This window comes from Myripristis murdjan, chromosome 20 (genome assembly GCF_902150065.1).
Source record: "Myripristis murdjan chromosome 20, fMyrMur1.1, whole genome shotgun sequence".
Lineage (NCBI taxonomy): Eukaryota > Metazoa > Chordata > Actinopteri > Holocentriformes > Holocentridae > Myripristis > Myripristis murdjan.
The window spans coordinates 2933883-3076127 of NC_043999.1; the positions used below are offsets into that span (position 1 = coordinate 2933883).

Consider the following 142245-nt stretch of genomic DNA (forward strand, 5'->3'; position numbering starts at 1 on the left):
ACAGGAGGAGATTTAGCAGAATGGAGTTTGGCACCTGTTGCATCTGAGGGGAAAAAAAAGAAAGACAGAAAGAAAGAAAGCTGCTCCAGCCGGATGCTCTCACTGTCATCCCGAAGGAATTCCCTCCGATTTCCATTTTCTAAGAAGGTAAGAAGAGTCAAAGTCTGGACGTTTTCTTGGAGATTTGCTCCTTTCTTGCGCCGCTGAAAACTGGAGGACAGACTTTCTTTGGATGAATCTTTCTAAAAGAGTCGAATTGTTAACTGATTTTCAGCGTTACCTCATTCATTTTATTTATTCATTATCTGACGCTTTGACTGAAAAAGGCGCATCACCAGAGAGACCGCAGCCGCTTGTTGCCATGCGCCTCAGCAGGATGCACGGCTACTGATGGAGACTTTTTTTCTTTTCGCTGATAAAAGCCATGAAATTGCCTGTGGATACTCGGTAATACCCGGTTATTTTCTCGTTGGACGGCGTTCACGGGCAGCTGCAGCAGCTGTGGCCGCTCGGCCGCCCACGACCCCGTCCACACGCAGAGCTCCAGACGCTCGTGCTTTTAAAAACCAGGTGCTGACAAACTTTCCTCTGATTTAGAGCATTTCTTCTCCCCCCCCCCCTTCTCTCTCTTTTAAGGATCGGCAGAGTTATATTTCATCGTTTGGATCCCCTTCGCGGCGCAGAGACCCCGGGCGTCTGCAGCACACAATACCGCTCTGTGATCCAGAGCCGCGATAAGGAGCAAATAAGTGGACTCTAAGCTCTTCTTGTTTGCGCTTTGGCAAGGATTTGAGGGTTTTGAATGTGATCGTTAAGGGTTTTTTTTTTCCTCCCCCCTCCTTGCTTCTTGCTTCTTGGTTTGGATGCTTCAGCTGAGAGGCCCCACGACCACAGGAGGGAAGTGTAATGAGGACGGAATAAGTGGGAAAGAGAGTTTGGATCGGACAGACGAGACGACGGCTCCAGGAAAAACAAAATGTGGACTGAATGAACACCAGCAGCTCTCTCTCTCTCTACTGTCTTGGCAGGGACCGGTTCCACTTCACAGTTTGGACGCTTCAACGTAATTAAAACCGAGTCCAGAGAACACCCGACAAGTGACTGACAAGCTTTTTTTTTTCTCTCTCAAACTGAAAAGGTGTAAATCCACGTTTCACAGCCCCTCGACTGACTGAGCCGGACGTCTCTGGGTGATTATCTTCTCCGACGAGGACGTCAGAAGGAGAAATCAGAGCGCGTTTAGCCGAGCGATCCTGCCCTGAACCCTCGGTGAACCCCGAGCGGGACTTCAGAAGGGAAGGATATATCAGCGCGGTTATCTCAAAGCGCAGCCTCGTAAAGCGCCAGCGAGGACGAGAGCTCGGGGGCCGGAAACCTCGTCCTTTTTTCTGTGGCTGAAGAAAAAAATAAAAACAAAACCAAACAAACACAAAACAAAACAGGGAAATCCAGCGAGATTTTAAAGTTTGGACGAGGGAATTTTCAGGTGCTGCCCGGGCCAAATTTAAGTTTTATTTCGATGTCAAAAATTTAGATTTGAAAGAAAATTTTGCAGCTGGAAAAAATCCATTTGATGGTGAAATTTTGCAGTCGACTGGGGTTTGGATAATTAATCTTATTTTGAAAGAGCAGCATATTAAATAGGGGACGATCTTGCGGACGTGCCGCTCGGTCGGGTGATAAAAAAACAGTTTTGAGACGTGCAGATAATCTGATCACTCGTTTCAGATTGAGCGTTTACTTGGAGTGATAAGATGCGTTTGATCGGGCGTTTTGAATAGAAACAACTAAAAAAAAAAATGACGTTTCAAACTCACTCTTTATCTGATGTGTCACATCTCTTTGCCAGACTTCAACATTTTCTTTTCCCACTGTTCAAGACTTCCTTTTCAGATATCAAAGCCGAATTTCTCTGATATTCAAAACTCCTCTGTCGCCCCCCGAGGAGCCGTTTCTCTTTGACGGCACTTTTTTTTTTTTTTTTTTCTGACATTAATGAACCTTTTCTTCCACTATTTTTCCTCTTAAGGAAGAGCAAAAATATCTTTTTTCCAGATATCAAAAACATTTTCCGCCACCGCCGATCTCTTTTCCTCACTCTGCAGCCTCTAAATCACCACAGATTGCTCCGGATCTTTTTCCGACACCACATTTCTCCTCTCTTGTGTGTTTTTTTTTTTTTTTTTTTTTTTTGGGAGTTCATCTGGGTTCGAGCGCGAGCGCGGCCAGACGCTACGAGATACAAGAGACGCCGCACGGAGTTGACACAAGGACAACACACACACTCACAGCTGAGCTCCAAGGAGAAGCAGAGGTCCTGCTGGGAGTGTGTGTGTGTGTGTGTGTGTGTGTGTGTGTGTGTGAACGAGCCAGAAAGTGTGTGTTTGAGTGCGCGAGAAAAAGCATGTTTTGTGCAGAAGAGTGTGTTTCTGTGCGTGTGTGAGGGCTTGAAGATGTGTTTGCATGTCAGAGAGTGAGTGTGAGTGTGCGAGAGATTGAGTGTGTGTGTGTGTGTGTGTGTGTGTGTGTGTGTGTGTGTGTGGACACACAGGGCCAAGACACCCACATCACGCTGTCTGACCCGATTTCCAGTTTTCCTGACGTGCCGTGGAAACCAAAAACATAAAAGCGCCGCAGGATCTGAGCGTGGCGGGGACGGATTCCCAACATGGAAGCTTCAGGAAAACAACTTTTCCAAATCTTTTTTTTTTTCAGGAATGCCGCACATGGAGGCGGGCGGCCGGACCACCACACTTGTAAAGTCTGGAATGTGTTGGTCTAGTTTCATGTTTATGGATTACACTCTTCCTCTGTTGTTTTTGTTTTTCTAAGAAACTCCCGAACGGCTCCTCTTCTGTTTTCGCTTAAAGGAGAGAGCGCTCACTCTGCGGCCTGAACGGTGCCTTTTTTCTTTAATCGACACACGGGACGTTGACATTAGAGACTCGGCGACAAACAAAGGGAAGGAAGTATCATCGTTAAAAATTACGCAAGAAAAAAATCATGCAAAATGGGTTTCCTCCACACGTGAGGCCCCGTGAGCGTTTCGATCTGAGCGTCACGGATCCCGGCGGCGTTTCCTCGCCGTGACCTTGACCGACTGAGGAGCATCATGGGAAGGGTCACTGCACTCCAGGAAGCAGCTGTTTCCCCCCCTGATTCATTCATGGAGCACACACTCCATTACACTTGCTCCACACTGTGAAACACGTCTATTGTAGCTGCTAAATCGAGCAAATACAGTAAATTGACTCCAATAGATTTAGCACATGAATGTTGTGCCAGGTTTCATTTCAAACCACATGAGGTCATCATTTTCCCCTCTCCGTCGATGAAAGTGGAGCCAGTTTCAGTGGTTTATTGTGTTTTCTGGCTTCTTTTGCAATATTTCATAAGGGATAATTTCACCCTGTCAACTTGCAATCGGCTGATTCGGCGTTAAATGTTCTCATTTTGCCGAAGCTGCACCCGATGCTTCCTGGACTGCTGAATTTGCAAATCATAAACTCAATTATTTGATTTCACGGGAGCATGAGCACCAAGTAGCACAACTTTTTTTTGGAAAAACCGCCGCCACTTTTTGGCAAACGGACGCAACCTTTTGGAGGAGCGCTTCCCCTTCCTGTCCGGCTGCCCTCGCTTGTTTGACAGACTGCCGGCTCCGCCATGCTGCCTGGAGGGCTGGGCGCCGCGGGAGCGGGTCGTGGCGGTGGCGGCGGCGGCCTGTGCCTGCTGCGGTGGCTGGGCCTCAGGCTGTGGTCGCGGCGGGGCACCCTGGTCTTCGCCCTGCTCTGGTTCGGCTCCTGGCTCTTCCTCAACGGCCTGGTGTTCGTGCACAGGACCATCCTGTCCGACTACTGCACCGACGACAAGAGCAAGAGGATCCTGCAGCGACTGGTGAGTCAGCCCGTTTCTCATTTCACCTGTTAAACCCATCTCATCGGTTAAGCGGAGACGCAGATGAAGCGGAGGAGACGGGAAAGTGAAGGCTTGAGATTACAGAGACACAGATTATGCAACAGGAAATGACACAGGAGGATAATAGCGGAAGGGAAAACACTTAAATCCAGTTGAGTCTCTGTTTTATCGGCAGAAACAGAGTGAACTCACCTTTGTGTGGCTGCATAAATCTTAAAGGCCGACACTTTTTTAGCAGATAACATCAGATTGATTAGAATTACAAGAGGACAGGCTCTTTTAGGGGAAATTTTAATCATAAAAAAGCTCTGAGAGTGTAATTTACTTTTTTAATTAGTGGCTTTGATGTCGTATAGTGATCAACTGAAGGTCATCACTTTGCATGTGTGCAGTGTGTGTGTGTGTGTGTGTGTTGTGAGTGGCTTTTGAGTGCTACAAACCCATGCACATGACAGATAGCTGGTGAATATTTGTTACTGATCACTTCCTTTGTCAATTTCGTGCAAAAACGTGGCTGCTTCCTCCTCTGAGTGTGACTCTAATGGCATTTGATATTACCTTTATACCTTTATTACTTTTCTTATTGCCTCATGTGCAACTGCAGATCATGATTATTTGCATTGTTGATTGATAAGATTTTTTAAAAACTGTTAAAATGTGGGCTTGTGGGTCTGACGAGGCATCACATCAGTCGACCGTTGGCAATTTTGCGTCGTGCACCTTTAATCGTTTAGTGTGAAAAATGAAGACAAATTGACGTCATCTTCCTCAGTCCGACCAGCGACCAAAAAAAAAAAAAAAAAAAAAAAACCCCAAAAAACAGAGTATTTATTTTATAAAGACATGAATGGAGAAAAGCATGTGGAATCATACAGTGTTTTGTGTTTTTACTGGATAAATGAGTTAAAATCGGTTAATTATTGAAATCATAATCACTTGATTGTCTGTTGATCTGTTAATCGACACGTCGTCATGTGTAGCAGGTGGATGAATAATGTCGTTCTCTCTCGGCTCCAAACAACATCTGCATTCAGACAAGGTACAAAAATTCCAGTGTGATGAGGCTGTTGGTTCAGTTCCTTCCTGGAACGATAACAACACGTTCAGATATCTGGAGGTGAAGCTGCAGCAGGCGCCTCCTCCTCAATATCAACAAGTCCGTCTCATGTTGAGTCTTCAAATCTCAATTTTCTTCAAACAAAGTAGAAAAAAATCACTTCTTTCAGGAATTTTCTCTGGGAAAAAGCATTAATCTATTGAGACAGATCAGAAAAACACTGGTTCTTAAAGGGTTCTCCAAAACGCTCTGTGGTTCCACAGAGAACCATGAGCAGCTGAAGAACCTCTTTATTTAGGGGCTGGTTCCTCACACACTCTCTGTGGTTCTTTAAAGTGCTCTCTTAATTTGATTTTAAACACTCAAAGAACGATGCGGTTCTTTCCTGAACCAGTTGGATCGACAAAGAACTTTTTTTTAAAAAATGGTTCTTTGAAGGACCTATTTTTTTTTTTCTTCAAAGGAACCATTCATGTTTCCTAAAGGAACCATTTTTTTGATGGTCCTTTGAGGCACCTTTAGGGGTTCTTTAAAGAGCCATCTACAGAAATGGTTCTTTAAAGAATCTCTTGATAAAAGGTTCTTTTTGCAACCGAGGGTGGTTCCTCTATGGCATCACTCTGAAGAGCCATTTTTGGTTCCAGTTAGCACCTTTATTTGTCTGTGTGTGGGATCAAGAAAATGACACTTGATGCCAGAAAATTCAAGGACCTGGCAGATTATCTCATCCCGCTGGCAGATTTTTATTTTTATTTTCTTTAAAGGTTTGAAGACTCAGAGCTGAATGACTGACTTGCTGTCGTGGATGTTTCTGCAGCGTATAAACAGATTATCAGAGGAAAAGTCAGTAAACACATCTTAATTGCAGTGTTTTGTCGGGGCTGCGGGATCCGGTCGCATTATTCTGAGCGTGTAAACACAGCTGCTGCCTGTTTCTGAGCGACCTGCCCGTCCTGCAGCATCTTCACCAGCCAAAACAACACTAATGAATTCCTCTCCGGTGTGTTTTGGTGATACCTGCCCTGCGGCATCAGCGGCGTTACTGACAGCCGCCACCACACGCCGCCTCCTCCTCCTCCTCCTCCTCCGGCTTAATTACTGCCTCTCATTGTCTGTGTGTGTGTGATCGGCCCTGACTTCCAGCCCCACTGACAGTTTTAAAGCACTTCCCTCGGCCTATTTATTCTCCCCGGGACAAATGGAGTGTCTCGGCGCTGCATCGTGGTTGTGCACTCAGACAGTTACAGTAAATAGGCTGCTTGTTAGGCAGGCAGGCTGAGATAAAGTGCCAGAGGTCAATAGCTCTTAATGGCCTGCCGCCTTATCCACTCCAGTGTACTGATGTACTGACGATAACCACTGATAGCAGGCCTCTCTCTCTCTCTCTCTCTCTGTGTCCTTTTTTCCTGGCCTCTCCTCTCTTGTTCTCCGTTGTCTTCCTCTCTTTTTTAATTGCTTCATCCCTCTCTCTCTCTCCTCTTCCTGCTCTTTGTCCTTCACTTTGTCCTTCACTCCTGGCACAGCATTCTTCTTCTTTTTTTTGTTTCTCCTCGTCTTCTCTTTCTTCTTTCTTCTTCTTTCACTCCCTTGCTTTCCATCTTTCTTTCTCTAGGTTTACCCCTCGTTCTCCTCCTCTGTCTCTTTCTTAAGCCCTGTTCAGACTTTTTTCAGGAGAATATCTGTGAAGTATAAATTATCATAGAACCTCAGTATTGAATTTGGATGCGATAAAACATCATTGTCACGCTAAAAAATACTCAAAAATATGCATCTTATTCAGTTTCTGTTTGCTTTTGAACGCCTTGTGATGGCCTTGACTTCCTGTCCTCTGCCTACAGTCGGATAGCAAATGTGCCCGTGAACTGAAAGGAACTTGCACGAGTGTGTCATCTGTCATCCAAAGATCCCCAAACTGGGAAAAGTTATTTCCGACAGGAAGTGGCACAGCATTTTATGAGGATTTCAACTGGAAAAGGTTTAGCATGACCTGGGGTTATTTTTACAGAGCACTTCACATTAAGTAAGAGATGCTGAAATTTTTACCGACACGGGAGCACACAGGCTGTAGAAGTTAGTGAGATGCGGAATTCAGATGGAATTAAAATTGTGGTAATTATTCCATCCACCCCACCCTGTCCTTAAAACTAAACCTGTCCCATTAGGGCTTTAGTTTCTCCTCCCATCATGTCCTGTCTGTTCCCTGTTTCCCCTTTTCTCTGTCATTCTCCTTGTCCCTTGTTTTTTTTTTTTTTTTGGTCTTCTCTCTCCTCTGCCCTTTGCCTACTGTTTTTTTTTTTACTGCATTCATCCCATCTCTCCGTCCTTCCCTCCTTATCTTTCTATCACTTCCTGTCTGTTAGTTTAACTCTCATCAGTAAACTTGCAGCAGGCAGTGACTTTACGATCATCAAACCATCTGAACTTATTCGGTTCAGCGGTCTCCAAAACTTTACGTTTTAAGAGTTGCAGTCCTGTTTATACTCCCTTTTTGCAAAATGCATTTCCCTTTGTGCACAGCGAGGGTCGCTCGGGCCAATCAGACAGCGTGTTGCTCTCTGATTGGTCCGAACAAGAGGGTTGCCACGGTTACAAGGTGAGTTAGCAAACAGTTCAGTTCCTGTAGCGGAGTAGGAGGCCGGGAGTCTGGAATGCCGTTGGTGGTGTGTGGATTGTGCAAGCATAGCCGTGGAAGAATGACAACATTTATTGTGAGGTTGCATTAAAATACATAATCCAGGAGCCTTTTCCATGCAAATCATCAAAATCTCTACATGAAATGGCGATATGGCTGTGGACGTTCTCTCCTGAAACCTGTGTGACGTGCGCAACTTCCTGCTTTCTGGCTACCTAACATCTTGGACGTCGGCATCATGAGTGACTGAAATAAAAATCACTGTCATGTATATTGTTATTTATAGGCAGACCGGAGTTCCTTTGTTGCCATCCAACTTTGGCAGTCTTCCTAACTCGCGCCCTCAGCCAAAAGCACTTATGGTTCTTTGGCTCCGCCTATTAAAGATTAACACCGATGAGATTACAGCTGCCAGCAGAGCAGTTCTGCCCTGGAGAAATGTTTGTACAACTAAAGCCCAAATCTTTGTTTCTGGCTTACTTCCTTATTAAATGGGTTACTGTGGCATGGAGGCACTTAATGCCTTTCACTTTTGTTTTTCACCGTCTGAACAAACTCAGACTTGCACAGGATTATCGGTACATTCTGATGTCAACAAGAAACACAGCAGCAAGCAATTACTATCACCTGTCGGGATCATCATTTGGTTCTCTTGAATTAGAAACTAAAGCCCAGCCACCCAGGGAGGCAGCAGCCCCCTCAGAAATAATCACACAGCGTTTATGAAACTGGAGAAATCCATTTTCCAGTACACATGATCCCATGTAGCAATCCCTTATGCCTTTAAACCTTTTAATGAGACCCGGAGATTTTACAGGTGAAGTCCCACCTAAAGACAGAGATTCAAAGGGAGTCAGTCTCAGGTTCCCACGCAAATATGTTCCCCAGATTTATACGGCACACAGTGGGAACATGACAAAGAGTCCTTTGTTCCCAGGATCCAGCGTTCCTCAGTTCTACATATGTGATCTCCCAGGGTCATATGTTCCCAAGGTCCTGTGTTCCCAGGATCCAGTGTTCCCAGGATCCTGTGTTCCCAGGGTCCTACATTCCCAAAGTCCTATATTCCTCAGATTTATATGGCACATAATGGGGGCAGGACAAAAGGTCTTATGTTCCCAGGGTCCAGTATTCCTCAGATCTACATATATACTTTCACAGGATCCTATGTTCCCAGGGTTCTATGTTCCCAGGGTCCTGTGTTCCAAAGGTCCTGTGCTCCCATAGACGTATGTTCCTTAGATCTATATATGTGCTTTCCAAGGTGCTATGTTGCCAGGGTTGTATGTTCCCCAGTTGTACATATGTGCTCACCTGCTGTCCTGTATTCCCAGGGCGCCATGTTCCTCCAACTTATATGGCACATAGTGGGAACATGACAAAGGGTCCTATGTTCCAGGGTCCTGTGTTCCCCAGTTGTACATATGTGATCTCCAAAGGTCCTATGTTCTCAAGGTCTTATGTTCTCAGGCTCTGTATTAGCACACAATGGGAACCTGAAAAGCATGTTCCCTAGCTCTGTATTCAGGGGTCTGGGAACATAGAACCCTGGGAACCAGCGTACACCCTCAAGTAAATAAATAGAGCATGCTTGCTGAACTAATGCTGCACGTTTGCTTCATCCAACACCTTGTTTTGGAATTAAACATCTATTTCAGCAGCAGGATGAACATAGCAGTAATGGGGTATTTAAGAGCCACTGCAGTTTTGTTTTACAATACCACAAATTTGGTCCTACTGAGTAAAATTCAAAACCATTTCCTGCAGCAGAAATGTGAGACGGATGCAGCAGGATAAAGGCACGAGGCACTTCTGATAGCTGCAGTGACTGGTTACTCTGCAGAAGGTTTTCCATGCAAAACATCAGATGTGCTGCATTAGCCAACAGGATATGGAGCAGTTAGTGCTACACCATTAAAATATCTCTGATTATTTCTGATGAGTTTTTTCCTCCCATTCTGTTAGTAAATTTTGCTTAAATAATAGATTTGGCCACTTGTACAAAAAACAGTTGCACATTTGCATATATATATATTTTAAAGATCTCCATCGTTTCTCCTTTGTTAAATGCCATGATTTTGCCATTAAATGTGCTTTTGGGTTCACTGACAGGTAATCCTGGTGTCAGCGCTGGAAGTCACAGGATTACTGTGTAGGGTTTGTTGTCTGAATGACGGCGGGCAGCTGTGGTTCAGACTTGTCTTAACTGCTTCAGGTGTTGTGGTAACCTGAACTAAAGTCTGTCAACCCCCCACTTCTCTTCCTCCTTCCTGCGGGCTCATCCCTCCTGTCTCACATATATAAATCTGCCTTTGAAGCAGCGGATTACACGGCGTTTACCGAGATTGTGTTGAAACGCCGTTTCAGCTGGGTGCTTGTGACTGTGAGCTGCATAAATGCTGATGGGCTGACTTAAAGGTTTAGTTTTGTGAGTAATTTATTTGGATACATGTGCCAACAATTCAACAATTTGAAAGGGAGATGAAGAGGAAAATATATTCTGAAGTGAACCAAAGACATGATTATTACAATATTTCATCTTTAAAGGAAAACTACAATAAAAGCATAACAAGTAACTTTTATAAGGAATCAAGTGGATTTATGAAATTATACAAAGGAGAGTTTAACAGATTTAAAGAGCATAAATGCATATAAGCCCATGTTAATTTTCAAGTCAAAATCAAAAGTGTCTTTTTACTTTGCTTTTGTGATGGCAGTGATATGGCTGTTTTTTCTACACCCCTTTGACTCTAGTCGAACTTTCCCTCTTAAAGGATCAGACCAGTGATTTTGGATGCTGAGCGCAATATCTAGAAAATGTGTAAACTTCATGTTCCTGCTGATCTCCTCCCAAAGCGAGCAGTGGGGTTTCAGAGCTGCCACATCACTCCTCCTCCCTTTCCTCCAGCCGCTGGTTTCCATTCATTCCACTACGATATGAACAGGAACTTTCAGAGCCTTCACACTTTCTTCACTCCAGTTTTCCATCAGTGGAATAAAGTCCTCCACATGAGTTTTCCTAAAAGCAGCAGCACTGTTAGTGTTTTCAGGACTTTTTCACACTGAAACGCTCCCTCCTCCTCCTCCTCCTCCTCCTCCTCCTCTGCCAGGGAAAATAGTCCCCGGGCAAATGTTTTGCTTTCCACAGCCAATTATCAGCTGTGTGGTTTCTGAATGTTGAGGACTTTGTTCTCCGCAGAAGCAGAACATTATGAGGCGGCTGCTTCAACCACAAACTCACATTTTGACTCTGTGTGGTGAAATCTGTAGCTCTGTGAGTTGCAAAATAGTTTGCTAATGTAGGGAAATTGTAGTAAATGGACCAAATATTCAAAATCACTGGTGTGCTCATTTAAAACGCTCAGACTAATCCCTTGTAGATGAAAGTGCATCCGGTAACCAGACAACGCTCATACTCAGATATCAAATTTATATGTTATTCCAACGCCGGACATTTTTGGCATCACTAGAAATTCCCATTACACTCAGTACAGTCAGGTAAGGTTGGTGTACAAGCAGCAACAGCTCCGTTTCGGTTGCTGCACATGAAAGATTCAGCTCAGTGTCAACATGCATTAGATACAGTTTACCACGGTGCCGTGAGATATGGATATTAACAAAATGCAAAGCTTTTACGCATCATTGCATTGATTTGTTGGGGTTGGCTGGCCTGCCCTGACTGAGTCACTGGTCGTCTTTCATCTGTAGTGAAGTCTTTGGACTGTTGCCATCAAACCTTTGTGCTTTTATTTGAAAAAAAAAAAAAAAAAAAAGCCATGTCAGTTTACAGTTTGTGCTTGCTTTCGGCTGCTTGTGTTCGTGCAGAACTTTGGAAAAAGGCTTTAAAATCTGCTGCTCCCGAAGGCTTGTAATAAAACACCAGAGGTTTTTTAAGGTTGATGAATTGATTCCTCACTGTTGAAGGACTTTGAGAGCAATTATTTGGCTGCCTGTACTTCGGTTAGTGAAATGTTATGTATTGAGAACCGTGTCATTTGCATGTTTTCTCGTGACTCATTTGTAATCTGAAACTTCGTGTGCCGCTGCTCCTCTTGGCCTCGACTCCTTTGAAAAAGACATAATTAATCTCAACGAGACTATTTAAAGGGTAAACAAATGATTAAAAATTGAGCGAGATCTTTAGTGAACAGAAATACTCTAGATATGGTAGTTTATATGAAAACTATGTATAGCATCACGCTGTCATGGGACACAGACAAAAATACACTCTTGGGAAACTTTGGATGGTGGTCATTAGTCTTTGGTGAACACATTAACCCTTTGAGCTCTGAACGTTGAGCAGGACTAGATTTTTCTGTCAAACTCCAGCTGTCTTATCAGCTTAAATCACAACACTTGGTGTAGAAGCTCAAATTTTTCTAACAGTTCCCCCTCGCTGCCTTTTAGAGGCTTCAAGGTGCTTTAATTATGTTTAGGTTTTCTGATAAAGGTCTGAAAGCCAAAACATCCTTTTTTATTAGTTCATAAAATGCTTTAACTGCAGGTGAAAATCTTCACTCCCTGCTCCACAGATCTCTTTCCTCTCTAAGGCCCCTATAAAACTGGAGCAACCAGCTTCAAAGACGCAGCTGATGATTCACTTCCATCAGATTGGATTTAACATGCACACTATTTGGACAAAAGTATTGGGTCACACCTCTTAATCAGTGACTTCAGGTGTTTCCTTCAGTCCCGTCCCCACAGGTGTGTAACCTCCAGCAGCAGCCATGCAGTCTGCCTTCACCAACATCAGTGACAGAGCGTCTGGTTCTAAAGAGCTCACTGAGTTCCAGGTGCTGCTGGAATAGTGATGGAACAGGAAGCCACTGCTGCAACAAGTCAGCTGCTCAAGCTTCTTCCCTCCTAGATATTCCACCATCAGCTGGAAGTGGGATTATTGCAAAGTGGAAGCGTTTAGGAGCCACGGCGACTCGGCCACCAGGGGGCGGCACCACGTAAAGTGACAGAGCGGGGTCGCCGAGCACCGAGGCTCATAGTGCGTAAAAGAGTCCGACGCTCTGCCGCCTCAGTACCTGCAGAGCTCCAAACCTCCTCTGGCATCAACATCAGCACAGAAACTGAGCCGGGAGCTTCATGGCCGAGCGGCCGCACGCCAGCCTCACTTTACATCCTTACAGCTCTCTGCTTCCAGCTCTGTGGGACCAGTTTGGGGAAGGAAGGCCCTTTCCTGTCCCAGCATGACTGAGCCCCAGTGCACAGAGCAGCTCCATAAAGGCGTGGCCGGCTGAGTTTGGTGTGGAAGAAGTTGAGCGGCCCGCACAGAGCCCCGACCTCAACCCCATCCAACACCTTTGGATCAACTAGAACGCAGACTGGGAGCCGGGCCCTCTGGTCCAACATCAGAGTCTGAGCTCACAAAGGCTCAAAACTCCCACAGACACTCCAACATCTGGCAGAAACTCCCACAGACACTCCAACATCTGGCAGAAACTCCCACAGACACTCCAACATCTGGCAGAAAGCCTCCCAGAAGAGTGGAAGCTGTTCTGCTGCAAAGGACCAAGTCCATATTGACGCCTCTGGATTTAGGATGGAGCTCAGAGAAGCTCCTGCAGGTGGAGCAGGACGTTTGTCCATGCTGTGGTCGTGTTGTTTCATTTGTCTGGCTGAATCCCAGAATTGTTTGAATCAGTTTTAATGAGCTCTAGATGTTGCTCTGCCCTCGCCTTTGTTCCTTTAATCACACGGCACTTTGTCGAAATGAATAAGACAGTTCATTTGAACTGCAGCACGCTCTGTTTAGTCAAGTATTCAAACCTGGGATGCTGTTTATTTCATGTTTTATAGGGTTTTTTTTATATGTATTTCCCATTAATTGCTGCTGCAATTTCGCAGTTACCCCTCAAGGATCAGAATCAGAGTCAGAAATACTTTCTTGATCTTCAAGGGTAAATTGGGTGATCAATAGTTCATCGTTTATTCTCATAGTTGATTTCCTTTGATCTGACACCTTTCTGTCTGTCTGGAGGGCCTGTGGCACCTCAGTAAATCTGCCACAGACTGATTTACTGCTCTGTTGATGTGACGTTTCACTTTTTTAATTCTCTATCCATGTTTTTTTTTTTTTTTTTAGTTCTCTACCAAAACTGCGGCGGGATCAACAATTAAAGGCATTTTCTTTTTTTTGAGAGAACAGACATCAAAGAAAACCCATATTCCCTGCACTATTCCCATCAAAAGAACCTACTGCAGCCCCAGCTATCAATATTATAATATCAAGGTTATAATGTAAAATTCCATGGCAAGTCTATCTGAATCTCATATTTATAGGCTATGTGTAATCCATGGCAGTTTTTTGAGATTAAATAAAATCTTGACAGTGAGACCAAAGTGGGTTTGCTACCAGATAAGGGACCAGAGCCGGCGTGCGACAGCGGGGTGGGTTTAATGTTGTGAGAATATATAGTGTGTAGTCATATTCTAACTTAACTGGAAAGAGAAAAAAGTGTGCATATTCCATTTTTAAGCGTATGTGAAAAAACCATGAAATAAATGAGCAAAGAAATCACAGTTTGGACCTTTACAGAAAAAAAAAAAAAAAAAAACATTTCAAGTGCAAGAGAGGAAAGAGCGGCATGACTCACCAAGTCTGCTTTGTCCAAGTTTTTTTTTTTTTTTTCTTCTTGACTGATCCAGACACTCCTGCAGAGACAAATCACAGTTCAGATATTTGAAGTCCATTTTTGATCAGCTGTGTGCTGCCTCTGAGAGAAAATCCTCTCCACACACTCGGTCCTGTCGGCTTTCTCTCTCTCGCTGGTGCATTTTGTGGCTTCCTGTCCGGCTTTTGTAATTTCCTCTTGGCTGGAACAAAACTCTGCTGGTCCACGCCGCCCGTCTCTGTCATGTTGCAGGCAGCCGCCACCTGGGCCGCATGGTCTTCAGTTTCATGACATTTCTCTGGTGAGAAATCAAACCACTTGTCAATGTGAGCACCGGCAGAGTCAAACACCTTCACCAAGTCCTGTTTCACTGCAAAACGATGATATGCACTAATTGGAATAAATGGAATTGGAATAATTCCACTCCATTCCTTGTGCTAATTGGAATAAATAGTTATTAAATTAATTAAAAGGTTACTATATATATATATATATATATATATATAGTAACCTTTTAATTCACTGTTTAAATATCTGTTCTGGCATTTATTCCTTATATTCCTTATTAGCGCATATCAAATCAGATAATGTGTGATATGCATGTGTAAACAGAATAATTCAAAGAACTTGTAATAGACTTTTTTTCTTGTCTTTGTGTGTGTAATCAACTTGTGAATTTTTATAGTGATATCTGAAAGTCAAATGTTGAACCCCTTTCCCCTGTGTGTTAAAAACAGTGTTTTTTGGTAATATGTGGTCATAAATAGGTGATTTTCAAAACTTTCCACCAATGGGATTTCCTGGGACTTTTTCCCCCTCACTCAGGACAAACTGAGGATACAAAACCAGTTGAGTTTGCTTCTCTTGCAGTTTGTCCTAGGTCGACCCCAATTTTGGCCTAAAATTACTGGACTGTCAATAAACCGTGTGCCACCTAGTGCCACGGAGGAATATTACATCTCATTGCAAATCAAATAAAACTCTTCCTGTTGTAATATTTTGTTAAATGAACAGATGAATGCTGCTGCTCGATGATACAGACTTTAAAAATTGTAATCTTAGCTAGATCCCCACACAGTTTTTCTTTCCAGTTTCTTCTGGTGGACGTTAGTTTTTGGCTCCACCCACTGAGGTTTAAATCAACCAATCAGGCAGGGCTGGGCAAGGCAGAGGATATGATTTTGCTGGCGAGTTTTCATCATTATTATTATTTTTTATTTTTTTTTATTTTTTTTTAGGCTGACATGTACATGAAAAAAAATATTCATTTTCATCAAGCAACCAATCAGCTACAGCCCCTGGCCTCACGCTGTCTGTTGCCGGGTAACTTTGTGTGCGTGGTTTGTGTCGCAGCAGAGCCTTCAGCTGCAGGTTTCTGGCGATGCTCTGTGTATTTATACTCTTTCCTTTTTTTTTTTTTTTTTGTTACGGCCGATCTGTCTATGTATGGCCTAACCCTGCCGCTGCACGTCTCTGGGATTCCTCTGACTATTTATGGCCTGACTCTTTCTTTTTATGACCTATCGCTTTCTTTTTATGTAGTCTGCTTCTTCCTTCCCACGAACATGAAGGCAGAGCAGAAAAGTCTTTCCACAGCCCGACGCACTCTAACGTCAGTTTTTGCATTTTAGTGCTGCAGCTAATTAGTATTTTCATTTTCATTCAACACATCACAATTATTTTTGCCAGTTAATCAATTCATTTAGCGTATAAAGTGTCAAAAAACAAGTGCTTTTCTTAGGGTTTCAGCTAATAACCATTTTCTTTGTTTGATTAACTGATTAATCGTTTCATGCATCAAAAATAAAGTCAGAGTCTCATGGGAAATCTGCCATCCTCCTTCTAATGAGGCACAAACACCTTGAAAAGCTTCAAAACAGTTTAGAGGCCAGTGTTTTTTTGTTGTTTTTTCTTTTTAGTCCCTTGTATAAACTGGAATAATAATGTTTTGTCAGTAGTTTTACCAGTTTGAGGGATTTTTTTTAAGTATAAATATGTTGAAAAAAGACACATCAGCCCAGATTTTTCACCTCGTTTGAGGAACATGAAGTCCTGAGTGAAGTGAGCTGCTGTTAGCGAGCAGGCTGCCTGACCTGCACACAGGCACGCTGGTAGTTGCTCATAATGGGGGGCAGGAGGTTTCCAGAGGTCCTGACACTCAAAACAAACACACCCGCATTTTTGCCGTGGCAGCAGGATGAGCCGTCAGGCCTGTCGCCTCTGGCACGGAGACGTCACTCCTGTCTCAGCGGAAGGACACAAACCCTGGAGGTTACGAGGCGTGATGCGGCCTCCTGACGGCTCCTCCTTCCTCTGACTTGATTTGAAAGTTGTTAGTGACGATCATGAGCTTCACAGAAAACATGCATTTAACTCTTTTTTGCAAGAAACGACTATTTTGTAGATTTACGATTTTGACCAAATGACATTTTTAACCCGACCAGAACAGTAAATAGAGCCGATGTGCAGATTTACAGCATGAAGACGACAGCAGGGAACGGGCTAAACACAGCTTTGACAGTGTCAGATATATGGCATCAAGGAGGAAACCAAACTCAGACTGGGAAAATACTTATTTCTCTCTCTCTAAAAAAAAAAAAAAAAAAAAAAAAACAGTTTTAACCTCACAAAGAACAGCTACACATCCAGGTGTGTTACCGTGTCATGGAGCCAGAATCAGTGGAGGTGCTAAAGGTCAGAGGGCCTCATGCTGGTTTCTGTCGGCCTCCACCCGGAGCTCGTCTCGCAGACGGAGCAGATGTGCAGCAGATAAAAAAAAAAAAACCTTCAGCTTTGAAAGTGGCAGACATACAGCGGCCACGAGGAAAAACGATGCTGCGTCCGTCCCCTCTGGCAGAAAGACTGAGTTCCTGTCTCAGAGGAATGATAATAGCACAGAGTTTGGATGTGAAAGGTCAGAGGTCAGGGGCGTCGCTGGGCTCTGCAGACATCACAGCTGGAGCATCAGCCTCTCCTGCAGCACAGTGTGTATTAAACCGACATTGCAGACATTACGGTGTATATTACCTGACTGCACGGACAAAACTTTCAACACACAGTTTGTTTTAAAGACGTTTGGACTAAAAAAAAAAAAAAACTAGAGTGCAGATCAAGACGCATGTTTTTGTCCGAACCCGACCCGAGCCCCAGATTTTACTCGTCCTCCGTGACCTGGTTGCATTTACCGCCTGAAATAACCTGCGTGTTGCCTTCAGGGTCGTCACGTAAACTCCAGCACTTTGGGTCCATGGTCATTTTTATTTATTTAACACCAGAGTTCCACTAAAATAATGCCGACGTGACCGAACCTGAACGTAATTTCTAAAGTTTTATTCCCCATACACTCTGCTAGACATCTTTATTATGTTTATGAAAAACAGAATGTTAGTAAAACACGTAGGGATCATTTATTAGGCTTATATAGAAAATAAGGTATATGGGTTTCCTTTTTTTTTTTTTAATTAAATCATTATATTTCATAGAGCGTTTAAAGCATATTTCGTGTTTTTTTTTTTTTTTAGGTGTGTTGTAGAGAGTCTACAGGCTCTAAAAAATGTAATTTATGCGAAACAGACAGACATTTTAATCCAAAATGCAGTGGAGCAAACCTTTTTTTGGCCACAGGTCAGAACAACTCCAACCAGGAGCTGAAGTGTAAATAAATTGTGAATAAAAGTGGTCCAGGTGAGCCGGAGTCCTGTGGATGTAGATCAGCGATCCGGAGAGAAAAATGTCCCGTGTCTGCGCGCGGCCTCGGGGGAAAGACGTGGCTCCTCCTGGAACGATGAACACGCTCTCAGATATGTGGAGGTGAAGCTGCAGCTGCACACGGACAGAGGAGGTCAGAGATCATTTAGTCTCACGTGGAGTCTTCAAATCTTGTGTGGGATTATCTCATCCCACGGGCAGATTGTTGTGACCTTGTTTGATTTGAACAGCGAGCGTCTCTGCAGAGCATCTCAATCAGGGGAAATGAGCTGTTGTCTCTGTGGCCGTGTTTTAATTTTAAAAGATGAGTGGATTTTTTTTTTTTTAAATGAAAATCTTGTCTGCTTTAGTTTTAGTTGCTCATTCAAAGCGTTATGCGGGGTGACAGGCAGTTGAGTGCAGAGAAATGGGTGCCTTTGTCTTGGCTGAGCTCTAAAAACACACATTCAGACTTGGGAGAGAGAAGAAGTTACGGTCGATAATTGGAGTATAAATGTGTGGCTGCCTGCAGGAAACAGACGTTTTTTTTGTTTTTTTTTTTCAGCTCAGCCTTGTTGAACACTGCAGATATTCAGCGTCGGAGCAGAAATGATTCAAACGCATCGAGACACTGAGACATTTAACGTGGTTTGGGATGATGGATGGAGTGATGGACGGAAAAGGCCAGCGGCTTCTCAAACGAGGCTTTGTGAAGCGAGCGGGTGGCCGGGTGGCCGGGTGGCCGCTCGTCTGCGCTTCTCATTTCGAAATCGGCAGCGCTTGTGGTTTAGGCCGAGCGAGAGCAGGAGTGAGGCCCGGGTCTGGCAGGAGCCTCTCTGGATGTCATTTACAGACTCGGACGCAGCTCATTTGCGGCGCAGGACTCGTGATTTTACCCAGCGAGCGTCTCACAGATGGCCATGTGCAGAAAGTCCAGTTCCACATCAGCCCACACAGGCAGAGCAGTTTTACAGTCTGAGATCCCTGCCTGGGAATAATTCACTCACGGTAAATCAGCTCTGGAATCTGGTTTAAGCTGATGTCAGAAAATCCCAGGTTCATAAAGCGACACCGACGTCATCTTAACCTCAACTTTTATTCTGTCACTATCTGCTTGAATCAGCCCAGTCCTGGTGCTGGACTCGCTCGGGTCCGGTCATTTTTGCAGGCGGACACCCAAACCCGCGTTGTACACTTTCAGTATTTTCAGTATTCAAGCCTAAAAACTGTTACATAATTTGGAAATGTGTATTCATGTTCCCTCAATGTCATTTTTACATTATTCCCAAACAACATTTAAAATGTGATTTATCAGACATGTCATATTAGATTATGAATTTATACTGGACATGAACATTATTATTCTTTTTTTATTTTTGGGGAAAAGAAACCACTTACTAACTCATGGCGGACCCCCCCCAGTTTCACTCTTTTCCAATGCAGCGGCTCCTCTCTGAGGGGTTTTCATTGGATGAGATGATTTTGTAGTGACTCCACTTGTTTCAAGATCTTGAACCAAATCGAGTTGCATCTGAGATTATTTTTGACTTTTTCTGTTGGTCTAACACCGACCGAGTCGCCAGAATCAGAATCAGAATCTTTATTGTCATTATACCAACGAAATTAAAAGCTTAGCCTTAAAGTGCAGACCACATAAAACATTAAAATATGAATTAAATGTTGATCCAGAGGAATATCCCCTCTCTGAAGCCGTCATCAGGCCGCTCGGCGTTTCTCTCGCCCGCGAGCAAACATGATCCAACTCCCGTCATGGTTAAGGTGAGGAAAACGTTCGTTGTCATGGTTACGGTCAGAAGAAGGTCAAGGTACAAACTTCACAGTCATGTGACATGGGCGTGGCCTCCACCATATCGGCTATAAGTTGAAATGTTCATATGAAACGTGTTTTTTGTTCTGAAACATAAAACAGAAACGTCAAATCTTAACTTTATTTCCTGGCCAAAAGTTTAATAGCAGATTATTTGGAAAGTCCACAGTTAGAAATTCAGCTTTGCATCATTTCGGGTCAGGGATGGGTGGATTTTAAGTCGTTTTAAAGTTGATAACAAGTTGAAACAAAGTTCATGCTAAGATGAATATAAACATTTGGCCATCCAAATGAAATGATACCCATTTATTTTTGAATTCAAGAGTCGGTGAGTATTATTTCGCCGTGAGTTCAGCCAGAGGTTCTCCACTTGAGCGCTGTGGATCTTCATTTATCATCGCTCTCTGTTGCCTTTGGGAAGCGTCGGCTCTCCGTGCAGCGATAAACACACACACTTGCAGACATTTGGCATCAGAAGCTGATAAGCGGAGAATTCAGTTTCAGGGCGGGAGGCGGACTTGGTTCCCCTTTGGACGCACAGCGGCCATTTCCACCGCTTTCCCATGAAAATATAAGAACGATTAGTTACCTGAAAAGTGTTTGGACAAGGACAAAATCTTGGCAGCGAGAGCCTTTTTATCAGTATTTGTCTGGTATTTCGTCAGTTCCCCCGCTCTGATTCCACGCACGATTACTAAAAACAGCCTGTAATTGTTATTTCAGCCTTAGTTTAGTCAGCTCAGAGGAATGAACATGCAGCATGCGAGCCGGGGAGATGATTTAGCGCGGGAGAGGCTTCACCCTCTGCAAAACGATTAAAACATTCAGACGCTGCTGATGGATGGAGCGGCCGTACGGGCAGCGGCTTCACTACTGACAGATTTCGGAAAATTTTTTTTTTTTTTTCCTTCCCCTCTGGCTAAATACTTGTGTCTCTGCGGCTTCAGAGGTTTGAAAGACAGCAGTGAGCGATAAATCAACCAAGACGCCGGATAAACACATGAACCTTAAAGGAGGGTGAATCCCATGTCAGTCCTTTGGGCTGCAGGCCTGATCGCTGCTGGAGCTGCTCTTTGTAAAGTGGAATGAGTGAGAGGAGAGCCGATCAGGGAAAAGGTTTGTGTCAGTGTCGCTGAAGGCTCCCGTCCCGCCACAGCATGAGGAATGAAACCTCATATGAGTCGGGGCAGCGGGACGAATTTATAACTCGATATAAACGAGGAAAGGATGGAAAAACAAAATGTATATATGGATCTTCCACGCTTGAGAGAACACATGGACGGTTTGATGCCGTAAAGAAAAGATCCTCAGCGTTTAAACTCTGACTGCTGATGAGCGCGACATTAAAATGCGATTTACCTCCCAGATCATCAACACCACAAGGAAACGCTGGGCGGGAGGTCAGAGGTCACAGTGACTGTTGCAAAAACGATATGAATTTTAATCTGAGACTCGCAGCGAAAGGAGAGAAGGTGCAGGGGAAGGTGAAGCGGCTGAAACAAAGTATTTAAAGGCAGAATGAGGAGGATTTTCCTCCAAAACAAAAACTAACCCTCTCCATCATGACCGTGAGCCACTAGCAGTGTGTGTTGGTGTGTGTGTGTGTGTGTGTGTGTGTGTGTGTGCGCAGTGTCCCTGCCCTCTGCCTGGGTTTTCTTGTTTTGCTGAGCTCGGGACTCTCCTGGGCGTCGGCCTTTGGGCAGCGGGTGTGTCGCTCCCAGCCAATCACAGCGCAGCATCATGGCACGTTTTCTGTTGGAGAACTAGTTTTTTTTTTTTTTTCAAGGATGGTGATGTTACATTTTGGGCAGGTATTGGATGCCATCACCATCCTAGGAAATGAAAACTGGCTGTTGGCGGTGAGCTTAGCCAGGGAGGAGCGGCCCTCCTCACTGCAAAAACTCAAAATCTTACCAAGATTATTTGTCTTATTTCAAGTCAAAAATGTCTTATTTCTAATCAAAATATCTCATTACACTTAAAATAAGACATGATCACCTCAGAAGTACATTGTTTTTAGACAATTTCCACTTGTTTCAAGTGAAAATTTGCTTGTTTCATTGGCAAAATTTGCCAGTGGAAAAAGTGAAAATTCACTTGAAACAAGTGAAAATTAGCTAGAAACAAGAAACAAATTTTGCCAATGAAACAAGCAAATTTTCACTTGAAACAAGAGACAATTGTCTAAAAACAAGTTACTTCTGAGGTGATCATGTCTTATTTTAAGTGTAATAAGACATTTTTACTTGAAATAAGACAAATAATCTTGGTAAGATTTTGAGTTTTTGCAGTGCAGCGAGTGCCTCCCCTGAAGACTTTTCTTATTTCAGTGTTTTGGAGAGGAACTGTTCTGGTGCAGCTCTTGCTCTTGCAAAAGGAGAGTGGACTAGTCTGCTGCCTTCATAAATGTTTCAGTTAGACGAGTACTAACTAACAAGCCACCAGTCTGCACCAGACGAGACGAGCTCTGTGTCGTTTGTTCATGCAGCTGATTTACAGTCCAGCTCCAAGTGAAGCTGGACGGGAAAACATGAGGTTGGTTTCGCAGACAGAGTCTGGAGCTGAGTCAACGCAGAGGCAACGAGCAGGTCAGCCTCCAGGCCCCGCGAGCGGCAGCAGTTTGCTGCAGCCATTTAAACAACATCATCATTATCACACTCATAAAAAATCAACATTATACTCAGTTTAGACTGAAGCCGTCTGCCAGCCCGGCTCCAACAGCAAGAACGCCTCGACAAACAAACACAAATCATGAAGCCACAACAGACGAGGCATGTCTGCTGGAGCCGCTGGAGACGAACCGAGATCCAGCTCCGTCAGCAGAACAGAACAGAACCAAGCAGAACAGAGCAGAACAGAACAGAACAGAGCAGAACAGAGCAGAACAGAACAGAACAGAACAGAACAGAACAGAGCAGAACAGAACAGAACAGAACAGAACAGAACAGAACAGAACAGAACAGAATTAATGGATCAATCATCTTAAAAAAATAATTCTGATGGCAACGTGACCAAGTGTTGTCAAATGTCTCTCTCTCTCTCTCTCTCTCTTTCTCTCTCTCTGTCTCTCTCTCTCTCTCTCTCTCTCTCTCTCCCTCTCTCTCTCTCTCTCTCTCTCTCTCTCTCTCTCTCTCTCTCTCTCTCCCTCTCTCTCTCTCTCTCTCTCTCCTGCTGCCAAATTCTTAAACGTTTCTCCTCATAAATCATTTTAAACTTTCTCTGAATTTGATTTGTTATTCGGAAAATAACTGATCGTCATTCTGCTCACACACACCGCCCGAGCAAATCCATTATTCATAATGACCAAAATGGTTTTTAGAAATTAATGGCTGGTGTACCCACAACAGTGCACACACACACACACACACACACACACACAGATCGTCTGGCAAACAAAATGATTTGAGGTTTTGAAACTTTTGCAGAGTCGCTCCGGGCAACTGGCTGACAGAGAGACAGTCATGGGGGTTTCTTTACCCACAATGCTCTCTGGTTAGGCTTCAGAAGAGAAGCTCCTGCAATGACAGCCAACACTGAGGGCACACACACACACACACACACAGAAAACACTGCGAAACCCAGGCACCAGGTGGACTGTGACTAATGATTTTACTATTGATTAGCCAAATCAATCTCAACTGCTAATTTGCAAAAAAAAAAAAAAAAAAAAAAAACAGCGAGTTGCAGCTGAAAATGCAGAGCTAATGGAGCTCTGGTGTTTGAATTCAGTGTATTCTGGGTTGTGCTGAGTGCGTTCGTGTTGCCGTGCTCGCTCCGTCGCGGCCGGGCCGACCTCAAATCTCAAATAAACTCCTGCAACGAATACGAAAAGAAAGCCAGCAGAGGCAGGGAGTCATGTGTGACCTTTCCTCACCCCTGCAGGCCTCCAGCAGGGAGCACAACAACACCGAGGCTGAACTCCCCGCGACCTGCCGCCGCCTCACAGCGACACCACAAAGCCCCAGTGTCACGTAGGGGAGCGAGAACGTTAATACGAGCAGGTTCAGTGAACACATAAAACATCATCATGCTGGATGCTGGAGTAAAACCTGAAAGAGTTCATACGCTGTGGATTGTTCCCCGTGCTTTGAGTTAAAACACACACGCTGTAACAAAAAAACTCCATCTTTACACGTCATTTAGCTTTACATACGATCCTGTTTATCTCCAGACAAGGTGCAAAGTCTGCCAGCAGGATGCAGCCAACATCTGCACCATGGTAATTATGTCATATTCAATATAAAATCAGAGTTATATAATGCAATATAATCAGTATATAATCAGGGTCGCTGTTGTGAGGAGTTCTGGTTCCCAGGGCGTCAGGTAGCGCAGCTCGGTCACGACATGTTCACTTCATATCCCGACGCCAAAGGCAGTAGATTTCTCATCAGGCCTGAAAATTAAGACCCGACCTGAACCGGGCCCGACTGGGCCAGCCCGAGGCCCTACCCCGACCCGACTAACTAGCCGAACTTTAGGCCCGACAGCCCGATAAAGCCCGGGAAAAAAAATCGCCAAATTTGCCATTATTTAGCAGCGCCGGTGGCTCAGGTTCTAGCAGCAGTGAGAGAACGGACATAGGCCTAATAGTTGGTGAAAGGCAGCTTCAAATGTTCAGTTGTTCATAAAACATAAAAGTAGGCTATTAATTTCTCCGTTCTTAACTTCTCTGTTGTAAAGTGTCCTTGGGTACTCAGAAAAGCGCTGTATAAATCAGAGATTTTAACCCCTGAGCCTACATAACATCATTCTGAGTTTCCGACTCACCTCTTGTCCTCCAGGGCAGCGGGACTCTGCACGTCTTCAGTCGGACAGTATTGGGAATAAATAAATACTATAAAGGCTTTGTTTGAATCTTTGTTCTTCCTAAGTCATTATTATTGATTGAATATTAAGCAATGTATCAGATATCACACAGCAAACGATACTTTAACTCCATAATAATCCAACACTTTATTAAAAATATATAGGCCAGCAGCAGAGCAGTCTTGTAAACAAAATAAATACTGGCAAACTACAAGCTAAATATCACTCTGGGAAACACACACACACACACACATAAAATGAAACGTCATAATCAATAACACAACAAATAATTCTATTTTTTTATTTAAAAAAAAATCCCCCACAGAACCCGAAGCCCGACCCGACCCGCCCAATTCACGTAAATTTTAGGCCCGAACCCGACCTGAAAATGACGGGTCGGGTCGGGTCGGGTTCGGGCAGAATATGAGAACTCTAAAAGACAGCTGTCAGCATCAGGATGAGAAGCTTCAGGCTTTCTGGCTTTTATCGTGTCAGTGTCACATGGTTAGGGTTAGACAACAAAACCAAAAGCACTTGGTTCAGGTTAGGAAACGATTAAGGCAGCAAAATAACCCTAACCCTAACCTTAACCCTTGGTTCAGGTTAAGAAAAGGTTAGGTTTCCACAATCCCCATTTATTGTCTATGTAGGCGGCTTTGCAATGCATTCTGTGAGCGAGGCGTTGCATTTCAAGAGATGGGGCCTCGCCTCGGTGTCTTATTTGCGGAAACTCCTGAGAGGCTTTTAAACGAACCGCCGTCGATCTGAAACGGCGACAGATTCAGCAGCTGCAGGGTTTATTTCTGCCTCCGATGTTTTCAGAGACGCATTTCGCTGAACCGTTTTCGTAAAATATCACAGAAACTATTGAAAAGAGCCTCCATGTTGGTCTGGTGTGAGGACAGCCCCGCTAGTAAAGCGTTTGTCCAATCATCATAGGGAGCGGTTACGCAGTTTGATGCAGAAGCCCATGACCAAAGCGTCGGTGTTTGACGTCCTGGGGGTGAAAACAGTTCGGGAGGTGGGTTTTAGCCCGATCGCCCAGTAACTCCCCCCCCTCCACCGTCTTAGCGGCATTTAAACTTAGCTGTGCCTCTACTACAGTAATTACGGTAGACTACAGTATCAGCGTGGAGCCAGAATGAAACTTGCCGTCTGTCTTTATACTCTCACATTCAACTGATATTTGCTGCCTCATAAAAACATGAACCTCATAGGTGATCATGCAATTCAGTAGATTTTTTTGTTGGATGTCTCTCTGTATTGTCACCGTTTTTTTTTTTTGTTTTTTTTTTTTTCCAGATATTGTTAAATTCACCTCCAGCTTTCACAAAACAGTCTCGCTGATGCAGCTTTTCGGCACGTTTAACATAAATCATTGCAAAATTTTTTTTCCTTCCTCTTAGATTTGCTCGTACTTCCAGTGGACTGCTCTTCTTACTGTCTGCTCGCTTCATTTTCTGATTTGGCTTTAATTCAAGGGTCACATGCGTCTCTGTGAGATGAGCGATGTCTGTGTCTGTGAAACTGTTTCCGCCCGATGATGTCAGAGACGCACGCCGGCCAGGCGGAAAATGACAGATGCAAGTTTTCTCCTGTTTGGACGCTCCGTACTGAGGGTTTTTTTGTTGTTGTTTTTTGGGTTTTTTTTCGACATGGAAAGCTGTCAGGGTTTCCAAACTAATCAGCATGTTGATCAGGGATATGCAAATTAGTGTAGGACGCACACACACACACACACACACACAAACATGCAAATCCCTACGCTTGAGTACAGCGGCGGTGAGCTTTCCATCACTGTAACAACTGCTGATTTATGACCCGTGGAGGCCGAGCGAGCACAATGAAATCTCTCTCTCTCTCTCTCTCTCTCTCACACGCACACACACACTCACACACTGCGTCCAGACCCATTCATCACAGCTATACTTTATATATTTAATTACAGCGGCATAGATCACTGTCCCCTTGTGTAATATTCACAGGTCAATCTGTGTTTCTGAGGCTCCATCAGTCTCAGGCGACATGTGCTAATTAAAGTGCGTCTGCTCTCCGAGTCCGGATTCAGAACCAAACCACCGCCTTTAACCTTTCCTCTGAAGACGCTGAGGCGCTTAGACCCCGACCGAGACCGGCTAATTAGACTTAGTCCAGCTGGGAGGTTTGTTCTCAGATGGCTCCTGACGGGTCGGCATTGGAGTTAAAAAAAAAAAAAAAAAAAATCTCACAGGACATAATCTGGTCGTTGAGTTAAAGGGACGGCTGTGGATTTTCATACTGAGATGTTCTCCTGTAGCTAACGACATGTCACCTTTGACTCTAACATGCATTTCTTATCTAATTTATAGCAGGAATGAGTGTTAAAAGCATTTTGATTTATAAGCAGAGCAGGAAATCAGTGTCTTACTCTGAGCACAAATGCATGGATTTATCATGTGGTTCTGATTATATTCACGAGGCACCGCCCTCCCCCAACATGAAGGGTTCCTCAGCAGAACCTGATGTGAACGTAGATCCTTTAAAATAGTCAAAGATACTTCAGGTGTGTAGCTGCTATACTTTTGCACCAAACATACAGTGTTTTTTTCACATTTTATTTAGTTTAATTTTTTTATAATATTTCTGAAGAATACAGGTGTCTATTTGTGTTGAAATGTGAAAAAATAATATGATAAAAAAAAATAATTATGCTTTTCTGAAAATATTATTTATTTTTTTAATACAGTTTTTACTATTTATTAATTACTATTTTTGTGCTGTTTTTTTACTTTTTATTTGTTTTTGCTTTTTATTTTTATCTGATTTTATTCAAATAAAATAATAATTACATTTTTTTTGCAATTTTTTACTATTTATTTATATTTGTTTATTTTATTTTATTTAAATAAAATAATTTTGTAAATTTTGCTATTTATTTATTTATAACCTTTTTTTTTTTTTGCTATCTTTTATTATTATTATTATTATTATTATTATTATTATTATTATTTATTTTCATTTTTTATCTATACATTTATTTTGTACTAGTTTTATTTAGTTTTTGTCCCCCTGAGGTCACAGATTGTCCCTGTCGTGGACACACGGTCGTGTTAAACCCTTTGAGGTGCATCCAGGTGGTTTCTCTGCAGTCTGACTCTGAAAGTCGTGATGCACCTCAAACCTCTCCATCCTGCCGAGGCAAAACCATTATCGAGCACACATCGCTCAAATACCGTCATGCTGTCTTGATCTGCATTCATGCATGTCTGCTGAGAGAGAGAGAGAGGGGGAGAGAGAGAGAGAGAGAGAGAGAGAGAGAGAGAGCAGCACAGCCTCTCCTCCTGTCTGTGGTGTTTTGGATGAGCGCTGCATGCCGATGTGAACGCCTGCAGGCTCATAACAAAACCAACCATCTGCATTCTGTCTGCAGGAGTGTGTGTGTGTGTGTGTGTGTGTGTGTGTGTGTTTCTGCTCGCTCTGTAGCTACAAAACAACAGTCTGTACAGTTTATAACTTTATGTTGCGTTTAGATTTTTACTGCAAAAGATTTATTCAACACGAACGAGTCATTTAACGCCTCATTCATCATTAAAGCCGCACTAAAGCGAGATGTGTCTTTGTGACTGTGTGTGTGTGTGTGTGTGTGTGTCTTAAAGCGAAGGACACACTAAAACAGCTTTTTCTCTGATTCACTCGCATTAGAAAAAAAAAACCCACAGGGAAAGATAAAATATATCGAAAAGCATTTATCTCTGAAATGTCATTTTTTCAGAAACGAAGACAAACGGCGGCCTGGCTTTCAGCTGACAGGTCCGTTTATTTGAGTCATCGTGAAAAACCGTGATAAGCTCAGAGGTCGCAGAGCTTTCTGAGCCCGTGGAGCAGAGGCTACAGTCTCAGATTAAATTAAGTAAAAACGTTAAAATCACCAAAATTGGAGATGAGTGGTTGACAGAAGGACAGAGACGATAAACTCACATCTGGACTTTTTTTTTTTTTTTTTTTCTTCAGGAACAATTTTTTAAATCTAAAACAAAGTGTTGCAGTGCTGCCTGGAACTTAGGACTTTGTTGCTGAGATGGTGCTCTTTGGTTTAGGGCCAGATCAAACTCAAAACCTTAGTAGATACCAGGGCACTCATCTTATAGAAAAGTTAAAATGCCTTTATTTTATGGGCAGATCGTGATTAAAACAAGCACGTCGACGTGTTTCGGCTAGAAGCCTTCATCAGGACGTGAACAAATCATGATCTGCCCGTAAAATAAAGGCATTTTAACTTTTCTAGAAGATGAGTGTCCTGGTATCTACTAAGTTTTTGAGTTTGATCTGAGTTTTTTAATCTGTTGAAACAAGACAGATAAAACACATCAGCTCACTGTGATCAAGAAAATGATGCTTGATTCAGGAAAATTATGGAAACAAGTGGAAGCAGGTGGGATTATCTCATCCCACTGGCAGATCTTTTGAGGAAAACCAAGACTTTAACGCTGAAGATGAGACTAAATGAAGGCAAAAATGAACCGCCGCACCTGAAAAGACTTCAGTGTAACTTTACTGGGAGAGAACATCACGTCTGGCCCGTCGCTTCTTCAGGTTCGCTCAACAAAGTGAAGCCGCCACAGGGCTGATGAGTACATATCGATTATCAGCCATCACGCTTTTCAGTTTTTGAAAATTGTTCAGCATTTTTATAGGAACGGTGAATCATGTGATAAAAACGAATGACGTAGTTCCACAAATTAACATAAAAAAAAAAAAACATGATTAATATGATGATTGTGATGCTTTCCCATGATGCAGGCTTGACTAGGGTTGGGACCCGTTTGGATTTTAGCGATTCTGTTTCCTAAACAATTCCCTCTTAACGGTTCCGGTTCCTACCGGTTCCGATAACGGTTCCAAATATATACATTTTTGTATTTTTTTTTATGACACCATTATACTTAAAATAATCAAGTAATAAGTAGTGTTAGTGTAATGTAGTGTTAGTGTATGTTTATGAGTTGTAGAACATAATAAATTACCTTGAAGGAGTAGATCTTTACCAGTCAGCTTGACTCCAATAATTTAAAAATATGTTAAATTATAATTTGTTTTAAAAATGTAAATTACTTATCAAACAGACCTAACAATTCAACTCCCAATGAATGAGCAGGAGTATGCATGTGATAACACAGATAGGTAAAAAAAAAATAAGCCAAAGTGATACCTCTTCTCTGAATAGACAAGCTAAGCCAGTGTGCTGCTGTTAGTCAGTGAAAATAGAGCGGAGTGGCAACTCTTCACTTTGTTAGACAATCTATGTCAGTGCGCCGCTGTAGCTGGAGAGTTTCTCTGCCTTTTGGACTCGTACGGTGCCGGTGCAGTTGTTTTTCTAATTCTGCAATTCCATCCGCGATTCTGTTTTTGCAGATATTATAGGGCCCTAGTTAAGTTAAGTTGTGTTTTTCTGGCTCGGACGTTGTTTGGTTTCGCTGCGGGGGCTGCACTCCTCCTCCTGCCTCACTTGATAATGACGGTCCCACATTCTTCACAGCAGTGTGGGGGGGGCGTGTCCACCCCGAGCCGCTCAGTCTTGTAGGAGACGTGACGTCACCTCAGTCGCTTCAATGCCACAACGGAGCAAAATGAATGCAGATGAGAAATTCCAGGAATCGTTATGGGAACCGGTTTTGCGAAAATGATGGATGCGGCTCCATTTCTTCAATTTCGGAACCGGTTCTTTTTCGGAACCAGTTCCGGTTCCCAACCCTAGGCTTGACGAGAACACGGACTGACCGTCTACATTTAGAGCAGAGTGTGGAGACCCGACGGGTTCAGGCTATGCTCGGGTTCGGGCCGGGTTCAGGTTTGGGTCAGCTTCGGTCAGGTCGGTGTTATTTTAGTGAAAAACGACGGAGCTGCTGTCTGTTCTGAGCAACTTCCTGTGCAGTGCTGGAGTTTACGTAACGACCCTGAAGGCAACATGTAGGCTGTTTCAGGCAGTAAATGTAACCGAGTGATGGAGGACGAGTGAAATCTGGGGGTCAGGTTGGGTTCGGACCCCCTCCCCCTCACACACAGACACACACACACACACAGACACACACAGGTGTCAGGCGTCAGGTCGTCGAGGGCGATGATCTTATCTCGGTGATGCGGCTCCTCATCAGAGCGCCGCGTCCCCGAGTGTGTTTGCATCAAAATCACCTCGGGGTGTGTGACATCTGTCAGCGGCACACGACACCGACGGCTCTGTCAGGCACTTCAAAGAAAACAAGCTTTTGTTCTGTGTGTGTGTGTGTGTGTGTGTGTGTGTGTGTGTGTGTGTGTTTGCACATCAGTTTCACTGGAAGTCGGTTGGCGTGACTGTTCACCACATGTCAACCTGATATCTCTGGCAGGCTCTTTTCAAAATAAAATAAATAAATTAGATAAGATAAACCATTTGCTTTGCAGGGAGGGTGATACTGCAAGTGTGTGTGAGAGTGTGTGTGAGAGTGTGTGTGTGTGTGTGTGTGTGTGTGTGTGTGTGTGTATTTGCATCTGTATTTGCATGCCACCAAGGAGGCCCGTCTTTACCAACCGCCTCTTTTGCACGAAGACAGAACAGAGAGAAACGGCGTCTTTGTTTGGGGCTCAGATGAGCGCCTCCTGCCTGTAGCGACGGCTTTCAAAGCCCCTCGCCCGCGGCTCAGCGCCTCCCTGTGTGTGTGTGTGTGTGTGTGTGTGTGTGTGAGGCAGGGCCTTGTTGCATCACCATGACAGGAGATTAAAACAGCTTATGAAATGTTGGCCCTCGCCGAGACGCTGAAACAACAAACTGTGTGAACAAAGCCAGCGAACACACACACACACACACACACACACACACATGCTTAAGGCAGTAGGTTATACGGTGTGTGTGTGTGTGTGTGTGACTGTCATGCACACTGTCATGTGGAGAAGCGTCTCTTCCTCCCTGGAGTTATCGGCTCTTGGAAACACACACAAGGGAAAAGGTGACAAATAAAAACATAAAGCTGTATGTATATTTACTATACTACAAATTTCAAGACTAATTACCTCATAAAATTATAATAATATTAAAATAATAAAAAAAAGAACCAAACTGAATTTTGCTCAGACAGTGAAATAAAATCTTGTGGAGCTGCATTAATAATAAGGGTACCCAAATTATAATAATAATAATAATTATTATTATTATTATTATTACTTTTGTTATTGTTGTTTTTATGTTTTGCCTCAGGCTCCTCTCTGTTTCTCTCTCACTTTTTATTGACTCTCGATTGAAGGAGCAGCACAAACAGTGAGCTCTCAGTCTGCCAAAAAAAAAAAAAAAAAAAAAAAAAAAAAAGATGATAATCAGAATAAAATATTCAACATAATAATCATGTGCTGCTCCTGCTGGTCTGAGGTGACGGGCTTCCTGCAGCAGCAGACGTCCTGGTAAACACACAGAAACTGAAACCAGCAATTAAAGAGAAAAACATGATAATGACAGTCTGTGGCTGTGGGATCTGCTGAGTCAGCAGGTTAACTCTCCACACGTTTGTTTGTTCTGTTTGACCTGCAGAACCAACTGGAGAACCACAGAGCTTAAAGGGTTCTTCAAAACACTCTGTGGTTCCACAAAGAACCATCAGCAGCTGGAGAACCTCTTTATTTAGGGGCTGGTTCTCCACACACTCTCTGTGGTTCTTTAAAGTGCTAAAGGTTCTTCATGTTTATTGTTATTAGTTATTAATTGTTGTTAGTTATTCGGTGGCGGCAGCAGCTAACAGTTCTTTTCCTTGTGGATTAATGTGCAGATTATTTCCTCAGTGAATGGATTAATGTCTCGCTCTATAAACCATCAGAAAACATTTTTAATAGCTCGTCTGGAACCCAGTGAAGGAACGAGGAACGTGGAGAACCGACCAACAACATGTTCATGTTGGTTTTCAACCGGCACACAGTCATCTGATTTAAAACACTCAGAGAGGCTTTTATTATTATTATTTTATTAAAATTACCAAAGGACCATTTAAAGAAGACCAGTTGGGTCTTAAAGAACCTGCTCCTAAAAGGTTCTTTGGGGAATTGTAGAACCATTTTTGGTTCCAGTTAGTACCTTTATGTGTCTGTGTGTGCTCACCTGCTGGCTCCAGAGGCTGAGTGCTGGAGGTCAAGTTTTAAATGTTTTTTTAAAAAAAGACCTGAAATCTGTTAATTAAGGAACAGCAGTAACGACATAATGGAAAACACATCCTCCGTTAGAAATGTGTAGAGGAATTTATCAGAAGAATGCGAACGTTTTCAGTAAACAACAACAACAATAATAATAACATAATAATAATAACAGTGCTAAATAATACACTTTATTTATGTAGCACTTTTCAAAACATATAATAGTCACAAAGAGCTTTACATGACAAGATAGAGATGAGAGACAAACTAAAGAGAAGAGCATAAAAAGAGATAAAACATGGAACACAGAACCTGATGAACAAAGCAAACAGCACAAATATGATCTGTAAAGATGTTCTGCAAGGAGAACATGATGTTCTGCAGGGAGAGGATGATGTTCTGCAGGGGGAAGATGATGATGTTCTGCAGGGAGAAGATGATGTTCTGCAGGGAGAAGATGATGATGTTCTGCAGGGAGAAGATGATGTTCTGCAGGGAGAAGATGATGTTCTGCAGGTAGAAGATGATGTTCTGCAGGGAGAAGATGATGATGTTCTGCAGGGAGAAGATGATGATGTTCTGCAGGGAGAAGATGATGTTCTGCAGGGAGAAGATGATGATGTTCTGCAGGGAGAAGATGATGTTCTGCAGGGAGAAGATGATGTTCTGCAGGGAGAAGATGATGATGTTGTGCAAGGAGAAGATGATGTTCTGCAGGGAAATGATGATGTTCTGCAGGAAGATGATGTTCTGAGGGGAGAAGATGATGTTCTGCAGGGAGATGATGATGTTCTGCAAGGAGAAGATGATGTTCTGCAAGGAGAAGATGATGTTCTGCAAGGAGAAGATGATGTTCTGCATGGAGAAGATGGTGTTCTGCAAAGAGAAGATGATGTTCTGTAGGAGGAAGATGATGTTCTGCAGGGAGAAGATGATGATGTTCTGCAGGAAGATGATGTTCTGCAGGGAGAAGATGATGTTCTGCAGGGAGAAGATGATGTTCTGCAGGGAGAAGATGATGATGTTCTGCAGGAAGATGATGTTCTGCAGGGAGAAGATGATGTTCTGCAGGGAGAAGATGATGATGTTCTGCAGGGAGAAGATGATGTTCTGCAGGGAGAAGATGATGTTCTGCAGGGAGAAGATGATGATGTTCTGCAGGGGGAAGAGGATGTTCTGCAGGGAGAAGATGATGTTCTGCATGGAGAGGATGATGTTCTGAAGGGAGAAGATGGGGAGAAGATGATATTCTGCAGGGAGAAGATGATGTTCTGCAAGGAGAAGATGATGTTCTGCAGGAAGATGATGTTCTGAGGGGAGAAGATGATGCTCTGCATGGAGAAGATGATGTTCTGCAGGAAGAAGATGTTCTGCAAGGAGAAGATGATGTTCTGCAAGGAGAAGATGATGTTCTGCATGGAGAAGATGATGTTCTGCAGGAAGAAGATGTTCTGCAAGGAGAAGATGATGTTCTGCAAGGAGAAGATGATGTTCTGCAAGGAGAAGATGATGTTCTGCAGGGAGAAGATGATGTTCTGCATGGAGATGATGTTCTACAGGGAGAAGATGATGTTCTGCATGGAGATGATGTTCTGCAGGGAGAAGATGATGATGTTCTGCAGGGGGAAGAGGATGTTCTGCAGGGAGAAGATGATGTTCTGCAGGGAGAAGATGATGTTCTGCATGGAGATGATGATGTAATGCATGGAGAAGATGATGTTCTGCAGGGAGAAGATGATGTTCTGCACGGAGAGGATGATGTTCTGAGGGGAGAAGATGATGTTCTGCAGGGAGAAGATGATGTTCTGCACGGAGAGGATGATGTTCTGCAGGGAGAAGATGATGTTCTGCAGGGAGAAGATGATGTTCTGCAGGGAGAAGATGATGTTCTGCAGGGAGAACGTTCTCCTGCTGAGGAGCTGCAGCTGTCACATGAATGCAGAGCAGGAGGAGCAGAAAGTCACCGAACAGAAATTCAAATGCAGCGCTTGATTTTATTTAGATAGTTGCTTCCCATCTCTTCCACATTTATGTGTGTGTGTGTGTGTGTGTGTGTGTGTGTGTGCCAGCCTGTTTTCTGGCCTGCGGCTGTAGACTCACCAGCTGTGCGATCAGCCCACACTTCCAGTGAACTGACCCTCCAGTCAAGCAGGCCGCCCACGCTCTGCCAGCTCCGTGTGTGTGTGTGTGTGTGTGTGTGTGTGTGTGTATGCATGGTCAACCTTCCCACCCATTGTCTCGTAAAACTTTGAACACTGCAAAAAAAAAAAAAAAAAAAAACTTTACAACTCATTTAGTCTCAGACTCAATCTTGTTTTTCTGCAAAGAGCGATGAGATAATCCACTTTCGCTCTGACGCAGCTTCACTTGTTTCAGGAGGTTTTTTTTTTTTCTGAGAACGAGTAGAAATGTGTTGAAAAGCGGCAGAATGAGGCAGATCAGCCACCAGGACAAAGAAAATGACACTTTATTCTGCTTTATTAGCGTTGGACACATCAGCAAGGGCAGATTTTTTTACCTTATTTTAAAAAAAAAAACAAGATTTCAGCCCCGACTACGAAACTAGAGATGACCTGTGAAGATGGAGGTTTTTTTTTTTTTTTTACAGTGAATGATCCTCCCATGCAAGCTCCTACATTTGCATCACGTGTGTGTGTTTGCGTGCACGTACAAAAACCTCGCCGGTCCTCCCAGTCATTCCCCAGCGCTCCGAGCTTCCCACGGCCCGTAAAAATCAGATCTTTGTTCTTCGGGCCTCGGGACGAGTCGGCGCTCGGCACAATGAGAGCAGTTATGAAGTGCTGAGTCGCTCCGCGGGCCGACCGGAGCCCCCCGCGCTTCTGACCTCATGTCACGACTCATGAATCACGCTTTGTCGGCCCGGTCGGGTCCCGGGCCGGCAGCTGGGCTCCGACACTCGGGAGAGTCATCTTTTCTCCCGCCCGCCGCCCACCTACGTCCTCCACGGCCGGGTCAGAGGTCAGAGGTCGGAGGTCGGAGGTCGGATACAGTGCCGCGGCCTCATACGACAGTTCCTCAACCGTTCTTTGCATTTCCGCTAAATCCAGATCGGGTTCCCAAATGGAAAAAGCCGCTTCTCAGCTGGAACCAGAACATAATCGTTCTCATGTACAAACCGAGTGTGTGTGTGTGTGTGTGTGTGTGTGTTATTATTCTACAAGGAAAGATGGAGACTTTGTGGTCTGGTTCAAAATGTTTGTCTTGAGAGCTCGGAGCTTGCGGGGGGTGTGTGTGTGTGTGTGTGTGTGTGTGTGTGTGTGTGTGTGTGTGTGTGTGTGTGTGTGCAGGACATAAAGACAGCAAGGCTTTGTTTTCCAGCTTAAAGTCAGTATACACACACACACACACACACTTCTCAACTTAACTCCTGCAGAGAGGAAATATAAACTCCACAGGCATTTAAATCAAACCTTGACATCTCTGCCCTGTGTTCCAAATCTCATACTTCTTCTTTTAACTTTAAGTATGTACTGCAGCTGCCCTTACAAAGTATGCAGTGTAGTATGCAGTATGCATGCGTGTGCATACTATTGGGACACACTACATACATCATCCCTGAAGTCCGTAGCTCCACATTTGAATGTTGTTGTCAAAATGGCGGTGCTGTTTCATACTGCGCTGTCCTCTGTCAGATTTCTGATCTTCTGTCTTCCTGTCTCTGCTGCTGTACCTGAGCGAGTTTTGTGCTTTATGTGTGTGTGTGTGTTGTCGTCCGTATGTGGGCGTGGCCTGTACACGCAACTCAGTCAGTGCCACGTAACGTCCGCTGTGCAAAGGATTGTGGGTCAGAATGGCCAGAGCAGCATGCTGACATGCAGACTGTGAAATCTGACCGGATGTAGTAGAACATCCTGGTACTCTTGGCATACTGCATCTGACATACTATGTATTGGGACATACTCATTCTTTTTCTTGCATACTAAGTAGTATGGTAGTATGGGTAGTGGAACGCAGGGCCTGTTTCTCATGGCATCACAACACGTAACATAAAAAAAAAAACATAAAAACAAAACAAAAAAATCATTTAGAGTTTATAGCAGAACGGCAGCTGATTCCAGACACTGCATCCAATCCTGGCTGGTCAGCCATGCAGCTCTTGGCCATTTTTGTCATGCTCACTTCCACCTGTTGGGGAACATAAACACAAAGTTTTATTAAGATATATCGATATCTGGGCACATAAATCATTACTTTGTCACCTCAGCTGCCAGACTGTGTGTGTGTGTGTGTGTGTGTGTGTGTGTGTGTGTGTGTGTGTGTGTGTGTGAGAGAACTGGATCCAGCGTTTGGATGTGGGAAGTGACAGTTTGAGATTCTTAGTTTGTTAAAGTAAGAGATTATCTGAAGATCATCAGTTGGCAAAACCTGTTTGTTTGAAATTCTCAGCGTATAAAACACAGACTTTCAAGTTTCATGCACAGCAAAGATTAATTATCTGAACCAAAGATGATGAGTTGGCTCAACTGTAGGTGATTTTCTTTCAATGATGCAACGGTGATAATTCTCATTCTCATGGGTTAATTATTGCGGCAGGTTACCATGACAACAGAGGGTTTACTTCTGACGCAGCGGTTCCTCCACAAAGCGGTGGAAATGCAGGCGGGCTCCTGAGTTTGCACCTTGGTTCTGAGAATCGTAAAAGTTTTTCGGTGGAGAAGGCAGACGTAAAAAAAAATGTATAAAAATGTGTAACGCTACAGACGGCAGCTCCACAGGGCATGAGACCTGACGTCAGCTGACCTAAAAAAAAAAGCCACAAGGCCCTTACTGTAGTCGCTGTACCTGACATTTTTCTTTTTTTTTAATTTCTTTTTTGTTTCTGGGACCTGAAGCCTTTTAGTCGCAGGAACAGAGGCTCGTTGTCTGAGCTCTGCTCGGCGTGTCTCGGCTCTTTGGCGTGAAACCGGCCCAGAGCGGGTTTATTTTTATCTTAGCCTACCTGGTGACCTCGTTAGGAATCCCGGCAGAGTTCTGGGCAAAATCCACCCTCATGGTTAACTCCAGGCTTCTGGCTGTTTGAGGGAGCTTGTGCTGTTTCTCAGAAAATAGAGAATTGCACCTTTAGCGGTTCAGCGGCTCGTCACTGGCGCCTCCAAGGTGCGGCTTTTGGAGCCGTCACATTGGAAACTTAATTACCCCCTTGTGGTTTGTACCTTATAGAGAGCAGTCTCCTGTATTATAACTTCAATACTGACTATTACCTGTTTTTCATATCTGCAAATCTACAAAAAAAAAAGGGTGTGTGTGGCCCAGTACCGGGAGACCCCCCTGGGATGAGGAAAACTACCTCCTATTGTGAAATACTCTCCACCCTGCTGCTATGACGTTTCTGTTGTTTACACTGTTTATTCTAGTTTATCTATTTATTCTTTCTTGCACTCGTTATTATTTAGCTCTTGTTTTTTATGCACTAGATTATATTTTAATTATTTAAACTGCCCCACAATTCCATCTCTGTTGTAATCCAGAATCCAAGCAATGACATTTCAGTGCAAAAAACTCACTGCTGTTCTTTTTTTTTTTTTGTGTGTGTGTGCAATGACGTAAGTAAACGTATTTCAAGGCTACTGAACCATGGCCTACAAATTAAAACATACCTTAAATTGATATTTTACCTAATTTATTAATTCATAAAGGTATTATAAAGGTTTAATTAATTTATTTATTCACTGTGTTTGGCCTAACAGATGCTGTCTCTTGATATTGTACCTTAACACTGAGAGGAACCTGTGCATGTATGTACTGTTTGCTGCTTGGGAGCATATAAAGGCCTTTTTGCCTCTGAAGGTGTTTACACATCATCGCCTTTGGGTCCAATAATTATAGAATTAGATCGTCAGTGCATCCTCAGCAGCAGCAGTGCGTCCTCCATGCGTCCTGAGATCTGATCTCTCACGATGCATTCAGAGGCCTGGGACGCTTTTGTCCACATCGCATCAGAGGTGTAAACAGACACGTGACCCAGGACGCACTGAAGGACCGCCCACTCAGCTGGCGTCCTCTGTCTTATCCAGCCCAACACCCTGACACCCCGACACCCTGACACCTCGACACCCCGACACCTCGACACCCCGACACCTCGACACCCCGACACCCTGACACCCCGACACCCCGACACCCTGACACCCCGACACCCCGACACCCTGACACCTCGACACCCCGACACCTCGACACCCCGACACCTCGACACCCTGACACCCCGACACCCTGACACCGGCCAATATAAAAAAAGTGCAGGTCGGCTATAAAGCAGCTGGTTAATGAATAAAAACACAAACTGGCCACCTGCAGGGGGCGCTACAGGGAGGCAGGAGGAGCTCAGCTGCCCTGAAGCAAGACATTTTCTTCCATATAAAATTTGGAGGTGACCAACTTTCTTAAATTTCGTGCCCTGGCAGATTAAAGACATTCTCTCCAAACCCAGACACAACAGAGTTACTACAGGAATATTACAGGCGGCAGTGAGAATGTGTGCGTTGCAGTTATTACAGAAACATTACAGAAATATTACAGAAATATTACAGGCAGCAGTGTGAATGTGCACTTGTTTCACCATCCTCTGGGTTTAGTTTTTTTTTTCTTTTTAAACCTCGTCTGTCATTTCAGAGCCATGACGGCGCGTGAGGCCCCGCCCACCTGCACATTCACAGGTGCAGCCTGTAATAACTAACAGGTGTGAAATACGTCTTCAGTGACTGACAGCGTGTCAAAAGTGAGCAGGAGCATCTCCTTTTCTATTAAATGCCACTCTATTTTTACTTGATTTATTTAGTATTTTATTTACTTATGTTGTGTGGAAAGAGGACTAGTAAGTACTAAAAACACATCCTGCAAATGGAAATGAGATGTGTTTATCTGCATGGGGGAAAGTGAGATCAGTGTTCCTGTAGAGTTAAACAGACCTGAGCAGGTTCTCCTCATGTACTCCCGGTGTTCCTGAAGGGAGAGGCAGAGCAGCCAGAAGCTCTTTGCTGCAGGAGTTTGTCGAACAGGCAGACGGGCTCTGCTGGAAGGAGAATCTGCTGAGGCGGCACATCCCGACATTCCCAGCGGTGAAGACGTCTGAGGACATGAGAGTCTGAGAGTCTGAGAGTGTGTTCAGATAAAACGAGGCACGGGACGACCTCGGCCAAAATAATCACAGTTCACAATATCAACTTGATAAGTGTCAAAAAAAATGTTTAGAAACTCACATTGTCTTCAGTGAAAACACATTGAGACAACAGCTCTGTGCACGTTACACAGCTTCAGTGCTACAACATGATTATACATCTGCTCTATATGTACATATCCCACTCTATAGAAGGATATAGATATTTTACAGATATATTCCATCATGCTTATAGTCTCTGCAAAGGTTTAAAGGTGAGAGGGCTGTAGATATTCTGTAGTTATATTTTAGTATATTTTAATTTTATTACTCTTATAAGTATACAAAGGTTTTTTTTTTTATTTTTAGTCATTTTCTTTATATAGAGCTACTTTATGTATTTTACTTGCTATTTTATTTTTCTAAAGATATGTATTTCTTCTAGTGTTGATATTCTGTTTCTCTCTCTTTCTCTCCTGTTGATGGAAATTCACCATCATCCCCTTTTCCTGATTGATTGATTGATTGTGTTTTTTTGTGATCGATGATAAAGTCCCACATCGTGCCCCGCCCCCCTCCAAGCAAAGTAAACACAGCATCAGTTTATTGACTTCACCCAAAGGACTTGTGGGTAATAAAGCCCATCAGACTTTATTGTCTCTCATGCAGCTTTGGGTTTATTTCCTCCGCAGTGACGAAACGCACAAGTTAAACAGAAACACACGTTAATGAGGCACGCAGAGGAACAAACAGCAGCCACACGCACACACACACACACACACACACACACACACACTGTGAGTCCCAGCCGAACCCGAGCAGCTGACGGGCCGCGAGCGAGCCTCCAGAAACACTCGTCTGTTTTCTGGCCTGTTGCATGTGTTCCATTTAAACATGCGTGTTCAGCGGCTTTTCTCATGTGTGTGTGTGTGTGTGTGTGTGTGTGTGTGTGTGTGTGTGTGTGTGTGCTGCTGTCACTCGCGGCGACAGAACCTCCCGAGCCGAGGCTGAAGGTTTGTGCTGACAAGAAGCTCCAGGCTGGACGAACAATAAAGCCTTTAAGTTTAGGGCCGCCTGGGGAGCGGGGGAGGGGGTGGGGGGGGCAAAAGGTTTTTCTTGATGGTATTCCAACAATGCCAAGGCTCATTTTCCATTACTGTGTGTGTGTGTGTGTGTGTGTGTGCGCGCTTGTACTTTTATCCTTGTGAGTTTTAGCTCCTGGGAGAGACGCTGCTTCTGCAAAGTAACGTCACTTTGGTCAGACGTCTTTTCCAGTTTAACATCAGGAACAGACAGTTTAGGTTTAAGATTAACAAGTACAGTGAAACGTGTGTGTGTGTGTGTGTGTGTGTGTGTGTGTGTGCCTGTTCTTGTAATTTTATCCTTGTGAGAACTAGTGTGTGAATTTCAAACCTTTGGAGAGAGGATGTTGTTGTGAAGTCGGTGGGTTTATTTGTTCTATTTTAGGATAAAGACCTCCACACACAGAACCATGAAGGTGCTAAAGGGAACCAAAATTGGTTCTCCGGAGTGATGCCATAGAAGAACCATATTTGGTTCCACAAAGAACCTTTTTTAAGGAACCATTTGTGTAGAAGGTTCTTGAAAGAACCCCCACAGGTGCCTCAAAGAACCATCAAAAAATGGTTCCTATAGGAACTCTAAATGGTTCTTTAAAGAACTCTTTGTGGAGCCAACTGGTTCAGTAAAGAGTTCTTTTGTAGTTTTTCAGAATAAAAGCCTCTCTGGGAGTTTTAAATCAGCTGACTGTGTGCAGGTTGAAAACCAACATGAACATGTTGTTGTCCGGTTCTCCACGTTCCTTGTTCCTTCACTGGGTTCCTGACAAGCTATTAAAAATGTTTTCTGATGGTTTATAGAGCGAGACATTAATCCATTCACTGAGGAAATAATCTGCACATTAATCCACAACGAAAAGAATTGTTAGCTGCTGCTGCCACCAAATAACTCCAATAAACATGAAGAACCTTTAGCACTTTAAAGAACCACAGAAAGTGTGTGGAGAACCAGCCCCTGAATAAAGAGGTTCTTCAGCTGCTGATGGTTCTGTGGAACCACAGAGCGTTTTGAAGAACCCTTTAAGAACCAGTGTTTCTCTGAGAGCAGGAAGGGAACAACACAGTTTCTACAGTCATGAAAATCACAGAAAAGTGAAGGAGGTTTGGGGAAGTTTGGGGAAGTTTTGGAAAAGTCATGGAAATGTTTGTGATGATCTTATTCTTGACAAGTGGAGCTCGAACGAGGGAGGCGAGAACAAATTAAGATTTTTAATTCCTCGAAATCAGCTCTCGATTCATTCCAGGAAACCAGCCAATCATAGGCAGTTGCTATGAGACGCTCTTTTTGTGTGTGTGTGTGTGTGTGTGTGTGTGTGTCTTGCGATTCCACCCCCGCTTCACTCATTACAGCGCACACACACACACACACACACACACACACACACACACAGGAAGTTGGAGTGTTTCTGTGGAAATACACCAGGAAAGTTTTTCAGATTTAATTGGCAATTAAGTGTAAAAACGCTGCATACAAGTGTGTGTGTGTGTGTGTGTGTGTGTGTGTGTGTGTGTGTGTGTGTGTGTGTGTGTGTGTGCACTGCAAGTCTGGGCTGTGTGTGTACTAAAAAATGACAATACAAATCTACAGCCAAAGAGAACAACAGTGTGTGTGTGTGTGTGTATCATGAAAGTGTGTATCTTAGCACACGCAGTCATATAAAACGAGTGTTTCTAGATGCTTATGTGTGTGTATGCATATGTTTGATTAAAGTGTGTGTGTGTGTGTGTGCAGCACATTCCTGGCGTGCCGGCTCCGGAGTGTTTCCACTCCAGCGCCCGCAGACAGGACCGTCCCGCTTCACCCTCAGGAATAAAACACGGGACGACAAATTGGCCTCGGCGTCGTGTGTGGCCGAGCTCCGGCCTCAAAGAACAAAACCAAACACATTTCTTGTTCTCATTTCGCTCGTCCGGCTCCCATTATGGTTTTTATGTTTCCCACATCGATTTCCTCCCCGCTGGCGGCTCTCGGCGCTGCTGATCGAGAGCGCCGACCCCCAGCTGCCCCTTCTCCTCCTGCAGCTGATCTTCATCCTGTCCCGTTAAATTCATCTGGTTACACTGCAGAAAATAAATCCCCATCAAGTCATTCAGGTATTTAATTGATATTTTCCGATGACCTTAGATTTCTTGATCCCAGTGGCTGATCTGCTTTATTCTTATGCTACAAATTTTCTACTTGTTCCCAGGAAAAACATGCAGAAACACGTGAAGCTGCAGCTGCTTATACGATCCAGAAATCCTGAAAATGCGAACAAATCAGAGACAAATGACAACATGATTTCTGCCTGTGCCTCATAATTTGCTATCCACTTTGCTGCTATAATGCGTGAAATTTCCCCACTGTGGGACTAATAAAGGAATATCTTATCTTATCTTATCTTATCTCATCTTATAACTCTGCCTCTCTAAAGTCAGCAGCTAAGACTGAAAAAGCTTCCTCTATGAGGCGGCTGACAGAGATTCACGTCTCCTTAAAAAACAAAAATGTTTGTCTTCATGCCGGTTCACTCTTTGAAACCTGGGAGCTTCTGGACAGGCTTTTATTTTGAAAGTCCACTTACTAAGAAAATCCTGGAAGTCTTGCTTGATATGAATCTTTAGGTGATGCAGACAAACATGAAAAAAAAAAACGGAGGCACTTCGTCTTTGAATGAAGTAAAATAATTATCTGTTCCATGTGCAAGGCGACTAATTAGGCTTCTTCAGACTTCTTCATGGTCTTTTATTCTGAAAAAAAAAAAAAAATCCCCCTCTAAGTTTTTCATTTTTCAAGTTTTTCAAGTTTTCATTTTCATTTGTCAGTTTTTCCAGTGTCATCTCCTCGCTCCCAGTGGCTGATCGGCCTCATTCTGATTGTTTCATCACATTTCTACTTTTTCCCTGAGAGAAAAACTCCTGAAACAAGTGAAGCTGCAGTGGAAACCAGCTGGATTCTCTCATCCCACTGGTGGATTCTGCACCTTTTTATGGAAGAAAAACAAGATCTGAACACTGAAAATAAGACCAGATAACCTCCTGCCATTTGGTGCATTTCAGAGTTCTTGAAAGGTCACTTAAAAGCTCCTGCTCAGTCCTGCTGGGTCCTTCAGGTTCTTCTGCATTCTGCAGGGTTCTGCTGGATTCTTCAGGTCCTGCTGGGTTCTGCAGGTCATTCAGGTCATGCTGGGTTCTTCCAGGTTCTTCAGGTCATGCTGGGTTCTTCCAGGTTCTTCAGGTCCTTCAGGTCCTGCTGGGTTCTTCCAGGTCCTTCAGGTCCTGCTGGGTTCTTCCAGGTTCTTCAGGTCCTTCAGGTCCTGCTGGGTTCTTCCAGGTCCTTCAGGTCCTGCTGGGTTCTTTAGGTCCTTCAGGTCATGCTGGGTTTTTCCAGGTCCTTCAGGTCCTGCTGGGTTCTTTAGGTCCTTCAGGTCATGCTGGGTTCTTCCAGGTTCTTCAGGTCCTTCAGGTCCTGCTGGGTTCTTCCAGGTCCTTCAGGTCCTGCTGGGTTCTTCCAGGTTCTTCAGGTCCTGCTGTGTCCTGCTGGGTTCTTCCAGGTCCTGCTGGATTCTTCCAGGTCCTGCTGGGTTCTGCAGGTTCTTCAGGTCCTTCCAGTGAACATAAATGTGATGTTCCTCATTCACTAATATCCCTGTTCTTAAAAAGGCAGACTACTGCATCTCAGTTTGGTGATGTGAAGGTGTCTGGTAACCGCGTGACTTTGTGACCTCGCAGCACATTTCATTTTCAAGACTTTATAATAAAACTATAAAAATGAAATAACAGCTGTTACTGGTTTGTGAGATTCTGGTTGTACCTCCAGGTTTTAGGTCACAGAATCGTAAACACTCAACTAACCATACCAACTAACCACCTGCAGGCCATCCAGTAAATGACCCCCAAAAAAAACGCCCAACACCACTTCCTGGAATTGACCTTTACAGCGCTGAATGCTGCCGTAAATGCCAAAAATCCCGACTCCAAACTCTGCATGACCTGCATTTTAGGGTCAAGATGTTTTTGGGTCAAGGTGGTTTTGGGTGAACTGTCACTTTAAGGCCTTAAGGTTCTCATTCTGTAAGAAGCACTGTGGGAAATGGTTTCAATTTTCTCAATCAGTCTGTTTTGTTTGGTTTTTGTTTGTTTTTATTTCGGAAAAAATCCCTCAACTACAATAAAAAGCTTCACTCACACAACTCCAGGCGAATAAATCTCTTATTTTTTATTTGCTCCAATCATTTCCAGTTAAATGCCTCAAGCAACTAATTCTTGAAAAAAAAAAAAAAAAAAAAAAACTTTTACAACCTCAGCAAGTCCGGACAAAAGTTCTCAGTACCTGAAGAGAAACCGTTTGACCTTAAATTCAACCTGCGCCTCCTGTGTGTGCGGTTCGCTCGGCTGGCCCGGGCCTTCTGGCCTGAATACACACAGGAATGTCATTGGGCTTTTTAATGTGCCTTTTAAGGCTCGTGTGTGTTCGGGCTTTATGCTTATGGAATGTCAGGGTTACAGTCCGGCTTCGCCACGGACAACAAAGAGCGTCTTTGACGGAGAATAATGCCCCGCGAGAGGCCTGCTCCTTCCTGACTTTTGTAGTCTTTCCCATGCATGAAATGCGACCGGGCGTAATCGCAAAACCTAATCAAAATAATCAGCTGATATTCAGAGAAATGCTACGCTGATTAAATGCCATGTTTGTTCCCCCTCTGCGGTCACGTTGCCGCTTTGGCCGACGGATCCAAACTTCATTAGCGGATCTTAATGCTCCGCAGCCGAATCGCCTCCAAAATCCATTTGTTTCCGTTGTTAGCTCGGGGGGTGGGGGGTGGGGTTGGGGGGTCGGGCAAATAAATAAAACGGCAGCTCTGGCCCGCACCGCCGCTGGGGCCGGGGGGGTGGGGGGGTGGGGGGTGCAGCTCGCTGGCATTTCTCAGTAGCGCTGAAATCTGGCGTCGGGCTCCACGGCGCACAGAGGCAAGAGGACAACAGCCAGCAGGCTCTAATTGAATCCATGTTGTTCATTTGGACTCTGCTGTTCACACACACACACACACACACACACACACACACACACACACACACACACACACACACAGAGCCTTCTAAACACTGTGCATCTGTATAACACACACACCTGCATACATACACTTTGCACATGCTGTCAACGCTAACACAAACACACACACCTAAACACAGATACACACATTCACATGCATGCACATACATGCCCTGGAACATAAACACACACACACACACACACACACATCCTGCAGCTACCTAAACATCAGTGCAGTGAGTATGTAAATGTTGACAGTGTGGTTAAACCCTGTGTGTGTGTGTGTGTGTGTGTGTGTGTGTGTGTGTGTGCGTGTGTGTGTGTGTGTGTGTGTGTGTGTGTTTTGCTGTACATTAGATATTTGGGATGTTCTCAGGACGCCCATCAGCTGATGCAGCAGCACTTTATTTTCCCGAGGCGACAGAAAAACAAGACATTATTATGAAAAATAGACCTGACACACAACAACAAGTCATACAGTGAGAGTCCAGCTGGCAGGGCTGTGTGTGTGTGTGTGTGTGTGTGTGTGTGTGTGTGTGTGTGTGTGTGTGTGTGTGTTTCCACGAGGAGTAATCTAGAACACCGTGACGTTTTCGGGGCTCAAGCCTGTAGGGCTGAAAGAAGGGCACAAGTGGCCTGATGGGGGCGCTATAATTAAAGGTGAAAATGTTTAAACTTTAAAAATTCATTACTCTTACGTCATAACTCTGATTACACAGAACTTGGTGCAGACGTCCATGAATCTTCACTCTACAGATTCACCTGTGAACCCTTAAGGTCTGCCATATTGGATTTTCTGTGATTTTGAATTTTTCGAAAAACACGTTTGACATCTCCTCCTGGGGCGAAGGTCCTACTCCTTTGAAATTTGCTGTGGATCATTATTGGACCACGCTTGAAAAAAGTTGAATAAGGCTTGTTGATATCTTCGTTAGTTTTCAAGATATCGACCAATGAACTTCAAAAGGGGCGTGGCTTAGCACATACATGGACATAAGTCAACAACCGCTGGGCCAATCATCATGAGACGTGCAGGTTATGTCCACACAAGTACCGGAGACGTACCCTGAGAGTCTCATTGAAATCGACCACTAGGGGGCGCTGTTAATGTACAATAATAGGCGTGGCTTAACACGAGTCAGACTGTAAATCAGAAGTTGTTTGTGCAGGAATCACAGCTGGCTGCTATTTTTATTTTTATTTTTATTTTAATTTTAATTATTAAAGATCTGACATGAACGTAGAACAATGTGCATCCCACTTTGATTTGTTGGTGATTTAGTTTTTCTCAGTTATCGAAGAGATGAAGTTATTATCTAGAGCTTTGCTGTGAATTAGAGTTGGTGTCTTTGTGGTTGCATTATGTATTGTTAGTATTAATGTGTCATATGAATATTACTGATGTGTATGTGTCTCTTCTTGAAATATTGTTCATTAATTCTTAATAGGGACCCCATGAGGAGCTTCCACTCTCATAATACAGTCGCTAATGGGGGTCGAAATAAACAAACACACAAACAAACAAACATTTTCTTGGTACATTTCATTTAAACAACAACAACAAAACAAACAAACAAACAAAAACTTTTCTAGGTGCTTATGGTCATACAGTTTTCTGTAAATCTGTAAATGAATTCATTTCCGTGGATGTGGGCCGATCTGCATCGTGCAGCTTCTCGTCCTGGAACAGTTTCATTTTTATGGTTTTCAGTGGTTTTCAAAAGCTTTTCCAGAGGATTATTTTCCCTGGTGAGCATGAAATTTAGTTGAAAAAGTGATACTTTGGATTTGTTTAAGCTTAAAGGATTTAAAGAAACTGAACACTGCCTCAAAATAAATGAGCTGTTTGCAGCATCAATACAAAAATCTGGTTTGTAACTGATATCGTCTGTGTTTGCACATCACAGCCAAACACAAACGCTCCCGACATCTTACCCACACGCAGACACACACATACGTCCTAAATACACACCCTTTCCCTTTCTCTCCTACACACACACTCACACACACACTCACATTCTCTCACACACACACTCACGCAGCAGTGAGTGGGCGCTGATGGGCTCTAAACAGTGCGGTGGGAAAGTTTACAGGCTGCCTGCTGGAGTTGGCAGGAAGCAGCTGCACAGCGCGATGTGATGCAAGGCCGAGGAAATCCAGGGAATTACGGCGGATACATGAAGTCTGCTGGAGCCCGGCACAGAGAGCCGCCGAAAACAGAGACCGCGGCCCCGCGAGGCGACCCGCCACCGGGAGCCTCCGTCCTCTTTCTAGTTTAATCCCAGAGGGAAAAGAGCCTCACTGCTGCACCCACAGCAACCACAGAGCCCTGCGTTTCAAAGCGGCTTCTGAAACTATCACCCCCTCTCCACACACACACACACACATTTCTGTTTGGTGCCACCGAACGTGAGACGAGCCACATCTGCGCCTGCAGAGACGCTGATTTTCCCGTCAGTCCAAGCCCAGCTGCAGCTCATGGTGCTGCAGAAGTGAGGTCGAAGAGGCTGCTGCTCATCATTTCACATCCTCAGAATAAAGAAGCCCAAGTCTGGAAAAGTCGTGTCGTTTCAACAAATTAATGACTTATCTCACTTGCTGCTCTTCAAAAGGCACCGTCAGTTGTTTTAATTTTGTCCCTTCAATCATTTTTCTCTCTCAGATGAAACAAAACGCTTCACTCACACTAACAGGGAATACATTTTTAATTTGTTCCGAATAGTTTCCAGCGAAACACTTCCAGCTCCTGACTCCTGAGGGGAAACAAAAAAAAAAAAAAAACTTTTACAACCTCAGCAAATTCAGGCAAAAGTTTTGGTGGGGGCTTGGAGCGAGCTGACAAACTGATTTTAATGACAGTGCTGCTACAAGTGCAAGTGCAGCTAACTAAAGCCTAAAGGTTTTATGACAGGTGGGAAGGCGCTGTGAACCTCAGTCTGATGGTTGCTGTCGTTTCCAGCGGCAAAGCTCCTGTTTCGCTTCACCTCAGGAGGCAGAGGCCAGGCTGTCGGGGTCCAGTCCTTCTTTAAAGGGGCGGAGTTTAAAAGATCATTAGCTAATGAGTCCAAGCAGACAAGAAAATACAAAATGTTCACATCAGCTTCAGTCACAGGTGATTCAAAAAACAAAATTGCCTTCACAGTCATACAATCAACCCCAAATCAGAGACCATCTTTGCAGAAATCCTAAATCATTCTGTGTGTTACTGCCATAAAAACTGGGCAAGACGTGAGACAGACAGGCAGACGATCCTCCTTGGACACAGACAGAAAGACACAGTGACAGACAGACACACACACATTGCAAAAACTCAAAATCTTACCAGAATATTTGTCTTATTTCTAGTCAAAATATCTCATTACACTTAAATAAGACATGATCACCTCAGAAGGAACTTGTTTTTAGACAATTTTCACTCGTTTCAAGTGAATTTTCACTTTTCCCACTGGCAAATTTTGCCAATGAAACAAGCAAATTTTCAAGTGAAAATGTCTTATTTTAAGTGTAATGAGATATTTTGACTAGAAATGAGATTGATATTCTTAGTAAGATTTTGAGTTTTTGCAGTGCAGACAGACAGACAGACAGACAGACAGACAGACAGGCCGGTGTGCAGGAAGGTGAGCTGGAGTTGAGAGTGAGACAGTCGATGTGCAGTCGATCAGCTTCAGAGGGAAACACAGCTTCAGCTCCGTCGCTCACACAGAGAGAGTTTTTCCAGCGTCAGGCAGCTGATTCGTTACGAGGACAGTTTGGACAGCCGGCTCTTTGTGCGCCTCCCGAGCCGTAAACATGTGCAGACGGCCAGGGCGAACCTTCACATGTCGAAGAGGTGCAGAGCTAAAGGAACCAGCCGTGAGCCAGCTGGGTCCTTTAGCTCTGCACCGCATCACTCAGCATCTGCACACACACACACACACACACACACACACACACACACACACATACACACACCAGACGACCAATCCACGTCTGGAATCAGCTGACACCGTGTGGGCAAATTAAATCCCTCATCGAAAAAAACAAAGTCAGTTCTTTGCACTTAAGTGTTGATTTTCGATTACGTTGTGATTGGTTGCGTTAGTATTGCATTATGTTGCATTTCATTACATTGTTCCATTGTTTTCTATTGTGTTACACTGTGTTCCATTGTGTTCCATGATGTTACATTGTGTTACATTGTGTTACATGATGTTACATTATGTTACACTGTGTTACATGATGTTACATTGTGTTACACTGTGTTACATGATGTTACATTGTGTTACATTGTGTTACATGATGTTACATTATGTTACATTGTGTTACACTGTGTTACATTGTGTCACATGATGTTACATTGTGTTACACTGTGTTACATTGTGTTACATTGTGTTACACTGTGTTACATTGTGTTACATGATGTTACATTGTGTTACACTGTGTTACATTGTGTTACATTGTGTTACACTGTGTTACATTGTGTTACATGATGTTACATTGTGTTACACTGTGTTACACTGTGTTACATTGTGTTACATTGTGTTACATTGCGTTACGTGATGTTACACTGTGTTACACTGTTACATTGTGTTACACTGTGTTACATTGTGTTACATTGTGTTACACTGTGTTACATTGTGTTACACTGTGTTACATTGTGTTACATTGTGTTACACTGTGTTACATTATGTTACATTGTGTTACATGATGTTACACTGTGTTACATTGTGTTACATGATGTTACATTGTGTTACATTATGTTACACTGTGTTACACTTTGTTACATGATGTTACACTGTGTTACATTGTGTTACATTGTGTTACATTGCGTTACGTGATGTTACACTGTGTTACACTGTTACATTGTGTTACATTATGTTACACTGTGTTACACTTTGTTACATTTCATTGTTAGATCATCTGAGCTCATTAACTTTGTGCCAAACCTTTCTCTTCCTACTTGGTTGTCGCTGCGACACGGTGACACAGCAGCTGCTGCCAACGCCACCATGAAAGTTTCAGTAAAGTTATTCAAACAGACTCTTCTGCCAAGGCAGTGACATCAGTGAGCGCTACAGCTGTTGCCGTGGTGAGGTGAACCAAACGGAAATACTCTGATTTACTGTGAAACAAAGGCCCATGTCGGTTCTATCTGTTGTATTTCTGTGGTCAGACGTGATCTCAGCGCCTCACAGGTGAATGAGACCAAACGTCCCAGCTGAGGGATGTATCGATGTTTAAAAATAGTTTGCGTAACTCCTGGGAGATAAATGAGCGGCGGGCTGGAGGCCGGCGCTGTGACGTCTGGATGGAGTCCGGGACGATTAGCGAGCTCAGCCGGCCGCTGCTGCTGACTGATGTTTGTGTTGGAATGTGGGCAGAGCCAGGATTAGGCAGGTAATCCTGACCAGAACACCGCTAATCCCTCACCTCATCCCCCTCACCTCCGGACACTGAGCCGCTCACACACACAGAGGGTGTGTGTGTGTGTGTGTGTGTGTGTGTGTGTGTATGTGTGTGTGTCATGGGTTTGAATAAGGGGTTTGTGGAGTGTGTGTGTCTTTTGGGGTGAAACATGGACGAGCGTGTGTGTTTAGGGGAAGTAGTGTGTTAGTGTTTTAGCTTCATGTGTGAGTGTGTAATGGGGAAAGAGGTGTGTGTGTGTGTGTGTGTGTGTGTGTGTGTGTGTGTTTGGGGGAAGTAGTGTGTGTGAGAGGGTTGAAAGGCGGCTTTTTGTGAGTCTGGGACTCAGAGGTTGGGAGTGTGTTGCTGTGTGAGAAAAGCACAGGGAGCCAAGAGGGCTTCAGTGATGTGTGTGTGTGTGTGTGTGTGTGTGTGTGTTCATTCCTGCGCTCGCTGAGGTGTGTGACGCCTCCTTCACATCGGATAAGCGCTCTCAGATAAAGACAGATGGAAAGAGACGGACGGAGGCGGAGAGGGGGATAAACGTCAGGATGGAGGAAGAGAAAGTGCAGCCGAGGGTCAGATCTGTGTGACGGTCAGGAGAGCACATCACGCCCCGTCGGACGAGCTCAGGGTCACGTTTGGTTTGGTCTCTTTATCGACCCGTGGGTCTGATTCATGAACTTTGTGGAAATGTGTGTGTCGCCCGCAGTGCTCGGAGTACGGCGAGGGCTCGGTGACGGGCGACATGTGTGACGACCTGTGCGTCCTCGGCCTGGTCGAGTACCAGCGCTGCCTTTACTACGAGAACGGCAAGAAGGTGATCGAGGCTCGCTGGAGAGGCCAACCCATCATCCTCAAGTCCAAACTGGAGAACTTCTCCTCCTACGAGCCGCTGGGGATCCTGGACTACCAGGTGACGTGGGAAAATATGAATATTCAACACACCCAGTAACACCTAACAGATCTCCTCAGCATCCTGCTCCAGTGGCTGTAAATCAGAGTTTCAGCCAATAAAACCTTCACAAATCTTTAAACATCCTCTCTCATCCCTTCAAAATAAAAGTGCGCCCCTCTCCCAAACTGAAATCCAGTTGGTGCACTGCAAAAAGTCAAAATCTCACCAAGATTATTTGTCTTATTTCAAGTAAAAATGACTTATTTCTAGTCAAAATATCTCATTACACTTAAAATAAGACATGATCAGCTCAGAAATAACTTGTCTTTGGACAATTTTCACCTGTTTCAAGTGAAAATTTACTTGAAACAAGTGAAAATTTGCTTGAAACAAGAAACAAATTTTTGCCAACGGAACAAGCAAATTTTTACTTGTGACACAAGTGAACAAGTAAAAATTTTTACTTGAAATAAGACAAATAATCTCGGTAAGTTTTTGACTTTTTGGAGTGTGTGCTCTGTGTCCCGCCCAGACTTCCTGTTTCAACAGGAAATACATCAAATCAGCACAGTAAGAGTCCATTTCCCGTGGGTCTTTACAGCGATGTCATCTTGTTTTGATGATGCTTGTGTTTTGTTTGTGCGATGAGCTTCTTTTTATTAAGTTGATGTTTTTAAAAAGGCAGAATGAGGAGGATTTTACTAAAAAAAAAAAAAAAAAAAAAAAAAAAAGTATAGATTCATACAAAACTAACCCTCTCCATCATGACTGTGAGCCGCTAGCAGTGACAGCAACATTACATTTTGGCCGGACGTTTCATTCCGTCACCATCCTAGGAAACAAAAACTGGCTGCCAGCAGTTAAGCTAGCCAGGGAGGAGCGGCCGGCTTTGAATGACGTTTACAAACCAGAGCGACAAATCCTGCTCATTCTGCCTGTCATGTTTTATGATCTATGATGCTGACTGTTTGAAAAATGAAATCCATCCGTTTTATTGTTTATTCTTAATCAGAATAATTGAGTTTGCCACTGAATGACAGTTTTAGTGAACTGTGATAATATTTAACGTTACAGCTAATTCAGACTCTTTGACTCCTGGTGGTTCTCTGGTTTGAGTATCAGCTCAGAATTGAGCGTTTCCTCACTAAAGTGTATTTTCTGCTTTACCAGCATCCTCAGCTCTGCGTGCCTCTCCTCTCTAACCCGCCTAATTACTCCTCATCCTTTCATGCAGCACTGTGCTTGTTTGTTTCTTTGTCTATTAATTTTTAGCTCTAATTGAACCCGCCTGATGAAGCTGCTGCGCTCTGTACCCAACCTGTTTTTAACCTTCGTTCAGCCAGGAGGGTCGACTTCTCACCCAGTCAAAGTGAATTCTGCATTTTTAAAAATGATTTACTCTGCTCACCCTCCAGGACACGGCAGAGGACCTCTCGCCCCTCGACGTGGTTTTCTACGCCACTCTGGAAGTAAGTAAAGCCCAGAGGAGCCGATGTTCAGGTACAAACACTGAGCTGACGAGTGATTTCTGCGCTGAACGTTCCTGTGAAACCTCGTCTCAGGTAGATGATGATGCCCACAACTCGTCTGCTGCTGGATAAGGGAACATTTCCTCGCCAGGTCTTTTTAATGGAGCCTGGGGAGACGTTCCCTCCGTGAGAACAAAAACCTAAAAGTGCGGTGCTGTCACTCGTCCATTTTGACTAATCCAATCCGTTATCTTGTAATAAAAGTGATCAGACACGCCTGAGTGGGAATCAAAGGGAAGATGACTTCTGAAACGAGGTCTGCAGCATAAAATGAGGCTCAGACATGAAAAAGACTCACGGCTTCTGTTCCAGTCACTCAAATAAAGACTTTAGCGTTTCCTGTCAATTAAAATTCAGAGTGCAGATGTAGGAATGTTTTCTAATTCCAACATTTAAATTCTCAGTCGATTTGCTACAATAAGACCTTTAATAAACCTCTAAAGCACACTGTAAAAGATAAAACCGGCGTAAAGACAAAGTCATGAGCAAGCAGAGGCTGAATCAGTTACTGCAGCAACAAGGAGGCGGGAGGCGGATAAAATCCTAAATTACTGGATTATTGACTTGTAAGTTCTTGCTTGTTAGTCTGAAACACACACACACTTTCTGTGGTACTAAAGGTTCTTGGTTTTCAACCTGCCCACAATCACCTGATTTAAAACGTCTTTACTCTCTAAAATGGCTCTAAAATGGTTCTTTAAAGAACCTATTTTTGCCAAAGTTATATAAAGAACCATTTATAGCTTATAAATGAACAATTTTTTTGTTGGTTCTTTGAGGCTCCTTTGGGGGTTCTTTAAAGAACCATCTACACCAGTGGTTCTCAAATGGGGGTGCACATACCCCTAGGGGTACATTGGAGTACTGCAGGGCGGAATGGAGATTTTTTTTCTAAATTTTTTGTTTAAAAAATATAGAATAATACGTAATAGAACTCATGCATGATGACGCATAATGGAGCTCTATTGTATCTCTTTATATCGTTTTCTATATTTCTTTTTTTTTTTTTTTTTGCACTGGTTATTATTTTAAAAAGTTTGAGAACCACGATCTACATAAATGGTTCTTCAAAGAACCTCTTGATAAAAGGTTCTTTGTGAAACCAAAAATGGTTCTTCGGCATCACTCCAAAGAACCGCCTCAGTTCCAGTTAGCACCGTTGTTTGTCAGTGTGTGCATGCCAGGCCAGGGATTATATGAGAATAATCTGACACTTTTAATCTGACAGTTTGAGCCACAGCAGCTCTGCTTCATCTCAAATCAATGAGCATCAGTTTACAATCTGCCTTATTTTTTATTGTTTTTTTTAATCTGATCTGAGGTGCGTAACTCTCTGGGGCTGGCCGAGGAGGAGGAGGACGAGGAGGGAGGAGGAGGAGGAGGAGGAGGAGGAGGAGGGGCGGGGAACGGCTCCCTGGCCAAACTGTGGGGCAGCAAACTGAGAAACCGAGACAAGGCTTACTCCCGAGCAGAGCTGGCCTCCCTCTGGTCCCTCCTGCAGCAGGAGGAGTACACCTTCCTCAGGTGAGACCGGTGACAAGGAGGAGGAGGAGGAGGAGGGCTGGGAGAGGAGGAGGAGGGCTGGGAGAGGTGGAGGAGGAGGAGCTGGGGGTTCTGGGATATCATAATTTTAAAAGGTGTTTTTTTTTTTTTATTCCAGAAAATGGATTCCTTTTGAGACTGAATGACAAATATCACAGGAATATTATAGGAATTATTATAGGAATCAGGTAATCTGGAGGGGCTGAATTATGAGTGTGTGTCTCTGTGTGTGAAGGTATGTTGACTACCGATGTGCGCAGTCTAAAAACAGTCCTGGTTATTATGGGATGTAGCTGCATCACGTGAGAGCCGGAGGATGGCGTTACACACACACTTAAACACACACACACACACACACACAAAGGACTTGTTCACCGAGACTTTTTCACATTCTTGCGCCTAGAGGATAACTGTAAGTAAGTCAGTTAGTCTATACCTTCGCCATCCTAGGGAAAAAAAAAAAGTTATCACTCCCCAGAGTTCCCTGTCGGTTTGCTGTTTCCTGTTTGGTGCTGGACGGAGCGCTCCTATTGGTTGTTGACAGCGTTTGTTGAACTCGACTAAACACTTCTGATGATATTAAACAGGTTTGATTTTATCGAAGCGTCGAGGCGAAGAGAACACCGAGTGTGACCGAGTTTCCAGATGATGATCCTGATGGGATGGGAGGAAAACTTTCCTGATTTTCCTGAAATTTGTCCGGCACGGCAAAATAATTTAAAAAGTGATTTGGAGTAAGGTTCGGTCTCAGTCATGGAAAGTCGAGTAAAACTCCTTCAGTTTATAAGCGGAGGGCAGGAATCCCTCAACAGGTTGTCTTTCATAAGTACTCTCTTTGGAAAAGTAGCCTGATGAGGTTCTCGGTGCCAAAATAAAAGCCTTTGGGAGCCTTAAAGGGATAGTTCAGGTTTTTCTGCCTCTCCATACAAACGGAATAAATCCTCCAAGTTTGACCTGTCGGCTCCTTCCCGTCATGAAAATGAGCTCCATGAGTTTTCTCCCAAACTGGCATAAAACAACACCTGACCTTCTGACGCTACAGAATGGCACTGCATCCCATAATAATGCCCTTCACGACGGCAGGGCAAAACCGCAGTGGTGTGAGTTTATTTCCAGTCCGGATGACCAGACAGAGGCCTCAGACACTGAGCCAAAAATAAAGCGGGCGAGGGGAGGTGACCCTTGTTGTCTGCTTATCTGGACGCCTGCAGAGCCACACTGACAAATGGAGCTGGGGAATTAAAAAAAAAAAATAGAAAGAAAGAAAAAAGTGTGAGTGTGTGCATGTGTCAGAGATAAAGTGAGAAGGGGAGGTAGCAGAGAGAGAGAGAGAGAGAGAGAGAGAGAGAGAGAGAGAGAGAGAGAGATACAGAGAAATGAGGAGGAAGCTGGAGATGCAACAGAAACAGCGAACACATCTCCACGCTGCTGAAAAACCTGCTTCGATGTGAGAACAAGGCTCTGAGGCCTTTCACAACACGAGTCGTGCTGCCCTCCCATCACCGAGGGATCAGACATACCAGAGTATTGAGCTTTTATTGTGAAACAGGTCAGAAAGTGAGTTTGGAGAGCCAGAACGCCAAGAACGCTTTATTTTTTTGTATTGATGAAGACACGCACTGCAGAGATATGATGATGTTATTTTGTGCCACAGAGGCAGCAAAAACTTCACTTACTGCACACTAGAAACAGTTCTTCAGACATTTTCTCTATTATTTTGTCTGTTATTGACCTTATAAACCCCAAACATTTACAGCGTTGTCTCTGTATTTGCGGTTGGTGGGCATAAAAGCAGAGAGCGGCTGCCATTCACTGTATGGACATAACTGAGTACTTAGCTGGCTGTCCTTGTCATTAAATCACAAAGACCTTAAAAACAAGTGGAAGGCTCAGAGATCCTTTATTAGACGTTGAGCTGGAAGTGGAAAGACAGAAGCAGCAAGGCGATGCTGCGGTGTTGCTTGGAAACGCACCGCGGCTGTTGCTGCCGGCGACTGAGGGGCGGGGCTTTTAGGCACCGACTGAATCAGGACAGAGAAGCGAGGATGGGAACGATTTGAGGTCAACAGTCCCAGCAGTCAACGCTTCTGTGTTCCCCTGTTTGAGTTCATCTGTGACCACGAGGAGCCTTTTCACCAAGTAGATATATAGATAGATAGATCTTTATTGTCATTGCACAATCATATACAGTATAATAATGCAACGAAATTAGGGCTCAGTACTTTGGGTGCAGGGCAGAATAGAAAGCATCGTGCAACCTGCTAGTTGAATAGCCAAGTCTCTGATATCAGAAAAATGCAACAGTCACAGAAACACTTGTTGGATGCGATGTGCAGGCGGTGCAGTTTGTCGATTTTGTTAGTTATGGACCTGGCGTTGGAAAATGCTGGGAGGCGGCGGCTTGAAGGGTTAGGGTTGTCTTTTCAGCCGTGCTAACGCACCGGCCCTGCAGCCTCGCTTTTGTTTTGTTTTGGTGTCCTCCGGAATGTCCTGGTAGCGATGAAAGTCCGGTGAAATTGGTATTTCGCAGCGTAATCCCAAGCTCAAAAGGTCCTGAGGACTGTACGCGTACATTGCCCAACATAAGGTGGTGTTTTCAGCTAAAAACACAACCGTTCACACATACAAGAACATATAATACGGCACCGAGAGTGGAGAGCTGTAGCCGCTGCGTCTATGCTATGTCTATGTGACCTCAAAACAGAGTTTGCACTGATTTCAGTCCATGTGGCTTCACTGTCAAGCTCAACCAAACATGTCAGACACAGGCTGCATTTAAAATCACCTACTAACTAACTATTTTCATGCTGAAGTTAAAATTCTTCAAATGTATTCAGCGAGTTACTTGTGAATAATGATTTTATTTTGTAAACAACAGCGAGTGTGCGTATTTTGTACATTTTCAAATTTCCAAACAGGTGTTATTTGGATAAACTGATCACATATTGGTAATCTACATGATTGCTTTAAAAAAAAAAAAATAATGTAAATGTTAGAATGAAAAGCACAGCAGCTTTTAGAGCCTCGTTTGAAGTCCTGATTTGACGCTGGTCGTTGTGAAATGCATTCTCATCTCTTTATATCCATGGCCATGAAACATGTTCTCTGCATGTCTCTGATCTTTCCCTGGTGAAAATATATTTCATATATCGAAGGTTAATGTAAAAAAAAAAAAAAAAAAAAAAAAAGTAAGAGACCTGTACACTGCACTTTGTAAAACAGCCCCGACAATAAAAATGATTACCTCTAAAAAGTACAAAACAATAAGCACTGATTTGGCACCCGGGTTGGAAGAAGGTGCCTGACCACCGGTTTCCTCTGCTCACCTGTTCTGGAGCCACACAGCTGCACACACAGGTATGCTAACTGATGCTGAATGTGTGTATTCTGCTGCTCAGCTGATCCCTCCTCCCCCCTGCTCTGTCCTCCAGAGTCCTGCAGGACCTCAGCACCCACGTGGCCAAGGTGCTGGGCTCCTGCGGTCATTTCTACGCCGTGGAGTACCTGTCGGCCGGCCACGCCTGGGACCAGAACATCTTCTCCCTGGACGAGGTGGCCGTCCCGGGGCTGCAGGGTCCGGCCCGCGGGCCCTTCACGGCGGGCGGGGCTCGCCGGCGGTGGACCGCCAGGGAGATGGTGCACCGCATCGCGCTGAGCTTCCTCGACATGGTGTGGCACTTCGACAACGACTTCACCCACAGGCTGCACCTCTGCGACATCAAACCGGAGAACTTCGCCATCAGGAAGGACCTGACGGTGAGCTGGGATATGGAGGAGTTAGGGTTAGGGTTAGGGTCAGACACCTGACATCGTGCCCAGGTGTGTGACAGACCCGCAGAGGAAAACGTGTCAGTGTGACGTTTTGCATCGCCGAGGCGTCACGGCGACATGCAGCAGCTGGCAGCTAGCAGGTCACAGTAACGTTTGCACATGAACATTGGCTTGTCAGCTTGTTAGTTGAAATACTTGGTAAAATTGAGGTTAAGCTAACACCTGCAAACACATTAAAAATGAACTCTGGTTCTGCTCGGTTGTGGATCTGACGTCTCCGCCCCCCGTGCTGACCTTTTCTCTTCGTCACGTTCCTGCTCTTTCATAAAACCATGTTTTTTTTTTGCGGCTCGGCGACACAAAACGTGACACTGACACGCTGCCCTCTGGTGGACCGGCAGGTCTATTACACGCTTTGCCTTGATACTGGGCTGGAGTAGAAAATGCTTCTTCGAAAATTAAAGCAACCAAAAGTAAAAATATATGATTAATATATAATAAAAACATCATTAATAAAAATAAAATTAAAACACACCAGGGCTGTCATTGGTCTTCTAATATTCCTCACCACAGAAAATAAAAGCAATAAGAGCAAAGACAAGAGCACAAAGACAGGATCCTTTATTTTAAATAAAGTGATGAGGCTGAGCAGAGCGGAGAGGCCGCTGAGCGGATGGAGGGATGAAGGGATGGAGGGATGGAGGGATGGAGGGATGAGGAGGACGTGAGGCTTTTTCTTGAGGAGATGAGTTTGCAGTCTTCAGTGGAGGATGAGGAGCGGCGCTGCAGCAGGAAGGTCGTTCCTCTGTCTAATGTATGCTAGGCCACGTACACGTGCACGCGCACGTGCACAAACAAGACGTGGACTCTCCTTCAAACTTCACGCTCTGAGTTTGCTCGCTGGGCGTTTGGCAGGTTATTAAGTTACTGAGTTATGATGAAGGAGCCACAGGACAGGATTTGACTGCCTGAAGCTCACAGTGACCATGATGAGGTTAATAAGGTCATTGATCGATACCAATAACTACCATTATTTCACCATCTGCCTTTTCTGGCCGTTACTTCAGTGTTTCTCAAAAGTGAGATTCACATTCATGTCATGTAATAACAAAAAATTATTCATGCTACTGCCCAAAAGAGCCAAGAGCTCAAAACAGGCCGAGAGGAGAAAAACTTTGGAGGAAAAAAAAGAAGACAGAAGGGAAAAAATGATCGAGCCTCCAGATTCTAAACTACGTGAGTTTTTTCTGTGATTTTTCAGCTAGAGAGGCTAAACTGCTGCTTTCTGACAAAAAAAAAACAGGGAATAAACCTTTAATTTTAAAGGAATACTCCAACATTTTGGGCAAAATGTTGGAAACCACTTTCACCTCGTCCAGTGGTTCAGCTCCTATGGGTAGTGCTTGGGATTAAAAAAACAAAAATGAGAGTGGTTTTAAGAAAGACTTTAAAGTTAATTTTCTTCAGGATCATCATATAAGTATCTAACATCTCCTGAAATCACTCTGTTTTTAGAAAAAAAAAACAAAAAAAAAAGATGTGTATTTCAACTGCACATAATCCAAAGCTTCAGAGCTGCTGGAAGGTTTATTTTTCACTTTGATGGAGCCGGGCTAACGACTCGCATAGACTTCAAGCCTTTATGCTAAGCTAACATAAAACGCTCAGCGGCTCAGTCGTCATTTCCACGTTTTGGAAACAGCAAAGTCTCTTGTGTCCATCTGAGCTCCACGGGCGTGTCTGGACGCAGGTAGATGATCTGCTCAGGAGCTTTCACTCCGTCTCCTTCCTTCTTACCTGGAGAATCCTCCATTAGTGGGACACACCTGGCTGTTAAAGGGGATGGGAGACGGCACTCTGATTGGTTTACTGCATGTTACGCCCAAAACACAGCCAGGATTCATGAAGAGACTCAGGACAAGGCTTTAGAGCCAGGAGCCTGGAGCAGACAGACTTTTTGTCCAGCATTAAAACAGCAGCAGTTGGACTTGGACACACCTGGAGTCCACCTGCAGCAGCTCTGCAGACCAGGAGCTCAGAGCCCCTTGTCTCAGTCTGGGTAAGTCAGAAAAGAGGGGATTTTTCCCAAAACGTTGGAGTATTCCTTTACGGCAAATCAAAATGCCAAAGTTTTACCATTACTAACTTGAAATTATTCATTCAACACATTTGTGTGAAAGCTGTGAGAGTCCACTGACACGGGGCCACAGAGCTGGAATCAATACCTGTGATCACCCAGGAATCTCTAGTGAAATAAACACGGGCCTGATGGATAATTCATCCTGTTGCTGCGGCACTGTGTCTGCTTCAAGATGTTTCTGCCTTGGTGGTGAATATTATGGGATTTCTTGTCTTATATTTGCAGTTTTACGACGCTGGCATGACAATCAGTGAGTAGTTTCTCGCTATTTGGTGCTTTATTATTGTTCCACGGCTGCACTTTTACAGGCTGATGCCGTCAGAGCAGTAATGAGGCTCCGGCTGCTTTGACTTAATTGCGTTTTGTTGGAGCTCTCTTAACAAACCTGGACTTGGGATTCGCTCTTGGCCTCCGATTCTGTCAACAGCCCATTTTCCAGTCATCATCAGTATGAGGCTGCTGTTGTACAAGAGCCCCGACCGTCAGCGACAAAGCAGCTTCAGTTGCAGCTGTGTGTGTGTGTGTGTGAGCGTTGGCGCCCAGCCGACGTCCGACACGCCGCTGAATTAATGACGGCGTGAGCCAGCACAAACCATAAAACCATCTGATAACGCCGGCAAAACAACCACATCCACTCTGTTTATTTTCCAGGCGCTGCTTTATCTAAACTGCGATTTCCATCAGTATGTAAACACAGAGAGAAGGAGGGAAGGACATCCGTTTCTCTTCACCGCGCTCATTAGCTGCACTTTATTTTTAGAGCTGAAACAACCGGCTTCCACTTTGTTGGCACAAGCGTAATGAGAGGGAATAATAATAATAATAATGTAGGAGTGTTTGGGACGATTCCTATTTACTCCAGGCTCTGAAACGCAACCTGACTGCACCTTTCCACAGGAAAACAAAGTGGAAGAGCAGCCGGGATTAAAATCTGTGTCAACAAGTTCAAGAGGTTGTAGATGCATCACAAGCCGGTCAAACGTAAAGCCACAGACCCGGTGCGTCTCTGTCAGTGAGTGATCTCTATTAGTGCTGACATGATCAATCAATCAGTGGGAAAGTGGATTAAGATGTTTTACTTAAATAAGTTGTTTTTATCAACATCATCAACAGCTTCTAATGTACTGTTAACAAGAGCGAGCTGGTACAAACAACAAATTAAACATAATTAAAGAATTAAAGAAAATGAATACGGCTGGTCGAAAAGGGTTTTCGGCTGAAGCAAAAGCTTATGGCTGCCTTGTAATCAATTTCATTTCTGTACACAGATAAGATATTAATTTTACTGTTTACATATACATACATGCATAAGTGTGTACCTGAATGAACATGTATACATATGGTACTTGCCAGCTGTCATACAAAAAAGCATACATACCGACATACATACTCTTTTTTTTTTTTTTTGTTACTCAACCAGTATCCAAAACACTCACTAAACAAAAGGCCAAAAATCTCAAATTTTTCAAAGAATAAATTATAAGGCATCTACATTTTTTTATGATTTTGATAATTTGCTGTTATCAGCATTTTCTATTTTGTATTTATCAAATATCTTATTTTTAAACATTGTTTTTAAATGGGCAACATTTTTGCTCTCTTTGATATTATCAGGTAAGCTATTCCAAAGCTTCACTCCACGTTTTGAGTTTTAGGTGCAGTTTCTCTACATATTTTTGAGGGATGCAAAATATCATCAATTGTAGTTAGCAGCAAAATCCCCACAGATATATATATATAGATTTTTTTTTTTTTTTTTGTCAGTATCGCACACCTCTAACAGGAGTCTTGCTGCAGGTTCAGACAGATGTGGTCTGACTTTCCTGATGTCGTTCAGGGCAAATTGCCGTGAGCGAGCCGCCGAGGTCACATAATCCTGAAAGGTCATCTGTCAGACTCCGATCTGTGATGCTTCTGGCTTCAGAAACCAGAGGCACCGACTTACAAACTGCGTCCACAAACACAAAACTCTCTCTGACTCTTCGCTTAACATTCTGAAGACCTGAAGAGAGACTTTTCATCAAATCAAATCAAATTTTATTTATATAGCACCTTTCATACATAAAACAAATGCAACACAAAGTGCTTTACATTAAAATACATACAACCCTAATCCCCCACCCCCTCATACTCCCCCACACACGCACACACACACAAGTACAACATATTTCACACATGCATACACTCCAGGCATACACCTCACCACAACCCAGCCCACCCCAACCCAACCCAAAGATAAAATAAAATATGGCTGAGCACTGAGGGACCAGATGAGGAAACACCATTCATTCTTTGGGAGCCATCCACACCGGGAGGCGTCCCAGCCCACGACTACAGGGGGCACCACCACAGAGACCACCCCGACCCAGACAGATAGGAGCCCACACCACGGCCATAAGGCCCTGGAGCGGGGCCCCCAACCATCCAGGCCAGGACAACCCCCAGGACGGCACCCCCCGCAGGCAGGCCAGATACAGCTCCCGGTGTGGAGGGCCCCCATGAGGAAAACACTGGAGCTAAAAACTAAAAGATAACAGAGCAAAATACAATCAATACTAAACGGAATAGAGAAGAAATAAGTAAATAAATAATATATATATATATAAACATATAAAAAATGAAGTGTAATAAATGATAATAAATTAAAAACAATAAAATTAAAACAATAAAACAATGCAGGCAACATAAATATGTATTAAAAAGTAAAAATAAATAAATAAATAAATAAATTATTAATCAGCAACTAAAAGCAGTAAAAACAATAGAAGCAGCAGAAAAGAGTGGAAATAGAATCAGATAAAAGCCAGATTAAAAAGGTGGGTCTTGAGCCTGCGTTTAAAAACATCAACAGTCTGAGCAGCCCTGAGGTTCTCCGGCAGGCTGTTCCATAGACGTGGGCCATAATAATAAAATGAAGATTCACCATGGGTTTTTGTTCTAACGTTGGGAACAGTTAAAAGACCGGTACCGGAGGACCTCAGGGTGCGCGAGGGCTGGTAGGGTAAAAGCAGGTCAGACAGATAAGAAGGCCCAAGGCCGTTAAGACACTTAAAAACTAATAAAAGAACCTTAAAATCAATCCTGAAACGCACAGGGAGCCAATGCAGTGACTTTAAAACTGGTGTAATATGAGCCCGCTTTCTGGTCCTCGTCAGAACACGTGCAGCTGAGTTCTGGAGTAACTGAAGGTGTGAAATACTCTTTTTGGGGAGACCAGAAAGCAGGGCATTACAATAATCTAAACGACTAGAGATAAAAGCATGCATTAGCACCTCTGTGCTGGCCAGAGAGAGAAACGGGCGCACTCTGGCTATGTTCTTAAGATGATAAAATCCTATCTTTGTTATACTTCTAATATGTGGAATAAAATCAAGCTCAGAGTCGAAAAGGACGCCCAGATTTTTGACACATTTTGCGGGTTTAAAATCCTTTAATTTTGGTAAAAGTTTCTCTCTCTTGCCTTCAGGGCCAATAACTAAAACCTCTGTTTTGTCCTGGTTGAGCTGTAGGAAGTTCTCTGCCATCCATGACTTTATATCTAAAATACAATTTAAAAGGGTATCAATAGGCCCTGTGTCATCAGGGGACACAGCAATGTAGAGCTGTGTATCGTCAGCGTAGCTGTGAAAATTGATGCCGTGTCTCCTGATGATGTCCCCAAGGGGAAGCATATAGAGATTAAAAAGTATTGGACCTAAAATTGAACCTTGGGGCACCCCACACTTCATTTCATGGGTTCTAGAGGAACATGTATCCAAACTTACGAAAAACCGGCGATCTGTGAGATAGGAATAAAACCAGTTAAAAACAGTACCAGAGAGGCCCACCAGGTTTCTGAGTCTGTTTAATAGAATGTGGTGATCTACTGTATCAAAAGCAGCGCTTAGATCCAGTAGCACCAGGACTGAGAGCTTCTGTGAGTCCATGTTACACCTGAGATCATTAACAATCTTCAGGAGGGCTGTCTCGGTACTGTGGTTCATCCTAAAACCAGATTGATATTGATCTAAAATATTATTTCTGTTTAAAAAATCATTTAATTGGATAAAAACCAGTTTTTCTAAAATTTTACTTAAAAAGGGTAAGTTGGATACAGGTCGGTAGTTATTAAGAATGTTAGGGTCCAAATTGCTCTTCTTCAGAAGGGGCTTCACCACTGCCGTTTTAAAGGCAGCGGGGAAGACACCTGTCTGGAGGGAGCAATTTACAATATTTAAAAGTTCAAACTCAAAGAATCCATAAAACGTCTTTAAGAGTGATGTGGGAATTGGATCTAAAAGGCAGGTTGTTGGGTTAACTCGGGAGAAAACTCGACCAAGCATCTGTGCATCAACCAGGACAAAATGTTCCAGTGTTTCCTCTGGTAAAAGCAATGGCTCAGGACTATTAAAAGCAACACTGTTGTGTGATAAAAAAGTAGATCTAATGACATCAATCTTACTTCTGAAGTGGTCTGCAAAGTCCTCACATAGAGCATCAGTTGGTACCATGGAGGACTTTTTAAAATCGGTGTTTATTAAAAGATCAATTGTGGAGAAGAGGAATTTATGGTCATTCTTTTTAACTGAGATAAGTTTTGAAAAGTGGGAAGTTCTTGCCTGTTTAACTGCGTTATTATAAATTTTGAGTTTTTCACGGAGTATTTCATGGTGTACTGTCAGTTTTGTTTTCCTCCACTTCCTTTCAGCACTCCTGCACTTTCTTTTCAGACTCTTAATTTCAGAATTTATCCAGGGGGATGTAGATTTAGTTTTTATCGTTTTAGTTAAAAGTGGAGCCACTGAGTCGAGGGCTAACCTCAGTTTAGTGTTAAAATTATCGACAATAAAATCACAGGGTGCAGGTAAAATTTCAGCGGGGGTATTATATAAAATCTCAATAAAATTTGCAGCCACTCCAGGAGTAAGATGGCGTTTCCTCACTGTTCTCACCGGGGCCTCCTGTTGAATAAAACTGGCAACTTTAAAAAACACACAATAGTGATCTGACACAGCCAGGTCGACAACAGAGGACACACCAGTGGACAGGCCATAGGTTATGACCAAATCCAGGGTGTGTCCTCTGTTGTGAGTGGGCTGTGTGACATGTTGCGTAAAATCCATACAGTTTAATATATTTAAAAATTCAATAGTAATGGGATCTGAAATGTTATCTATGTGTAAGTTAAAATCACCAGTTATTATCACTCTGTTATATGAGGAGTGTATAATTGATAAAAGTTCAGAGAATTCACTGATAAAAGAGGAGGCATGCTTAGGTGGTCTATAAATTGTCATACATAAAATAGGGGGACTGCTAAAAACAAATGCATGATATTCAAATGTAGTGTAATTATTTTGTGGAATTTCCTTCGTTAAAATAGAGTTAGAGAAAATTGTTGCAGTCCCACCACCTCTTTTACCACTCCTGTTGGAAAATAAAAAATTAAAATTTGGTGGGGTGGCCTCAGTGAGAACAGCTGGTGCATCAGCGCCCAGCCAGGTTTCAGTTAAAAAGAGACAATCAATCTTGTTATCTAAAATCAGATCATTAATAATAAAAGACTTGTTTGCTAGAGAGCGAACATTTAAAAGTGCCATAGTGAGGGTTGCAGGTGGACTGGTTATCTGTGAATTATTGTTCTGAATATTAACATAAATCAAGTTTTGACGGGAAAAGCGGGGAGGTTTAACAGAAAAAGAACAGTGGTTGTGTAGTGGCCTATTATTTGCGATGACTGGGATGAATGTTGGTTGCAAAGTGGCGTTAGAAGTGGTGTTATGGCGTCAGTCGGCAAGGCTGGAGAAATGGTTGGAAAGGTGAGAGGCTAGAACAGAGATTCCTTTATTGTTAAGATGGAGATTGTCGTACCTGTACAGATGAGTTTTTTTCCAGAATGAGTCAAAGTTATTGATGAATCCATAGCCACATGCTGCACAGAAATTGGACAGCCACTGGTTGGCGCTATAGAGGCGGCTGAACATTTCTGATCCTCGTCGAAGGGTGGGGATTAAACCAGAAAAAATGCAAATTTTTCCCAGCCTTTCGATGGTCTCTGCCAGCAGTTCGTAATCAGCGTGTAGTTTGGTTGATTGTCTGCACCTGAGATCGTTCACACCGCAGTGTACGATGACTGTGTGGGCGGACGGGTGACGGTCGATGATGTGATGTGATTGTGTATGTCCAGGATTTTTGCGCCAGAGAATGAATATGTAATGCCATTTGGGATGGGAACAGACCTAACCATGGAGTCACCTATCAGGATGTATTGTGGAGGTGGAGAACGGAAAAGGGTGCTAGCATTAGCTGTGCTAGCAGCCTGAGCAGCGGGGGGGAGAGGGGGGCTGGAGGGGGCCAGAGGTGAAGCCGGTCGGTGGTGGTTGTTGGTGGCCCGTGAGCAGGTGGTGCTGGATGGAGGCTGCACCACGGCAGGCTGCGGAGAGGGGAGCCCACTCGCGGAGGATTTGCCCGGCTGGCTGTTCTTCTGTCTCGCGGTGGACCAGGCAGCCGCCCGGTCGGCACCAGCATCAGGTGGAGGGGTGACAGCGCCAGCAGAGCCGCCTTTCCTCCGGCCAGCTCCAGGAGGACCCGCAGCGGCAGCGGAAGGCGGGACGGCCAATGCAGCAGTCGCCGCCGCCGCAATAGGAGCCGTGACCGCGGCGGGAGACAGCGGAGCCCCCGTCACACTCACAGCGGCTGGACGTGGACTAACGTTAGCCGTCGTCAGAGCCGCCGACCCCGCAGCCACCGGCACGGCCGCAACAGCAGGAACCGTCACGGCAGAAGCACCGTCCGGAGCAGCATCAGCCTCGGCCATGAGGACATCAGCAGGGTGAACTGTGACATCGGGTGGTAGCATGGAGAAGCGGTTTGTGAGGTTGAGTTGCGGAGGGGAGGTGACTCGGGACTTTACCCTCTTACCTCCGCACACCACCTCCGACCAGAGAGCCTTAGCGCTGGGAGTTGAACAGGAGGAGGGCCGGGAGCGGGACAAAGATGGATCCCAGAGGATGGTGTCTGCAGCGGATGAGTTCATGATGGAAATTATTTTGGATTGCGTAGCTGCAGTGTCCATGAAATCAGACAGGAGAGAGTCTTTTTTCCGGAGTTCATCTGACAGCCGTTTAATGTCCTCTCGGAGGTTAGTAATGCTCCTGTTTGCGATTCGGCAGTCCTCACAGGGCATAACGGTGTTAAAACTAGCACACAGAAACGACCACAAGTGAGCCGGAGCCTAAATGCTTGTTCACACACACATACACGTCCCACGCAAGCAGGCGAGCAGCTGTGTAGCACCCGAACCTCCAGGGGTAAACCCGTATTACAATTTATGAGAAGCCGATCACAGACTCTGGAGATCCAGCCAGAGCCGGAAACTGTTTCCCCGCAAAATCGACCACACGAGACAAGTCTCCACTTACCTCGGTGAGGTCAACCGGCAGGAGGAACAGCTAGCTAGCTAGCGCGTCAGCACAACTCCCAAAACCGGCGGCACAGAAAGAAGGTGGAAAACTTCCTCCGAGCCGCCAGCAAGGAAAGTATAGCGACTCAGGGCGAGGAGGGATCAGATCCAAAGAGTACCGGTAAGATCTGACCAGATCGGCAGTTTTAATCCAGAACAGTAAACAGTAAACCAGGGCTCCCCACACAGGTAGGCAACAGGTAGCAAACACAGACCACACACGAGCAGCGAGAACGAGCAGCGAGAACGAGCAGCGAGAACGAGCAGCGAGATTTTATGCATCCCCTTAATTCCACCTTTCACCTTTATTTTTGTCTCCTTCCTCATGGTTGATTAACGAGGATGCAGCAGTGAAGAAATCTGTTTTTTTTTCTATCTGTTTTTATATTCATTCTGTGTATTTCAGTGTGAAGCACTCGCTGCATGTCTTGTAATCAGCAGCCCTAATCTTTATACGTCTCTCCAAACGAGGCCTACAGTCAGGATAGATAGATACGATATAGATATTTCTACCCTTTGTAGAGGAAAGTGCTGCGACTGGATTCATCTCTCTGCTGCCGTCAGGTTCTGATGAAGATTATAACTGTGATGTTTGATAAACTGTGTACAAATTCAGTCTGGAGACAAGCTGATTAAAATGCTGGGTGGGAAATGGAGGCCGAGGGTTGAGGCGACTCCAGTCAGAAAGAAAACATTTTGAAAAATCAGTTTTGGCGTCGTGAGGCACATCAGATTTGGTCTGCAAAGATAAAAATCTGACTTCCTGTCTGTGCAGAATACGAGCTCCGACAAACTACTTTTGGTCGCAGTTTTCTGATTTATTTTGCAGCGACATGATTGTTTGTTGTATTCCTCATCCAAATCAGGAACGCTGTCACCTGGACTTTATGCATTTTTTTTACATTCTGATCACCAGGGCTGTCCTGTCCTAACACCCCCCCACCATTCTCTTGTTCATTTTCTTCCCTTTTTTCTTCTGTTGTCTTCTCTTTCTGCTCTGATTCATTTCTCTTCTGATTTCCTCTCCATGAATTTCCAGCAACGTGTCATCAGCCAAACAGCCTAAAATCAAACCCCCCCATCTCTCTCTCTCTCTCTCTCTCTCTCTCTCTCTCTCTCTCTCACTTTATGATTGATTGATTGAAATGTTTATTTCTAATATGCAAGGAACAGAGCAATAAAGAAAAATATTGTTTTAAAATAAATAGAAAAAAAAACAGCACAAAAGCATCGTGACCAAAATGAAAAGAAACATAAAGCAAAGAAATATGCATATTTACAGTTACAAGCTTTGCTGGTCTTTCCCTGTCTTTACACTAGTGTCTAATATTTTTTGTTAAATAATTTTATTTCTGACATCATATATCCCAACATATAAATACATATGCATATACATATACTAACACATGCATTCACACACACACACGGTACAAATCCCACAGAAAAAAAGAAAAGAAACTGAGAAAAGTAACCAAATAAATGAACCGTAGCTCGTATAGCAGCTGCTGATTTGCAGCTCCTCCTGAGGATCGTGTGTTTACATCTCGTGTCAAACAGTTTCAGTAAAGCCGTTCCTCAGTCTCACCTCACTAAGAGACGCACAGACACTCCTCCTGGTCTCATGAGTGTAATGTCTTTTAAAGTTAAGATTTCCCCTTAAACTGTAAACCCGCTGAACAGTTTCTGCAGTCGATTGTTTTTAGCTTTGAACAGCATGTGTGTTGTTTAATATTCCACCATGTCTGTAAATGTTAGTGACTGTGGCTGTAAGAATGACGTGAATGACCTTTATTTTGGAGGATGGTTAGAGGACATGAGGAGGTTTTGGCGCTGCAGATAAGATAAGACCAGGGCACAGAGCAGAGGGTGGAGGGATCTCTCTGCTGGGTTTATCACTGCAGCGCTTGCTGAGGGTTTAGTTTGCACATGCACATGAGTGTTTTATTCACTCTACATCTGTCAAATAAGAAGAGAAACCCGCTGCTTGAGCTGACCCCGGCCCGTGACCTGATCCTCCTCCGCAGGTGGTGGCAATCGACGTGGACATGGCGTTCTTCGAGCCCAAGATGAGAGACATCCTGGACCAGAACTGCACCAGCGACGACGACTGCAACTTCTTCGACTGCTCGTCCCGCTGCAACCGCCGCCGGCGCCGCTGCAGCGCCCGCCGCAGGAACAGCAACCTGCAGGTGAGGGGCCGGCCCACCTTTCTCTCCTTCTTCTTCTTCTTCTTCTTCTTTGGTCCCAGTTAATCCAGAAAGAGAAGTTTGGATGAGAGAATTTAATCTCAAGCTTCACTTTAGATTTGGATGCTGCATCATGTTAGGAGGGAGACTCTAAATCCAGTTCAGTTTGTTTAGAAAATGGGTTTTAACTTTAATTCAGACAGAAAATTGGAAAATTCATATGGATTTTTTACATGGAAAATTTGATGTTTTATATTAATCAGTATAGATTAGAATCAGTACTATTTATTAGAATCCGTATCAGTATGTTCAGTTAAATTCAGTTAAGTGAGGTTGCCGGTTTTCTCCCCAGATTTACATAAATCAACTAAAATAACTGATCCTAAACTGATTTTTTAAAGTAAATGGCTTTTTATAATTGAACTATACTTTGAAATATGTGTTAGGCATGAATACAATTTTGAAAGAGGTTTTTCATTAAGAAAATTAGATGTATTAAAGATATTAATTTTATTTATTTATTTATTTAAAATGGAACAAGTAAAGGCTTTGACCCTTCAGCTCCTAAACATTAATTTCCTGATGATGTAAAAACTGAAGTTATAAAACTTTTCATCCTTTTGCCAAATTTAAATATTTTAAAGCAGAAACTAGTTGCTCAAATTCTTCATCAGTCATTAAACAAACAATATTTTACATAAAGTTTTCATGGTGTTTCACTCTTGAATTATTATAATTGATATATTGTGTAAAAAAATAAGCTGAAGTACACAGTGTTAGTTTTATTTTCTCTCATAAATTTTGCAGGATTGGCACCGTTTCTCTGTTTTCATGTTATGCAGAGAAGCTGCATAAACGTCTTAAATATGAAACTTCTCTGGTTGAGCCTCAACACGTCGTGCATGCCGCCGCCTCAGCATGCGTGTGCGTGTGTGTGTGTGTGTGTGTGTGTGTGTAAACCCCCTGATAATGAGACGGTTGATAAATCACAGGCTTGCTGCTTCTTCCAGGCTCCTCAGGACTTGCAGGTGATCCGTCTTTCACAACATGTAATCATGTAATTCCAGGCGTGCAGCAAAGCGCCGGCTGGAATGTTAATTACCTGGAGCGGCGACGCGGCACGTGGAGAAAACACAGCGGCACATTTGTGTTTCCAAGTGGAAGAGCTCACTAAAATCAGATTATATTTGGAAGCGAATAAATAAATAACTAAATAAATTCCGGATAGGATTTTTCTCTCAGCTGTTAATGTGTGGATCAGTAAACGCATCACAACAACAATCCTAGTGTGAATTTAATTTAAGGCATCATTTTATTTGCATCATCATTTAAATATTTAAATATTTAACTTTAATTTAACTTTTTTTTTTTCAAGCCTGGATCTTTATTCTTTGCTTCTGTAGAGACACAGTTTCCCCGTGGAAATGGGCAAATAAAACTCATCTCATTTTTTCTCATCATATTTTCTAAAAATATAAAAGATCTATAAAAACATGGCAACCAAAATCCTAATTTCTTTGCGTGTTAATGTTCTTTATCAGATGTTGATGTGAACTGTGTATGATGTTATGGCCCTGGGTCATAATTTGTACTTGAGTGTATTTTATTATGATACACTCCGGTTCCTCTATAGGCCGTCCAGAACAAATAAAATAAAATCCATCAAAAGGATCATAAATATGACCAGACAGCATGAAGCCAGACTCCTTTCATTTTACAGAAAACAAACTCTGTGTCTGAGTTTAAAATGCACCTTTCTGAAACAAAATCATTCGACATTCATACTGAATTTAATAATCTATTTAAAAAAAAAAAAAAAAAAAAAAAAAAGAACAACGCACAGTTCCATGTCTTTCTAACTCTGTGCACCAGAAGAAGTTTGAAATCCTCCATTACTGCCGTGTTCATCATTAAATTATCAAAAAATCTGAGATCTAAATGGTCTTACAGGTTATTGTTCCTTCTTCCTTACAATCATTAGTATTATTATATTAAAAAAAACCAAAAAACTAAAAATATCACAATAATAAGAGAGAGAAGAATAATGTAAAGGTTTCTTTTATTAAATATACTTAATAATATAGTGATTGTTAATAATAGTTCATATAATAAATATAATAATAATTAGTTGATAGTTATGTGATACTGCTCTACAGCTTTTTGTGCATATATTATCAGAATCAGAAATATTTTGTTGATCCCCGGGAGGAAATTGTACTGTTAAAACTGTTATTATTGGGTATTATTATTATTATCATTATTGCTGTTGTTGTTGTTGTTGTTGTTGTTGTTAGCAGTAGTAGCAGAAGTAGTAGTAGTGGTATCATTACAATTAGCATTAGTTGACATGTTTTCATTGAGGGTAAAACTGCAATTTAAAATTGACAACTCTGAGGTTAAATTACACACATAATTATAATATGCTATTAATTAAGTAGTTATTAAGTATATAACAGTACTCATAATACAACTAATAATGATACATAAATGTAAAATTTGTCTAATTTTCATGTAGACAGGAGTTGATAATAAAAATAATGATATATAATAATCTCCATTTGGATCTGGCCGTCCTGACAGAGTCCAGGACATTTCAGCGGCAGATGAGACTTTCTGGGAAACACAATAGTAACCATAGCCGCTCCGGTTTTCCCGGCGCTCCCTTCCGACACAGAGGAAACTTTCGGGACACAATCGTAACCGAAGCCCCAAAGGCCTCGTCGCCGCTGCCGCCGTCGCCACCGTCATCACCGCCGTGGCGGCGAGACGGACTCTCATCAGCCAGGCGGCTCCTGCGGGTCATGTAACATATGATATGGGATCTGTGTATTCACTGGAGGAGGATGTGTGAACATGAGACTACAGGAGATGACAGCCAGGTGAGGGAAAATAGTCCTTTGCAGGAAAACCCGAGATAACCCAAGATCTGAATCATGAAAACGAATATTTGAGATAAGACGTGAGGCGGGTTAGAGGACAGAAAGATGGAAGAGAGAAGAGGATGAATGAAGAGAGAAAAGTAAAGAGCAAAATGGGAAGAGAACAGAATAATAATGGAAAAAAAGATGAATAAATAAGACGAGAGACCAGAGAAAATTAAACTTAGTAAACTGGAAAAGAACTGAAAATGAATCTGAATCGATAAATCAATAGGGAACGTGTTCATCTTTAGAGGAAAATGAAAAGGAAAAGAAAATGGAAAACATGCAGGAGGAAATAATAAAGGCTCAGTGGAGTGGAGAGAAGAAAAATGAAGGTGAGAAAATGGAAGAGATGAAAGTGAGGAGAGAAGGCAGTCAAACATGAAACGAAGGAAAGATGAAAACAGATCAACAGAAAATTAAAAAAGAAGAAAAGGTGAAGATCAAAGAGGAGAGAGGAAAGCAAATTAAATCAAGGAGAGGACAGAGGGAAAAAGAAATAAAAAGAAACAAAGGGAAGAAGACGGAAAGCAAAGTGGAAAATAAAGAGCGACGAGAGGAAAACAAAAAAGGCAGAAAGAAAAAGGAGAGGAACTGGAGCAGAAAAGAAAAGAGGGAAGAGAAGAGGGATGAGAGAGCGAGGAGAGGGGGATGAAAGAAGAACAAAGAGCAGAGGAGGAGAGGAGAGAGAAGAATAGAGGATGAGTGACGGGGGACTCCAGCAGACGGGTGTCGATGATACGCCGATGACACTCCGCTTTCCTATTGGTCCGTCTGATCACGACCCGCCGAGCTGTCACACACCCTGACGTCCACACACACCCCGCCTGCTCTGTCAACGCTGTGTGTGTGTGTGTTTGTGTGTGTGTGTGTGTGTGTGTTTGTGTGTGTGTGTATGTGTGTGTGTGTGTGTGTGTGTGTGTGTGTGTGTGTGTGTGTGCGCACTGAGCAGATGTCTTCTCCAGTCCATGTAACGACTATATATCTGATGACAAGGGAGTGCTGATAATAATAATAATTTTAAAAAAGGAGGCGTTGTGTCCTCCTTCAGACTCACATGGAGGACATGAGAACATGGAGGAGAAAAATAAAGAAAAGAAGAGAAAATACATGAACAGTTCCACATTCTTTCACTTTAACTTTACATGTTCTACTGAGAAACTTTTATTGAAAAAATAGTTTTCTGCAGAAATGTGAGCACTAACATTACAAGTTTATATATATATTCATATTTTTGATAACTTCATATTTTTATTCACACAATTTTTTATTGGCATTTTGTTTTTTTGTTTTTTCTTTTCAAACACAACAAATTATGTGAAAATATGATCTCCCTCTCCCTCTGTCAAAGATACTTACTTTGTAAGCCAATTAAGTAAATATTTTAAACAATAATAATAACAATAAGTAACTAAATAACTAACTAAATAAATAAATCCAAAAGTATATAATTATTGCCTTAAATAATTTTAATGAGAAACATATATTGAAAAAATAAAGTTTTCTGCAGAAATGTCAGTCAAGAGTGTTTTGTGCTTGGAAGTTTTTAATGAAATAAAGAAACAGAAGAAACGTCAGTGGTTGTAACGTTAGTGAATGAGCATGATGAATAACTCATTCATATTGTTTTTTTTTTTTTTTTACAAACATTTTTATTGACATATTCTTTATTTTCAAACACAACAAATTATGTGCAAATATGATTTCCCACTCCCTCTGTCAAAGGTTTTTAAAGTGTTCCCTAAAAGTAAAATTAAAAAAGATAATGACAGATACTTAAGCCAATTAAGTAAATAGTTTAAACAATAATAATAATAACAATAAGTAAATAATTAACTAAATAAATAACTAAATAAATACATTTTAAAAATATATAATATATATATATATATTTTAAAGTATAAAAGAACACAAGGGGCATCGTACATGAAAAATGGTTAAGTCTTGACAGTGAGTTACAAAGCTGGTACACAAGGAGATTTATATTACATTTATTTATGATTTATAAAATATCTGATCCTGTCTTTCATGTATGACTCATTAAGTATGCATCTATTTTTTTTTTCAACAAATATAGGAATTTCACCCAAATTTTATAAAAGCATCAGACCTTCCTTTGACAGCAGAGCTTAACTGCAGAGGGTTTATGATTTTTTACAAAATACAGAGATTGTATGTTTTACTTGAAAAAAAGAGTAAAAACAATCTTTTTTGTTTTGTTTTGGGTTTTTTTGTGTTACGAAGGCTGGGAGTCTCCAATCAGAACGAAAATACACAGTTTTGGACGTTGTGGTATTTGGGCTGAAACTATTTGTGATAATTTTGTCAAGAACGTCTTTCCAAAACTCTGTGATCTTCAGGCAGTCCCATGAGCAGTGGAGCGGTTTATCCTTTTCAGTGTTTCACACACTGGTCTGGATTATTTGCATCAAAATGGTGAAACAGGGACAGAGATATATAGGTGAACTTATCATAATGACCTCTGTGTGAATAAAGGGTTGGTGGGCTCCAGATTTATTGTTGGCCCAGACAGACTTTGACCTTTGCCACATCGAGCCCAACAGTTTCTTGGTAGAAGGCGAACGTTTTGCAAGGAAACTGTTTTTTTTTTTTTTTTTCTTAGACTATTTGTTTGTCTGCCCCATCCTCTCTTCATTCCTTCCATATTTATCTGTATTTATTTGTGTTCATCTCCTCTTCCCTCCTTCTCTCCTGTCTCTTCTGCTGTTTTTGGATTTGATTTCCCCCTCGGTCTCTATTTCTCTATCAATCTAAATAAGCTCATAAGCTGATTTAGAAACAGATTAAACCAAATGTTTCATGAGCCAAAATAAATAGAGAATCAAACTGTAATGTGTTATGATATGAGAGGAGCCGAGGAACAAAGCAAAAAAGGACTTGTTTTCCTGTATTCTAATAATTTCATGGGAAATATTTCTAGACTTATAAACTCAACTCATATACTTTTGTCCTAATTGGTAGTTCATTCTATGGTTTGTATTCCTGGTGTGTTTGGTTTTGTCATATTTTCAGTTTTTCTCGTCTCTCTCCTCTCCAGGTCATCTGTGAGAAGATCTTCAGGCCGTGGTTTTCTCCAACTCTGCTCGGTGCCAAGGCCGGGCTGCCTCTGCAGGTGGGCTCAGTTACCTGTCATTTGTTGAATTATAATGAAAACTAATACATCGATTCGCTCAACAGTTTTTATATAAAACAATGACTTAAAACATTTGCAAGCAAATGTTCCTCTTCCACCTTTATCCAGTTCATAAAGCTTTTCCATTGGCTGTTCTTAACACTCGGCGTCTGGTAGCCCGCCTACAGAAACTCAAACTCCAAATCCAAAGAAAGACATCAGAGCATCAGCTTAAACAACTGATGTAGTTAAAGTTGTCAGAAAAACCAAAGAAAGAAAAAATCTCTATCCTTCCACATCAGCAAAATGCTCAATCATGAGGTGCCTTTTCTGTTTTGAGGGTTTCACAGCCGAAGTTGCCGAAGGAAAGAACAAATGCAGGGGCTTCCACAAGCTACAAAACCACAATCAAAGCACAACTCGTCATGCTTTCGATGCAGTGCCCTTTTTTAATAATTGATTTTAGGCTGCCCTTGGTTTGCAAACTTTGCCAGCTAACTAGGAATGCTTCATGTTCAGTCAGTGCAGTGTTTTTTGCAGGGCATCATGTCACTGATGCAGCAGATTGCACTACACTGCATTATTTAAAAATGTGCATTCTCTGTTATTGAATAAAGGATGCACTGATGCAGCTTCCTAGGACTGATCTGTCTCCATGCTGGGACTCAACAGTGAGCCGCAAAACACCAAAACCTGCTCCTGTGTGTTTTTCAACAGGTGGAATTACAGCGAGCTGTGCAGGAGTGTTCAGAGACTGATGAAGGCGAGGATAAAGAGGAGGAGGACAATGGAGGAGGAGGAGGTGGAGGAGGAGAAAAGGGGCGTGGCAGGGACATCCATCAGCGCCTCCTCAACATCCTGACTCGCCTCCTCCAAGAGGGAGGAGCTTCAAGTGAAGGAGGAGGCTCTTGGGAAGGAGGAAGCCACTCCCACACAGCCCTGAACTTCTGAGGAGGTGGAGGTGGACCTTCAGCCTCCGTCAGGCCCGGGCGGGCAGTCAACGTCTCAAAAAGGGAACAAAGCTACTGCACTGCATGCTCTCGCTAAGACAGCTCCCTCCTGTCATGGGATTAAAAACATCTGCATGCTCCACGGGCAAGTTTTCCACAGAAATATTATCCATGAAGGATGTAGGGAACAGCAATGATCCTAGTGATGGATCAGGCTCTGGACCTCCCATTTTTTTCAGCATGGAACCTAAAACAACTAAAGTGGAGGCTTTGTCTCAAACCCAGAGAAACTTCCTGTTTAGCATTCCCTGCTTCGCAGCATTTCAAGGCAGCGTGTTCTAGAACGATGTCCCTCGGATGGGACACATTGGACGGATCCTCTTAATGTTCCTTGTTTTGGCTGAAAAAACTTCAGACCATCATTTAAAAGCAACAGCAGACTGACATCAAGGCTTTGACAAGTACATAAAGCAGCTTTTATTATGAAAATTCACAGTGGTTTCATGGTTTTTATGTAGTAAGCACAGTTTTAACATGGTACTCTATATATTACTATCTTAATCATGGTACTAGCACAGTTTTACCATGGTACTTTATGGTAACTGTCCTAACCATAGTATTACAGTGTTTTTAAAGGTATTTCATGGCAACTATGATTAATTGGCAGTACTACTATAAAAAAAACAGCGTTTAAACTGTAGTGAAACCATACTTCAGATAACACGGTTATACTTTCCAACCAAAAAACCTACCTTAAAAAATTAGTCTGATTTGTGTAGGAAAATCCTGGTTAATTTTCATATTTCTTCAATAATTTCTTTAAGTCTGTTTTGAAAAAGCAGTTTAATTTTGCTGAATGTTGGCGTTTGAAGTTTAATGTTAACTGTCTGTCTCAGGCGCTACCTACAGCCGACTAAGGAACCTTAAGAGGAAGCTTCCTAGTTAGGGATTAAGGAAGACGAGAGGCGATCTTCCCCAAGCTGTAATCTGTTGTCCTGGAATCCAGTGAATTTATTGCAAAACTCACCTGTTGGAGGACCAAAAACAACTGGGCCAGTCTGATGTTTTTAATGTCCGAAGCTGCTTTATTAGAGATGCCCGGCTGAACAGAGTTTCAGAACGACGGGAATATCGATTGAAAGAGCCTGGGAATGCCACAAGTATCTCCTCATCTCAGCAGTGGAACATATGGACATGGACGCGTGCTGTAAATAAGTCCTGTCTGTTTTTGTAAGCTTTATTTAACCAGGTAGTCTCAGTGAGATACTAAAAAAATCGAAGCTAAGAAGGCATCAGCATCCACACTATACTGTAAAAGTTGTAGACAAGATGTAACAGTGTACATACATAGAGAATATGTTAATAACTTCACATGGCAGGTAAATTAATGCGCAGTGTCTTTAGTTTTCAGGCTTTTCTAGACTGGCGGCATACTGGATTGTTCTTGAGTTTTCCATGGTTGTCTGCATCACTTAAAGATTAATATCCAGCAAGACGTCCAGGGTTTTGTGTCTAAATGGACATTATTGAGTTGGACTGATGATGGACGCTTTTCCAACACCAATATCCTGGAATTGAAGCTGATCCTTGGTGCTGATATTTTGTAAATTTGATTCTTACCATTTTCATACAAACAAAGAAATGATTCGATGTGTCCTCCATGATTTTATTATTTGCATTATAGTGATAATACCAGTTCTTACACGTACAGCCATGTTTGTTAATGTACAGGAGTGTGATTTATCATTCAGGTTTGAGTTGTGAACTTCATCCCTGCAGTGAGAAAAGTGTGTGTGGCCATGAAATGAACCCAAGTGGATGGAGTTAGAGTGAGCGGTGACCCAAAACCTGTGCTGCTGTGCATCCTTCAAAGCATTTTTTTTAGTTGTTGGTCGCCGCTTCGATGGAGGAGCAAATACAAACATGTGTAAGGACCTGAACTATCACGTTAAAACTCAAATTACAAACTTCCCTAAGGTGGATCAGCGGCTCCTTAGCAGGTTTCAATAAAGATTTTTTACAGGAGTGCAGCCGCTTCCTTCTTTACGAATGTGTCAAAAAATCCAATATATCAATCCAATCCTAATACTGAGGCAGTAGCTAACTAGGAAAACCCGACTTCCCTGGCTGAACTTCTGCTTTCTGTAAACTGAAACACGACCGCCGACCAGAAAGTCCCTTCATACGTCATAACTGCACTTTTACATTGGATTTTTAGGCATTTTCCAGCTGCTCCTCTCTACAGCGTCTCATGAAGAGTTAGCAGACACAGCAGGGGGTCAGCAACTTGCTCAAGGACACTTCAACAGGAGTCCTTGAGCCGGTATCAAACCTGCGACCTTTCAAAGACGGGACAGCCCTTCTGACCGCCTTGTTGGCAGCAATGTAAAGCAGATGTTGTTCACTACATCATGTAAAGAAAATGAGGAGTGGATGTTTCGACTGACAGTTTGAAAAAAACATACCAAACATTCTCAAAAAAAAGAAGATTGACATTTAAAGAAATTCTAGTACCTAAAAATCGTAAACTGTGTCATCAGCAGTTTAGAGACACTGAATGATGATTTGTAGTTTTTAATTTAACTCTGCGGACAGTCAGAGGTGCAGATTTTTCATGTGTTGGAATTGAATTCCAGTGTTGTCAGTGGACCTGCTGGCAGCCATGTTTGAGGAACCTGTTGAATAACTTTATTGATACTTCCATGGTGACGAAACAAACACCTGGCCGGGTTCCTGGGTGATCTCTGCCTCAGCAGAGGGGGAGGTTAGAGCTAACACGTAAAAACAATTAATGCTGCTAAAGTTACTACAAATGATTGGAAGCTAATCCATAGCTTATCTCAGGCTACAGTTAATATGTTAGCTAATTAGATATTGTCAGTTAATCTTTATCAGCTGCATTGTTGTTAATAAAGTTATTGAATAATGTTCAGGTTACAGATTACAAGTTACCCGGTTGAAATACATAATGTAGTTATTTTAATGACTTCATCAAAGTAATATAACATTATATTTGATTCATTTTGATTACTTTCTTAACAAATGTTTGAAACTGAATGATAAAGCTGAAATGATAATGATAATGAAAGATGGGGGTGAATGAACTTTATCGTTCAACGCTTCCCGACTGATCAGAAACTGAGAAAACGACGGATCCAGATGGACATCGGACATCATTAAATGGTAACGTCAGCCATGGCCGCCATGTGTCTTCTCAGTTTCTACAGATGGAACGCTCTTCTTCGCTGGTGCGTCAGTCGGGACTTCCTGTCCCTGACATCATCGTCCAAAACCCGCCCAAACATCTGCGTTTTCTGTGTTAGCGAACGCAAACTCGTCCAGTTTGTCCCAAATCATTCTCACACGCTTTTAACCCACATTTACATTTTGGTCGTTAGCTGCCTGCCATCCCCGCTGACTGACTGATTGATTGATTGATTGATTGATTGATTGATTGATTGACTGATTGACTGATTAACTGGCTGATTGATCCTATGTGTGCTGTCGTTTAGCTGGAACTTCAAATTGGTGATGAAGCATGAGACAAACTGGTCTTTGCTAAACGGGACCAGGCTTCTGTAAATAGACGAGCTAACTGTAGATAACTGTGCTGTTGTTGTTGATGTTTGTTTGTTTGTTTTTGTAAAGTTGAGTTTACTAATAAAAACGTTCCAGTGGCATTCAAAGTGTAGCGGTGCATTTCTCTGTAGCATGTTAACGTTAACCCCTGCAGCACGAGCACGATGGGAAATCAATGCAATCTGCCAGACTGAAGGCTGTTTTCTACTCAAAAGCAAAAACATGGTGGACACTTCAGGAACGTCCTCAGGAATCAGCCTCAGCTATCAGACAAAATGTCTTCGTTCCTCAGAGCAAACGGCTTCAGGTGTCAGAAAAACTCAATCAAAACTCAGACTAGATGGTAAAACTCCTTCAAACTGTGCAAAGTTTGATCTGAGCTTTAAGCCGGCCTCTGAGATCAAGTACCTTCAAGTGGGGAGGTCACAACGATAAACAGTCAACAAGTCCACATTCATTCAGAGAAATCTGAAGTTCATCCACACGAGCCTATTCAAAGAGTTTTCGAAAAGCTGGTGCACGCTTAAATCTGCTTAATAGGCAAATGCAGAAAAACACTTCTATTACTTTACCTGCCTTTTTCCCAGCCACCTCTGTCACGAAGCCCTGAGTTTTCACTGTTTTCACTGCTACACGAGCTCCGTGAAACTGGTGTTTTTATATTTATCCACTTGGGAGAACGTTTTTTGTGTCTGAACTGCAAAATGGAGAAATAAAGATCCAGTTCCAGGTTTCTCCAGGTCAGTGTGGACTTGGCCTTAATCAGCTGGTAATTACAAGTAAAAGCGGTGCCTGACCTGTGATGCTGTGTGATGTCTGGAGAAATCTGTCCTGCATTGTTGAGGTGAGACATCAGATTTGCTTGTAATTACCAGCTGATTAAGAATCTGGCTCCTGTTTGATGTTGGGAGTGAGCCATCTGTGTCGGATCTCAGACCTCCTGATCTAATAAGGAGGCAGGAAGGCCTTGTTTTCCTAAGCGCTCAGAATTTAACGAAGCCAAATGATATGTAATGATGTTTACACAGAGGTATGAAGATGGGAAACTTTCCCATACTCGTTTAATTAGCCTCCACTAGCAGCTTTGTTAGTGTACAACTTGTTTTATTGCAATGTTAGAGGGCAAAGAAAGACGACTGCGACTGTTCTCTTCCATGACATGGCATCCCCGCTTCAAGATGTTTGGAAAATCTAAATATAGGCAACAATTTTTCTAACTTTACTGCAGTTTCTGTAGTCCAAGTGCACTAAACCTGAGACTTGAAGCTTTTCAGTCTGAGGAGCGGTGCCGTTTTGTCTGATGTCTGAGGACGTCCTAAAGTGTTGGCCACACCGTCCTGCTGATTTGTGCATGAAAAACCTGCGTACCTTTCTCAAAACGGCTCGACCTGTGCCAGAGTTTCAGGAAAGAAAAGGAAACAATTCTCTCTCTTCGTTCTCTGGGAATAAACTTTTCAAACTCTGCGGCATGTTACTCATGAGCTGTGGAAGGTTAGGGCCTCGGTGTCTTCAGGGACACTCGAACGCACCGCAGACAGCTGCTGATGGACGGGTTGGCTCGGACGGCCTCTGCCCCGTCCAGCTGCTGGTATTAAATCCAGCTGTGCTCTCTGCTCACGTCAGCGGCTCTGACGGAGCAGCAGAGGTCAGTTCCCACCGTCGTTTAAAGCCACAACACAAAGAAAAAACGGATCCTTCGCCTTGTTCGCTGCTTCTGCAGAGCTGAGCCCGGGTTTAAGCCAGAGAGCATACAGGTGCACAGGAACTTACCTGAGTCACCCTGTCAAGCCGTGTTACACACCTGTTCAGCAATGAATGTCAACAAATGCATTAAGGCATTAAGGCTTATGCTTTGAATACTGAATACTGAAATCCCTTCAACAATATCCTGTTTTACATGAACTATATCAAAATGCAGATAGTTCAGCATGAGGAGAAAGATTTTTAAGTTATTCCCACAAACGTGTTCATCCAAAGATCAAAACCTTGTAAAGAAAACAGCGTTCCAGCATCTTGGTAGCTCACCTGGTAGAGCACGTACCGCTTGTGAAGGCTGAGTCCTGACTGCAGCGTCCTCGGTTCGAAAACATCGTGATAACATCGCATTGCCAGGTGTCTGTTGGTTCTCAGTCATGCGGGTCGTGGTTATCTTCGTAGAGCTGAGTCGAGGTCAACCTGTCCACGGTGTTTCGGATGAGAAGTGAAACGTCTTCAAGAATCTAAACACAGTCCGGTGGACATCGAATCGCAGCGCCAGTTACCCGGCGATTCCCAACCTGATCCCAGAAGACTGACGTGTTTTATGGCAAACTGCCTGAGTTCAGTTCAGCGCATCACAGTTACAGTTTGTTTTGTTGCCATGAGGGTTGAATTCATGACTGAATCTGATATATTAAGAGAAATCAATGAAGATTCATGAGTTCACCCTGATTTGAGATCGAGTGCAGATCAGGCCGCATGTTTTGTGTCTGAACCCGACCCGAGCCCCAGATTTTGCTCGTCCTTCATCGCTGGGTTACATTTACCGCCTGAAATAACCTGCGTGTTGCCTTCAGCGTCGTCACGTAAAAAAAAAAAAAAAAAAAAAAAAAAACACTGATGTGACCAAACCCGAACTTGAATATAATTTCGAAATTTTTGTCCAAAACCGTACGGATGAGCTCAGGTTGGGTATCCACCCTCTACCTGGATTCACCTGCCCAGAGGTTGCCTGTGTTTTGTCCTTTCAGTGTGTGTGTGTGTGTGTGTGTGTGTGTCTGTGTCTCTCCTGTCACCGGCTGAACTCTCTCCTCTCTCCGTTTGGTTTGTCTCAGGATCCGGTTCCAGATCCTCTCCAGCTGCGTCTCTTCGCTCCAGAGCCGCGTCGCCTTCACGTCTCTGGATTTGCCAGAATCCTGCGCAGCCTCAGACCTGAACACATCGTCGGCAGCTTTACACCGACCGATCCGCCCCTCATCTGGTTTCCCACCGAAGTGCGAAGCTCCTTTACGACCTGATGACAACCACGTGTTTGCCAAAGAGCACGTCTGACAGGAATGTCCATGGAATGAGGAATGTGTATGTTTTTGCACACATGCATGTTTCTGAAATGGTTTTTTAAACAGGTTTCGTGGGACCGGGTGTCATGAAACCCACTCAGCACACAAACGCCGGCATGAACTTTTAACCCGAGGAGGAGAAGATAATTCAGTTATGTGGTTTTTCCTGTGACAGCAGTGATACACATCTCTATTTTCCACCTCCTCCTCCTCCTCCTCCTCCTCCTCCTCCTCCATACGTGGAGCTGCAGGCAGATCAGGTTTCAGATTCTCTCCAGAAACTCAGAAGGAAGAAAAAGGAGACGAGGAGATGAACAGAGAAGAAGCAGCAGGAGGCCGGAGGACGGGAGACAAAACATGTCAGGAATAATCTCCGTCCTGAGAGTCGGAGCGCTCAGCCCGAAACGCAACCTGAGACAGCCTCCTCCATCACGAAGACAAACGCAGCCATTTAAAGTGAAACGACTTGAACTGATTGATTTTCAGATTGGGCTGACATCAGCTCTCCGTGTGTCTCTGTGCTGTGGTTTATCTCTGACATCAGGTCAGTTCACATGAAGCGCATTAAAAAAAGCCCGACCTCAGACGGCCTCGAGACACGAGCTGAGTTTTAAAACGAGAAGGACGAGCGCTGCGCACAAAAAGTGAGATGGATCCGTTTTTGTGGCGCTCTTCTGTCCCGGCTTCATCGCCATGGTAACGTGCGCTGCAAACATCCCCCGGAGTTTCGGCTTAAAATCGTCTCTTTTTCCAGTTTGCTTCGGTGAATTTACACTGAATGTCGTCCACAAAATACCAGAATAAGCAGCGACGTGACACTTTGAGTGACGTTTTTATTGCTGAATGATAATTATTGCTTGCTCCTTATTGGCTGCCAAGTTCATTTGACGCTGCTAATAAAACACCGGTTAAAAAAAAGAGTCTAGCACACACTCAATTAAATGAGCCTACATTGATTTACATGGAGAGGCTAGTTGGAGTCCTAAAAACAGTTCTTGAGTTTAATGTTTAATTCATAGAAATAAACTGGAAGGCAATTAATTTACATAATCTGTAATTTCCTTCCAGTGTTCTTCTCTGGCCTTATTTGCAGCCACAGTAATAAATTTTTTCCTCATAGCTCTCCATTATGAGTTTGTTCCTCCTGAGTGAGGTTGGCGGCACGTGATTGGTCCATTTTTATGCAGAAGAAGAGTCACATGACCAAACGCTCCTTTTAATGTGAAGGTGCAGCGAGCCACCGTCCTGATCGCAGGGATCTGTGCTCGGGCTAAAAGTCAGATTATTTACTGTCCCTTTAATCTGTTGTAAACCCACATCGCTTTTGAACTACTGAGCTGGTTCACTGTTTCCAGATTAAATGAAATTCCACGGCTTGCAGTCACAGATTTGAGCTGATTGGGAATTTCACACCAGATCCAACCATGACTCAGCCGATCGCACCTGTCGGAACATGACGAAGGATTTTTACAAACCAGTTTATGAGCAGCTCAGCTCCTAATCTGACCGCGTCGAACCGGTTCTGCCTGTCAGGACGCCAGCAGAGATCTGAATTCTCCTGCCGCTGTGTCACGGCCTCTGATAATCCCAGTGGGAGTTTGTTTCCTCATGGCTGAGGTCTGCAGGATCAGGCAGGAATGCCATCTCTGCAGAAAAAAAAAAAAAAAAAATCTGTTCAACGAGGCATCCAGTCACCTTCAGGGTTCAAATCTGGTTTTTCTTTAAAAGTTAAAAAATCCACCAGTGGGATGAGATAATCCCACTTGCTTCCAATGCAGTTTCACCTCTAGTGGAACTAGTGGGATTATCTCATCCCACTGGCTTTTCTTCACCTTCACCGGAAAAAAACAAGACTTGAAGTGAATAACGTGCTAAAATGGAGATTTTTTTTTTTTTTACATTCTCGACCGCCTTGAGAGTAAAATGTGTATTTAAAGCAACAGAAACCCAATCCTCCACACACACACACACACACACACACACACACACACACACAAAGGCGAGTTTGGGTTTCTGATTTATGGGAAGAGCCTGACTGAGCCCACATGCATCAGGAGTGTGCACGTGCACATGCACACACGCAGCTGCTTCCCCTCCTGAGGGTGTGTTCTGAATGTATGAACTGTGTGTGTGTGTGTGTGTGTGTGTGTGTGTGTGTGTGTGTGTGTGCAGGGAGCAGGAGAAAAGGTCCATTTTGAGTGTACTGAGGGTCATGAACCAGCGAACTGTGACACGTATACAGATTAGATTAGATCAGATTAGATCAGATTAGAGCTGCAAGCAACGATTATTTTCATTATTGATTAATCAGTCAATTATTTTCTTGATTAATCGTTTCGTTGTTTGTCAGAGAATGGTGAAAAACGTTGATCACAATTCCCCACAGCCCAAGGCGACGCGTCATTTAACGTCCAAAGAGATTCAGATTACCGTCACAGAAACCAGAGAATATTCACATCTGAGGATTTGGAAATTTTGTTCTTAAAAATGACTGAGATCAATGAACAGATTATCAAAATAGCCGGCGACTAATGTAACAGTTGGCAGCTGAATGATTATTCAACTCAACGTTTTAGTTAAAGAAGTGACTGATGATGAGAGAGAGAGAGAGAGAGAGAGAGAGAGACTGAAAATCTAAAAAAAAAAAAAAAAAATCAATAAAAACCTTGTTTAGCCTGCAGCGTGTTCATGTTCATTAGCTGCAAACTCAGTAAATTGTTCATTCAGCAGGCAAAACACTCACTACATTTACACGCACAAAATATTTATAAAATAGTTTTTTGCCCTTATTCTGAAATAGACCATATTCCCACTAAGCTGTTTACATCAAGATGAATATCCCACTAATATTACTATATAAACACAGCCTGCCTCGTTTTACTCATCCAGCCTCTTTATTGAGAAGCTCGGTGTTATGATATTTGTTCATATCCAAAAACAACCTGCTGATCTCCAGGTCTGATCCAGGTCTAGGTGTGGGCTTTTATTTTGTAAATGCACCTCCAGCCCAGCCTTGCAAACTGCTGGTCGGTTTGTTTTCAGAACAGCGCTGACTGGAAACAGGCCGCGTGCCGCAATCTGACATTAAAAACCCCCAGCCGAGACGCAGATTCATATATTTATATTTCATATATTTTCTCCTAAAGCCCAGCGAGCATCAGCTCATCCTGCTCGTCTTCAGCAGAAAAGGCCACGTTCTGAAAAAAAGGCCTTATTAGGAATATCCAAACTGAACACGCTGCTTCCATGACCCGTGTCAAATTAGGAATATTGTCATATTAGGAGCAGAATAACGTGCATGTAAACGTACTGACGGTAAACGTTTGCTGTAACGCTCCTCCTCCTTTAAGGCACGGATCCACGAGAGATTTCATTAAAGTGGCATTTAAGAGATTTGAGATTATAGCGAGGCCTAATCAGTAGCCTGAAGACACATTTCCACAGTATAAATTTGGGATTTCTTCGAGTTTATTTTTACTCTTTCCTCTGACACAAGAGAAAGGGAATAAAAAAAAAAGAAAAAAACAGAGAAATGAGGAGTCGTCGTGTCGGCTGCAGAGGGGAGGCTGCGGTCCCGGCCGGCGGCTCTGGGCCGGACGGCGTCCCGGGACGACACGCAGACTCGGCGGCGGCGTCCTGAGCTGTGACACGTTGTGGTTTTATGGAAATGATTTCACGGAAATCCAGCGGAGCCTCCCGGCGTTCTGTGGAACTCAGGCTGGCACGGAGCCACCGCCTTGGGTTACAGGAAGACACACTGCAAGAAAAATAAAAAGGCTTTCTACATATTTACACCTGCACCTGCAAAACTACAGCCACGTACGGCACGAGGTGCAAGGTAAAAAAAAAAAAAAAAAAAAAAACACACAGCCAGTGGGATGAGATAATCCCATTTGTTTCCAGAATTTTCTTGAATCAAGTGTCAGTTTCTTGATCCTCATGGCTGATCTGCCTCATTCTGCCTCATTTCAACAGATTTATTCTTAATCCCAGAAAAGAAAAAAAAATCCTCACTGCAAAAACTCAAAATCTTACCAAGATTATTTGTCTTATTTCAAGTCAAAAATGTCTTATTTCTAGTCAAAATATGTCATTACACTCAAAATAAGACATGATCACCTCAGAAGTAACTTGTTTTTAGACAATTGTCTCTTGTTTCAAGTGAAAATTTGCTTGAAACAAGTGAAAATTTGCTTGTTTCATTGGCAAAATTTGTTTCCTGTTTCTAGCTAATTTTCACTTATTTCAAGTGAATTTTCACTTTTTCCACTGGCAAATTTTGCCAATGAAACAAGCAAATTTTCACTTGTTTCTAGTGAATTTTCACTTGAAACAATCGAAAATTGTCTAAAAACAAGTTACTTCTGAGGTGATCATGTCTTATTTTAAGTGTAATGAGATATTTTGACTAGAAATAAGACATTTTTGACTTGAAATAAGACAAATAATCTTGGTAAGATTTTGCGTTTTTGCAGTGCTGAGACTCAGGTGAAGCTGCAACTGGAAACAAGTGGGATTATCTCATCCCACCGGTAAAAAAACTATTTTTCCACACTGAGGATGAGACTGGATGACTTGTTGAGATGATTGTCTTTGTTGTTGTTGTTGTTGTTGTTGTTGTTGTTGTTGTTGTTGTTGTTGTTGTTGCAGTGTGTCTTCAGAGCTCCCGGCTGTGATCACGCAGAGATCAGCGATGCGGAAACACACTTCCACTGGAATTACATAATAAAAACGAGTGGAGCCGCCTCCTCCTCTCTGCTCTGCAAAGTAAATCAATAAATAATAATCAGGTGTGACAGGTCAGGTCACCTGGTTCATTAAATCTTATTTCCTCTTAAAACCAGACGATGAAATGGAGGGAGAGACTTTCACTGATCTCAAGTCAAGAGTCATTTTCTTGAGCAACCCGCCGTGTTTGAACGATAATTTCTTAACAAGTGAAACTGCATTGGAAACAAGTGGGATTATCTAATCCCACTCATCCCACTGCAGATTTTTTACTTTGTTTGAAGGAAAAAAAGCCTTTAAAGCCTCAGCGTGAGACTAAACGCCTTGTGGAGATGGATTAGCAGCTTTAAAATGACCTCAGTGACCTCTACTTCCTGTAAAGCGGTGACATCACCGTGCAAATCTTTAATTGTCCCTTCAAAATAAAAGCGTGTTTCTCTCTCAAACTGAGATCCTGCACTTCCCTGCACCGTGTCCCGCCCACACTTCCTGTTTCAACAGGAAATACATCAAATCACGAGAGTGAGAGTCCACTTCATGGAGTGTTCAAGTGTAAAATTCTCCTAATGAGATAATTCCACTGCAGTTTCACTTGTTTCAGGAGTTACTGTTCAGATCATCCAGAAACACGGCAGATCAGTGCAGATTACTGTGGCAGCACTGAGAAAATGAAATAAAATTCTGGAAACAAATCGATTAGCGCCGGAAATATGATGAGATGAACGACAAATAAAATTCAAGTGAAACGACTTGGCAGAGCTGACTTTTTTTTTTTTTTATTGGTTTCGTTTTGGTTTTTGGCAGAGCGGGAAGACGGAGACGGGTCTGCCCGGTTTTACCAGAGGAGCATCTTCAAACCGGCATCTCACACACACACACACACACACACACAAACTCATCAGCCTCACAAACTGGTTTTGACTCAGTAAATAAAATAAAATCACGGCAGACAGAATAAATGCTTCCCTCTGATGGGCCACAATATTATTACTATTATTATATTTTTAATAATAATAGACGCAGCGGCTACAGCTCTCCACTCTCGGTGCCGTATTATAGGTTTTTGTATAATATGTTTTTGTATTCTAGGTTTTTGTATGTGTGAACGGTTGTGTTTTTAGCTTAAAACACCACCTTATGTTGGACAATGTACGCGTACAGTCGTCAGCACCTTTTGAGCTTGGGATTGTGCTGCGAGGCACCATTTTCGCCGGACTTTCATCGCTACCAGGACATTCCGGAGGACGCCGTTAGAACACCGGGGTCTCCGTGGATAGTTCTTCCCAGTGACAAGTCCAGGAGGAAACGTAAACAAGCAAAGGAAACAACAGTTATCAGGACCTTTTGAGCTTGGGATTGCGCTGCGGGATGCCAATTTCACCGGACTTTCGTCGCTGCCAGGACATTCCGGAGGACGCCGAGGCTGCAGGGCCGGCGCGTTGACACGGCTGAAAGGACAGCCCTTTGGGCCGCCGCCTCCCAGCTTTTTCCAGCGCCAGGTCCATGGCGAACACGGGATGACGAACTGTGCTTGCACATCCAACAAGTGTTTCCGTGGCTGTTGAATTTTTTCTGATATCAGAGACATGGCTGCAGCCATCTATTACTGGACTTGGCTATTCAACTAGCAAGATGCACGATGCTTTCTATTCTCCCCTGCACCGAAAGGACTGAGCCCTAATTTTGTTGCATTATTATACGTATATGATTGTGCAATGACAATAAAAATCTATCTATCTATCTATCTATCTATCTATCTATTGTTTTAACGTTGTGACGGCTGATATTTGCTGATATTTGTTACGCTGAAGCTCTCTGGGCGGTTCATCCTCCCCTAATCCACTTAATCCACATCAGTCCACCTTTCAGTTTGTTAGACAAGCTGCTGTTGTGCAGAAACAGATTTCCTCCGCCGGCCCGCTCAGACCCAGAGGCTCTCCTGGGGTTTGGAGCACCTGGAGATCAGTACGAGTATTTATTTACTCATTTCTTTATTTTGTTTGATTCATCTGCGTTTAATTTCTCGACCGTGTCGTTTCAGGTTTCCAGCCACCGGAGGAGCCGAGTCGGCCCGGGCCCGCTGGCAGAGCCGCTGCTCTTCAAACAAACAGCACATCAGTTCAGTTCAGCTGCAGCACAGAGGAGAGAGGTGAGACTCGGACACACGCACCAAAGAAAACACGGCAGAAACGTGAACGATAGCGTTAAGGTTTCTGTTTGCTTTTTGGCTAAATCAGTCATGTTAGTTTGACTTCAGCACCTTTTGTTGATGGACTTTACATCTCGTTGTGGTCGTCACTCCACCTCATCTCATTAAACTAATCCCGTCCAAATCAGCTGGTGCAGATTAACAGAGAGAGATCGGGTTCGACCGCAGAACCTGAACTCTCTCGTTTTGCTGTTTCTGCACGGCCCTCAAACTTTATTATGAATAATCGTCATAAGTGGATCCATAAGTTTTGTTTGGTGTTTGTGTGCTGAGTGGGTTTCATGACATTCAGTCACATGAAACCTGTTCAAAAACCCATTTCAGAAACATGCATGTGTGCAAAAACATACACTGTAAAGGACCATATGTTTTTTATTATTGCTGTGTCTTTATTGTTTTAAACTGTTTGATATTGTTTTTATATTTTATTCAGTATCTTATTCTTGAGTTTTTTGTTTTCTTTTATTGCTGAGTTTTTATTGACTTTTTATTCACTCTCTTCTTGATCTTTCTTTTCTTTTCTTTTTTTTTTTTACATTAACCATATTTTATGAGCGTGCATCGGTCTCCTTGTCCTTTCACGTCTTATTTTATGCTTATTTGTCAATCAAGATGTAAAGCACCTTGAATATCATGCATTTGTTTGAAAGGTGCTATATAAATAAAATTTGATTGATTGATTGATACAGATGAAGATGAGATTTTGTGTTTGTTTATTTTAAAACAATAATAACATGGGATGGTTTATGGGCATGTCTGTCATTTATTTTGTTACATCTGGAACGTCTCAAATTTTGTATGTGTTTTTTTTTCTTTTTTTTTTTTTTTTTTTTTTTTTTTTTGATGTGACAGCCGGCAGGTGAACAAGACCTCGCTTGGGCCTGATGGTTTATTGTCGCCTCGCATGCAATTCACACGTTGTTGAGCTGCGTCTTCCACATGTTGATGACTGAGGGAAGGACTACGCTATTTAATGTTGCATTCCTCAGAAAGAGCAGCGAGGTATGTTTGATATGACCATTTTTCACGGGGTTGTGAGGAGTGGAGCTTGATTAATAAAGAACACTAGACATCAGTAGAGACTCTCAGCCGTTTTACTCCGGGGCACTGAGACACACACATTCCTCATTCCATGGACATTTCTGTCAGACGTGCTCTTTGGCAAACACGTGGTTGTCATCAGGTCGTGAACGAGCTTCGCACTTCGGTGGGAAACCAGGCGAGGGGCGCTTGGTCGGTGTAAAGCCGCCGGCGATGTGTTCAGGTCTGAGGCCGCGCAGGATTCTGGCAAATCCAGAGACATGAAGGCATCGTGAAGGCGACGCGGCTCTGGAGCGGAGAGACGCAACCAAACAGAGAGAGAGAGAGAGTTCAGCCGGAGAGAGGAGAGACAATCACACTTCACTCTCTGACACACACACACATACACACACACACACACTGTATATGACACACACACACACACACGGTTTGGATAAAAATTTAGAAAGTATGTTGAGGTTCGGTCACTTCAGAGTTACTTTAGTGAAACTCTTGTGTAAGATAAATAAAAATGATCGACCTACTGTCAGTTCTGGGCAGCTTCCTGTACAGTGCTGGAGTTTACGTGACGACACTGAAGGCAACACGCAGGTTATTTCAGGAGGTAAATGTGACTTAGAGACGGAGGGCGAGCAGAACCTGGGGCTCGGGTCGGGTTCAGGCATAAATACGCTGCCCGATCCGGACCTTACTCTGTTAATGATGACCTCACACACTCAGGACACACACACACACACACACACACACACACACACACACACACACTGTTTGCTCGGAGGTCAGATTGCTGCAGGACTCGGCACCGTGAGGCACTTTGGTGAAAAGCATCCAGCGAGCGGCGCCACGTTCTGTTCCTCCATCACATTACATTACACCATGACCTCATCGTGACCTCACCGTGACCTCACCGTGACCTCACCGTGACCCCGCCCCCCCACGCCGCACAGCTGCAGCCATCAGAGCTTCATTAAGTGAAGCAGCTGTAAAGTCCAGTCACTCGCTCAAGTGCTCGTTACTGAGCCACCACCATGTTTACTGTGTGTGTGTGTGTGTGTGTGTGTGTGTGTGTGTGTGTGTGTGTGTGGCCGGCCCTCCCACTCTAACGCCTCACTCTAAAGGCAAACTGCGCTGATAAAAATGAACTGACCCCTTTAACAGCTTCAAAAACAGCCGAGGGTCGATGTCAGCGAGGAGCCTTTGTTTCTGTTTTTGTTTTGTTGATTGTTTTTGTTTGTTTGTCAGGAGACACATTTCATAAACTCTGACGAGCAGATCCAGTCTGATTAAAAAAATAAAATAAAATAAAATAAATAAATAAATAAATAAAAAAAGCATGAAACACAGGAGACGAGATAAAAGGCAATAAAAGTTCACATCCATTTGTTCCTGTTGAAACTAATTTCACACCTTGTTAAGTCAGGAGAGAGAGAGAGAGAGAGAGAGAGGGAGAGAGAGGGAGAGAGGGAGAGAGAGAGAAGGAGAGAGAAGGAGGGAGAGAGAGAGAGAGGGAGAGAGGGAGAGAGAGAGAAGGAGGGAGAGAGAGGGAGAGAGAAGGAGGGAGAGAGAGGGGGGAGACAGATAGAGAGGGAGAGAGAAGGAGGGAGAGGGAGAGAGGGGAGAGAGAGGGAGAGAAAGGGAGAGAGACAGAGAGAGAGAGTGGGGGGGAGAGGAGGGGGTAAATCAGGCAGAAAAGAAAGTGCAAGAGAGAAAGAAAACACAAACAGTAAAGTGAAAGAAAGATCATTTGCAGATAAAGAGAGAGAGAGAGAGAAGGTGCAGGAGGAGAGAGAGAGAGGGAGAGAGAGAGAGAGAGAGAGAGGGAGGTTTACCACTCTGTGACACAGCAGACAGCAGGAGGTGATGAGTGCCTCCCTCCACTGAGCGACACCACGAGGAGAAAAGAGGAGAAAAGAGGAGAGAGAGAGAGAGAGAGAGAGAATAAAAAGCATGGAGGCCGGAGGAGAGCGAGCCTTTGCTCTGCGGTGTCGCTCGCCCAGCAGAGAGACCGGCAGCAGGACCTCAGACAGACCGTGAGGAGAACCACAACGCTCCTGAACGCCTCACGGCCTCCCGTCCAGCACACTGCTGTGGATTGTGGGTGAAATTATTTTTTGAGGACTTTTTTTTTTTTTTTTTTTAACAACAGAGTGTCTGAAAAAGAACCAAATTGGGCCACTCTGATGAGGGGAAAAGTGATTTAAAAAAAAAAAAAAAAAAAAGCCCATTACTTGAGAATGCTCACACTTTCCCTTGAGGTTTGAACAAGGAGTCTGCTCTACATCACCAACCAGGCAGAATGTAACTTACCTGAAAAAACACTGAAATACAGCAGTAAAACCTTTTGAAAAGCTTTTTCAGGTGGAAACTGTCCCTCTGTGGTGACAGGAAAAGAGGCCTCCTTTACTTTTCTCTCATTTATCAGAAAATCATAAAAACCTTGTCAAATATACTTTTACTGCGAGGTTTTACTGCTATCGAGTACAGATTTTTTTTGAAAATGAGATTTCTTTAGACGTTTTTAGATTTTCACCCGCAGTGCAAAGACTCACTGAACTGAACAGGGAAAGAGCAAAATAAAGCCAAGGTGCACTGCAAAAACTCAAAATCTTACCAAGATTATTTCTCTTATTTCAAGTCAAAAATGTCTTATTACTGGTCAAAATATCTCATTACACTTAAAATAAGACATGATCACCTCAGAAGTAACTTGTTTTTAGACAATTGTCTCTTGTTTCAAGTGAAAATTTGCTTGAAACAAGTGAAAATTTGCTTGTTTCATTGGCAAAATTTGTTTCTTGTTTCTAGCTAATTTCCACTTGTTTCAAGTGAATTTTCACTTGAAACAAGTGAAAATTGTCTAAAAACAATTTACTTCTGAGGTGATCATGTCTTATTTTAAGTGTAATGAGATATTTTGACTAGAAATAAGACATTTTTGACTTGAAATAAGACAAATAATCTGGGTAAGATTTTGTGTTTTTGCAGTGTGTTTATTAATACTAATCTATGTGGACCTGATGTTTTATTTCAGTCAAACATGAAGAGCACAGATGAATCAAGTTGAGAATAACAAGCCTCGAAATACATAAAAGTGTCACTCTTCTTACTTAACGGACGGCCGTGACAACAGGACAGTTTTCGCAAAGCAGCTTTTATTTTATTTTATGCTTTAGAGGCGAGCGCGGCCCAAAACAACAAAAAGAGCCAGTCAGTCTCAAACTTAAACTTAAACTCTCCCGACAAAAAAAGAACAAGAAATTAAAGACTGGAACCAACGGATTCACCGAAAAACAGCACAAACACTCGCTTCTCTTTACAGATTTACCAAATAACACGACTACAGAGCAACATTCGCATTTTCATTCGGGAGGTTAGAGGTTAAATCAAATTAAAGGAAAAATCCACCCTAAACATGAACCCTGTTAACACTGATATTTTTTTCTTTGTCTGTTTCTCCTGTGTGCAATAAAACCAGCACTAAGGAGAAATAAAGAGCCTGAGTTTTAGTTTTAGGTATTAAAGCTGTAATCTTTCCCTTTCCACATTAGATTGTTAAATTCTGAAAAACTAAATAAATAAATAAAAATAAAAATCCCCCGTTAAATTGCACTGCATCGTCTCCCAGTGAGATCACCGGCTCTGCATCTGGCTGCTTCACGCTGACGAACTCAAACAATAAAATGGCACCAAAAAAACACGAGATATAACACAGACGCTCGATTTTAAACTGCTGAAATGTTTTTGGGAGGATTTTGACTTCAGTAAAAAAAAAAAAAAAATGAGGACCTGGAGCAACAAAACGCTGCTGGAAGCTGGAAATGCCTGAAGCGTCTTCCTTAATTTTTTTATTATGAATGTTTTAAGTTCTCAGGTCCAGATGGAAGCGGTAAAACTGTATCTTAAAGAAGTGTTAAAAAAAAAAGCCAGGTGGAAAAATAATTAGCTGTAGTTTCATTTTTACTGATAAAAATCTCCAACAAGTCATGCAGTGTCATCTGTTCATATTTCTATTTTTTAACTGTTCATATTTCTATTTTCTATTTTTTATATATTCCTTGTTTATAGTGTATATATTGCTTGCTGCTATTTATCATCTGTTTATACTGTAAATATGCACATTGCCCACATCTATGCACATTGTAGACATCGATGCACACTGATTTTTTTTTTTGTTTTTTTGCACATTGTTTTTTGCACATTGGGTACTTAGATCTTTAGATCTCGAGTGTCATCTTTTATTCTTTATTTTTTATATTCTTTATTTTTTATTTTTTATTTATTTAATCTTGTAATCTGTGGATACTGCTAAAAACTGTGAATTTCCTTCGGGATGAATAAAGTATCTATCTATCTATCTATCTATCTATCTTCACTGTTCAAATCTCCTTTTTCATTCTCTAATCAACTTGTTTGCAGAATTTTCTTGAATCAAGTGATTTTTTTTTTTTTTTTTTTTTTTTTTGATCCTTGTGGCTGATCTGCTAGAAAACAAGTGAAGCTGCACTGGAAACTAGTTTTAGTTTTTTCCCCCTGTTTGTGTAGGATGATAGATACAGTACAGTGTAGTGGCTGCCAACATCAGACCCCCCACCTGTTAACACACTGCTGTCAGACAGTATGTAAACCACCCCCCCCAAACCGAACCGCGGCCTCCTGGGAAACTTTGAAGTGGGTAATCTGCGGGCGAGGACGTGAGCGGCGGGGACAACTGCAGCCAGATGTCAGGAAACTGGCCACATGTCTGGGAAGCCGCGCGCTTTGGAAGAGATCTAGGAAAGATCTAGGAAAGGTCACCTGGAATCAGGAAAAAGAGAGAGAGGGAGAGAGAGAGAGAGAGAGAGAGAGAGAGGGAGCGCGTGAAGCCGGGGAACGGAGGGATAAAGACGGAGCGGTGCACGGGGAGGGTTTGCTCGTGTGGAGTTGTGCGGTTTGTGGCCGACATCCTGTTGAGTTACAGGTAAATGTGTGCAAAATGATGCTTAAGGCGTGCAGATATTTTCTAAATGTATGTAGTGCACCTTCTTTGTGTTGTATTTTTGTTTTTGAGTCCTAATAATAAAGTTGAACTGACCTACATGATGTTAAGGCTGCAGCTACAAACAGCCAGTCCAGTGTCGAGGCGAAGCGTGTAATGGAGCCGCCGGTCCACCAGAGGGCAGCGTGTCAGTGTCACGTTTTTGTGTCGCAGAGGTTTGAAAAATGCACGGTAACATGATGTGGTCAACAGGGGGCGACAGAGTCCACATATGGAGGCGGTGGACGGTCAAACACTCAGATTTTCGCGCAAGTTAAAATCCAAGTCCACGCTGCCCCCTGGTGGACCGGCGGGTCTGCTACATGCCTCGGCATGAGGTCATGAGGTCAGGATCAAACAGCCCAGCCCAGGACAAAATGCTGGCATGTTTACGCTGAAATGTCACATTTTCAAATTTTGTGGTGAGGCGCAAAGCGAGTGAACAGCTCTGTTGGCGGCCGGCGGCGTGATGGAGCCAACCGGCGACAGGACCTCCCCTTCCCCAGACCGCGGGGTCACGAAGGAGCCATGTTGGTTTTCATTAGCATTAGCAACATTAGCAAACATAACCAGCATTTCCAAATTTAACCATGACCTTTTTCCTAACCTTAACCTTAACTAGTAAAGCTAACAAAGCTAATGAAGCTAATGCAAATGGATAAAGTAGCCATTAGTAGTTTTTTAAATTTATTTATTTATGGGTTTTTTTGTTTTTGTTTTTGTTTTGTTTTTTACAAACAACTTAAGTAATAGGTGGCTAGTTTTTCCCCCAGTCAACAAGGTAAAAATTTCCCACTAATCTATCTGATTTGTGCAGCATTATCCATGTCTCAGTAAGGAGCCTGTCTCCTAGATATCATGTTCTCATACAGCTAAACTGCATTTGCAATTATGTTTCAAGGGGAATGTCTGCATTTATTATGAAAATGGCTAAAATAGCTCAACAGCATGTGCAAACGTTACGTTGACGTCACATGACGTCGTCGCAGGCTCCACCACATCAGCTGTAAGTGTAAATCCTGATATGCAAACTATTGCTGGTTCGGAAATGTTGACGTTTCAGTTCATTCGTTGGTTTGCGGAACCATAAAATGTCGAGGTTTTACTCTGGCGACTGGTTTGGCCATGAAACAACGGCATGTTGGCTTTGAATATTTCACTCGATGTAAACGTGATGACCAGAAAACCCTCATCTGGGGAAGGAAAATGCTCGAGGGGCTCATTTGCAGTGAATGTGTTGCGTCTGGGCTTCCAGAGAGTGAGACGGTTTAATATGTAAATTTCTGCGTCATCATGCAAAACACCTAAAGATCATTAAATATTTCTGAAAGGTAAAGAATCCAATGGGAGGTTACAGGCCCACACTTACTAAATCATTACTAAAATTAGTGCTGAAATGTTCAGAGTCGGCATGAAGAGTCGGTCCTCTTGACCAGTCGCTGGTTTTGAACATGCTGAAATGTTTTACACACATTAAAGGCTTTGGGAAACCAAGTGCCATGATTTGCTGTGGCAATTTTGTCAATTTCTGTAACAATTTTTTAAGAGTAAATGCCACTTTAAAAAAAAAAAAAGAAAAGAAAGAACGAAAATCATAAAGTGGGATGAACCTCCTCCCCATGTGGCTGTTCCTGCTTGCAGATGATTTGGGGCCCTGAGGGAAGTTTCTGGAAGTCATTAGAGGGTAGAGGAGAAGTCTGGTTTGATGTAACCTGCAGTTATTATCAGGCCGCTGACGTGACCCGCGGGGCGAGCGTGTCATGTATGAACATACGTGACGTGTCTCCAGACCTCGGTAAACAGTCCCACATGTTCCTGAACACACCACGCTCCCACCGCACAGCAGCCCTCCTCCACTGCTAATCCACCAGATTAGGCTCTTTTTACATTCAATCTCCTTCCTGCTAAATTATCATCTCTGTGCTGTTTCTGCTCTTCACAGAGATCAACTGTCAATCAAACAGAGTGGGCGGGGCTTGGTGGCTATGGTGGCTATCGCTGCTCATTGCTAACTAGAGAGCTCTTCTTCTTCTTCTTCTTCTGCTGTTTATTCCAAACCAAGCCGGAAACACACCACGTCCTGTGCAGCAGCAAAGAGCGACCCGACACCAAACAGATCCTGGAACAGATCGCTGTCCTCATTAGTTCGCATTGCTGGAGCTTGACGGGACCTCTAGTGGACAGTTTAGGTCATGTTTTTTTTGCTTAAGTTTGGTTTTCATCTTCCATCGAACAAAGAGCAAACTGGCTGGGAGCCGATGTGTCCATAAAGACGTAAAGATGTGAAATATGAATGTCGTCAGAGACTCAACAAGGAGCTGGAGACGTTCCTCAGAGGTTTCGGTCCATACTGACCCGACAGCATCACACAGCTGCTGCTGATCTGACGCTCCACCACGTCCCAGAGCTGCTCTGCTGGCCTGGGATCTGCTGACTGGAGGCCATGTGAGTCCAGTGAACTCACCGTCATGTTCGAGAAACCAGTTTGAGATGGTCTGAGCTTTGGGACGTGGTGCGTTCTCCTGCTGGAGGTAACATCAAGAGACGGTCCGCTGTGGTCCTGAAGGGATGGGCGTGGTCAGCAGCAGCTCTCAGGCTGTGGCGTTCAGACGGAGAAAACCTCCTCCTCACCGTCACAGCAGCAGCACCTGAGCCGCTGATCTGAGGCAGGATGGATCCAGGCCGTCAAAGTCTGACCCGACCGCCCGAACGTCGCCGCAGCAATCCAGACTCATCAGACCGGGCGACGTGTTCCCAGCCTCCTGCTGTCCAGCTGTGCTGAGTCATGTGACCTGCAGCCTCAGCTTCCTGTTCTCAGCTGACAGGTTCTCCTGCTGCTGCAGCCCGTCTGCTGTGAGGTTCCTCGGGTTCTGCCTGCAGAGATGTTCTCCTGCAGACCTCGGCCGGAACGAGAGGCTATCTGAGTTCCTGTTGCCGTTCTATCTGGCCGTTCTCCTGAGACCTCTGGCATCAACTCACTGGATATCTTCTCTGTTCCGGACCGTTCTCTGTAAACCCCGGAGACGGTTGTTGGTGAAAATCCCAGCAGATCAGCAGCTTCTGAAACACTCAGACCAACGACCACGCCACGTTCAGAGTCACTGACATCACCTTTCCTCCCTGTTCTGATGCTCGCTTTGAACCTCAGCAGATCGTCCTGACCGTGTCTAGAGGCCTGAATGCACGGAGCTGCTGCCGTGTGATTGGCTGATTAGATATTTGTGTTAACGAGTAGCTGAACAGGTGTAGCTAATAAAGTGGCCAATAAACGTATGTTAGATGTACACTTTTGTACACTTAACTATTTACATTGCTATTTCATATGCACATGTGCATATGAAATAGCAGTATACTGATTCATATTTGGTATAGTATTTTTCAGTTTTACACAAACGACCCTCAGTAAACAGTTTTATTGTGATGTTTCAGTCCAGCTTCACACAGACAGGCAACAGTGAGGACAGAGTGACTGGCTGTAGTTGGATATTTCGCTGCTGTGTTGTCAGTCTGAGACAGAAGCTAAACCAACTGTTTCATGTTAAAACGCCGTGGACTGGAGTTTAGGACACAAATCTGTTGTGTCAAAAAGTTCCTTGAATGTTTGTCCTGAACCAGACGCACAGCTGCACCGGCTGGGCTGGAAAAATCCACGGGGAATATCTACTTTTTCTCTGCTCTGTTTAGTGGCATTGATTCAACTGTTTGATTCAATTAGACTCAGACACAGCGCTCGGAAATGTGGGAAGTCGATGCACGAATTAAATATTCTGCTCAATTCTCTGGGTTACCACAACATGCAGCAAACAGACGCAGTTTAACTCCGATTACACAGATCCAACAGAACATCTGTGGACAGAGAGCACAAAACTAACTATTTAAAGGGATAGTTTACTCCTAAAACTTCATTTTAATCGATATAATCAATTTAATTTTAATGTAATTTTGGTCTTTTTGGCTCAACCTCATTTTGGCCATCAACTGCTCACATCCTTGACAGTAGAAACTCATGAAATCAACACAACACAGGTCAACTTTTTCCCCCCAAACAACTGAAGTAATCGATGGCCAGTTTTTATTATTTATTTTACCAGGAAGTTAAAAATCTCTTTATGGGACGGATGTGGCCGAGGAAGCAGCCGCACACAATCACAGCAGATTAAAATGCAACATGTGAAATAAACCGCATGTGGTTTTGGAACACATGATCTAAAAGCTCAACATCTGATTTAATTATTTCACATGTGATTTTCATGTTGGTGTTTATTTCCTTTGCAGCCTCGTCGGCAGGAGGTGAGGAGGTGAGCGGCTCTCACCTCCACTCGTCTGTTTCCAGGAGGCTTCTGTTCTCTTTTCTTTACAGTTTTAGAAATAAAGATCTGAGGGGAGTTAGCAGAGTTTTAGTTTAGAAGTTTAATCTCCTCAGATTTACTTCTGCAACACACACACACACACACACACACACACACAGATCAGGCTCACACACGTGCTCTCTCAACCTACACACAGTCAGGAGACACGCACCGTGGAAAAGCAACATGCGTCACTTTCTCCATTACAAATTGATTTTCCTGCGACTGATTGGGAGCAGCGGCTCGGGCCAAACCCACCTCAGCTCTCTGCTGCCGTGACGACACGTCAGCGTCTCCGAAACCCCGCGGCTGACCGCCCGCTCTCACAGAGCCCAAGACACAGCCGCGATTTGTCTTTAAGCTGAAGTCAAAGAAACGAGACTCCAAAAGGTTTTATTCTGCCGCTTTCTGTTTGCAGGGGAAATGCAGAGCTGCAGCTGTTATTTTCATGGTCGATTACTCTGTTGTTTCATGGCTTATTTAGTGTATTAAGTGTATAAAATAAATCCAAAATCTGGTGGGAAGTGATCAGAGTCCAAAGTGACGTCTTCAAATGTCTCCCTCAGAAAAAAAAAAAAAACAGCAAACAGCAGCTCTGAGGTCAGTGCTGCAGGTCTCTCTGCTGTCTGAAGCTCATTATCAGACAGTAGCTGGGTTTCCATCCACCTATTTCTATTCGAATTTTCAGAAATTGCGAAAAAAAAAAAAAAAAAAAAAAAAAAACTTGGATGGAAATGCCAGGAATTCAAAAAACGGCCAAAAATTTGCAAAAAAGTTTTTACGCTTGGAGGGGGTGGATTTCTCAGCGTATTGATAAAAGAAAATGCAACTTCCTGCTGTGGAAACAGGTTTTGCGAAGAAACGATGACTGGACCGGATAGCACGTCACACTTCTACGCTACAGTCTACACTCTTAACATTAACATTCTTCTATGTCTTCTCTTATTTAGGATGGTTCGGTACGAAGTTAGCGCTGCCAAAATAGTAAGCAGACTTCTCCCAAGAGCCGACAAGTTCAGCAGGAATCTGTCCCTGATCAGCTGTTGAGTGTCAGCTGAGTGTTTGTTGTTGTTCATTGGACACAGACGCTATCTTATGACATCATCTCACGGCGCACTCTTCTCCAAAAAATCGCAAAACAAAACTAATGGAAACAGGCATAAATTCGCATTTTCTTTTGCGCATTTTGACAAAATTTGCTCAAAAATTTCTATATATTTGGATGGAAACCCAGCTAGTGATGGTGGCCTCCATAGGGGGCGCCGGCGAGCGTCCGCTCTGCTTGTCCCACACACAGGGCAGGGACGCTGCTTCACCTCAGGGAGCTCAGATGGAGTCCTGATCTGCTCGGGAGCTTTCACTCCGTCTCCTTCCTTCTCACCTGGAGAATCCTCCATTAGAACAGCAGCCCACCAAGGTGTGACACACCTGGCTGTTAGAGGGGACGGGAGACAGTGCTCTGATTGGTTCACTGCATGTTACGCCCAAAACACAGCCAGGATTCATGAGGAGACTCAGGACAAGCCTTTAGAGCCAGGAGCCTGGAGCTAACACACACACCGCTTTGCTTTTAGGACTGAAGATATAAAGCCAGTGGTTCCTGAAGTCGGCCGGTGGAAACCTGCTCAGCTTGTGGACGTGAAGCTGCTTCAGTTCAGATTCTGAGGACAGACGCCAGGCCTGCCTTTCTCTGCAGCGTTAAACTAACAACACGCCCTGAGCGACCTGCGCCGCGCTCCCCGTGGCAGCCATGTCACATGTCAGCTGGCTGCTCCTCAGCAGGTGACGTGTTTATCATAACAGACATGCTTCATTTCCGTGTTATTCTTTTCATCGCTGATCCATCTGGTTGATCTTGTGTTTAACGTTTCAGCTTGTTGGCAAACTAAATTCAGGTTTAGATTCAATTTCAGAGCAGAAGCTGGAGTGTGGATTTATATTTGCTCTGTGGAGTCAGAGACGCACCACGTTTTCATCAGACTGCCCCTTTAAAGACAGAGCTGTCAGTCATCAGTGCCAGACAGAAAAAAAAAAAAAAAAAACAGCAGCAGCCCAGTCTCCTGACATCAAAGTTTCCACAGTCCTCTGGGAACAGGAGGATGATTAGCCTGGGCCTCCTGACCCGGGGAGGTCAAAGGTCAAACTAACTGTTGGTGTAAGGTTTCGGCCGGGCGCCCTGCCGGGGCCGACGCCACTTTTCCAGACAAGATCATCGAATCCCATCTTCATGCAAACTGATCTGACAGACTGACGCCACACTGAGCAGAGATCCAAACTTTACCCTGTTCATAATTAGTGGGCAAGCTGTTTGCTGTTTGCTTGCACTCACGTTATTCGACTTTTGGATTTCTTTCTTTACCCCGTTTTTTTGGACCGTAACTCCTCCTACAGCTTTGGTTTTAGGCCCACACAATGAATTGGGAAAATGTGCGGCCCGATTGGGAATAGTGTGCTATTACTTTTATAAGGAATCCGACTGACGGAATTCTCAAAATTCCAATTTTCCTGAAAATTTCGGCCATAGGAAATGAATGGCCAAAACTTTGGACGGCTCCAGGGCCCAGAGCTTTGGACCTGCGTCCACGCACCAAATACGAAAAACGTGCGTCTTATTGAGAAGAAGCAGGGTTTCGATTTTCAGACCGATCCGACATTCCGTTTTTCCGCAATTCCAGTTTGAAGTCGGAATTCCAGACGCAATACACACTAATGGAGTTGAGCTAGAGTGGCATTCCTGAGGGCTAGAGTGGAGCAGCCCTGAAAATTCGCCTAAAACTTTTGTCTTTAACTTGCTCTCCTGGCCACAATTTTCACTCCACATGCATAAATTTGGGATCAAAATGTAGGAAAAATAGTTGTGCTTTGAAAAATGTAAATACAAAAGCAAAGTAGCTTAAAGTTTTTACACTGTGACACTTAACGAGGCTGGAGTGCCAGCTCTCTTGCCCATAGACTCCCATTATATCTGGAATCCAAAGTCTCGGGAGAGAAGCAGAAAGACACACTTTTCCAACTCGCTGTTTCTCGGGCATTTTGGGGAGTTGGCGAATAATTTTGACACAGTTTGAAAGCCCAAAGCCTTACCTTTCTCACGATACCTTTTACTTTCCAGTCGGACTTACTGTCATTGATTAAAATGCATTAGTTTGACCACTACTTTTAGGCGATTTTCTGCCAAGTGCCACTGTCACTCATGCTGTGTGCTCACACACTTTTTCAACTCGCTCCAGGGTGGGCATTTTTGGGAGTTGGAAAATAATTTGGACACCGTTTGAAAGCCCAAAGCGTTACCTTTCTCATGATACATTTTATTTTCTGCTCGGAAACCGCGCGCCGCGGTTACTCTTCCAGCTTGCCCACGCAGTTTCCCCAGAAACTGCACAATCCTCTAGTTTATATTTTCTGTTACTCTTTTTTAAATTCTTAATAAGACACAAACAGTTTGGGTACACTGCCGCCACTTTGCCCTCACATCTCCATGTTCATGTCATTTTCTGTCTTTTATAAAGTTTCCTATACCTGTAAATAAAAATTTTTTTTAAAAAAGTGATGTGTTTCATGGTTCTGGTTGGATTGGAATAAACAGAAGAAGAAGAAGAAGAAGAAGAAGAAGAAGAAGAAGAAGAGATAGATAGATAGATATACTTTATTGATCCTAACCAGGGAAATTCTGGTGTTACAGCAGCAACAGTAGAAACATATAATAAAGTTAAATAAAATAGAATAAAGACTAAATATTTACAATAAAGACTATAAAGACTAAAAACTAAAAATATACAATAAGGGCTAAACCAAGAAAAAGAGATATGGGATGTGAAATATACAGATGGTAATAAATATGAAATGAAATATACAGATGGAATTGAAGTATATACATGATTGTATAGATAAGGAGAGTTAGCATGAAACCACGAAACCAAGAACCAAGAGGCAGAACCCGACGCCCGGTACTGGGATTCAGGAACTAACCGACTTGATTCAGCCTCTTAAGAAATCACCACTTCCCCTCCAGTCTGAAAAACAGTGGGAATGTATATTAACCTAGGATGTAATATATAGATAATAAATAATAAATAAACAGTTAAGGTGCTGGGTAATGGATAATACATAAAGAGTTAAGAAACAGTTAAGTTAAGAAGAAGAAGAAGAAGCTACCATGAATGAACCAAAAGGAAAGAAAAGAAAAGAAAAGAAAAGAAAAAAGAAAAGAAAAGTAAAGTACGTCCTGGGATCTGCTCGCTGGGCAGCTTCTCAAACTCTGACCTCACGTCGTCGTTCTCGTCGAGCCGACAGAAATCTGAGCGGCTGCTGCCAAAACATTTTATCACGGTGAACTGGACGTCAGACAGAAAAGCTCCGGGAGATATAAAGCTGTTCTCAGGTCATTTTTTCCTCTAAAACACGTGAGCCGCTCATCGGTTAGAGAATCTGTGATCTGACCCGACGGCCTGAGCATCAGCAGCTCTCCTGTCCCTCCTGCTGCATCGTGGGTAAAGCTGACACATCTCTCTCTTTCGTTTTTTACTTGAGTTGTTATGTCTTAGTTTATTATATTGTCAGTCAGTTTATTTTCGAGGCGTCGGTAACGTACGGTAAGTGTTTCTGTGTCGTCAGTGAGCAAAATATTCCAGAAAAAACAAAACAAAAGAGAAACTCAAACATTGACACAGTTTGATTGACAGCTGATCTCCAGTCTTTCTCTCTCTCTCTGTTCTCTCTGTTCTCTCTCTGTCTGTCTGACACAGGGCGATGCCAGAGCAAACACCGAGCCGGCGTCTCCACGGCGACGAGCGTTTTGTTTGTTGTCCCAGCAGAGGAGGTGGGAGATGTCGGCGGCCGATAGCGACGGCACCCGGCGACGTCGGCGTTACACCGGGAAACAAAACAAACAGCAGCAAAGGCGGCGTGACGGACACACCCCGAGTCCCACCTGAGACACACACACCTGACAACACACCCCGAACACAACAAACAACCTCATGAAAATACAGATACACATCATAAACAGTGAAACACACACAGAGCACCATCCAAACAGGCCCAGCCGTGCACTTCAACCCCATAAGAAACGGAAAGTGACTGAGACACCTCCAGCAGACAGGAGCTCAGGGGTCAGAGGTCACCGAAAACGACGCTACAGGAAAAATCTGGTCTTTGTTCCAACAAGGAAACAAAAAAAGGAATAAATCCATCGGTGGGATGAGATAATCCCACCTGTTTCCAGTGCAGCTTCACTTGTTTCAGGGTTTCTTTTCTCCAAGAGTCTGTTGAAACGAGTCAGAATGAAGCAGATTAGACACTTGATTCAGGAACATTTGTCAAAACAAGTGGGATTATCTCATCCCACTGGAAGGTTTTTTTTTTTTTTTTTTTACCTTGTTTGGAGAAAAATAAGGTTTTAATAGTCGGTACTGCACAAACTTGTCCTGTGATGAAGAAGAGGAGTCCTGGAGGAGAGATAAGAGACAAAGCAGCGCAGGACAGAGGAAGAAACTCTGTTTATCAGGTAAGAGAAGACATGAGGAAGATGATGATGATGATGATGATGATGATGATGATGATGATGAAGATGATGTGCAGCCACAGATTTCCCCTCATCTCTTTGACTTTTCAGATCTGAGTCGGACGTTTTCAAACTTTTCAAACTCCAAACTTCCCCGAGCAGCTTCATATGAAAAGATCATCTTGTTTGGTTTCTGTGTGTTTTCAGTATTTTGTTTAGGTGTGAAATATGAACCAGGACAAATACATAAAACCAGGATGTTAAAATAATAACTCATTCTTATTGCATCTTAACAATTTATTATTAATTATAGTGAAATTAAAGGCTCTTTATTATGCATTTGCAAACACTTGAATGAACTTAAGACCTTTTATTTTCTTAATTTGTCTTGGAATAATGAGGGGAAAGATCAGGACAGTGAATAAAACTGACTGTAATTACTGTATTTTTGTTCAACCCTTTAAATGAAAGCTGAAAGTCTGCTATAGTTATTATTATTATCTTGATTACTCCATTTTAAATCCACTGTGGTGGTGCACAAGGGCAAAATGATGAATATTGTGTCACTGTCCAAATACTTATGGACCTGTATGGAGCGTATTTTATAATAAATATCAAAATAGTTTTTATGTTTTGCCAGTATGATCCACAGCCTCGGAGCTGCTGTGAGGTTTGTTTTTTCACTTTGACGGAGCCAGGCTAACGACTCCCATAGACTTCAAGTCTTTATGCTAAGCTGTATGCTAACCCATAGTAAGTGAACCACTGGGCGTCCAGAGGTGAAAATGGTGTCCAACATCTGGTCTCAGTCTGGGGAAGTCTAGGAAAGGGGATTTTGTCCAAAACATTGGAGTACAGTGGTCCCTCGTTTATCGCAGGAGTTACGTTCTAAAAATAACCCGCAATAGGCGAAATCCGCGAAGTAGTCAGCTTTATTTTTTACAATTATTCTAGATGTTTTAAGGCTGTAAACCCCCTCACTACACACTTTATACACTTTTCTCAGACAGGCGTTAACATTTTCTCACTTTTCTCTCTTGTTTAAACTCTCAAAGTTCAAACCTTCATAGAAAAATAAGTCCAGTATTATAGAATGAACACATTCTGTACTGTACAGGAGACACGGCACGGAGGAGATTGACTGACAATGGTCTATAGTCCCTTAGCCAATCAGGACGCAGAACACAATGCACGGGCTCTCCGTTAGCCAATCAGGATGCAGAACACAATGCGCTGTAATAAAAAAAAAAAAAAAAAAAATTGCACGAAAAAAAAATCCGCGAAACTGTGAGGCTGCGAAAGGTGAACGCGTTATAGCGAGGGACCGCTGTATTCCTTTAAACTGTTCTTCTTTTTGCTGAGGACCGTCTTCAGGATCCCTGGAGGCCCCACTTTGAAACCCCCTGGTCTGAACCATCGCTGCACTGCAGCTCAACGTCTCTGACTCCATCACTCCTCAGACAAACGACAAACGCCTCAGTGGGGAAGCAGACACTGTCCCATTGTGCCTCAGCAGCTGGGAGCCAGGTGTCCCCGCCTGGCCGCCGTCTGAACCCCACCTGCCAGCTGACAGCGTCCGCGGCCAATCAGCCGCAGAGCAGAGGAGCTGCAGGGAAGTGGCGTTTCATCAAGTCACAGCTGGAAGGAGCTTTCCTCACAGAGTGGGAATATTAAACTAATAATCCATGAGACTTTAACAACAAATGTTTCGCTCCTCTGTCTCAAACTGTTTTCCTGCTGCACAGGAAGTGATGGGTTTTATGTTTCTGTTTTGTTTGGAATAAACAGAAGAAGAAGAGCTGGGCAGCATGAGCAGCAAACTTGAGCTCCACTTAAAACTGTAACCAGGTCTGTTTTACCTCTATCCTCCGTGTCATAATCTGAAGCAAAAATCTGGTTTTTCTTCAACACGATTTTCTCTGTAACCAACTTTGAGCGTCAGTATGTTGGGAAAAATAAAAGTTACAGCAGAAAACATTGGGGGCCTGATCCCAGACGGCGCTGCCCTGCTCCGCCCACAGGTGGCGCTGTGTGTGACGAAGGACAGCTGTTGAAAAACGGTGACCAAGTCCACCGGCGTCACAGATTCACTGTGATCGGTTCAAAAAACATCACGTCGTCGCACTTTCCCCAAGACTGGAGTCCATCGACAGGAAATGCAAGCCCCGCCCACACTGTTTGATTGACAGGCGATATGTGGGACACGCAGAAAAGAAACGAAAAAGACATTTCCAAGTTCTTCCTCCAGCCAATCATCCATTTTTAATGAGCATTTTAATATGACTTCAATACTGTTTGGGAACATTATTTGCCATAAAACCTGTGGGTATATCTGATTAATTATTATATAAATGCATGTAAGATTTAATTAGACAGTATCACTGTTTTTGAATTTTCTACTGATGGAAAACCTGCAGAACCACGAATGAGATAACATTTTTTTTTTTTTGAAAAAAGACAGGCAGGTAGAAATGGAAGTGTGCTTAAAGTTTACTCGGATGCTGGGAAACTTTGGAAATTAAATTATATCCTGTAAAGTTTGAGAGGTTAAAGAGGACTTTTTCCTCTGTTTTTGAAGCGATGCTGGTGCAGCGATGCTGTGATCAGGGCTAAGAGTTTTATTAGAGGCAGCGCAGGAAGCCTCGGGTGGCCTCTTTCATCTGCGTCTCCTCCTAATTAATCTCGCCTCCAGCGCGCCGAGCGGTGGAGGTCAGCCGCCTTCAGGAGTTTTTAATTAATCGCCCTATTCCTCGAAACATTCATTACAGAGCCACCTGACAGAGGGAGACAAAAAAAAAAGGGAGGAACACCAGCGGACGTTTGTCTCGCTCGCTCAGCAGAAGGTTTGGGGCGATGCGACGAGACCGAGCGGCTTTGTTTCACCGCTGAAAAATCACCACGCTGTTTCTGCTTGTGTGTGTGTGTGTGTGTGTGACCCACGAGCTGTGCGTCCAGGAGGGTTTTCTGCTAAAAAAAAAAAAAAGCAGACAGCGTTGAAATACGGATCCTCACAACCCAGGAGGGCCGATCTGTCTGGGGGAATCTTCACGTCTACAAGCCGAGCAGATTCCCACCTGCTGCCTTCAGGAACCAGAGGTTTGACATTTTCAGTCATAAAAGCAGAGCGGTGTGTGTGTGTGTGTGTGTGTGTGTGTTGGTGTTATATAAAAAACACAAGCACAAAGTCAAATAAGCTCGATGTGAAGAAAGTGCACTTATTTACAGTGTGAAAATGAGGAAGATATAGTTGGTGATGCAGCTTCAGTTTGGACCAAAACAGAAACACATCGATTTGGGAAGTGATCAATAAAACCGAGAAAAACTAAAGAAACCAAATGAGAACAGCTCACTTCCTGAACTGACAGAAACATGAGGAAACACAAAGCTGTGGTTGGGTTTCGGACAAAGATTTAGGTTCGGGTTGGGTTTGGTCACATCTTTTTTTTTTTATCTTTTTTTTTCTGTTATTTTAGTGAAAAAATGATGGACCTGCTGTCTGTTCTTCCTGTACAGTGCTGGAGTTTACGTGATGACACTGAAGGCAACACGTAAGAGGTTTCAGGCGGTAAACGTAACCGAGCGATGGAGGACGAGCAAAATCTGGGGCTCGGGTCGTGTTTAGTTTTGATGCCCAATCTGCACACTAGAGCGGATGCTCGCCGGCGCCCCCTATGGAGGCCACCATCACTGTCTGATGATGAGCTTCAGACAGCAGAGAGACCTGCAGCACTGACCTCAGAGCTGCTGTTTGCTGCTCTGACACTTTCAGCCTCAAGACAGCAATGCACCCTCAAAAACTCAAAATCTTACCAAGATTATTTGTCTTATTTCAAGTCAAAAATGTCTTATTCCTAGTCAAAATATCTCATTACACTTAAAATAAGACATGATCACTTCAGAAGTAACTTGTTTTTAGACAACTGTCTCTTGTTTCAAGTGAAAATTTGCTTGTTTCATTGGCAAAATTTGTTTCTTGTTTCTAGCTCATTTTCACTTATTTCAAGTGAATTTTCACTTTTTCCACTGGCAAATTTTGCCAATGAAACAAGCAAATTTTCACTTGTTTCAAGTGAATTTTCACTTGTTTCAAGTGAAAACTGTCTAAAAACAAGTTACTTCTGAGGTGATCATGTCTTATTTTAAGTGTAATGAGTGTAATGAAACATTTTTGACTTGAAATAAGACAAATAATCTTGGTAAGATTTTGCGTTTTTGCAGTGTGCCGCAACTTTGCTGTTTCCACAAGAGGGCGCTGGAGGGGGAAACGACACCTGAGACGCTTGGAAACTAGAAAAAGACACCTGAGTCTCGCCTGGTGCTGCTTTGACTTCGACTTCTGCAGCTTTCAAAGCTCATGTCCGTCCTCTGTGTTCTGTCTTTCGGTAGATTTGATCGAGGTAAAGATGTGTAGACTGGCCACCGCAGGATGTGAAATTATGAATCTGCGAGTTAGAGCTTTGCTTCATTTCGCTAAACTAATCTCAGAACACCAGGAACCATGCGGCAGAAAAGTTTGCTGATGTTGTGAATCATAAACACAAACCTGAGACATAATCAGACCCAAACTCTGTTCTGACTTCATGTGTCTCCGTGTGGCTTTGCTTTGTTTTTCCTCCGGCCGGCTCTTCACGGCTGCTGCTCGCTGAGCCACCACGACCACAACCTTTTTCATTTATTTTTCATTTATTTTGACATGGCCTGTCGGGACCTGGGAGAGGCCCCGGCGGCTGAGAGCAACACGAGGATCCCGCTCACATTAGTTTGTTATCAGGCCTCAGGTTTCATTCTGCCCGACGTTATTACCACGGAAAATGTTTCATTCCGGCCAACATTACGACTGTGGAAAGTTCCCAATAACTGAAAATGAAAGAGGGAGAATGGAGCGTGTGTGTGTGTGTGTGTGTGTGTGTGTGTGTGTTATGAGAGTGAGGCAGCATGCAGCACAGTCTAATGTTCCTGTTGGCCAGCAGCCGTCTTCACATTCCAGTCTAAGTGAGATTGATCGGGGCAGGAAGGTAAGTCACATGTCCCATCAGATAAATCCTGCTGGCAGCGCCCGCTCGCCCTCGCCCCGCCCCGACCCGACCCGACCCGCTCGCCCTGGGACGGGGTCCAGCCTGCTCCCACCGGTCCAGAGGCACCTTATCCCAAAATGTCCGCTCTGTAAATGTGGAGCTCAGGCCGGGGTTTCGGGTCACGGTGGATGTATTTCCCAGCAGAGATGCAAAACCTTCACTCAACTTTTTTTTTTATATATATATATTTTTTATTTATACCATACATACACATACAGAAAACATACCCTCTCATGCATACATATACTGATTGATACTGCAAAACTAATAGTGATACTGATTGGTACTGCAATAATAATAGTAGTGACGATAATGTTAATAATAATAACAATAATAATGGTAGTGATGATAATGTTAATAATAATAATAATAACAATAATAATGGTAGTGACATGATACAAATATCACAAGAGTAGTAAAAAGAAAAAAATAAAATACATTTTAAAAAAATAATAATAAAATAAAAGGAAAGAAAAACACCTTCATATACACACTCACACCCACACACACACAAAATAAATAAATAATACACAATACACTCAGCTCCAACAGCTAAAGTGTGTGTGTTTCCTGAGCAGTGGGCATTTGGGGACATTTTTCAGGCGATTAGGATTTCAGAGAAATGAGCCGTGGCGTGGCATCGGCCTCTTCAGGGACCACAGCGTTAAATCTGATGCCTTTTCAAACTAATTTTAATCAAATGTGTTTTATCCAGATCACATTTTTCTTGCTCAGATGAGTGTGAATGTAAGTCCTGCATGTTTGGTCGTTTTTTGGAGGAAATGCGCTCGTTCATTAACTGGATGAAGTCGTTTGTTCCTACAGTTTCCTTTCAGTTGGACACCAGCGGGAGTCAAACGGGTTTTCCTGGATTTCTCTCATTTTTTTGGCTCATTTTTCACGTCTCCACTAGGTGGCGCTTCGGCCTCAGGTGGCTCTGCGTGTTTTGGCCGAACAATACTGCAGTACTGTGATATCAGGCTGGCTGAGGAATAAGGAACTAAATATTAATCAAGGCTGGCACACTACAGGATTATAATTACAGGATTCTTCACAGATTTAGAAAGCACACACTTGATGATAACAAAAGACAGATCACACAAGATCTTAGAGTGTGTGTGTGTGCACTACAGAGCACACACACACACACACACACACACACACACACACACACACACACACACACACACACACATTCTTCAGCAGTTTCAGGTTCTTGACGTTCAATATTCCAAATCTCGCGTAGTCAAACGTGACTTCAGTGTAAACAATCATGGCGGACGAACAGGAAGAAGCAAGGATGGTTGTTTTCGGCCTCTTACTTTCAGAAACACGCACACACACACACACACACACACACACACACACACACACAAAACGATTATGGAAAAAGTCATGGAGACGGCGGGAATGTGGGCTGTGTGCATTACAAGAGACTGTTCTCTTCACCGGCACCATGTTTTTTGTTTGTTTTTACTTCCTCCTCTGTCAGTCAGCTGACTCAGCTCGCGTCCTGATTGGCTTTTGCCCCGGTTCACGTGACATCACACACTGTGCCGGCTCGGCTCGCCCCACACACTACAGGGTTTCTAGTCGCAAATATTAAACATGTTCATTATTTACGATCTCTCCTTCTGAGGCCTTCCGAGCGGATCGGACTGGACAAAATCACTCTTAACCCTCCTGTTATGTTCACATTTTTGAACATCTTTTATGTTTGGGGTCAATCTGACCCCTGCAGTTTAACCCTATAAAGCCATTTGTATCATAAATGATACACATTTTCAATTCCGTTTTTCATTTTCAGTTTAATCAATACTTGACCAAAATACTGTTTTATACCTTTGAACACTTCCCCTGTTCACCCTGGACCATTGGCACTTCAAGTACATATCATATATCATATATCACACCAGATAGGTTGTGTAATAACATATTTTTTGATTTTTTTTATATGTATATATATTTTGTTATAGGACTAAATAAAGGGTTCAATTTCAAAAAAATGGAATTTTCTGCCAATTCGTTCATAGTTCAGGCTTTATAGGGTTAAACCTCCACAAAATTATTATAACTAAAATTGTTATCAAAGTTTATGTGTCAAGTACTTTATGTTTCTTTGTTGACGACCTAAATAGAACATACAAAGTGTGTACAGGACATTGAAAACATATCATCATGTGAATTTCATGTTTACCCGGTGGTGCCCATTACATTAGGAAAACTCATTAAATATTAAGCAAAAAAAAAATGACATTAATCATTTATTTAGAGACGTTAAACATTGGCTGGGGTCAAATTGACCTCAAACATAATAGGAGGGTTAACACACCCCACACACACCACAGGAACATCAGACAATCGGGCCTCTGCTGGCTTTGATCAGAACGGGGAGATCGGGAGAAAAATCGGCCTGATTATCCTGTAGTGTGTACCGGCCGTTAGCATGTTAGTCAGTATTTTCTCAGCTCAGTCGCCGGGAAAACATGTCGGCGTTTTACGTTTTTCTACAAACCAAAGACTTAATGTCATGAAGTATAAACCGCCTGTAATATAAAAAACATGACATAAGCAGACCGTTAAGTTAATGATGTAAGTGCATTAAATTCACTTCATTAAAATGTATTTGAACACACGTCTCCTCTTCGTCCACAGAGCATCACAGCTGATTATTATGAGCCTCAACATCCCGACCCGTCAGATTCCTTCTGGAGGCCAAAATAAAAGATAATTCTGACGTTTCCTGTGAAATTTGAGCCGGGCTGCCCGCAGAAACTTCCCTGCTTATCGTCGCTCCCCATCAGACGAGGCTTTGGTTCGCGAGGCTTCGGGCAAAAACATCTCATATATTTCAGTTCTGCCATGAAATCTCAGTTGATGAAACCATTAGTGAGCTTCTGCAGGCCATCTGTCACCGGCTTTCAACTCCTCTCAGAGACGGAGATAAAAGAGGAGCGTCCGACTCCAGCAGCACCGAGACCCAACGCAAATCTCCTTCTCAGATTTTGGGAAGCACAGAAAAATGAAGAGGAGAAAACCGGGCTCGTCGTTCGGAGTCTCGTCTGTTTGAATCCCACAGACGGCAGGAAAAAAACATGAGGTCACTGTGTTTTCACTTTTTTTTTTTTCTACTGTTTGTTTTTGAGGTGCCTTGCTCAAGGGCCGTGCCTCAGTGGATTTATTATGTTCATCTTCACTTTCCCCAACCAGAAGTGTCCTCTTATGGAAATACAGCTTAACCCTCTGAAACCTGCGGGCTTTTATTTTGACGTGCTTTATTTATTTGATTTGTTTAACCAAAACCAAAACCAAAACAAACAAACAAAAAGCAAAACAAAACAAAAAATGACTAAAAAACACTATTTGCCTAAGAAAATGTTTTTTTAAAGTGTAGTTTTACCAAAAATAAATAAATAAAACACACATACATACATTAAATCAAAAAAAAAAAAAAAAAAAAAAAAAAAAATATATATATATATATATATATATATATATATATATATATAGTACAAAATTAAGAAAAGGTTTATTTTAAAAAGTTACTAAAAACACTACTTTTGAAAATGATTTTTGTTTGTTTTTTACCAAATAAAATAAATGAATAAATAAAATCCTAAAAAAAAATATATAACACAAAACAAAGAAAATGAAAAATAAATAGATAGATGAAAACTAATTTTTTAGTGTAATGTTGCTAAAAATGTGTAAGTAAAAATACAAATAGATAAGTACAAATTTGTTTCCTTAAGACAAGAATCTGCATGTTCCAACAAAAAACTTGCGCCTTCATAGATCAGAGTGGTCATTTTAAAAATACACAAAGACCGCTTTGATTTTTTGATTTCATAGTTTCTGGTTTGTGTTGTTTTTGGTTGTTTATCATATATTTATAAACACACTTGAGCCCTGGTGCTGAATCATGACACCGGCGCTGGGGGATCAACAGCGCCCCCTGTGGCCACGTCTAAACCCTGCAGTTTGTCTGCTTGGAGACTCACCAAGGGAAACACTGGAGGAACACCTGAACGTGAGATGACACCTGCCAGGAAACACACTCCTGTTCACACAATGCGAGGCTCTGTGGTGTGTGTGTGTGTGTTACGAATGTGGGAAACTGTGATTTGTTCCAGGAGGGATTCTGCTCTGAGCGATGAATCTGTTGTCATGAAAACGAGATTATTTTTGTGTCTTTGTTGTCTGGAGTTCATTGTTGCTGTGAGGAGACTGAAGCTCTGAAACCATCAGGAGCAGGTTCGACGTGTCAAACTTCAGTTTACAGAAACAGCTCGTAAATCCCCAGCCAGTCAGCTGACGCCCCAATAAAACCTTTAACAGCTCCACTGCAGATCTGTGTGACAACCTCCTGTGTGTGAAGCACATCCACGGCCAGTAAAAAAAAAAAAAAAACAATATTCTTGTGATATCTATAGAAAATTTAAAAGGAATAAAATCAGTTAAATTCACCTTTAATTTTCTTCATTGTGCGTTTTATCTCTTTTTTGGCAAATGAATTACACTCACAATACAAGTGTGTGGAGGCAGAGGGAATCTGGATTATTAACATATCAGACTGAGAATAATTTTGTTTTTTATGTTTTTATTTGTGCACACGAATGTGAGGGAATCTCTTTCCATCTGGAATACCAACAACAATAATAATAATAATCATAATAATAATGATAAGACACGCCCACCTGGTTCACTCCTGAGAGCGACTCTTTCCTGGTTCCAGCTGAGAAGCAGCTTCAGAAGCTGAATCTGTGTTTGGTGGAAATTTCAGAAAGAACGGTTTAAAGTTTGGTTTGTTGCCGGTTTGTTGGTGGAAAAGTGTAACAGAGACGTTCGTTCATAACCTGTGACTGTCCACAGGTGACGGCAGGTAACAGTCGACGTAATGAGAAGGCCCCGCCCACTTCCCAGCTGACCAATCAGGACAGAGCAGAGTCAAACACATCCATACAAAGAGTCAGTCAACAGATTATTACAGCAGAAGAAAGAGAAATGTTAGAAGGACAGTGCCTTTAAAAGTGAGCAGAGAACTCTGAGCCTGAAACAGTCCAGGGCGTTCTACACACAGAAAAATAAAGGTGCTGACAGGAACCAAACTTGGTTCTTCAAGGTGATGCCATAGAGGATGCATTTTTGGTTGCACAAAGAACCTTTAAGCAAGAAATTCTTTAAAGAACAATTTCTGCAGATGGTTCTTTAGAGAACCCCCAAAGGTGCCGCAAGGAACCATCAAAATGGTTCCTTTAGAAACTACAAATGGTTCTTTAAAAAACTTTAGCAAAAACTAGGGTCTTTAAGGAACCACTTTAAAGAAAGTTCTTTGTGGACCCAACTGGTTCAGTAAAGAACAGTGATTTTTCAGAATAAAAGTGTTTTAAATCAGATGAGTGTGTGCAGGTTGAAAACCAACATGAACATGTTGTTGGCCGGTTCTCCACGTTCCTTGTTCCTTCACTGGGTTCCAGACGAGCTATTAAAAATGTTTTCTGATGGTTTATAGAGCGAGACATTAATCCATTCACTGAGGAAATAATCTGCACATTAATCCATTCACTGAGGAAATAATCTGCACATTAATCCACAAGGAAAAGAATTGTTAGCTGCTGCTGCCACCAAATAACTCCAATAAACATGAAGAACCTTTAGCACTTTAAAGAACTACAGACAGTGTGTGAGGAACCAGCCCCTAAATAAAGAGGTTCTTCAACTGCTGGTGGTTCTATGTGGAACCAGAGAGCATTTTGAAGAACCCTTAAAGAACAGTTATTTCTGAGTACAGGCCACATCACACAGAGGAACCTGTTTGTGTTACACAATATTATTTTTTTGTCAGTATTTTGGATCAGAGGATCCACGAGCTGGCAAAGCTCTGTGGAAACTCTGACACACCTGACTCCGCCCCCTCTTCTCACACACCTGAGGGAAACTGCTGCTTTGGCCACGCCCACCGAGGGAATCACATCCAAACAAACAGCGGCAGCGTCGCTATGGAAACGTCATGCCTGCGGTCGTGCAGACGGTGTGTTTGTGTAAAATATTTCATCCTGATGCCTCAACATGAAGCACAGAAATCATGTCCAGACTGTTTTTTTGTTTTTGTGCTGCTGTTGCTTCACATTTTGACACCAGGATAAACGCGACGTGGCGATCCGACTGCAGCATCACTGACTTTATATAAAATAAGACCTACATTATTGAAATTCCATAGATTTCCAAACTTTCCTGTCAAATCCCAAAGTTAACCCTGGATTTTCTCTCACCTAATCAGAGCTCATTTTCAGTCGTGGTGTTTTTTTTTTCTCCCCAAAGCTCTGGTTCAGATAAAGGAGCAGTTTGATGAAAAGAAACGGCTTTAAAAAGTCTCTCCGGCTGCGGCGGCTGTGGGAGATCAGACGGGGGAGCGAGGCAGAGGAGGAGGAGGAAGGCCATTAATCATTGAAATTAAACAGTAGATCACAGTGTGGCTGGAGAGAGCGAGCAGAGCAGCCATGAAACATTAAACCCTCAGCCGAGCGGCATAAAATAACCAGGGCTCGCCGAGGAAACCATTATCGCACCGGCCTGTGCATCGGTCAGTGGCTATCGCTGTGAAATATTCCATAACATTTATATGAGCAACTTTAAAAAAAAAACCTTTTTTAATCTGGATTGTGCAAACTAAACTCGTCCACTTCCCAGATTCCTCTCGCGGATGAAATAAAATCCCTCCCCTGCAGGTTAGTTTTTCTCACGGCACCTTATCTCACCGGCTCGTCTCAAATCTAAAATTTATCGCCGCTCTTTGACCCGGGCCCATTAAAATAAAAGTCTCCTTGTCATGGGAGAAACATCTGATACAGGCCTGTGCCCAATTTTGGGTCCCATCTCATCGGCCGAAGTGGTATTTTTATCTTTTTCTTTTCTTTTTTTTTTTTTTCCCATCTTTGGTGCTGTGGTGTTTTTGCAGCTCAGAGAAATATCTGGAGCAGACAGCGGACGACGGGGCGTCAGGGCCGCTGCAGGGAGAAGAGTCGGGATTTTCAAGATTAAAGTCGTAAACATGCAAGAAAAAAAAAACTTGGATATTCTTTGAGATTTAAGTGAAAAATCCAAAGTTGTGACATTATAAAGTCACAAATTTACAATAAAAACCTGTAAAAGCCAGTTTGTCCTGCTCCTGTGGGATCCAGTCAGAAGGAAATCCTGCTGGTCTGAGTCCAGAACCCCAACCTCCTCCTCAGCATCTGGACTCTGAAGAGACGTTGCAGTGACTTGGGCCGATTCAGAAGAAAACAATCTGCTGATTCTGGGCTCAGATCATCAGGATCTCCTAGATTTCCTAGATCTCCTTGATCTCCTTGATCTCCTGAGCCTCCACCACCAGCACCTCCTGGTTTGTGCCGTCGGGTCGATGCTGCCCCGTCCCGCCGGCCCACAAACACATTTACAAAGAGTCTCTTATCGTCCCTGCTGAGCGGCAGCCTGGAGGGGATCATGTGTTCGGTCACGTGTCTGTGTGTGTGTGTGTGTGTGTGTGTGTGTGTTTGTCCACTGTCTGTGCACAGTTGTGACTTTATCATGAACTTCTCGTGGCTGCTGTGATTCAAAACCTCTGCAAAACGTTTGCTGTCGCTGCGTCCGCTCCCTCTCCTCATGCACTGTCTGGCTCGCTCGACCACCACCCGGCTCGCTCTCTCTCTCTCTCTCTGATCACACACTACTGGGCCAATCAGCCTAATTTTATTTTTTATTTTTAATCCTACCGTGGCCGCGTTCACTGGTGAAACAAATCCAGGGAGTTTAAAAACAGTTATAAAACAGTTTGCTGCCGAAGACCATCAAGACACACTGAGAGAAAGAGAGGTGGGGCGGGATAAGTGTGTGTGTGTGTGTGTGTGGGTGTGAGAGAGAGAGAAATTAGAAAGAGAGAGACCTTAGTACTAATTTTGAATTTTGCATTTGTGCCCTTTGTGAAACACATTTTCTGTTGAAAGCCATGTGGCTTCATAGCTGAGCCTTAAGTTCCAGGTAGATTTGAATCCCACAGTAATTTAATCTGTAATCTGCACCCAGAACAGATTAAAATACGCACCGGCCTGTTTAACACTGTTCATGTCAGGTGTGTTTTTAACCAGTTTCAGTCCAGTTTCGTGTGTGTGTGTGTGTGTGTGTGTGTGTGTTTAAATGTGTTTTTAAAGGTACATTATTTGTTTACTCCTCATCACAGCAAAATTGACATTTACATGAAAATGTTACCAGCAACACTAATGCACATTTTTTTTGTTATTTGAGTGTCAGCTATTAATTCTGACGTTTTATGTGCCTCTGACTGTTCATGTATTCATATGTGAATTCATTCATTCATGCAAAAGGGACGGTGGAAAAATGTGACGTTGGTAAGAGAAGCATCAACAGAGGAGATCACACAGAGAAGAAAGGAAGGAAGGTGAAGAGGAGGAGGAGGAGGCAGCAGGTGAGAAGAGAGCGAGAAGTTTTTAATGAAGAGAAGCTCCGGCGAAACTTTCAGTCACACAGGAGATGAGAGGAGAGAGCAAAAGAGGGAAATGGAGGAATAAATCATCAGAGGGGAGATCCGGAGATCAGAGCGTGGAGGAGAAACCCGGAGACAGGCGGCCATTAAACGGCGAACAGCAGGGAGACCCGTCCCACGTTCCTCCGTCCAGGAACCTCCTACCAACCAACAGGGAGCGTCTCTGATGCGAAGACGCTTCAAACAGCCGCACGACTTTGATGTTTGCCTCTAAACTCTAAATCTTTAGCTCTTTAGCTGCGTGTGTGGAGCGAGGGGGCGGAGTTTAGACGAGCAGCAACGCAAACAGAGGCGTTTCTCCACAACGCTTCAGCGGCCGTGAGGCTGAGACGCCCTGCAGGGAGCCTTTAGATCCACCAGGCATCTGCAAAACACACACGCACTCAACAAATACTGTAAATTTGCACATTGCCCACATCTATGCACATTGTATACATCGATGCACACTGTTTTTTTTTTCTTTGTTAGTTTTTTTATCATCTATTTATCAGCTATTTATCATCTGTTTATACTGTAAATTTGCACATTGCCCACATCTATGCACATTGTATACATCGATGCACACTGGTTTTTTTTTGTTTTTTTTATCATCTATTTATCAGCTATTTATCATCTGTTTATACTGTAAATTTGCACATTGCCCACATCTATGCACATTGTATACATCGATGCACAGTTTTTTTTTTTTGTTTTGTTTTTTTGCACATTGTTTTTTGCACATTGGGTACTTAGATCTTTAGATCTCAAGTGTCATTTTTTATTCTTTATTTTTTATATTCTTTATTTTTTTATTATTCTTTATTTTTTATTATTCCATATTTTTTATTTACTTAATCTTGTACTCTGTGGATACTGCTGAAAACTGTGAATTTCCTTCAGGATGAATAAAGTATCTATCTATCTATCTATCTATCTATCTATCTATCTATCTGTCAAATAAACTTGTTAGGCTGAAGCAGCTGATTTATTAACACATTTGTTGGGAGTCTGATATCTGAACTGTGAGCGGAGCAGCAGTTTGTTCATTTTATTTTCCAGCGCTCTGTAACTTTGAAAAGAAAAGCACAAGACAGCTAAATAATGATACCTGCAGAAAATCTGACAAAACAAGGCCACACGGCGTCGCTGATGAGAAGCACCGCTCGACATCAGCAGCCGAGTTCTGCGAGGGTTAATGTGGGAGGGGCTTCAGTGTGTATGCATGTGTGTATTTATTCATTCATTCATGCATTTGTTTGGGACACTTTAGAACAGATGTAACCTAATAGCCTCAGCTGAAAATGTACACGGAAAAAAAAAACCCCTAACCCTTAATCCTAAACTGAACCGAAATGCTTCTTGCCATCTAAATACATCGCAGATTTTAACCCAATTTTCAGAAAATCGGCAAAACAAAATGCTAATTTCTGCGCGTTTCCATCCACTTCTGTTATGTGAATATCTGGAGTCGGTTCATCGAGGTGAGCAACAGGTGGCGCTAATTCTCCAGCCGGGTGACATTACACCGCCGCAGAGGAAGAGGGCGCAGCGTGACGACGTGTTACAGGCCTCAGTCAAAAATCTAAACTTTGTTGTTTGCATTCATGTTGTTTTCGTTAATTAGTTCAAGAAAAGTGAAAGTCTCATCTGTTGTCTGTGGAGCGGAGTCACGTGTTTCCATAGCAACTTATTCACATTTTCCTTTTAACGATACACCAACTTTTCCACCTCCCCAAAGCATAAAAACCTTTTTCGCGATATTTGGAGATTTTTTGAATTTTTTTTGAACGCCTTGTTGTTTTAATCCATCTACTTGATTTTCCGCGTGCTTTTGTTTATTTGTGTGACTTTTATGTTTTTACTGTAAAGTGTCTTTCAGTCCTGAGGAAAGCGCAAACAAAATGCATGTATTAATATATTATTATATATTATATTATATATTATAAATGTATATTATATTAGATGCATGTGGGATGAAGCTCGGCTCTCTGATGGTCGGCGGCCGGTTTTCCCGCCATGACCCGACGTTCCAGATAAATTGTGGCGGGGTTGGATCACCATGGCAACGCTGCAGAAGCACAAAGAGGATTTTGAAGTTTGATGCAGAATCAACTAAGTTTTGTTTATTGTTTGTTGTCACAGCTCCAGTTACACAGTCGGCGGAGCGGCCGATAAGCCCCGCCCACGCTCATTTTAAACACTTTGCTCCGCCCTCGCTGCCACGTACAAAACGGCGAGCAGCTCCCGCTAACTGTGATCCTCTGAGGGAGCTTCGTGTCGAATCTAGAAAAACAATCGTGCAGAATCAAACATATTTATTACTGGAGAAGGCCGAGAGGAAACGAAAGCAAACAGCCACCTTTGCTCAGGAGAAATCAATAAAACGAACGGCGGTGCTCATTATTCATGTCTTCCTGCTTGACCCTGCAGGTGAAACCAGACGAGCGCTGCAGGAAAACACACACACACACACACACACACACACACACACACACACAACCTCTCAGCATCCAGGAACTGAGCCTGGATCAGCTCATTTATCAAGTGAAAATGCTTTTTAATTACTCGTTAACTTTTTTTTTTTAAATTTCTGGAAGGCGCTTGCTGACTCCTTGGTGCCAGACAAAGTCGATCGATCTCAGGGAAGTGATTAAATCCATTTTAAGCAGGTTGCTTGTCTCGGGTCCACAGGCCGGCGTGCCGATTAAAACCGCCTCAGCTTCATATTCCAGATGCATCAGCGAGTCCAGGCCGTGAGGAAGATGACGGAGAAACACCGGAAAACAGATGTGCAGCGTTTGGTGTGCCAGCAGCTCCACAGATTCACCGGAAACAAGTCGACGACACAACGCAGTGGATCTATTTTTATATATATTTTTTTAGTGGAACAAAAGAACCAGCCAAAGCTCCTGGTTCAGTCAGTGTCTCGTTTCCGGGTGAAAAGTCTCCGTTTCTTCACGGTTTGGCTCGTAGGGCTGTGAAGGTTCAATAAAGCAACACTTTGGCTTTTGATTCACAATTTGGGTTTCAATTCGGGTTGTTTTGCATCATCAATTTCTCTGTATGTTGTCTTATTTGCAAGAATATCTTTTTTTCAACAACAACAAACCAACAATAAAAAAAACAAACAAAAAAAAAATGAACACAGGTAGTCACATTCTATATTAAATCTTGTACTTCTCTTTACTTGAGTACTTTAAGCCAGTCATTGACTTTACCTAAATTTGCCATTTATACCTTTGTTACAAGCCTATTATGTATTATAAATGTTTTTTAAGAATATATTGTGATTTTATTTGAAAAAAAAAAAAAAAAAAAAAAAGATTTTCAGTATTCCACCCACGTGTTGGCATCAGGTATGAGGTTGTGGTTAGCAGCTGCATGTTTGATGGAAACCTCTGGAACGGCTCGGCAGCCGACAGGATTTATTTCTTACGAGGGCGGAGTCCAAGGACACGCACCGTCTTTTCTGAAAGGTGAAGTTAAATAAGCAACACAGAGAGATTTGTCTTTTTGTCCCTGCTGTCAGGGACTCCTTTGTTCTCTTGTCTGCCTTTTATCGTCGGGATAAACAGAAGGAGAGAGCACAGAGGGAATAAGAGAAAAGGATGAATCTGTTTCAGGCCCAGAGGGACGGCTTGATTGTCCCGACGAGAAAAGAAAAGAAAAAGCGAGTCCAGGTATAAAAGGAGCAGCTCCTCCGTCGCCCCGAGGAGCGGCTGAAATATCCGGGAGTGAAATGTCAGCGGACAAAAGCGGCAGATTGGCACAGCGAGCCTGGAAACAGGACAGCACTTCCTGTCCGCCTGCCAGTGCCTTTCCTATTTGTCCTTCTCCTCTTTCTAGGTCAGGAGCGGCGGGAGCGAGGAGCGCCGCGCTCCCCTGGAGGAGGAGGAGCTGATCTGCACCTGAACGATGGAAACCAACACCTTCACCTGTTGTCGTCTTTCAAACCCTCAGCTGTGCTCCGGCTGCACATCTGCACCGAATCACACTGTGTTCAAGCCTGATGTGTATTTATTATTCTCCTTTGTTATAATATTGTTAAAAAATCTGAACCACAACAGACGAAGGCCTGGCAGGAATTCACCAGCACCTTCTCCTTTTAGTTTCCAGACGTTTCCTTCAACCCTAAAACAGATAATCCCGCAGATTTACAGTATATCCTCTGTATTTTCAATAAGGCAAAACTTTAATTTCTTTAAAATTTGACCACCAGAGGCAGAAACTTCTGAATATTTTCACAAACCTTCACACTGAGCCGTCTAATCCACTTGTAATAATCAACAAAACCCTGGGATTGGGGGGAAAAAAAAAAGAGAGATATGTGGCATCAGTGGCCCAAGAAAAATAAATCACTTCATCACAAACGGTAAGAACCTCGACCTCCTTTTGTCTCTTTCAGGCTTCAGGACTAAACAGAGAAGCACGAGGCGAGGACACGCCGAGCTTCAGGCTGAGGGCCGGATCCTGTCGGCTCTTACCTCAGGACGTGCAGCGGGACGGCCCAGACCGGACCGGACGGGACTTCCTGTCCAGCTGCCAAGTGCCTCTCTCTCCGTCCGTCTGTGTTTTCTGGGTCAGAGCGGCGGGCCGGGCCACGGGGTAAAGAGGCAGTGACCGCCGCCGTTCTCCTGCACTGCAAAAAGCCAAAATCTTACCAAGATTATTTGTCTTATTTCAAGTCAACATGTCTTATTTCTAGTCAAAATATCTCATTACACTTAAAATAAGACATGATCACCTCAGAAATAACTTGTCTTTAGACAATTTTCACTTGTTTCAAGTGAAAATCTACTTGAAACAAGTTAAAATTTGCTTGAAACAAGAAACAAATTTTGCCAATGGAACAAGCAAATTTTTACTTGTTCACTTGTGTCACTAGTAAAAATTTGCTTGTTCCATTGGCAGAATTTGTTTCTTGTTTCAAGCAAATTTTCACTTGAAACAAGTGAAAATTGTCTAAAAACAATTTACTTCTGAGGTGATCATGTCTTATTTTAAGTGTAATGAGATATTTTGACTAGAAAAAAGAGATTTTTACTTGAAATAAGACAAATAACCTTGGTAAGATTTTGACTTTTTGCAGTGTGTTACATGAACCGCATCGTTTTAACCCTTTACTCCACCAGGCGGCCTCAGCGAGTGAGTTCCTGTCCCGCCGGCACCTCCTGGCCTCCGGGCCGGTTCCTCGTCTCTGTGACAGTCATGGAAACCGCCGGCTGTTAAAATCTGTTCTCGGTTTGGTACAAAACGCGCACGCGGACCTTGTTCACGCGGCGGCCGTCTTCCTGTGGCCGCAGAACCTCCTGTGACGTTCTGCTCACAGGAACACAGGGTTCTGTATGACGTTCCTTCTTCTGTTGAAATTGCTCATATTCCTATCTTTTTATAATCCTTGTTTATAGTGTTTATATTGCTTACTGCTATTTATCATGTGTATACTGTATATTTCTTCTAAATTTGCACATTGACCTACCTCTATGCACATTTTATACACCCATGCACACGGTTTTTTCTGTTTTTTTTGTTGCACATTGCTTTTTGCACACTGGGTTGTACTTAGGTTATTCTGTTGTACTCAGATCTTATTCTGTTATACTTAGATCTTATTCTTTATTTCTATTTTTTTTATTTACTTAATCTGTAATCTGTGGATACTCCTGAAGAAAATGTGAATTTCCTGCGGGATGAATAAAGTATCTACCTACCTACCTACCTACCTACCTTCCTCATGCAGCACTAAACCTGCTGAGATGCACTGCTGAGTCACTTCTGTGTTGGATTTAATCTGTAGGAATATTATACAGAAATCTGCGTCCCATGTGTGTTTGTTGAAAAATGTCCAGTTCACACTAGAAATACACACATTTCTGATTATGTTTAAGTCGATGGAAAAGCAGTTTTTTTTTTTCATTGTCTACAGCCAGTATCAAACTTTATTTCACTCTTTATTTCGCTGTGTGCAAAATGAAGCTACAGGCAGCGAATTGATGACCCGCTCCTCGATAACGGTTATGGATAACGGATGGCTCGACGGATGATTTTTATGTATATACTTTAATTTAAAAATCAGGAGAGCACCAGTCCTCTCCACCGCAGCAGGAGGACGGTCTGCTGCTTGGTTTTGTTGGAGGGTTTCCTCCTCTGGGATGCGTAAAACGACGTCGGCTTTAAAATTCACCAGCGTGGAAGCTGCAGGGCAGAGCCAGGACAGTTTCCACGAGCTAAAACGTTCATGGTGGTTTCACACGGCAGCGAGCTCGGCCTCATGGAGGATTATGACATGGTCATCTTTCAAAAACATTTTTATGTTCAACAGCTTCAAGATGTTTGTGCTAATACGCCTGAATCAAATAACAGCTTCCAGGAACGCTGCTTTTATTTCTGCGGTTCTGCCTCACCTCAGCTGACTTGACACATAAATGATAATTATGATGGTGTTAAGCATCGATACAAGACGAGCTGAGGCAATCTCTGCAATTCACTTTTCTGAGCTGGTTTATATCAAGTCTAAGATCCTTAATACTTAGGCTTTTTTATGTTGACTTTTAATATTTTTGTCTTAATGTATTTTTATTATTCTCAGTGAAAAGCTCTTTAAATCGGCTAAAGACCGTGACAGTAAAGATTTTAATGAGCAGAGGTGTAAACTTGATTTAGAGGCAGTTTTCTAAACGCCCAAAGCCATGAGCCGCTGTGCCACGGGTTCAACAAGACATAACCCCCCCGACACACACACACACACACACACACACACACACACACGCTATAAAACTCATTTAACTAGAGTGCAGATCCATCATCATGACTTCCTCCTGGTTTCCGTCCCACAGCAACAAAAGAGGCTTTGTCTGTGGATCTGGGCTCGGGCCGCTCGCCGCAGCCGGGCCAAGTCCTCTGCAGAGGATTTAGGAATTAGCCAATAAAAAAGGAGGCATTCAGGATAAATCCCACAGTTTATGAAGCGGTTTCTCCCGCGGTGATGATCTACGGACGGGTGACATGTTTGCACTCGAGCGGAGTTCAGAGGTACAGGAGAAGCCTCTCAGCGTTAGCAGGAGGAACGGAAGCTCAAACAAACAGAAAATCTCCAACAAAAACTCTGGGATGAGGAACGCTCCGCACGATGGTTCATAAATCAGATTTGTTTAGTTACAGTTAGTTAGTTATAACCACCTTCCCAGAGTGTGCTGATGACGTTTGGCCTCGACGTCTTTCAGCTGGAAAGCAAACACAAGAAATCTGACCTAGCATCAGTGATGTGTGACCATTAAATATAGCATTTTTAATAATTATTGTTTTGTTGTATTTTTTTGAAAAATTTCCTTCATTCCCCCCAATTGTCTTTTTTATTTTTTGTTTTCTAATTCTTTGGTCATGTTTGGCAGTTGTGATGAGAGACGAGCCAAATATCAAGAAATGACCCTAAAATTGAGAGGCAACAGGCCTTTCACCAGCATTTATATGAAACTGAAACTAAACTATCGCTTGTGTTACTGAGGCTCCTTGCTCTCAGAAACATCCTTAAATGGTTCTTAAATGGTTCTTCAAAACGCTCTGTGGTTCTTCAAAGAACCACCAGCAGCTGAAGAACCTCTTTATTTAGGGTTCTGGTTCCTCACACACTCTCTGTGGTTCTTTAAAGTGCTAAAGGTTCTTCATGTTTATTGGAGTTATTTGGTGGCGGCAGCAGCTAACAATTCTTTTCCTTGTGGATTAATGTGCAGATTATTTCCTCAGTGAATGGATTAATGTGTCGCTCTATAAACCATCAGAAAACATTTTTAATAGCTCGTCTGGAACCCAGTGAAGGAACAAGGAACGTGGAGAACCTCTTTATTTAGGGTTCTGGTTCCTCACACACTCTCTGTGGTTCTTTAAAGTGCTAAAGGTTCTTCATGTTTATTGGAGTTATTTGGCAGCAGCAGCTAACAATTCTTTTCCTTGTGGATTAATGTGCAGATTATTTCCTCAGTGAATGGATTAATGTCTCGCTCTATAAACCATCAGAAAACATTTTTAACAGCTCGTCTGGAACCCAGTGAAGGAACAAGGAACGTGGAGAACCTTTACTAAACGAGCTGGATCAACAATGAATTTTCTTAAAAATGGTTCTTTAAAGAATCTATTTTTCCTAAAGTTCTTTAAAGAACAGAAACCATTTTTGACGGCTCTTTGACACACCTTTGGGGGTTCATCATCTACAAAAACAGTTGTATGGCATCACTCTGAAGAACTATTTTTGGTTGCAGTTAGCACCTTTATTTTTCCGTGAGACCCTCAGGGACCCCTGGAGGGCCCTGGACCCCAGGTTGAAGACCCCTGAGACGTACTGACTGTTTTTTATATTTATTTATCTATTTTTATTTATTTATCTTTTATTTTGTGTAGTGTTTGTGTTACTTGTAGCACCCAACAGAGCGGCACTTTTAATTTCGTTGTATTGTTCACAATATAATGACAATAAAGGCACTTTGACACTTTGAAGAGAAAACAGCAGAAAACACATTTTCTCTGTGGCGTTGTGTTTATTCTGTCAATCAGCAGCAACAGATTTTTATATTTTTATACAGCCTTGTATATTTTTACATTTTGTACAGTCGGAGTACGTTAACATGGCATCTGCTCTGCGACTGAATCTTTACATCGGTGGGTGAGGAACTACTTTTCTCTGTGGAGGATTACGTCCAGTGTTAGATGCCATGTGATTGCATGCAAACCTCACCTAATAAATAATCCAGCAGTAATTCAGCGTGCTGGTATTTGTTTGCCTTCTTGAATGGCTAAACGCTCGGCTCTGACACACTCCGGATGTGTACAGAGGAAAATAATAAAATTAAAAAAACGTTCTACTGGCCTGTTCAGATTTACAGAGGGAGTCGGCCTCTCTTCAGCTGTGTACGGCATTTTAATCGTGTTTACAGCAGACTGCGCTGTGGCGTCTGGGTTAATTGCCCCGGCGGAGGCATTTCTGAATAAATATCCTTCACAAAGACTTGAAAAAGAACGAAAAGCATATTTCAAAACCAGTCTCTTTTTCTTTTTAAATCATCCTCCCTGATTAGCTAAAACGGCAATTTATCATCCCTTCAGAATCAGTTTTAATTGGTTTTAGTGAGTGGCTCCTCTAATCTAAAGCAGTGATTTATCCTTCCTTTTCTTTTCAATGCCAGTGTGTTTTTTTTTTCCATTTCTTTTCTGCAGGAGACAGACGGAGCCGACTGAAGGAATGAAGTCATTTTAAGCAAAGCTGGTAAGCATTACCTATTATGACAGTCAGACTTTCTGTGGCAGTGAAGTGCAGAGAGAATGAAATGAGGACGAGTGTGTGTGTGTGTGTGTGTGTGTGTGTGTCAGTCCAAGGGCAGATAGTTTAGTCTCTCCGGCTCAAGAGCCTCTTAAAGTGGAGAGTTTCCAGTCCCAAACCTTCAGCTGACACACACATACACACACACACACACACACACACACACACACACACACACACACACACACACACACACACACACAGAGGACAGTGGGCATGGGAGTGTGTGTGTGTGTGTGTGTGTGTGTGCAGGCAGCATACGAGTGTTTGCGTGTCTGAGGAGGAGGAGGAGACGGATGAAGACAACAAGTCGTCTGAACACGCCTCTGAGCGTGTGCACAAAGTCACATGACCCTGACCAGGACACACAGCTCGGAACACGAATGAATGAATGGATGAATGAATGAATGCATGAATGAATGAGTGAATGAATGAGTGAATGAATAGTGGTAGTTACTGTCCACATCTGTGTACAAAACTCAGTAACAAGCTCAGCAGCTAGAGATGTTTAAAAGGCTAACTTAGCTGCACACAGCACATGTTGCTAATCACAAAGGCTAACTTAGCTATGCACAGTACATGTTGCTAATCACTGTGGCTAACTTAGCTACACACAGCACATGTTGCTAATCACTGTGGCTAACTTAGCTACACACAGCACATGTTGCTAATCGCTGAGGCTAACTTAGCTACACACAGCACATGTTGCTAATCGCTGAGGCTAACTTAGCTACACACAGCACATGTTGCTAATCGCTGAGGCTAACTTAGCTATGCACAGCACATGTTGCTAATCACTGAGGCTAACCTAGCTACACACAGCACATGTTGCTAATCACAAAGGCTAACTTAGCGACACAGAGCACATGCTGCTAATCTCTGAGGCTAATCTAGCTACATGCAACAAATGTGCTACATGCTAAGGCTAAGTTAGCGACACAGAGCACATGCTGCTAATCGCTAACAGCCGGTCCATACTCAAAGTGTTTTTATGAGAGGTTTTAACATCCGTCATGAAGCCCTGAGGTTCCTCTTTTGAGCTGCATGAAAGAAGAAACTCATGTTTTTATTTCTAACCCTGGAGAGCGTCTCTGCACTTCATGTTTCACCAAATAATTCAGACTTGACCTCAGTTTATTCCCAGGTCACTCGCTGTCGTTCTAATTCAACTCAAAGTCTCATTGGTTCCACCGGTGGACGGTCAGGAGGGATTTAAAAGTAACACAAAGGGGAAATGACGGGCACCAGGAACAACAACAACTGTTTAACTGGTGATTTAATTATTACACGGAGGGAGAAAGTGACATATGGACAGATGGATGATTTATTTATTTCAATAATCCAATCTGTGCACCGACAGTCGAGGAAACGCATCACTAAAAACTAAAAAGAGCGACATGTCAGCTCTCAGGCGGCTGACTCACCACACCTGAGCGCTCCAACTTTTTAAAATCTGTTCAGATGTTCTCAAACAAAGACTCCGAACTGACAACAAAGTGAAGGAACTCGTACTAAATCGTATTAAAACACTCGGATCAGAGGACGCTTCCCAAAATCCTCTCCACGTTCAAAGGGAAGAGTAATGAGGAACATGATTGTTCTGACCAGATAAGATGAAACTTTAATGATCCTGGGAGGAGAAACTGGGTCAGATCCTGGAGGCTGCAGGTTCAGATCAGATTTCTGAAGAATTAATCAGAGCGGAGACGGAAACGCAGCGAGAGGAAAAGTCAAGGTCGGCTAAACGCCCACTCGAGCTGCTCTTATTCTGGAGTGAGAAGGCCACTGCTGCCGCTCTCTGCCTTGAATTCATCATTTCACCAAAGTTTCTCAGGTCCATTTTGCTCTTCTGACTTCCTGTCAAACTTTGATGTCTGGAGCTGCACGTCCTTCATCAGCCTGAGAGCTGAGGGGTTAAAGTCTGCACACTCGGGACTGACTAACTCCTGCAGAGCTTCCTCACTTGTTGGTGGCCCTGTCCCGTTGTGTGTTGGAGCTTCTATATTTCTATTTTGTTTTTTCTATATTCCTTTTTAGAATGTTTATATTGCTTTTTGCTATTTATTATCTGTTTATACTGTTTATAATGTAAATTTTGCTTCGTATCTTGCTATCCACTTTGCTGCTGTAATGCGTGAAATTTCCCCACCGTGGGACTAATAAAGGAATATCTTATCTTATCTTATCCCAGCTCTCTCACTATATATCTCATAACGTCCTCATTTCGTCAGACAGCGAGGATCTGGCATTGGACGTTGTCCTCGGTCCAGACGGCGAGCACAGCCCCGATGTCCTCATTTGGCCAGGACTGACGCTTGTCCTCCATTTTTCTTTCCTCTGTTATGTTTCTGCTACAAAGTGAGCTGCTGCGCTGACATCTGCCCTGCGTACTATCATACTACTTAGTATGCAAGAAAAAGAATGAGTATGTCCCAGTACATAGTGTGTCAGATGCAGTATGGCAAGAGTACCAGGATGTTCTACTACATCCGCTCAGATTTCACAGTATGCATGTCAGCATGCTGCTCTGGCCATTCTGACCCACAATCCTTTGCACAGCGGACGTTACGTCGCACTGACTGAGTTGCGTGTACAGGCCACGCCCACATACAGAAGACAACAAAACACACATATCACACTCACCTGGCTCAGGTACAGCAGCAGTGACAGGAAGACAGAAGATCAGAAATCTGACAGAGGACAGCGCAGTATGAAACAGCACCGCCATTTTGACAACAACATTCAAATGTGGCGCGACGGACGGAGGAGGAAGTGAGCGAGAGGGTCAGAGGTCAGGGACGATGTATGTAGTGTGTCCCAATAGTATGCATACGCATGCATACTGCATACTACACTGCATACTTTGTAAGGGCAGCTGCAGTACATACTAAAAGGAAAAAGTAGAGGTGATTTGGAACGCAGGGCAGGACTGATTGGCTGCACTGTCTCCCCATCCACAGCCAGCTAAGTCCCGCCCACAGCCAGCGAAGCCCCACCCATAGCCTGATAAGGCCCGCCCACAGCCAGGGAAGCCCCACCCACAGCCAGCTAAGCCCCGCTGGGAACTGGACAGTGGCCGGGACAGCCCCACCGAGGAGCCAGCAGAGCCCGGAGGAGGTGGAGGAGGTTTATCCAGCTGTGACTGGTTTAACGCTGGCCAACAGTGACTTCAGTAAATCACCTGTGTCAGCAGATTCATGGCGTCTGGAAACCAGGAAACAGTTTCTCCATCCGATGAGCAGAACAGTCCGAAAGAACTGGACCGCATCCGGCTGCAGAAACGACGACATGGGAGAGAACGAAGGAACGTCACCGTGATCCGGCTCATCGCCTCTTTAATGTTTTTTTCTATCACTTTCCATTTAGTTTCCTGAACATTCAGAGCGCTGGCACCTGCCCAGCATGACGCACAGACCAACCACATGCAGTGGGAGGTTACACTGTGTGTGTGTGTGTGTGTGTGTGTGTGTGTGTGTGTGAGGACCAAACCAGATGCAGCACCAGGCAACAAACTGCAGCCGAGATGATGAAACACCTCAGGACGAACACTGACTTCACCTTCAGGGAATCTACACTAGACACACACACACACACACACACACACACACACACACACACACATTCTCCCAAGCATCCCATAGCTCCGGGTTGAATTTCCTGTTAGGGAGGCGATCAACATGCAGTATGGAAATCATTACATACGAGCAAAGAGTGAGGTGGAGCTGCACTCCTGTTTTATATATATATATAAATACATATATATATATATGTATAATGTTTTTTTGTTTTTGTTTTTTTTGGGTGCTCGAACAGCGGGCTGGACGCAGCGGGACGACAGAGGAAGTGAAGGGGGTTCGGTGATAAATAATCAGCTCAGATATGTGACACTTGTTGGGTGTGTGTGGGATTAGAGCGGCTGGAGAAACACCACATGGAGAATTTAAAGTGATAAATCAGGATACTGGCAGCTCACACCAAGGTCTGATAAATGTGGGGGTTTTCATACAGGGTGTGTCCAAAGAGAGAAAAAATGAAACTAATACTGACTTCCTCTCTGTATTGCATCAGGATGTTATGTGTGTTTTGTTTATTTAAGTTTGATTCATGTTTAATGTGAAGGCTTTATAGTTTCTTGTGAGAAAAACCATGTTTAATTACTTTTGAGTCTCGAATTTTATGGCAGCTTCATTTCATTTTTGTTGGCACACATTATGTATGTGCTGCCTTTGCTGCATTTGAAATGTGAATAACTGTATAATATTGTAAAGAGACATTGATTTCATGCCATTTTTCTGTAGAAATAAACCTGTGAAAGAGCTTGAACCGACTGGGTGAAGTCAATGTAAATGGGCCAAATTCCTTTTTTATCCCCTTGATCTTTTTTTATGGACATTATTGTTTCTTAATGCAGCCATTTCATGTATAACTATAATTAGCATTGTACATCTGTCAAATGAATATTCAATTTCCAGCACAAGCACTCAGTTTAACGTCTGATCAGCCCCTAATGGTCCATCTGCACCCTCCATTTTTCGTTTTTTTTAAAGCACATTACTTGTTCTAGTTTTTTTTTTTTTTTGTGCTAAGGGCTCGGTGTTTTCTCCTCTGGATGCTGCACAGGACACAGTGTCAGGATGTGAGCTCGGCTGGTTTCCCACAAGTATGAATAAATAAAGAAACGGTGGATCCACAGCCGCTTCCCTCCCTGCGTCCAGGACGGCAGACGGATGCTGACAGACATCTGGACAGCCTGACGGGCTATGAGAGCTGAAGGAGGACAAATTTAGAGACTAATCCTGCTGAAACACCCGCCGCACCTTCACACCAAACTCGTTTAATGATGCCAGTTTCTGGCGGACTCTGAAAATCGTTTGCTCTTAAATTAGAAACACGTGTCCCGCGCCGCCGGCCGGGCCCAGAGTTCAGAGCGAGCGATCGGATGACCGTCCCAAACGGGGAATTATTTTGAAATCTCCCCTCTCTTGCGGCACATTTGGAGTTCAATCTTAGCACAAACACACACACACACACACACACACACACACACACACACACACACACACACACAGAGTTAAGCAACTACATTCTTGGCTGCCCTGCCGCTAAATGACTGTTATACTGTAAGAGGAGAAGCACTGCACTGTACAAGATCCTGACTGGGAAAAGGAGAGTAAAGGTAAAGATGAATTTAAAAAAGCCTTTATTAACGACTGTAAGCCAACTGTAAGAATTCAGCCGGGCTAATTCAGAATTACGATGGTTTAAATTTTAAGTTTTTTTGTATTAATGTATGTATTCATGTTTATTTTCAGCTGCAGTCTCAGCAGTTTCTTCCCTTTCTTTTTGGTTCTTCATGTCGCGTGTCGGCTCACAGTCAGCGTACAGTTTGTGTTGGTCACTTTATTCCTTCATAATTTTGACGAATCATCGTTATATTCAGAAGGTATGATCCAACCTAAATAATAATAATAATAATAATAATCCAGTTTTCCCTGCTGCTGTGATCTCAAATCAAATAACCAATCACCTCAAAGAAACGTCACCATCTCAGTCCAATCACGTCTCGCCTACCTTGCCTAGCTTAACGTAATCCAGGCAACTTTTTTTTTTTTTTTTTTTTTCCCCAGGATGGTGAGGTCATTTTTGGCCGGACTGAGAATAAACCAAAGAGCAGAATAAGACCAAAGATGCTGTCTGTGCGTATTGAACACACACAGGCAGAGAGAGAGAGAGAGGGTGAGACAGACAAGCAGAAGACAGAGAGAGACAGATAGATAAGCAGAAGATGGAGAGAGACAGACAGACAGACAGACAGAAAGACAAGCCAAAGACAGAGAGAGAGATGGGCACACGACAGAGAGACACACAGACAGCAGAGGAAAGAGAGAAAGAAGGACAGGCAGAAGAGAGAGAGACAGAAGACAGAGAAAGAGATGGAGACAGGCAGAAGACAGACAGACAGAGAGACAGACAGTGTAAACAGTAATATGCCTCTGAAGTGAACAGCCAAGCTCCTGCACGTCTGCAACAAAACCGACAGTAAAAGTCTCCACATGAGCACACAGCGACCTGAGTGTAACTACGAGATAAAAATAATCCTGATTGGTAATAATTTCCTTCACAGGTGCTGTTTAAATGCTGCGGCCCAGCCAAGTGCCGGGCTTCGACCTGGTCTTGTTTTAATTTTGGACGGTCACTTTGGCTTATTGGTGAAGGTTAAAGGTCAGGGTCGGGCATAAACTGGTTATGGCTATGACTCAGGAAAGGCTGTAGAGAATGAATAAGTCAATTAGGTCATGCCTTCACCATCCTGGGTTTAAAAAAAAAAAAAGAAAAAAGTTGCTTACCATAGAGTGGGAGAGTGAGCTCAAATTTTTGATGAAAGTTTAGTGACTTTAAAAAGCAACACAAGCTTTAATAAAGGTTTTTAAGTGAACGTGTGTGTGTGTGTGTGTGGGTGCTGCTGTGTATTCAGCAGGGATCCTATTGTTTCCTCCACTGCCTTGTAATATTATTAATGCATAATTCATCACTGTCGACAGAAACTAAGGGCCTGCCTCTCTCACTAAAGCACTAAAATATTCCCACTGGCAGGTATTTGTTAAACTCTGCCCCGACAAATATTTCCCTCGTTCATCATAACCCAAATAAAGCAGAATCACAAATCATCTGGGCGCTGCTTGTTTTCACTGGGAGAGTTTGGCATTTTTGCTTCTTGTTCCCAGGAGAAGGACTCCCACACACACACACACACACACACACACACACACACACACACACACACACTATGTGGGTGCCAAATATATCCATTACCAAGCAACATTTCTCACACTGGCAGGCATTACATGTCAGATTTTAGCATCAATAAATCATCACCTATTTTACAGTTTGTACACACAGAAAGACGTACAGACAATTTACAGGAAATGAGAAAGAAAAACTGCAAGCGAATGTTGGCTGACTCGCTAACCTCTATGGGAAATTACAGTCGTAAGCTAATAGGCTAGCAGCGGCCTTGCCTAATTAAAGCCAGAACTCACTTTTAAATTAGACCTTGCAGATCTACAATGAGTGAAGATTCAGCAGCTGGATCGCTCAGTTCTCACTTCAAAACGGTTTAAAGGCAGATTTTGGTGCTGACTGCCGAGGGTGAACAAGTGAAAGGGGTCTGCAGTTTTCTCACATTTTACACGCCAGCAAACCATTTATCAAATCATCTCACGGAGCTAAAGATTTCACAGCACAGAGTCAAAATGTGAGTTTGTGGTTGAAGCAGCCGCCTTATCATGTTCTGCTTCTCAACATCCAGAAACCACACAGCTGATGATCGGCTGTGGAAAGCAAAACGTTTCCCCGCTTAGGGACTATTTTCCCTGGCGGAGGAGGAGGAGGAGGGAGCGTTTCAGTGTGAAAAAGTCCTGAAAAGCCAACAGTGCTGCTGCTTTTAGGAAAACTCATGTGGAGGACTTTATTCCGCTGATGGAAAACTGGAGTGAAGAAAGTGTGAAGGCTCTGAAAGTTCATGTTCATGTCGTCGTGGAATGAATGGAAACCAGCGGCTGAAGGAAAGGGAGGAGGAGTGATGTGGCAGCTGCTCGCTTTGGGAGGAGATCAGAGGAACGTTCTGGAGATGAAGGAGAACTGGACGGTCCGTCAAGCTGCCGTGTTGCTTTACGGCACAAAACAGGAAGAGGGCGCTGTTCTTCCAGAGCAAACGGAGCTGAAGCTTTCAGAGTTTCTGGAAGCTTCTGGCAGACGGCGGAGGGAGAAAATCTCTTTCAACATGTTGGTGCTCTTCAGGGAGGGGAGGGGCCACAGGGAGCAACGGGGCTGATGGGAAATGTAGTCTTAATGTGGAGGAAACAAGAGCACTAACAATATACGACTTCGAGGAGAGAGAGGCTGACAGTCGACTGAGACACTTCAGTGCCATACTGGAGTCAAACTAGACACACACACACACACACACACACACACACACACACACACACACACACACTGCGCTTTGTTGTAGCAGTTTGACAGCAAGCCTCAGCTCGTCTGAAGGAATGTGACACCCTAGAGGCAAAACCTTCACCCACCTGGCCACACACACACACACACACACACACTCACACACACACTTGCACACACACTTGTATGCCTATGCACAAACACACACAGAAACAAAGCAGCTCTTGTGTACACGGCCCACTGTAAACCAGCAAAAATCACCAAACTAACAAACAAAAAACAGCAAATTAAAATGAGTGAACATGTACACACACACACACACACACACACACACACACACACCTCTGCCTTTTGACCTGTCCATTCATTGGCCTGTCTCTGTGTGTGTGTGTGTGTGAGTGTGAGTGTGTGAGAGAGAGAGAGAGAAACAGACTGCATCTTTAACTTCAGAGGTTTGCTTAGACCCAGAGGACACACACACACACACACACACACACACACACACGAGAAAAGAGCGAATGAAATGGAGAGAGCAGGCGAGACAAGAATAAGAAAAGAAAGAAAGAAAAAGGGGAGAAAGAATAAAGATGAAAGCAAAGCACTTAAAGCGGCTTCTCATTTTCTGAAACTCTGCCAGCGCAACTTCACTTAAAATATTAAAATAATAAAAAAAAAAATTTAAAAAAAGAGAGGAAAGCAGATGAAAGACAACAAAGCGGCGCTCTCGGAGAAGTTAAGCGTCTGTCTGCTAAACGCCGCTCGCTGTCACTCGTTTCCTCCAGGAGAGAAAAGAAAAAGAAAGACGCCTTTGAATCTGCCAAGAGCAAAACGAATATTTGTCAAAGTCGTGCGGTTTGGGCCTCTGCTGCTGCCGTAGTTCACCTCCTGCATCTGCACAGTCAGAGTGCTGCGTCAGCACAGCCCACCTGTGTGTGTGTGTGTGTGTGTGTGTGTGTGTGTGTGTACACTGTTGTCGTATAGAGCTGCTGTGGAGTGATTGATGAGCCTCCAAGTCCTTAAGCGTTCAATAACAAGTGTGTTATTTCCAATGACGGCGTCCCGCTGGGGCTGCTGGTGGCGCCACACTCACAAAAACACTGGTTCTTAACTGGTTCTTCAAAACGCTCCACAAAGAACCACCAGCAGCTGAAGAGCCTCTTTATTTAGGGGCTGGTTGCTCACACACTTTTAGTGTTTTTCCACTATAGTGCCGTGCCGCGCCGTGCCGTGAAATTCACGGTGCCACATTCATTCCCACTCCAGCAGCCCGCTCGGTTCAGGAACCAACCGTGAAAGATTTCAGCCCGGTTTGACATCTGGTGCTGGCCCGGTTAGAACGGGGCCGCGGAGGCGGGCCTAAATAAGATCTCCTTTGTGATTGGTCGGTTAGAATGTCAGTTAACCAGGCTGCTACAAACTGACAAGTGACAAGTGACATCCATTAAACCTTCAGCCAGTCGGCTGTTATTTACAAACATTAGTTTCTGGAGAGATTATGGAAGAAACTGATTTGCTTGCTGAGTTTTTTGTTGGGTTTTTCTGTTGTGTAGCCTAGTTTACATTTTTCTTACAAATGGAAATGGAAATGTGACCACTAAGCACAGATGGCAGAGCATCTGTGAAGATGATGATGATGGCATCAGGCAGGTTGGCCGCGGCACCGGCTGCTCACCTGTCAGATCCGGCAGACCTGACCGGGTGGGCGCGGTACCGGCCGGTGCCGCGGCTGACCCGCCTGATGCCGACCGGTGGCTTTTTTATTCAAACAAGATTTTGTCCATAAAAAAAGTAGCAAAAAGCTAATGTAGGCTAACAACTGACAGCTCCTCTTGTTACTATGACAACTCCATGGCAACGAGCGCGCCTCTCTAATTCTATGACGCCGACCCGCTGGTACCATAAGCAATGGAAACACTCCAAGGCCAAACAGGGCACGGCTCTTTATAGTGGAAATGAGCTATTTCTGTGGTTCTTTAAAGTGCTAAAGGTTCTTGATGTTTCTTGGAGTTATTTGGTGGTGGCAGCAGCTAGTTCTTTTCCTTGTGGATTAATGTGCAGATTATTTCCTCGTCTGGAACCCAGTGAAGGAACAAGGAACGTGGAGAACCTCTCGCTAAAAGGTTCTTCTATGGCATCAATATGAAGAGCCGTTTTGGGTTCCAGTTAGCACCTTTATTTCTCTGTGTGCAGAGGAGAGGTCGTGGGGTCACCAAAGCCAGACTTCATCCTCTGGTGCTGTGGTTCTCAAATTATTTTCAATAATGTTCTCCCTATGAAATATTTTTCCAGCCCCGTTCCTCCTGAGCTGTGAAAACCCAGCAGGCTCAGAGCAGCTGCAGCAGATTCTCCTCTTCCTGCTTCTTCTTCTCTCCTTCCTGTTTCCTGCTGTATCGCTGCAGAGCGACGGGACGTGTCGTCTGCCGAGGCTTTTTCCACCTCTACTGCAGTCACATACCAGCAGAGGAACAGTACTTCTACTTCTACTGCAGTCAAATACCAGCAGAGGAACAGTACTTCTACTTCTACTGCAGTCAAATACCAGCAGAGGAACAGTACTTCTACTTCTACTGCAGTCACATACCAGCAGAGGAACAGTACTTCTACTTCTACTGCAAATACCAGCAGAGGAACAGTACTTCTACTTCTACTGCAGTCACATACCAGCAGAGGAACAGTACTTCTACTTCTACTGCAGTCAGACACCAGCAGAGGAACAGTACTTCTACCTCTACTGGAGGAGCAGTTTGTGGTACTCTTTAAATTATATTGTATTGATGTAAACTACTTAAGTAAAAAAAAAAAAAAAAACGTGGTATTGTCTTGTTACCTTGCTGTGTGTTATTTCTGTCGGTGCCACATAAAATCAAAGCCTCAGCATTAAACTGGAGCGAATTCTTGAGAGAGCAGAAAGGAAATAAAAAATATGATCGTTCTCTTGTGCTTTTGTACATAATTCATCTCTGTAATGTCCTGTCTTTTCAGGTTTGAACTGAAGAGATTTTCTCCAGATTGCTGACTGATATAAAACCCGTTTAATTTAGGAGACGGTCCCTGTCCGAGAGACGAGCTCTGCCTTCACCTGAACATCAAAAGCGGAGGGCGGCAGCAAAGGTGACCAAGTTTCTGGCGGCGGGATTTATATTAGCTGACGGAGCGCCAAGTTAATTTTCAATTAAATTTATGTCATTGTGGAGGGTCGAGCGGCACCGCCTCGGATTTGTCCAAGTTCACTTTCAATTAAATTTATGGAATTAGTGAGGTCCAACCTTAGACCTTATCTCAGTCAGGTAACGGCTAAAATTAAGAAAACCCAATCATATTATGTCTTAATAATGTGTTTTAAGCAATTTCTGCAATAGTTTGGATCAGGATAACAGGTTTGTCTTTTTCTCCAGAGTCGTGTCAGTGTGTCAGCGACTAAAAAATAAATGTAGACCTTTAAATACTGGAAATATTCGGGTAGACTGGCTTTAGAAAACCTTAAATTAAGTTATATGTGGGTGAAACATGTTTTTTACTTTTTTATTAAGTCAGTGAACGCACCTCCTTTTTTTGGCAGCACTAAACAAATTTGAAAAGTGAAATAAAAATCAGCGTGTGCGTGTGTGTGGGTGTGTGTGGGTGTGTGTGAGTATGAGGGTTTTTGTTTCCTTTTTTTTTTTTCCTTTTTATTTTTATTTATTTATTTTCTTTAAAATACTCTTGTGATATTTGTATCAGGTCATTGCTGTTATTATTGTAAGCATTATTAACATTATCATCACTACCACTATTATTATTGTGAGCTTGCAGTATAAGTCAGTATATGTATGCATGAGAGGGTATGTTCTGTGTATGTACGATATAAATAAAAAAAAATTCAAAAAAAATCAGCCTCCCTATTTATTACGGAGAGTCAAAGCAGCCTGTGATGCTGGAATCTGCAGAGAAACATGCACTGGGATATATATGTAAAAAAATAAATATATGTAAAAAAAAAAAATAATAATAAAAAATAAAAAATACAAGGCTTCTGGATGTGATAAAAAAAGCATATGCATAGTTAGTGTGTGTAAAACTGGTCAAACATCTTGTCTGAACAGGCCTGTAAAGTCAGAGCTGGCACACTTTATGCTTTGGCCTTTCTTCG

The 142245-nt window shown here is 43.1% G+C and overlaps 1 protein-coding gene across 1 annotated transcript; it reads left to right on the top strand.

Annotated features, from left to right (window-relative positions):
- The first annotated feature begins 3508 nt into the window (after positions 1 to 3508).
- Positions 3509 to 77797, top strand: dipk1c (divergent protein kinase domain 1C). The gene is made up of 8 exons (XM_030078746.1): positions 3509 to 3897; positions 51998 to 52201; positions 53599 to 53652; positions 55034 to 55236; positions 58686 to 59010; positions 70631 to 70795; positions 76772 to 76846; positions 77564 to 77797. Exons 1-8 carry the CDS (start codon positions 3667 to 3669, stop codon positions 77795 to 77797), a joined length of 1491 nt encoding a protein of 496 aa, XP_029934606.1. The 5' UTR covers positions 3509 to 3666.
- Positions 77798 to 142245: the final 64448 nt, after the last annotated feature.

Bases quoted from the DNA above. Each gene is read 5' to 3' on its own strand.
- dipk1c (XM_030078746.1), top strand. From the start codon at position 3,667: ATGCTGCCTGGAGGGCTGGGCGCCGCGGGAGCGGGTCGTGGCGGTGGC. The intron at 55,237-58,685 runs GTGAGACCGGTG...TCTGTCCTCCAG, and splicing joins GAGGAGTACACCTTCCTCAG to AGTCCTGCAGGACCTCAGCA. The intron at 59,011-70,630 runs GTGAGCTGGGAT...CCTCCTCCGCAG, and splicing joins CCATCAGGAAGGACCTGACG to GTGGTGGCAATCGACGTGGA.